The sequence below is a fragment of the Stegostoma tigrinum genome, chromosome 10 (genome assembly GCF_030684315.1).
Source record: "Stegostoma tigrinum isolate sSteTig4 chromosome 10, sSteTig4.hap1, whole genome shotgun sequence".
NCBI classification, from domain to species: domain Eukaryota; kingdom Metazoa; phylum Chordata; class Chondrichthyes; order Orectolobiformes; family Stegostomatidae; genus Stegostoma; species Stegostoma tigrinum.
Window position 1 is genome coordinate 91,294,734 of NC_081363.1, and position 144,179 is coordinate 91,438,912.

Sequence of the window (144,179 nt, forward strand, 5' to 3'; positions counted from 1 at the left end):
ATTTTCAGCACATCAGCTTCCTCTATCTCTATCCATTCCAGCATGCACACCTGCTCTTCAAAGGTTTCATTCACTACAAAGTTCGTTTCTTTTGTAAAGACAGAAGCAAAAAACTCATTTAGGGCTTCCCCTACCTCCTCAGGCTCCACACACAAGTTCCCTATGCTATCCCTGATCGGCCCTACTCTTTCCTTGATCATTCTCTTATTCCTCACGTAAGTGTAAAATGCCTTTGTGTTTTCCCGGATTCCTTCTGCCAAGCCTTTCTCGTGCCCCCTCCTGGCTCTCCTCAGACCATTTTTGAGCTCCTTCCTTGCCTGCATGTAATCCTCTCTAGCTGAACTTGACCCTAGCTTCCTCCACCTTATGTGAGCTACCTTCTTCCTTTTCACAAGAAGCTCCACCGCTCTCGTCATCCAAGGTTCCTTTATCTTACCCCTTCTTGCCTGTCTCAGAGGGACATATTTACTCATCACTCCCAACAACTGTTCCTTGAACAGTCTCCAGGTCAGTTACCCAGCATTCCGTGCGACACTTAACTCCCCCCCCCTACACAAGGAAGAGGGAGCACTGAGCTGCGTCAGTGATGGCTGCTGAGGTAGGGAGTTGTGTTCGGCTCCGCAAACGGTGAAATTTGAAGCGAGTTGCAGAATACGGTGGATCTGTTAGGTGGATTTTGGCGATTCAGTAATATCTTGTGCAAATCTCAAACCTGAAGAAGAAACTCCTGATTCTCCGTTTGTATCAAACAGGACGACGCCTGTCGGCTTCCGCCAGGGACAGGCCGCTGGACCACCCGCCCCAATGAGGGGCATTGGGCCGTTGGGCGCCTGTGGGGACATCGTGTTTATGAGGAGCAGTATTTGGAAAGACTGTGAGGACCTTGCTGCCCGTTGATCAGAATGGGACAACCTGCCCCACTTGTCCAAAGATTTGCAGTTCTGCTTTTCACATTAGGACTCAAAGCAGTTCTTCACGACCCTGAGCAGTTGTCACTATTGAATATAGAACGACTCACATTCCCATTGAGAGGCAGTGTGTGCAGTAGGGAGCATTTGTGGTTCCCTGGGCCGGGAAGAGAGGATATTGTTACTTTCTAAAGTGAAATAAAAGGCGCTGGAGGAAACCCAGTAGGATAGAGCAACAATGTTAACATTTACAACCTGATATTGCTGTATTATTTTGCTGAACTGATAGTGATAGATTTCAGAAATTTCTTTCACAGAGGCTTGGAAGGGTGTATATAGAAAAATAGAAAGGGAACAATTTGCATGAGCTCTAAACTTTCCTGACACTTTTTTCAAAACTTCTTTTCTAGTGTATTTGAAGAGGATTCACAGACTGGAGATTCCAACCAAACATCATATAAGAATGTGACAGAATTGGTGGATTCATCAGATACCCAATATTATAGCCCTTTGAGTGTAAGTGTTGGCTTCCCAATCATTACCATGCACTGCATATAATTTTGTCATCATATTCTCCCTGTCATCATGTCTAAGTTCTTAAATTGGTATTCCATGATCCATTTCCTATCAGCTGATGTACCATCTTGTTTATATCTACCTTATCTGAACCAATCATAAACCCTTGCAAGTCTGTCAAATCTCCCTTCAGCTTCAGCTCCTCTGTCACATTACAAATCCCTCTGTCCTGAACCATGCTGGTGAATGAACTAATCTGTCCTCTCTCAGGGACCCTGCAATCCTTCCCAATGTGTGGGTGATCTCTGGTTTGCACAGACCCAGATGCTGTGTGTTCCTGTATGTGATGTCACCATGTAGCAACAATTACACGGTGGCAAAGTGAGAGGAGGAAAGTTTAAGGGAGACATGCGTGGTAAGTTCTTTACGCAGAGAGTAGTGGGTGCCTGGAACGTGTTGCCAGCGGAGGTAGTAGATGCAGACACAATGGTGTCTTTTAAGATGTATGTGGACAGGTACATGGATGGGCAGGGAGCAAAAGGATACAGATCCTTAGAAAATTGATGACAGGTTTAGACAGAAGATCTGGATTGTTGCAGGCTTGGAGGGCCGATGAGCCTGTTCCTGTGCTGTAATTTTCTTTGTTCTTTGTTCTTTGCATCACCCATTCCCCAGGTATTTCCTCAACAGTGAGATTTTTCTCTGACTCCAGTGTTTCTGAAACCTTTCCAGGAGTATTTCAATTGAAAATAGAGACGATGTTTAGTATTTTTGGCTTTGCCTCAACATTTTGAGCTTTTACTATCTGTTACCTATGAGAGGTTCTGTCGCATTGTGGCTGGTGTGTCTTCTTTAGTGTGGTTCTGCATCTGTTTTGATACATTGCTGAGTTTCACTTCTGCCCTCCTTCAGTCCATGTTAGTTTTGGTGTCTATATCCAGATGAGATTTCTATCAAGACTATCATAGAATCATACACAATGGAAACAATCCCTTTGGACCAATTGGTCCATGCTGACCAGATATTCTAACCTGATCTAGTCCCATCTGGCCCATATTTATTTAAACCCTTCCCATTAATGTATCCATCCAGATGCCTTTTAAATGTTGTAATTGTACCTGCCTCAACCACTTCCTCTGGCAGTGTGTTCCACACATGCACCACCCCCTGCATAAAAACATTGTCCCTCAGGTTCTTTTTAAGCTTTTCCCCTCTCACCTTAAACCAGTGCTGTCTAGTTTTAGACTCTGCAACCCGGGGAAAAGAACTTGGCTATTCACCATATCCATGCCCTTATTATAGTCAACCGCTCTCTGGTCACCCCTCAAGCTTTGGTCCTTCAGGGAAAAGTGCACCAGCCTATTCAGCCGCTCCAGAGAGCTCAAACCCTCCACTCCTGGCATCATTCTTGTAAATCTTTTCTGCACCTTCTCCAGTTTTAGTTTGAGTCATCTCCTGACCATATGCTGTGTATTTAGAAGTTTCCCGAGTATCTTTCGAAGTCAAGAGTTGTTCCTCGTGGAGTGCAATTCTTTTTGTCTTCAGCTTCTGAGATTATATTAAACAAAATACCAGCATTATAATTATTCTATTAATTCATTCAGCATATCCTGAAGCAGTAACTCTGTGTCTCTTTCCACAGATTTCAGCTAATATTGCCAATGCTCAGTGACCTGTGGAGAAGATAATGTTTGACCTTCCTGAACTGCTGCAGTCCATGCGGTGAAGGTGCTCCCACAATGCTGTTTGGTAAGTAGTGACCAAATGACAGTGAAAGACCAGGGTATTTGGCCAAATGAACAACAATTTGTATTTTTGATGGAATAAAATGATGAGATGTTACACAGGTAATCATAAAACAATACTTGACACCAAGCACACATGGAGATATTAGGACAGGTGACTAAAAACTGGGCCAGACTTAGGTTTTTTTTGAGGAGCAACTTGAAGAATGAAAGTGAGTGAGGTTTCTGGGTAAATGCAAGAGCTTATGCCCTTAGAAACTGAAAGCATGGTCTTAGAGGCAGGACACTTAAAATGCTTAGGAGGTTGGAATTTAGGACACATTGTATCTCAGAGAGTTCTGAAGGTGGAAGAGATCATCAAGAGTGGGAGCTGCTATGGTGAAATTTGACAATATAGATAAGAATTTCAATATCTTAGTGCTTTGTCATCCAGAAAATGGGTAGGTCAGCGGCCGCAGTGTGAAAATATCTGGTGCGAGCAAGCACAGAGGAGTTTTGCATGACCTCAAGATTATTGGGAGGTTGAATGTGGAAGGCCTTGCAGTACTGTGTGATGACTGTTAATGCTAGTAATAGAAAAGGAATGGAGTTCCAGAATCTGATGAACTGAGTCTAGGATGAAGTCAGGTGATAATACTGAGGTCTTGATGATGATGGGGTTATGTGGTTGGTAGCGCATCTTAGGGGGAAATCTTTCATGTTAGTTGTGAACAAGGTGATTCAGCTTCAGGCAGTTACCAGGGGGAGGGATGGATTCAGTGGTGAGGAAGTGGAGTTTGTAACAGGAAGTGAAGACAGTGGCTTCAGGTGAAGACAGTGGCTTTAGTCTTCCCAATATCTAAATAGAGGACATTTCAACTCACCCATTAGTAGATGTCAGCCCGGTCAGGATGGTATGTGACTGGGCAGTGATGGTTGTCGTAAACCATGATTTTTTTCATCCTTTTAGATGGCAGAGGTTGAGAGTTTAGGAGAGTGAGGAAATGGGAGATTCTATTAAAGTTCTGGTTGAGTTGTAAATATTTAAAATTCTTTTTCTTCCTGTTTCTTCCATCTCTCACTTTGTCCTTTCATAGAAGCCAGAGTCTTGTAAAGGCCCAGATCTGCTGGTAAGATCCCAGCCCTGAAGGATTTTAATGAATCAGTTTGGTCTCATAGAGACACAGAGCAGAGAAACTGGTCTTCAGTCCGCCATGTCTATGCTGATCAACAAACACCAGGCTACACTAATCATATTTACCTGCAGTTGAGTCATAGCTGACCTTGCCCTGGCATTTAGGTTAGATTAGATTCCCTACGGTGTGGAAACAGGTCCTTCGGCCCAACAAGTCCACACCGCCCCTTGAAGCATCCCACTACGGTCCACCCCCCTATAACCCACACATCCCTGAACACTGCGAGCAAGTTAGCACAGCCAGTCCACCTAGTCTGCATATCTTTGGATTGTGGGAGGAAACTGGAGTACCTGGAGGAAACCCACGCAGACACAGGGAGAATGTGCAAACTCCACACAGACAGTTGCCAGAGGCTGGATTTGAACCTGGGTCCCTGGCCCTCCTATTTTAAGTACTCAGCCAGATGCTTTTTAAATGTTGCAAGATTACCTGTTCCCACCACTCTCTCAGGCAGCATGTTTCCTCTATCTCCCACCCTCTCGTGTTTCTTTGTCTCAGACCTCCTCTAAACCAATTGCTCGTCTCCACTCTGCTCTCTGGCCCTAGATGCATCTGTCATGGGGAAGAGATTCTCACGACCAAAATTCTCAGTTCAGTCAGACTGACAGAATGTCCTTCTAACAAATCCATGCTGACTATCTCTGATCAATCTCTGCCTTTCCTTAACTAATCTTGTCCTTCAAATTTTTTCCAATAATTTCCCTATCACTGACCTAAGACCAATTAGTCTAGAATCTCTGGCCTTTCTCTGCTGCCTTTCTTGGACAAAGGAACCACATTAGTTATCCTCCAGATGTATGGTACTGTACCTATGACTAATGAAGCATTAGATATCTGTACCAGGACAACAGTAATCTTCTCCCTTGCTTCCCATAGCAGCTCAGGATAATTAGCAAAGGTAGATCGCATGGAATCTAGAGAAAATTAACCATTTTATTAACCAACCATTTGGGGCAGCACGGTGGCACAGTGGTTAGCACGGTTGCCTCATAGTGCCAGGGACCCGGGTTCAATTCCACTCGAGGGTGACTGTCTTTGTGGAATTTGCACATTCTCCCCGTGTCTGTGTGAGTTTCCTCCCACAGTCCAAAGATGTGCAGGCTAGGTGGATTGGCCGTGCTAAATTGCCCGTAGTGTTCAGGGATGTGTAAATTAGGTGGGTTATAGTGGGATAGGTGCTCTGAGGGTTGGTGTGGACTTGTTGGGCTGAAGGGGCAGTTGCCACACCATTGGGATTCAATGATCTATGATCTATTTGGAAACAAAATTTGGCCTGAAGTTAGGAGACAGAGCTTGGTGATGGAGGTTGTTTTTCAAACTGGAGTCCTGTGACCAGCAGTGTGCCACAAGTATCAGTGCTGGGTCCACTGCATATTCTAATTTATATTAATGATTTAGTGTGAGTATAGAAGGTATGGTTAGTAATTTTGCTGATAACACCAAAATTGGTGGTGTAGTGGACCGTGAAAAAGGTTATCTCAGAGTACAACGCAACCTTGATCAGATGGGCCTATGGTTGGCTGAGGAGTGGCTGATGAAGTTTAATTTAGATAAATGTAAGGTGCTGCATTTTGGAAAGGAAAATCAGGGTAGGACTTATGAACTTAATGGTAGGGTCTTGGGGGGTGTTGCTGAACAAAGAGACTTTGAACTGCATGTTCATAGTTCCTTGAATGTGGAGTCACAGGTAGACAGGATATTGAAGAAGGTGTTGAGTATGCTTGTTGGTCAGTGCATGAAGCACAGGAGTTGGGATTTCATGTTGCAGCTGTACAGGACAATGTTTAGGGCAGTTTTGGAATATTACATTCAATCCTGGTCTCCATGCTATAGCAAAAAAAGACATTGTTAAACTTGAAAAGGTTCAGAAATGACTTAAAAGGATGTTGCGAGGCTTGGAGCTATACAGAGAGAAGCTGAATAGACTAGGGCGATTTTGGCTGGAGTATTGGAGGTCTTATTAGAGGTTTATAAAATCATGAGGGCCATGGATATGGTGAATAGCCAAGAGCTTTTTCCCATGGTAGGCGAGACAAAACTAGATGTTATACATTTAAGGTGAAAGGGGAAAATTCAAAAAGGATCTATGGGGCAACATTTTCATGCAGACAATGGTGCATGTATGGAATGAGTTGCCAGTTGAACTGTTGGAGGCTTATACAATTACAATTTAAAAGCATCTGGAAAGGGTACATGAACAGGCAGGGTTTATAAGGTTATGGGCCAAATGCTGGCAAATGGGACTAGATTAATTTAGGATATTTTGTTGGTATGGATGAGTTGGATGGAAGGGTCTGCTTCCATGCTGTAAAACTCTCTGACTCTATTTCGCCTATTAACACCTCCACCAATTAATCTTAACATGTTCTAGAACCTCAGCATCCCAACTGAACTCTACAGGAACAATATCTTTCTCCACTGTGAATACACATGAAAAGTATTTATTTAAGATCTCACCCACATCCTCTGCCTCTACACACATGTTGCCCCATTGATTTCTAGTAGGCCCTACACTTGCCCTGCCAATCTTCTTATTCTAAACATACGTGTAAAATGCTTGAAAGCTTTTCTTTCATACTGCCTGCCGGAGATATTTCATGACCACTTTTGCCATTTGAGTTTATTTTTTAAGCATCCTCACGCACTGTACTTTTGAAGGGCCTCCCCTGTTTTATTGTGCTGTACCTATCATATGCATTTTTCTTTTTCAAACTCTAACTATCCCTTGACACCCATGGTTCCTTGGACTTGCTGCCCTTGCCGTTCACTCCTAGAGGAGGTTTCAATGACAGCTAGCAGGCTAATTTTTTCGCCCCATAAATTCAGATAAAACTTTGATAGATTAGATTAGATTAGATTCCCTACAGTGTGGAAACAGGCCCCTCGGCCCAACAAGTCCACACCCAGACCCATCCCCCTATAACCTACACATCCCTGAACACTATGGGCAATTTAGCATGGCCAATCCGCCTAGCCTGCACATCTTTGGACTGTGGGAGGAAGCCGGAGCACCCGGAGAAAACCCACGCAGACATGGGGAGAATGTGCAAACTCCACACAGACAGTCTCCCGAGGTGGGAATTGAACCCAGGTCCCTGGTGCTATGAGGCTGCAGTGCTAACCACTGAGCCACCATGCTGCCAAGCATCTCAAGAAGCTCGAATTCCCAGTTTTTGTGGACTCTTTTTCATTCTGTTCTTTTTTGTTTTCTGTTTTTAATCAATTTCTCAGGGTATTAGCAAGAGAGGTTTTGCAGTTGGGAAATTACATCATAGGATCTGATGGTGCCACACAGTTTATTCTAACGTGAATATCGTCAATTTTGAATATGGAAGATAAAAGCGCCAATTACAATGGGGAAAAATCATACACATGTTCTGTGTTTGGACCAGGATTCACACAATCATCTGGCCTCTCAGAACATAAATGTGGTCACACGGGGCAGAAACCATGGAATTGTAGAGACTGTGGGAAGAATTTCAAGTCCCCCTCTGACCTGGAAAGACACTGGCGAAGTCACACTGGAGAGAGACCATTCCCCTGTTCCAAATGTGGAAAGGGATTCACTCAGTTATCCCACCTTCTGAAACACCAGCAACTTCACACTGGAGAAAGGGCTTTTACATGTCCGGACTGTGGGAAATGCTTTATATGTTCCGCGGAGCTAATGTCCCATCAACGTGTTCACACTGACCAAAGACCATTCAAGTGTTCTCACTGTGGGACTGCGTTCAGATACTCATCTCGACTTATTGTACACCAGCGAGTCCACACTGGGGAGAGACCATACATCTGCACCGAGTGTGGGAAGGGGTTCACGCGATCATCCAGCTTACTTACACACAAGCAAATTCACGCTGTGGAGGTACGTTTTAAATGTCCAGATTGTGGGAATTGCTTTGGAAGTTCCAGACAGGTGATGTTGCATCAATGTGATCACACTGACGCGAGACCGTTCAGATGCTCTCACTGTGGGACTGGCTTCAGGCACTTATCCCGACTCATTGTACACCAGCGAGTTCACACTGGGGAGAAACCATTCACCTGCTCTGTGTGTGGGAAAGGATTCAGTCAGTCACGATATCTGCTGAGACACCAGCGAATTCACACTGGGGATAAACCATTCTCCTGTTCAGAGTGTAAGATGAGATTCACTGATTCATCTACTCTGTTGAGACACCAACAGGTTCACACTGGGGAAAGGCCATTCACCTGCTCTGAATGTGGGAAAGGATTCATTTTGTCATCCCACCTGCTAATACACCAGCGGGTTCATACTGGAGAGAGACCTTTCAAATGCCCAGATTGTGGGAAGTGCTACAAAACTTCCTGGGAACTGATGACCCATCAACGTATTCACACTGGCGAAAGGCCATTCAGGTGCTGTCACTGTGGAACTGGGTTCAAACGATCGTCTCAACTCACTGTCCATCAACGAGTTCACACTGGGGAGAGGCCATTTACTTGCTCTGAATGTGGGAAAGGATTCACTCATTCATCGAATCTGCTGAGACACCAACAAGTTCACAAGTGATTGGATTTTATTGCCAATCACCTTCAGAAGCGAACAATGTTGATTGGGTTTTTTTCTGCAAATTTTAGGAAACTACGTTTTTTTAAGTATGGCTGGATGTGGCTGTTTGTTATTTGTTCCCCAATAAATGGGCTTACCAAACCATTTTAGAGGGCAGTTACGAGCCACCCACATCATTATATATCTGGAGTCACATGTAGGCCAGACCAGGTACAAATGACAGATTTTTTTCCAACAAGGATATTGCTGAACCAAATCAGTTCTGACAATTAGTCGTAGTTTTATGGTCTGATCAGGGAAGGCTAGCTTTCAATTTCGGACCTTTTGAATGGTATTTAAATTCCACCAGCTGCTGTACCGTTTTGATCCAATATCCCCTGAGTATTAACATCTGAATGGATTACCAGTCCAGTGACATTCCCACTATACTGCAATCTCCTCAGAAACTCAAGCTCAGTTCTAGATATTAATACTCCATGTAAATTTCAAATCAATCAACTTTGTGTAAACTAGTGCATCAAGTCTTTTTAAAATTCTGACAAGTTGGGTCCATTTGAAATGTTCTCCCTTTCCCCTGTGTTCTCTATTCTGACCTCCAACAAGTGTGAAGAGCTCAGGGAGCCTCCTTGCCACTGTGTTTGAGATACTCTGATTGGCTTAACTTCCCACTGGGCCATACTGCCTCTCAGCCTCCCCCATGCCCAAGACCTGAATTTGCACCTCTCTCCATACATCATCCATAGTCAGTAGAAATTCGATACTGGAGAGACAGGGAGTAAGCATATCACGTGATAAGATTTATAAAACCTCATTCACTAACAGTGCTCCAGTTTACTCACTGTGGTTCCTTTCCATTGACCCGATCTCACTGTGGGAAGAGGGTCAGATGATTGTTGAACCTGCAGCAACACCAGTGAGTTCACACCAGGAAGAGGTCACTCACCTGTTCTGTGCATGTGAATGAATTCACTAATTTATCAGACCTGCTTGCACACTCCTGAATTCATACTCAGCTTCCACCATCACACTCACAGCAAGGAAAGGCCAATCAGCAGCTCCCAGTGTGGGAGGAAATTCAGCCAGTTCTTCCCACTTCAACACACAGCAACACGTTCGCACTGTTAAGAACCTGTTTTAAAGTTCTTCCTGTGAGCAGAGACTTTATAGCAAAATGTATCAGATGAAATACAAACCCATTTATACTGGTGCAAAACTGTTCACCTCTCTCTGTCGGAGGAAAGGATTCACTTGGTTATCTCTCCTCCAACCCTGAGACACCAGAGATTTCACAAGTGACTTCAGTCTGCTGTACTTGCTGTGGTTAGTCTCATCCAGGAGTGAATGATGTTCATTCTGACAGTTGATGTTTGTTTCTGCTGTGTTAGTAATCCCTGTAATCGGACTGTAGTGTAATAAGCAGGGCAGACATCAAATAAATCAGTCTTGGATGAACAACACCATTGCTAGTTTCTGTCTTTTCCATCTGGCTGGACCTCAGAAAGACTGATCTGTGGGCAGTACAGCAGATACAGAACATCAGCCTGAACACAATCCTTTAGTTAAGAATGATAAATGGGCACCAGGTACTTCTCTCTGTTCACTGACAGCAAAGTCACTGTTTGGGTTCACCCTGAGGTAGGGAAGAAATGTATCACAGTCAATCTCCCGCAAGGTTCATAGCTCCTGGATACTCAAGCTCCATTACAACTGGTTTTATAGTCAGCAAGAACAGTGGGGAATACTGCAAAATGGCTGTTAGTCAGAGATTGGGGTCAAATTGGGATCTATTCCTGAATGAAAGTGAACCAGCAGGCTTAGGTTTCCAGTCTAACTATGAAGCTAGTCATTATTCTATGGAGATGTAATATGTCCATCTGACAGCCCTGAGCCCTACCATTTTAATGCAGATTTCCTTAATTTTAAGGGAATTTCCTTCATTTTAAGTATGTTGTTTAAATTCTGCATTTTAAAAACAGGATGGAGGATTACACAAGAGCTTGGTCACTATGTGTGCATCTATACAATAGATATTTTTTCCAGACAAAGAACACATGACTTGTTTTCCAGAATTTCTTGTTTTATTGGTGTGTGTGTGTGTGTGTGTGTGTGTGTGTGTGTGTCTGTCTGTCTGTCTCTCTCTCTCTCTCTGTGTTTGACACCATAAGAAGTGAAGATTCACAATCTGGAATATCCACAAGGAATATGATCCTGGCAGTTGATCTGGGACCACTGAGTGTGAAGATAGATAAGTCCCCTGAGCCGGATGGGTTTTATCCTAGGACCCTCTGGGAAGCCAGGGAGGAGACTGCCGAGCCTTTGGCATTGATCTTTAACTCGTCATTGTCTACAGGAATAGTGCCAGATGACTGGAGGATAGCAAATGTGGTTCACCTGTTTAAAAAGGGGAGTAGGGACAACTCTGGTGGGAGTAACTATGACTCTCTTTATGAGAAGGCATAGTTGCCCACTATGACGTTTTCACATATTTTTGACGCATAGTGTGTGTCGTGCCTCCCCGCTGGCCCTGACGGTAAGCCCAGCAGTCCTGGCTGCTGGGTGACCAAACACCCAGAAAAAGTACAAGACGGCCGTGGTCTATACTGACCAGCTCTCAAAACACCAGTATGAATCTTCCGGTTTCAATGGAGCAGTCCGGTTGGGAAACGTCCCGGAAAAACAACCTCCCTGCAGCCTCGTCGACAACCGCGAGCTGTGATAAGTCATTAGGTTGTACATGTTTAAAACCCGCAACAAGGTCCATCTCGGTCCAGACCGAGACAGCGACCTTGAGACGTTACCTCCTACCTTACATGGAGCTGAGACCGGTCACCCCTCCCAGGGAGCCGGCTCACCCTGTAACCGATGACATAGATAACGTTGAAGAAGGCACCGTAAGGGCAGCCCACCCTGCGGTTGAGATAAGCATAACCACCCAAACCTTCTACAACAAAAGTTATCGAGACATAAAGCAGGGCACAGACAAAAGAAAGACTATAAATGTGACTGGCGAAGAAACAGCTGATGCAACTGCCTTCATGGAAGGAATTGTTATCGAACCAGTATGCGACAGAACATCTGTCCCAGAGGTAATCATCCACTATTCCGTCGATGGGCTGTTCTGCAAGGACTGCGACACCCTCTTCCCCATGATGAGCCTGTTTAAGACCCATGTGACTAAAGTGCACGGAATAAAGAACATCCGAACCAAATGTTCACGCTGCGATAAGGCGGAGAATACCATTCAATAGCCTGCTATTATCCAAAATGCAAAGGAACAAAACAACCCCCAACTGGGGACTTTGCATGCAGCGTGTGTGAGCAACGGTTTAAAACACAATCAGGCCTTGGTCAACGCGAGAGGCACAGACACCCGGTTCTACAAAACGAGAAACGCCTCAAACCGGCACCCAAAGTCAAGAGCAAACTTGGGAGAAGCAACCGCGAATGGTCACAGGAGAAGGTGGCACTCCTGAGGGAATTAGAGGTGACATTTGCAGGATGCAAATTTATAAACAAATCCATCACTAGCATCCTGAAAACCAAAACACCAAAGCAAATCTCAGACAAGCGCAGGCTCCTGGCAAACACCCCAAAGGAGGTGAAGACCATCAGCGAGCCAATGACAGGTATAGACTCGCATGATTCTGAGGCAGAGTGCACCCAGGAAAATTCCGATGATCAAGCCCAATGCCAAAGACCCAGCCGATAAACACCGGCTTCGATCCCTAAACGTCGGGACGTAGATGACCACCTTACACAAGCTGAGGAGCTCTTGCGCGCTAGGAATGAGCCAGACACGCTTGCCCTCGGAATCGGACTAGTGGAAAGTATTACCGACCTATTAATGAATAGTAGGAAAAGACAGGACAAACACAAGAGGTCTCAAAAAGATCGGGCCAAGAAAGACAAAAGGCCCGGTAGCAATACTGGAGCCAAAAAACGGTGGGCAGCACGTAAAGCGCTGTTTAGAGCAACACAGCAGCTTGACAAATCCAACCGGCGTCAACTAGCTCACGAGATCATGGGGGCGCCGACCTCATCCGCTCGTCCTCTCTCAAAAGAGGAATTGGAGACATGTTTCCGTGAGAAACTGTCAGCATCAAATAAGAAATCAAACATAAATAAGTATGCCCCATACACTGGCAAAGTTGATGACAGGTCCTTGATGAAACCCATAGAGGTAGAGGAGGTTGAAGTGGCCATCAAGGGGATAAACGAGAACAGTGCCGCTGGACCAGACGGCCTGAAACTGCAGGACATAACACTCCATGAGCAGGAGGAAACTCGTCTACCTCGCCTCTTCTCCTTATGGCTAAAGTCAAGCCGACCCCCTATTCACTAAAAAAGAGTCGAACAGTCCTGATTCCTAAGTGCGAGGATAAGGAACGCTTGAAAAGCATTGATAACTGGCGACCAATAACCATCGGTCCAATGCTGCTCCGGCTGTTCACGAAAATAATGGCAAAACGCCTGAGTGAAACAGTCGAAATAAACCCCAGGCAAAAGGGGTTTCTAGCAGCCACTCCCGGATGCAATGAAAACATTGTTGTCCTCGAAAACATCATCAAGGGAGCAAAGTACAATCGTAAGGACCTCACAGTTGTCTTTGTCGATCTAGCAAAAGCGTTCGACTCGGTTGGGCACAAGCTATTGATCAAATCTTTGCAAAGAGTGAAACTACCCAAAGGCTGTGTAAGTCTCATCGAAGACCTATACACTGGCAACACAACAGTGGTGGAAGGGAACGGAAACTTAACCACCCCAATAACCATTGAGAGGGGTGTAAAGCAGGGCGACCCACTCTCGCCAATATTATTTAACATCACTTTGGATACGTTGGTGTGCTCTCTGGAGAGGGCCAACTCAGGGGTCTCCATGCCCCTGGGCGGCAGAAGAGTCAACTGCTCGACTTTGGCCTTCGCGGATGACATCGCCCTTCTAAGCGACTCACACACTGGTATGGCTAGGAATCTGAAGCTGCTCCAGGCATACTGTGACCATGCAGGCCTCAGTATTAACACAGCGAAGACAAAGGGATTCCACTTCACTTTTAAAAGGAAAACCTTCTTGTACAATCACTTCGCAAACTGGAAGCTGCGGGACGAATCCAAAGCCTATCAACCCCCAGGCAACACAGAGAAATACCTGGGTGCCCGCATCAATCCATGGGCAGGTGTGGCAGAAGGGGAGTGGGAGGAGAAACTTAAGTCCTGGGTTAAAGCAATACAGGCAGCACCTCTCCGACCACGACAACGGCTGGAGATCCTAAAGATACATGCCATCCCCCGACTGTACTTCCATCTGATCCTGACAGAAGCATCACAGGCTACTCTCATAAAGCTGGACCAAATAATCCGCAACGCCACCAAAGAATTCCTACACCTACCACCTCATACCGCCGATGGAGTGCTGTACGCTAGCAACAGGAATGGTGGTCTAGGCGTCCCAAAACTGGAAGTGCAAATCCCATCCGCGATTGTTCGCAAACGTGAGACACTAAACATGTCGAGTGATGTGGTCATTCGGGCCTCCTTTCAATATAAAGGAGAGAGCAACACAGAGACCGTTGCGGGACTGCGCGAGCTCAAGATCCTCAAGGAAATTGAAAATTTCCAACCCAGTAGCCACAGCAGCGGCGAAGTGGATATTGACCTGATGACCGCCATCCAAGACATCATGCCTGCACTCCAGGAGGCAAACGCGGGGCGACCAAAACCACCCAATAGGTACGCTGGCTGGAGGGAGTGGGAATTCGAAAAATGGCAAAAGCTGGAATGTCAAGGGGCAGGCATCCAGTACTTTAGAGATGACAAGATCTCTAATTCTTGGACAAAAGCCGGAGTACAGCAAAAATCCTGTAGATTTATTAACAGCGTGCTCTTGCGGTGTAATCTATACCCGACAAGAACCACGTTATCTAGAGGAAGGCCAAACCGAAATAAACTATGCCGAAGGTGTGAGACGGCAAACGAGACCATATCACACATCTCAGGATGCTGCCCATTCGTGAAAAATGCTCGAATAAAATGCCATAACAAGATCACTGACCAGTTGCAGAAACATGTCAGTAAGTACGGCTGGACATCGTACATGGACCCCAGGCTGTTTGCTAAAGACGGCTCCCTATGGAAACCCGATCTCATATTTAGAAAAGACCAGAAGATCACGGTTGTAGATGTCACAGTGCGGTACGAGAATGACAGTAAAGCACTGGAAACAGCATGGTGAGAGAAACAAGAGAAATATAAACACCCGAATGCTGAGGTCACGGAATTGACGGGCAGTGTGGACCCCAAATACTTTGGCTTCGTGATGGGTGCACGAGCCAAGTGACTGGATATGAATAACTGCCTCATGAAATGCCTTGGCATCGAGAGTTATGATATGTTCGCCCAAAAGACATCAAGACTCACTCTGTCAATGACACTTGAACTCTTACAACTCTTCAGTGACAAGTGAGCAAAAACCGTAATCGGTCAGATAAGATCTTCCACCGAGTCAAGGACCAGACGAACCCCACCAAAAAATATATATAAAAATAAAAAACGGGGGGAAGCCGGTCCACAAAATCCTATAACATCAACAACATCAGTGGGCCCCCACTGATAATGACGATAACAACCAGCCTCATATAACACCAGTATCACTTGGTCCTTGGTCTGTGGTGATGGTAGAGAGTACACAAACATCAAGCGATGTAAAGACTCGGAAAATGCACTTCCCCGAGTGTTCCAAAATAGGCCAGTGAGCCTTACCTCAGTTGTTGGTAAAGTGTTGGAAAAGGTTATAAGAGATAGGATTTATAATCATCTAGAAAAGAATAAATTGATTAGGGATAGTCAGCACGGTTTTGTGAGGGGAAGGTCGTGCCTCACAAACCTTATTGAGTTCTTTGAGAAGGTGACCAAACAGGTAGATGAGAGTAAACCGGTTGATGTGGTGTATATGGATTTCAGCAAGGCGTTCGATAAGGTTCTCCACATTAGGCTATTGTACAAAATGCAGAAGAATGGGATTGTGGGAGATATAGCAGTTTGGATTGGAAATTGGCTTGCTGAAAGAAGACAGAGGGTGGTAGTTGATGGGAAATGTTCATCCTGGAGACCAGTTACTAGTGGTGTACTGCAAAGGTCGGTGATGGGTCCACTGCTGTTTGTCATTTTTATAAATGACCTGGATGAGGGCGTAGAAGGATGGGTTAGTAAATTTGCAGACGATACTAAGGTCGGTGGAGTTGTGGATAGTGACGAAGGATGCTGTAGGTTGCAATAAGACATAGATAAGCTGCAGAGCTGGGCAGAGAGATGGCAAATGGAGTTTAATGCGGACAAGTGTGAGGTGATGCAGTTTGGGAGGAGTAATCGGAATGCAAAGTACTGGGCTAATGGTAAGATTCTTGGTAGTGTAGATGAGCAGAGAGATCTCGGTGTCCATGTACACAGACCATTGAAAGTTGCCACCCAGGTTGACAGGGCTGTTAAGACAGCGTACAGTGTTTTAGCTTTCATTAATACAGCGATCGAGTTCCGGAACCAAGAGGTTATGCTGCAGCTGTACAAAACTCTGGTGCAGCCACACTTGGAGTATTGCGTACAGTTCTGGTCACCGCATTATAAGAAGGATGTGGAAGCTTTGGAAAGGGTGCAGAGGAGATTGACTAGGATGTTTGGTACTCCTGGTATGGAGGGAAGGTCTAATGAGGAAAGGCTGAGGGACTTGAGGCCGTTTTCGTTGGAGAGAAGAAGGTTGAGAGGTGACTTAATTGAAACATATAAAATAATCAGAGGGTTAGATAGGATTGATAGTTAGAGCCTTTTTCCTAGGATGGTGGTGGTGAGCACGCGGGGGCATAGATTTAAATTGAGGGGTGAAAGATATAGGACAGATGTCAGAGGTAGTTTCTTTATTCAGAGAGTAGTAAGGGAATGGAACGCTTTGCCTGCAACGATAGTAGATTTGCCAACTTTAAGTACATTTAAGTCATCATTGGACAAGCATATGGACGTACATGGAATTAGTGTAGGTTAGATGGGTTTCAGATCGGTGTGACAGGTCGGCACAACATTGAGGGCCGAAGGGCCTGTACTGTGCTGTAATGTTCTATGTTCACTCCTGCTGTGAACTTTGGTACTGACCCTGTTGAAGGTTGCAGGCTGAGGGAGTAGACAGGCAGGAAACTGGGCTGAGTATCTTGTCTGTTATCTAGTGAATAATCAGATGAATCCTTACCTCGAAGCTGCTTAGAGTTTTATCTATCTGTCATGGTGAAAAGGGGATCAGCTTTTTCCCATTGACCTACTGTGCCCCTTATCATTTTATTCATTGCAATCATGTATCTCCTCAGTCTCCTCTGTTCCAGGGAAAACAACCACAGTGTATCCAATCTGTTTTCATAACTAAACCTCTCCATGCAGACAACATATTGGCAAATCTTTTCTGCGCCCTCCCAACAGCAATTACATCCATCCTCTAAGATGGAATCCAGAACAATATCTCATTGTGGCCTAATGAATTTTTCTTACATAATCTCCCTGCTTTTAAAATCTTAGTCCTAGCTAATAAAGGGAAGTATCCTATATGCCTTTCTAACCACTTTATCTACCTGTTATATTAAGGGACCGGTGGATATGCACACCAAGGTCTGTAATCCTCAATGCTTCCCATGGTTCTTAACATTCATCACGTATTTTTGGGGCACATTGGCTCAGTGGTTAGCACTGCTGCCTCACAGCACCAGGTACCCGGGTTCAATTCCACCCTCGGGTGACTGCGTGCGGAGTTTGCACATTCTCCCTGTGTCTGCGTGGGTTTCCTCTAGGTCCTCCGGTTTCCTCCCACAGTCCAAAGATGTGCAGGTTAGGTGATATGATAAATTGCCCGTGGTGTTCAGGATGTGTTGATTAGGTGGGTTATGGGTATCGGTCTGGGTGAATGTTCTGAGGTTTGTTGTGCATTTGGTTTGCACAGTGTAGAGATTCAATGCTTCCCATGCCTTGTTTGTCCTTCACAAGCGCATCACCTCACATTCATCTGGATTGAATTCCATTTGCCATTTGATCAGCCCAATTGACCAGCCAAGGGCGTCAACATTGATCCCTGCAGAGTGCCTCTGGGCACAGGCATTCAGTCACAAAAAGACTTCTCAACCATCATCCTCTGCCTCCTGCCACTCAGTCACTTCTGGATCAAATTTGCCAAATTTCTTTGGCTCTTACCTTTACTATCAGCCTCCCACACAGGACCTTATGAAAAGCTTTACGAAGTTCAAGTCTCCAAAAAATTCAATCAAGTTGGTTAGACGTAACGTTCCTTGAACAAATCCATGCTGGACGTTCCTGATTAATCTCTGCCTCTCCAAGTGCAGATGCATTTTGACCCTCAGAATTGCTCCCGATTGTTTCTCCATCATAGTTGTAAGTATGACAGGCCTGTAGTTTCCTGGTTAATCCCTTGCTTTCTTATTGAATTACTGGGCCACATTGGCTGTGCTTCAATCTTCTGCCACCTCTCCTGTGGCAAGAGGGGAACTGAAAATTATATCTAGTATATTTGGCACAAAGCTAGGTGACAGAGGGTGGTAGTGGAAGGTTGCTTTTCATACTGGACGCCTGTTACCAGCAGTGTGCTGCAAGGTTCAGTGCTGGGCCCACTTTTTTTTTGTCATGTGTAAAGATGATGCGGATGTGAATATTGGAGGTAGGGTCAGTACGTTTGCAGATGACACCAAAATTGGTGCTGTAGTAGACAGCGAAGAAGGTTACCTCAGAATACAACAGGACCTTGATCTGACAGGCTGAGGAGTGGCATATGCAGTTTAGTCCAGATAAATGTGAGGTGCTACATTTTGGTGGGCAAATTAAGGCAGGACTTGTACTCTTAATTGTAAGGTCTGGGGAGTATTGCCGAACAAAGAGACCGTGGGGTGCAGGTTCATAATTCCTTGAAAGTGGAGTCACAAGTAGACAGCGTAGTGAAGAAGGCACTTGATATGCTTGTCTTTGTTGGTCAGTGCACTGAACATAGGAGTTAGGAGGTTGTGTTGTGGCTGTACAGAACAATGGTTAGGCCACTTTTGGAATACTGCGTTCACTTGTAGTCTCTCTGTTACAGGAAGGATTTTGTTAAACCTGAAGTGTTCAGAAGAGTTTTACAAGGATGTTGCCAGGATTGGAGGGTTTGAGCTAAAGGAGAGGCTGAATAGACGGGGTGTATTTTCATTGGAGCATTGGAGGCTGAGGGGTCACCTTATAGAGGTTTATAAAATCATGAGGGCACAGATAAGGTGAATAGCCAAGTCTTTTCCTTGGGGTGGCTGAGTCAAAAACTAGAGGGCATAGGTTTAAGGTTCAACGGAAAAGATTTAAAAGTGACCTAAGCAGCAACCTTTTCATACAGAGAGTGGTGTTTTTATAGAATGAACTGCCCGAGGAAGTGGTGGAACTTTGTACTATTAAAACATTTAAAATGCATCTGGATGGGTATATGAATAGGAAAGGTTTAGAGGGATATGGGCCAAATGCTGTCAAATGGGACTAGATTAATTTATGATATCTGGTTGGCATGGATGAGTTGGACCGAAGGATCTGCATCCATGCTGTACATCTCATTGACACTGTGATCACTTAGCTGACTAATCGCATCATCAGTTGATGACTGGTCTGAACCCTATCTCGGATAAAAGGTTGCGAACCATGTATCAACATTACATAACAGAGGAGGTGTTCAGCCCATCATATCTGCACTAGCTAAGAGTGAACTCTGCAGTTATAATCCTAATTTCCAGCTATTTGTCATGTGAGTCTGAGAATTAAACCAGCTGCACTGCATATCGGCGTAATTTTTAAATGTGACATATGCTTGTGCCTCTACCTCCATTTCCGACAGTGAGCTCTGGAACCAATCATCCTCTGGGTGAAGTGATCCTTCAGTTTCTCTCTTTTTCTTCCAATTACTTCAGAACTCTGTCTCCTGGTGACTGACCTCTCTGTCAGTGAAACCCCTCAGTTTGTGGCCATTATAATTCTATCACATGCTCTGTTGCAGTCAAATCAGTCAAAGCCTGTCCAAACCTTCCAGATTATTAAAACTTCATTGTGACAAAATCTTGATAATTTTCACTGCGCCCTCTCCTGTGCAGTCACATTCCGCCTGTTACGCAGTAACTGAATTGTACTCAGGCTTTTCGCTGTTGTCTAACCAGTATTTTCTTCTTTAGAGATCAAGAACAGTGGCTGTCTCTCCTCCCATTTTCTTCAATGTAATGAACACTGACAGGTCTAATCTGTTGGTATTTGAAAGCGTATTTTTCTGAAGAAGGATCTAGGCCTAAAACGTCAGCTTTCCTGCTCGTCTGATGCTGCTTCGTCTGCTGTGTTCATCCAGCTCTACACTTTATTATCTCTAGTATTTGAAAGAGACTTACAAATGATTTGAAAAACAAGGGAACCCTTTGCTGCTCAGTCCATCCGAGGTGTTAGATAACAGACTAGTGAATATTGAGCTGGAGGATTGGGCCTTGATGTGTTTCATTGTTGGCTTTAAACTTTGAATCTTTTGTTTTAGACACGAGATAACGCAATTCATAACAACAGATTGTCTTTGTTGACTTTACGAACAGCATTGTAATAAAAGAGACAAAGCAGAGATACCCAATCTGAGAACAGAGACAGTACAATGGATTCAGAGCTCTCAGCTCTGTAATAATACTAAAGATGAGTTAACTTATCCAAAGAATAGCTAAGAGAAATGAAATCATCTATAATTTAGAAATTATAAAAGATTCAAAAGTGGAACAGTCCTTAATGGGATATCAATTTGAGTCTTCTTGTCTTGGAGATATTAACATCCTGATTAAGTGTCTGAAACACACTCAGTTCCTTTAACAAATAGCATAATATTAAACCTCAACTCAGTTACTGTATTATTAACATCACAGACAGCAACAAAAGCAGCAGAATCCAACATCGGTCTTCAACCTGTGAGCTTGCTGGCGTCTGAAAAGGTGGCCGAGTGATTGAATGCCTTTTGGCACTGAGAGCAGGTGACTGGTCTCTCCCCAGTCTGAACTCGTTGATGTGTCAGAAGATTGAATGACTGAATAAAGAACCTACCATGCACAGAGCAGGTAAGTGGCCTGTCCCAAGTATGAACTCACTGGTGTGTCACAGGAGTAGATGACAGAATGAATACTTTCCTGCACATGGAGCATCTGAATGGTCGCACTGGGGAACCCACTGGCGCATCACAGGTTGCTTGTGGTTCTATAACTCATCTCACATTCACAACATCTGAAAGGTGAGTGAACAAATTGGTATTTGGAGAAGTTGGATGATCGAGGGAAGTCTTTTTTCCATGACCACGTGAATGGCTTCCCCCTCTGTGAGAACTTGCTGGTGTCTTAGTAGTTCGCTCCTGGTTTTATAATTCTTCATACATCCAGAACATCTGAAAGGTCTTTTATCAGAACGAACATGTCAGTGTGTAATTAGGTGTGATGATCATGTGAATCCCTTCCCATTGAGAGTGCAGGTGAATGATCTGTCTCCAGTCTGAGTGTATTTATGTTCACTGAGACTGTGTGACTGTTTAACGGTCTCCCACAGTCAGAACAAATGTTTACCTGTCCAGATCTTGACCAGATCCACAGAGCTTTTAAGACTGTTTGCATTGTCCAAATGATTAAACAGCCTCTCAACTCTATGAACTTGCAGCTGAACTTCAGCAGACTAGATGATTAAGTGAGTCACTTCCCACACACAGAATATGAGCAGCCTCGCTGCACTGTGAACTTGCAGGTGTTTCAGCAGGTTAGGTATCTGAGTGAATCCTTTCCTGCACAAGGAGCAGTTAAAAAACGTTTCCCCAGTATGTCTATGCTGATGAATTCCAGCAGGGTTGGATAACTGTATCCGTTCCCACACTTACAAGTTTTCTCAATGTGTCCCTTCAGGTTGAATATCAATTATAAGCTTAAGCGCACACAGTTCCTCCAAGTGAATGGGACTACTATTTTATTTTCTATTGACTAGTTAACTACCTAAAGCTCTTTCCATAATCAGTTCACTAGAACACTCTCTGTAAGACCATGTAACTGTTTAATGTTCTATACACAGCCATTCACTGCAACACTCAATCAGGCTCTGTAACTAGCTGAAGCTCTTTACACAGTTTGTTCACTGGAACACTCTCAATCAGTCACTTTTTCACTGAGTGTGACTGTGTTTCTTGTGTTTTTTCAGTCATAGTGATGTTTGATTTTCTTACCCCCCCCCCCCCGACAGAACAGATAATCATTTCTCCTTCTACAGTCAAAGGCTAATGGTATTCTGTTCTCAATGAGTTGAGTGCCTCTGTCAGATCTTGATGTGGTGCCTGATCTAAGTTTCCCATCTGTAAGTCATCTGCCTGGAAAAGAAAGTTATTACAGTTATACAGTTATTACAAGACAGACATTCAGAACAAATTTGTTTTATTTTGCTGTAACATTCTTATTTTGCTGGCTTCCCTAAACACATGGTGAAATTCAACTAAAAAGAGTGAGAATCATCAAGAAAAGTGAAGGGATCATTCCCAACTAAAGCAGAAAATTGTTCCTCATGTTTATATGAGACTTTACCATTTTGCATACTTATGTTGTGGAAGAGATTAAGTGTAAAGGTGCACACTGTTTGCTCCCTCTCCAAAGTCATCTAGGCATATACAAGGATGCAGAAGACAGACAGACCATGATTGAATTGTAGAAAATGACATTTATTGGAACTTTTAATAGCCACATTGATGAGTCTGCATCAATAAAGTCTGTGACACCAACTCCCTGTTTCACGACATAATCCCGAACACGTAAACTTGGAGGATACTAACAATTGAACAATGGCTGGACGAACAGAAATTTATGAAAGCGTTCTGACAAATAGTCACAATAATTGATGCATTAACTCTTTTTTTCTCTCTATGAATGCTGTCAGATCTACTGAGTTTCTCCAGCATTTTATTGTTTTTGTTTCAGACCTCCAGAATCCAGAATTCTTTGTTATATTTCACAAGAGTCATTACTGTCAATTGGAGTATGGAAAAGTCAGATATGTTTTTTGCCTCATCAATAAGATGTTTAGCTTGATGGACAATTTGTCTCCATTCTGAAAAATTGGCAGCCAGTCATCCCAATTATTTCCTTCTGCAAAGATGCAGGCCAAGTATGTGTCCAATGCAAACATTTCCCAGGGCCTGTCACTAAAAGGAAGCCTAGAGCCTTTGTCATGTTTGGTGTAAATGGGGGAATCAGGAGGTTCTTATTTGAGATTTTTGGTTTACACAAGATAAGCATGAAGCCTCATCCACGCACCAAATCCATCATTCCCTGTGCTCATCTCGATCTTACCCTTTGTTGAGCTGTGAAAAAAAATCGTCCGTCCACTTGCTATCACCTACTCTGGGCACACTCCCTATGGTAATTAACACTGCACTTGCATACAACTCTCCTGTTCTATGGCTAGGGAACATATCCAACTGTAGCAAATGCCGGATAATCAGTCCACCATGCATCTATTTGTTGCTGCTTTTGAGCGAACATTTGAGTGAGATACTCAAATAAAAAAAAGAAAATAAATTATACTGATAACCAATTGCACAGGCCATCCACTTTTCACAAGAAGGAGGATCAGAGCTGCTGTAGGATCAAACATTTTCCAAAGAACAGGACCTTTGTCTGAATTCTTTGATCAAATTACAGCATCCCAGTGTTTGGCATAAATAAGGGAATCACTGCAAACACACAGAACTCTTTTAAAAAAAAAACTCTCCACTGGGGATGTACACATTGTGCATTCAATGATTTAACTTTCTAGGTTGGTGGATTTGAGGCTGCAAAATGTAATGCCTTCACTCGTATAAAATTCCTGAATGGTCACTGTACTGCTGTTTCAGTTGATAGAATGTGTAAGAATTAATTTTAATTTCAGGTTAATAGACAACAAAATACTTTTGACGATAAATGTGTGTTAAAGAGACAAAAAGCTGGAGAAACTCGGCAGGTCTGGAAATATCCGTGCAGACTGAAACAATGTTACCATTTTGAGTCCAATATAAGTTTATGTCTGATCTCCCGAGTTTCACAAGCATTTTCTCTTCACATTGGCTTCCTGTGTCGCATAGCAGAGGTGCCATGTCACAGCCAAGATCAATAACAAGTATGTACATACACCATAAAATCTTCCTCAGTGCTTCACATGGCATTGACACACATTAGTAACATATGTGCAGAGAATTTAAGGGATGATAGGACAGATTAATGGAATTGTTAGTAAGCAAACTGGATCACGTGCTTCACGGACAGTGGTCTTGAGAGTAAGAGCGGGGAGATTAGCTGAACGTTTAGCAAGCTCTGATTTTAGCCAAAATGTGATTGTCTCCACTTCTGACCCCAATAATCAGGAAGAATGTGAAGGGGCAGAGGAGATTTATCAGTATGAATTCAGCAAAGAATATCAAAGAGAGATCAGATTAGTGTGTATGATATTTATGATAGATTGAAATAAAGCAGAAGGAAACTGTTCGCAGTCACGTATTAAATAAGAGCGAAGGGTGCTGCCACTGAACCGCAAAAAATTAACTCTTCACGAGCTATTTTCTTTTCAATCTACGCACATATGTTATTACACACATCTAGAGCAGGATGGGGATTGACCTGGGGCCTCCTTACAATGCTTAACTATAAATAAAGAATAGAAATTTAGAGTAGATGATTCTAAGTATCACAGAGCTTTAGTCCTGTCTTACTCTTCAAGCTGCAACTCCTTGCTTCACACTACCACTGAAAACAAGTGACAATTAATTTCTCACTTTTTAAAAAAAGGGTTTGTATTGTGTTTGAGAGAGTTTAGTTTCCTGCTGTGGGATCTTGCCCAATTTTTGGGGCCCCGCTGTAAGATGCATTTAAAATATCGGATTGAATGCAGATTTTTATTCATGTCATCTGCCACTGGTTAGGTCAGCATTTATTGCTCATCCCTAGTTGCTGTGCAAAAGGTATTGAAATGCCTTCTTGAAACGCTGCAGTAGTTAGATTGTAGGAATACCAACATGCTGTTGGGAAGGGGTTCCGGGACTTCAACCCAGCCACACTAATGGAATGTTGTAGTTTCAAGTCAGGCTAGTGCGTGATTTCAAGGAAAATTCACATATGCTGATGTGTTTGCTGCCATTGTCCTTGCAGGTGGTAGAGATCACAGATAATAAAGTGTGAAACTGGATGAACACAGCAGGCCAAGCAGCATCTCGAGAGCACAAAAGCTGACGTTTTGGGCCTAGACCCTTCATCAGAGAGGTCTAGGCCCGAAACGTCAGCTTTTGTACTCCCGAGATGCTGCTTGGCCTGCTGTGTTCATCCAGCTTCACACTTTATTATCTTGGATTCTCCAGCATCTGCAGTTCCCATTATCTCTGGTAGAGATCACAGTTTGGAATATGGCATCATAGGGGCTTAGATTTATTGCGGTGCCTCTTGATGTAACAAATTGTCACATCTGCCACTTTGCGACAAATAGAAATAATTCAAAGGCATTTTCTTTAAAATCCTTCCAGAGCAACTCTGAGGAATAGCGCTGAAATGTAAGTTCTGATCAGCTGTTTTGACAAAAGGAAGTTCATTTCCTGCGCAGAGCACACACAAAAGCTTCTGAGGATCTTTTGCGGGTCAGATCTTGCCCTTCATATTTCTGCGTTAGGGGTTTTAACATTGTCAGCTGATGTTGCATGAGGCAGTTTTAATCATTTAACTGACTATAACTTGTAAATTGTATAGTTAAAGACCAGTTGAGTACAAAACAGTCATGCAACAAAAAGCTGCTCAGTTTAAAAGGGGGGGGTCAATTCACGTGACGAAGAAGTAACTGTTCGAAAGCTTGCGATTTTAGTCTTGGACCATAGCCTAGTGTCATGTGACGTCTGACTTAATATGAATGGAGCTCGCGTCCGTCCTGCAACCTTTCGGAGTGAATGAGGGCGGGTCAGTACTTCAAGCAATCGGAGTGAATGAGGGGTGGGTTCGTCGTGTAAACATTCGGTGTGAGTGAGGTTCGGGTTTTCCATGCAACTAAACGGAATGAGTGAGGGGCGGGGCCTTCCGGAAACCAATGGGCGCGAGTGAGGCGCGGTGTAATCAGCGCACGTGACTACCCTCCGGTGTGGAGAGATTGAAGGTTGGGTAAGTGCGGAAGTAAACATTTAAAAGGCATCTGGACGAACGTATGGGTAGGAAAGGTTGAGGAGGATGTGGGTAGGGAAAATGGAGTTCGCGTGGATCGGTTTGGGCCGAAGGGCCTAACTGTATCTGTGCTGTAGGAGTCTACAAAGGAGATAGTAAACAGTAGGCGAGAACGTGAGGCAGTTTAGAAACAGCTATTATTTATTAAAAGACTTTATAGACGCCCAGTTTCAATTGTCATTCTAAAATGTGAACATTCCGGGCCCGCGTTTGTAGCACATTGGAGGGGGGGAGAAGGGCTGTGGGCTTGAGGGCCTGACGCCTGTATTAGTGTGACCATTTATTGGGGACATTTTGTGCAGAAAGTATGCGGCCCGCTATCTTTATGTGGGGAGGGGGGGGGGCGGTAGCAACAACTGCAGATACTGGAGTTAGAGATAACATAGTGTGGATCTGGTTTGATCACAGCAGGGAGTGGGAATTTAAAATGTTGGTGACTGGGTAATATGTCCATCCTGTGCTGCCTCCAATGTCACAATGACATTACCTGCAAACTGGAGGAGCACTACTTCATATTCCACCTTGTGACCCTACAGCCTGATGGATTAAATATGGAATTCATCAGGTTTAAAACCTCCCACCCCTGGCCTCATACTGTAACTGTCCTTCACTCTCATCCTTGCCTCCTTGACCTGACACAACCTGTTAACCTTCTGTTTCCACCCCATCTGATTGACCAATCCCTATCTGCACTCACCTATCAGCATCTCACCAACCCACCTACCTTCCCCAGCCCTACTCCTCCCTCTATTTATTTCTGAGCTCCTTTCCCCCACTTCTGAAGAAGCATCCTAACTGGAAATGTCAACTTTCCTGCCCCACTGCTGACTCGCCTCCTGTGTTCCTCCAGATCCATACTGTGTCACCTTTACAGGGGCATGTTTTGCTGTTGTGGGTTTGGGTGCTCAGAAAGATAACTTTTACATAAACTGAAATCAAAATGGATATTTGTCCCTAGAGTACCATTTGTTGAAGAAGGGCCTAGGCCTGAAATGTCAGCCTTCCTGCTCCTCTGATGCTGCTTGGCCTGCTGTGTTCATCGAGTTCCACACCTTGTTATCTCAGACTCCCCAGCATCTGCAGTTCCTACTATTTCTGGATATTTGTCCCTTCTGGATTTCTGATCTGCACTGACAGTAATGGATTTTTATGCAAACTGTTCTTACAGGACCTTTTAAAAGTGACAGTTTTGCAGATGGGTGCCTCAAAAACATATTGTTTAGGGATCACTCGATCTATCAGGATTCAAATGTCATTGACCTTGTGTTTGCAAGAGATTCAGGTTTGTTTCTCTGTTCCTTACACACAAACAATTTTATATTGAGCAGGCAAAATCATGGAAGAGATTAGAAAACAGGAATGTGAATTTACAATTGAGTTGCTGAACTAGGAACATGGTATATGGAGACACTGTTGAGGTGAAGTGGTAGTCTCCCTACCCCTGGATCAGGAGGTCTGTGTTCATGTCCCACCTGCTCCAGACATGTGATAGCAGCTCTGATTGGTTCATTAATTTACTTTTCCTATATAGTGGGAGACAGGGTAGGAAGTATCATCATTGTCATGCCTGAAGCTGATAGAGGCAACAATGAGATTTTCAGAAATAGCCAACTCAATGCAGGGTCATCTGGTATCATCACTGCAATAATAATCCACAGACACAAGTAAAGTTGCTCTGACATGTTATTATGGAGTGTTTAGAGAGGTTAGTAAGTGCACACGCCACTCGAGCCTCCCAGGTTGCCTTGATCCACTACAATTCTCTACTGTCACAGTAAGTCTTTTGCAGACACCATCTCCCTGACACTCTCCAGGTCCTGGAACATGTCGGAAACATGGACACCTATATTAGACTCCAGTTTATTGACTTTGGCTCCACCTTCAACAACATAATACCAACAAAACCCATCTCCAAGCTCTGACCTAGGACTCCCTGCTCTGCAACTGGATCTGTGAGTACCAGACTCTCAGACTGCAATCAGTGAGGATAGCTGACAACAGCTATTCTACCCGAATCTTCAGCACCAGTGCCCCCCAAGGCTGCGTACTGAGCCCTTTACTATTACTCCTTATACACTCACAACTATGTAGCAAATTAAGCTTTAACTCCATTTACAAATTCACTGATGACACCACTGTAGTGGGACAGATCTCAAATAACATCAAGATGGAGTACAGGAAGGAGATAAACCGCTTAGTGGCATTGTGTAAAGACAACAATCTCTTCCTCTATGTCAGCAAAATGAAGGAGTTGGTCATTGACTCAGGAAGTGGTGTGGAGAGAGGCACAGTGGTTAGCACTGCTGCCTCACAGCACCAGGGACCCAGGTTCAATTCCAACCTTGCATGACTGACTATGTGGAATTTGCACATTGTTCCCATGGATACGTGGGTTTCCTCCGGATGCTCTGATTTTCTCCCACAGCCCAAAGATGTGCGGGTGAGGTGGATTGACTAGGCTAAATTGTCTGTAGTGTTAAGGGCGGGTGTAGATTAGGTGGCATATGGGAGATGCATCGGGGTGGGATGCTCCAAGGTTCACTGTGGACTTGTTGGGCCGAAGGGCCTGTTTCCACACTGTAGGGATTCTATGATTCTGTGAAGACACAACCTTGTCTGCATCAATGGTGCTGACATAGAGGTGCTGGTACAAACATTTTAGAACATATACCAACAGATTTAAAAATAGTTTTTTCCCTGCTGTTATTAGACTGATGAACCAATCTCTTGGTATATTCGAGTTGATCTTTCTCTGCAACTTCTCTGTAGCTGTAACAATTCTGCATTCTGTTCTATTACCCTTATTTACTTAGGTAACATGATTATATGGTTTAGCTAACAATAGCCAGAGAGTGGTGAATCAATGGAATTCACTGCCACAGAAGGCTGTGGAGGCCAGATCATTGAGTATAATTAAGATGGAGATAGATAGGTCCTTGATTATCAAGGGTTATGGGGAGAAAGTTGGAGAATGATAGATTTCTAAACTCCTGCCATGATTGAATAGCAGAACAGACCTGATGGGCTGAATGACCTTATTTTTGCTGCTATGTCTTATTGTCTTATCGTCTTAATACTTTTCACTGCATCTCAGTACATGTAACAACAATAAATCAAAGCAAAGTGCAAGAGAATATTCCAGGAGCAACATTTGGGAATACCTCAAAATGAACTGTCAACCTATTGAAGTGACAAAACCAGGCTGTTTCCATGTCAAAGAGCATTAGCAGCAACTGAGAGACACAGCCAAGATGTCCCACAACCAACAAAGCAGATTGAAGCTCTTCAGACCAGTCACATCTAGTCGTGAATGGCGATGGACAATTTAAACAACTAAGTTCAGGCTTCACAAATAATCTCATCCTTATTGATGAGGTTGCCCACCAAAATAGTCCAAGAGATGAGACTGAAGCACATAGGGAGCCGAGATTTGCATGCCTCTAAAGTTACACTGGTTAAATGTGGGAGGTGAGCCAGGAGTGTGTTCAGATTATTAAATTTATAGGTATCAAAGGAAATGATAAGAGTTTCATCAACAGATGAGCTGAGATAAGGTGGACTTGGGCGAAGTTACTGAAGTGTAAATAGCCGGTCTTGGTGAAGATGGAGTTACGTGACTGAATGCTTGTCTGTGGTGAAAAGGTTTACCATGGTTATGAATAGTCTGGTTCAGCCTCGATATTTACGAGGGAGAGAGATGGAGTCAATGACAGTCTCCCAGACTAGGTCCCTGCCTGTGATGAATGGCAGGGCTCTAGTTGGATGTTATGATGGTCCAACGGCTTTCATTGTTACTTTTTCAGTGTTGACCCCACACATTTTTCAAGATTTGTTCAGCTCAATTTCACAACCTGCCTTTGAGTTTTTCTAAGTTTTCTCTCTCATTCACTTTTTTTCTGTTTGATATCAATTTCACAGGAATTTAGAATGAGAGGATTTGCAGTCACAGTTATCCAAATCAAACACCACAGCATCTGACGGTATCATGCAGCATATTGACATGTGAGAACACCATTTGGTTTTGAACATGGAAGGAAAGACCACGGTTCACAGTGGAGAGAATCTGTACATGTATTCTGTGTGGAAAAAGCTTTCAGCCAATCATTAGACTTCTCAAAACATAAATACAGGCATCAAATGTAGAAACCATGAAAATGTGAGGGCTGTGGGAAGGGATTCTTTTCCCCATCAAAGCTGGAAACTAATTGGCGCAGTCACACCAGGGAGAAGCCGTTCACCTGCTCAAAATGTGGGAAGGGATTTACCCCGTTACCCCACCTACTGACACACCAGCGAGTTCATACTGGACAGCGACCTTTTAAATGTTCCCAGTGTTGGAAAGGATTCACTCAATTAGGTCATCTACTGACACACCAGAGAGTTCATACTGATGAGAAACCCTTCATCTGCACTCAATGTGGAAAGAGGTTCAGGCATTCGGACAGCCTCATTACATACCAGAGAGTTCACACTGGGGAGAGGCCATTCACCTGCTCCGACTGTGGGAAGGGATTCACTCAGTTAGGTACCCTGTTGACACACCAACGAATCCACACCGGGGAGAGACCATTCATCTGTTCCATGTGTTGGAAGGGATTCACTACCTCATCTCACCTGCGGAGACACCAGCGAGCTCACCATTGATGTCAGGTATTGAATTGTGCCGTTCCTGCTGCTGTTCATCAGGAGGGTCAGGTACCACTTAGAATTGCTCACTGTGAAGATCATAGTGCATAAAAGATGCACAAAATGCTTTGAACTGTCAAACATGTCAAGCCCTGTCAAGAAGTGACTCTATCAATGAGAGCACTTCCCTAAATAGCTTGCTATCTGCAACGTCGAGTCTTCAGTAATTGAACTGAATTTGTTTTCTCCTCTGTGCATGGGTATTTGTGGATACTGGTGAGCTGGCCTGGTAGGTGATGTGGAAATTATGCTGAGTGGACGTAAGCCTTAAATTGGTATCGTGAATGGGGGTAAGGAGAGGGGACTGGGTGAGATAGATGGATCGTGGCCAGAGTGACTGGATGAGTGATGGAGGAGGGTTTCTATTTTATTGCTTCATTTGATTTTTGGTCACAGTGCTGAAATCCAAGGCAGGCTGTCTGCCCCAGGCCACCTTGTGACCTGGCGGACTCATCCAGTGTTCCTGGGTCATTTTTCCGCTTTCCAATTGATCCCACTGCCTCCAGATTGACAGTGGAGAGCATGGCTGGCCAGAATTAAAGGGCAGAATCACAGTGCCGGGAATTCTCCCTGCATACTCGGCTTGGCAATAAGAATCCTGGCCTTGGATGTTACTTTATGCTGATGTTAATGATGTCTGTCACTAGGTTGAAGTTTAATATTCTGGATCTGTAACTGTTTAATATCTCCAGTAGGAAAATGCCTTCAACAACACTGTTGTAAAGTTAACCTAATAACCTGGTTCATTCACCGCACTCTTAGATGATCGGAGAATTGTTTGCAATGAAGGCATGCTCGTAAACACGCAAGAAATACAAATCTACAAGAATAAAAATGTTCTTCAGTTTGCATGACTGTCCGCTCCAAAATGTCTGTGCTTTTAATGTAAGTGTCCAAAAGTGCAAAACTGTAGTTAACAGTCTGGAATTCCTTTGTGGAAGTGGTTAATTAAGTAAACAAGGTGTGGAGCTGGATGAACACAGCAGGCCAAGCAGCATCTCAGGAGCACAAAAGCTGACGTTTCGGGCCTAGACCCTTCATCAGAGAGGGGGATGGGGAGAGGGTTCTGAAATAAATAGGGAGAGAGGGAGAGGCGGACCGAAGATGGCTAGAAGAGAAGACAGGTGGAGAGGACCGTATAGGTGGGGAGGGGATAGGTCAGTCCAGGGAGGACGGACAGGTCAAGGAGGGGGGATGAGGTTGGTCGGTCGGTGGGAAATGGAGGTGCGGCTTGAGGTGGGAGGAGGGGATAGGTGAGAGGAAGAACAGGTTAGGGAGGCGGGGACGAGCTGGGCGGGTTTTGTGATGCAGTGGGGGGAGGGGGAATTTTGAAGCTTGTGAAGTTCACATTGATACCGTATTGCAACTCCTCCACCCCTTTTACCTCCCTCTCGACCCCATCTGAAGCATCGATATCCTGGGCAACTAGGTGCCAATCATGCCCTTCCCTCAACCAAGTCTCAGTAATAACAACAACATCATACTCCCAGGTACCAATCCAATCCCTAAGCTCATCTGCCTTACCTACTACACTTCTCGCGTTAAAAACAGATGCACCTCAGAGCACCTGCGTCTTAGGGCACAAAAGCTGACGTTTCAGGCCTAGACCCTTCATCAGAAAAGGGGGATGGGGAGAGGATTCTGAAATAAATAGGGAGAAAGGGGGAGGCAGACCGAAGGTGGAGAGGAGACTATAGGTAGGGAGGGGATAGGTCAGCCCGCAGAGGACGGACAGGTCAATGGGGGGGATGAGGTTAGTAGGTAGGAAATGGAGGTGCGGCTTGAGGTGGGAGGAGGGGATCGGTGAGACTAAGAACCGGTTAGCGAGGCAGCGACGAGCTGGGCTGGTTTTGGGATGCAGTGGGGGAGGAGGGATTTTGAAGCTGGTGAAATCCACATTGATACCATTGGGCTGCAGGGTTCCCAAGCGGAATATGAGTTGCTGTTCCTGCAACCTTCGGGTGGCATCGTAATTGCACGGCAGGAGGCCCAGGATGGACATGTCGTCTAAGGAATGGGAGGGGGATTTTCCACTTGGTAACCCTGCAGCCCAATGATATCAATGTGGATATCACCAGCTTCAAAATCCCCCCTCCCCCCACTGCATCCCAAAACCAGCCCAGCTCGTCCCCGCCTCCCATCTGGATAATGATGGGATAGTGTGGGGGAGGGGCTTAGATTAGTTCACAGGTCGGCGCAATGTCAAGGGCCAAAGGACCTGTTCTGCGCTGTATTGTTCTATATTCTCTGTTCGATGTTCTAACCTGTTCTTCCTCTCACCTATCCCCTCCTCCCACCTCAAGCTGCACCTCCATTTCCTACCTACTAACCTCATCCCACCCCCTTGACCTGTCCGACCTACGTGGACTGACCTATCCCCTCCCTACCTCCCCACCTATACTCTCCTCTCCACCTATCTTCCCCTCTATCCATCTTCGGTCCACCTCCCCCTCTTTCCCTATTTATTTCAGAATCCTCTCCCCATCCCCCTTTTCTGATGAAGCGTCTAGGCCCGAAACGTCAGCTTTCGTGCTCCTAAGATGCTGCTTGGCCTGCTGTGTTCATCCAGCTCCACACTTTGTTAACTCGGATTCTCCAGCTTCTGCAGTTTCCATTATTTCTGCTCACTTCAGACCACCTGTCCTTTTGTGTTCATCATTTGCTCTCCGACTATTATTCCCATTAGTCACACTGACTCCATTATCTAGTACCCTACAGGCTTTAGTTACTACCTCCTTTCTGTCCAATATTTGGTTCCCATCCCCCTGCCACATTAGTTTAAAACTCTCCCCCACAGCATTAGCAAAAGCACCCCCAAGGACATTGGTTCCAGTCCGGCCCAAACAAATGAAGGCCGCTCCCGCTTGAGGTAATTCTTTTAAAGTGGGAAAAACTTACCTTCCCGGCAGCCTCCTGGTTCTCTCTCTCTCTCTCTCTCTCTCTCTCTCTCTCTCTCTCTCTCTCTCTCTCTCTCTCTGCCTCTCTCTCGCTCTCTGTCTCTCTTTCTCTCTTCTCCCGAATATCGGACGGAAACAAGCCCTTCGGTCCAACTAGTCCATGCATACCAATAATCCTAAACTAAACTGGTCCCACCTGCCTGTGCTTGGCCCATAGCTTTCCAAACATTTCTTAATCATGTACTTGTCCATATCCACCACTTTCTCTGGAAGTTCACTCCACACATGAACCACTCTCTGTAAAAAAGAAAAAAAAAATCCCCTAAAGTCTTTGTTCAATCATTCGGCTTTCATCTTAAAAAATATGTACCCAAGTATTGTAATTCCCCACCTTAGGGAAAAGACACCTGCCATTCTTCCTATCTATATCTCTCAAAATTTTATAAACCTCTATAAGGTCACTTCTCAATCTCCTACGCTTCAGTGGAAAAAGTCCCAGCCTATCCAGCCTCTCCTTATAACTCCACCCCTCCACTCCAGGCAACATTCTTGTAAATTTCTTATGAGCCCTCTCTGGCTTAATAATTGTCCATCCTCCAACAGGGTGACTGGAACTGGACACAGGCCTTGCCAATGTCCTGTAAAACCTCAACATAATGTCCCAACTACTATACTCAAAAGGTCTGAGCAATGAAGGCAAGCATGCTAAACACCTTCTTAAATATCTATACGTGATGCAAATTTCAAACGCCTAGGTATCGCTGTTCTGGCTCAGAAATTACAAGTATCTCTGGAAGTGGAGTTGAGACAAAAGAAAAACAGTGACAATTCACAGCTGACCTTGAAGAGACCTCGTTGTCAGAACTACATACAGTCACGGATCAGGTCAGTGGTTTTAACTTTTTTAAACACAAATCTTCATTTTCTTGGAAATAATGAGTATGTGTTGAGGGTTTTTTAAATTATTGTCTTACCGAGATTCGGATGTTGATTGTTTTCTTCTAAGTAAAAGACACAGGAATTAAGTTATCTTAGAGTAGTGTTTTTACAGCAGTAGAAGCGAGCCCTTTTTTGGGTCTGTAGATTGTAAAGGTACAAGTTGGCCTAACATAGAGTGGTGTGCTGTTCCTGTCAGATGTGGGCAATTAGGGAGACTTTCAATGATCTAGATGATTATGTCTGCAAGAAGTTCAGTTCCAAATCCCATTGGATCTAATGGATCAGTTGAAGTGGCAGTTAGAGGCAGTGTAGAATTTACAGAAGTCAGAGGGTGTGATAAATGGCAGTTTCAAATGGTAGGGTACTGCAGACACTGTCAAGTAGATGGGTTACCTCCAGGAAAGGTAGGAGAGGTAAGCAGGTAGTGCAGGACTCTCCTGTGACAATACCCATCTCAAACAAGTATGCTGCATCTGCATTGGAAAATGTAGGGGATGATGGACTCCAATAAATGTAACACTGACAGCGAGGTTACTGGTGCCATGACTGGCTCTACTGTAATGAGGGTTGTATCAGGTTTCAAGTGATCAATTGTGATAAAAGAGACTGTGTCACCAGGGGCACAAACTGACGTTTCCGTGGCTAGCTTCTAACAGATATTAGAGAAACAAGGCTCAGGAATGGAGGAACTGGCAGCTTAATATTTCAGAGTACAGATGTTATAGGAAGGATAGAAAGGGTGGCAAGAGTGGAGAGGGAGTGGCGTTTTTGGTAAGGGATAACATTATAGTTGCACTTCAGGAGGATATTCCTTGGAGTGCGTCCACTGAAGTTATTTGGGTGGAACTGAGAAATAAGAAAGGGAATCATTACCTTATTGGAATTGTACTGTAGAACTTCCCACCCTCCTGCGTCAATAGTCAGTGGGAAATTGAGAAGCAAATTTATTAGGAGATCTCAGTTATCTGTAAGAATAATAGTTTGTAATGCTTTTTAACTTTCTAAACTAGACTGGGACTGTCAGAGTGTTAAGGGCTTGGATGGAAAGGAATTTGTTCAGCTTAGTCAAAAAAGTTTTCTTATTCGGTCTGTAGGATGTACTTACTAAAGCAAAACTTGATCTTCTGTTGGAAAATAAGGAACGACATGTAACTGAGTTATTAATGGGGGAGCACACTGGGACCAAAGATCACAATTCTATTAGTTTTACAGTAGTGACAGAAAAACATAGAACGTAGAACATTACAGCACAGTACAGGCCCTTTGGCCTTCAATGTTGTGCCGACCTGTCATACCAATAGGATAGACCTGATCTAAAAGTTAAAGTTCTAAATTGGAGGAAGGCCAATTTTGACAGTATGAAGCAAGAAGTTTCAAAATTTGATTGGGGGAGACTATTCACAGGTAAAGGATGACTGGAAAATGGGATCATATGAACATAAGAAATAGGAGCAGGGGTTGGCCATCTGGCCCCTCGGGCCTGCTCCATTACTCAATAAAGTCACGGCTGATCTTTTCATGGATTCAGCTCCACTTTGGGGCAGCACGGTGATGCAGTGGTTGGCACTGCTTCCTTACAGTGCCAGGGACCCAGGTTCAATTCCACCCTTGGGCAACTGGCTGTATGGAGTTTGCACATTCTCCCCCTGTCTAAGTGGGTTTCCTCCTGGTGCTCCGGTTTCCTCTCTCAGTCCAAAGATCTTCAGGCTAGATCGTTTGGCCATGCTAAATTGTCTGTAGTGTCCTGGAATGTGTAGATTAGGTGGGTTATAGGGGAGTAGGTCTGGGTAGTCAGTGTGGACTTGTTGGTCCAAAGGGCCTTTGTCCATACTGTAGGGATTCAATGATTCTTTCCTACTTGCTCACCATAACCCTTAATTTCTTCACTGTTCAAAAATCTATCTTTGCCTTAAAAACATGCACGAGGGTAGCCTCAACTGCTTCACTGGGCAGGGAATTCCACAGATTCACAACCTTTTGGGTGAAGAAGTTCCTTCTCAATTCAGTCCTAAATCTGCTCCCCCTTATTTTGAGGCTATGTCCCCTAATTCTAGTTTCACCTGCCAGTGGAAACAACCTCCCTGCTTCTATCTTATGTATTCCATTCATAATTTATATTTTTTCTGTAAGATCATCCCTCATTCTTTTAAATTCCAATGAGTATAATCCCAGTGTACTTAATCTTGCCTCATAAACTAACTTTCTCAATTATGTAATCAACCTAATGAACCTTCTCTGCACCCACTCCAGTGCTAGTACATCTTTTCTCAAGTAAGGAGACCAAAACACAGTGCTCTGGCTGTGGGCTCCCCAGCATCCTATACAGCTGCAGCTGTATAAAACCTCCCTGTTTTCAAACTCTAGCCCTCTAACAAGGAAGAAAAATATTCCATTTGCCGCCTTAATTACCTAGTGCACCTGCAACATAACCTTTTGTGGTTCATGTTCAAGGACACCCAGCTCCCTCAGCATAGCAGCATGCTGCAATTTTTTACCATTTGAATAGTAGCCCAGTTTGCTGTTATTCCAACTAAAATTGATGACTTTACATTTACCACTGTTGTACTCCATCTGCCAGACCCTTGCCTACTCACTTAACAGATCCATATTTGTCTGCAGACTTTCAGTGTGCTTTGCATCTTAGAGTCTTCTGCAAACTCTGACATGCTACACTTGGTCCCCAACTCTAAATTATCTCTGTAAATGGTACACAATTGCAGTCCCAACACTGATCCCTGAGGCACACCACCAGCTACTGATTGCCAGCCAGAAAAACACCCATTTATCCCCACTTTTTTCTTTCTGCTTTTTAACCAATCAACTCTCGATATCAATATGTTGCCAATAACACTGTGCACCTTTATCTTACGCAGCAGCTTTTTATGCAGTATCTTGTGGAATGCCTTCTGGAAATCTAAATACACCTCATCCACCAGTTCCCTGTTGTCCAATGCTTTCATAATGTCCTCAAAGAATTTCAATAAATTATTAAACTGCCTTTCATGAACCCATGCTGCTTCTGCCAGATGGGACAATTTCAATCCAGATGTCTTGCTGTTTCTTCCTTAATGATAGATTCAGACATTTTCCCCACTACAGAAGTTAAGCAAATGAGCCTATAGATATCTGCCTTTTGTGTACCTCCTTTTTTAAACAATGGTGCCACATGTGCTGTGTTCCAATCTGCCGGAACCACCCCAGAGTCCAGAGAATTTTGGTACATTGCCAGAAGCATATTCGCTATTTCCCTACCATGTTTTTTAGCTCCAGGAGAATTGTTTACCTTTAGCCTGATTAGATTGCCCAACACTGCGTCTTTGGTGACAATGATAATTTCTAGGTCCTTGGAAGTCAGTGGTGAGTGGAGTTCCACAGGGCTCTGTCCTTGGGCCTCTACTGTTTGTAATTTTTATTAATGACTTGGACGAGGGAATTGAAGGATGGGTCAGCAAGTTTGCAGACGACACAAAGGTCGGAGGTGTCGTTGACAGTGTAGAGGGCTGTTGTAGGCTGCAGCGGGACATTGACAGGATGCAGAGATGGGCTGAGAGGTGGCAGATGGAGTTCAACCTGGATAAATGCGAGGTGATGCATTTTGGAAGGTCGAATTTGAAAGCTGAGTACAGGATTAAGGATAGGATTCTTGGCAGCGTGGAGGAACAGAGGGATCTTGGTGTGCAGATACATAGATCCCTTAAAATGGCCACCCAAGTGGACAGGGTTGTTAAGAAAGCATATGGTGTTTTGGCTTTCATTAACAGGGGGATTGAGTTTAAGAGTCGTGAGATCTTGTTGCAGCTCTATAAAACTTTGGTTAGACCGCACTTGGAATACTGCGTCCAGTTCTGGGCGCCCTATTATAGGAAAGATGTGGATGCTTTGGAGAGGGTTCAGAGGAGGTTTACCAGGATGCTGCCTGGACTGGAGGGCTTATCTTATGAAGAGAGGTTGACTGAGCTCGGTCTCTTTTCATTGGAGAAAAGGAGGAGGAGAGGGGACCTAATTGAGGTATACAAGATAATGAGAGGCATAGATAGAGTTGATAGCCAGAGACTATTTCCCAGGGCAGAAATGGCTAGCACGAGGGGTCATAGTTTTAAGCTGGTTGGTGGAAAGTATAGAGGGGATGTCAGAGGCAGGTTCTTTACGCAGAGAGTTGTGAGAGCATGGAATGCGTTGCCAGCAGCAGTTGTGGAAGCAAGGTCATTGGGGTCATTTAAGAGACTGCTGGACATGTATATGGTCACAGAAATTTGAGGGTGCATACATGAGGATCAATGGTCGGCACAACATTGTGGGCTGAAGGGCCTGTTCTGTGCTGTACTGTTCTATGTTCTATGTTCTATGTTCTTACCTGCCATTGCTTCCATAGAGTATGTTAGTGTGAAGGACAAAGCTGTTAGGTATAGAGAATGTTGGATGATGAGAGAAATTGAGTCTGGTCAAGAAAGAAGGAGGCATATGTCAAGAATAGACGACTGGGATCAAATCATTCCTGAGAAGACTATAAGGGTCGTAGGAGTATACTCGAGAGTAATCAGGAAGGCAAAAATGGCGCATGAGATAGCTTTGGCAAATAGGGTTAAGGAGAATCCAGAAAGATTCTACAAATACATCAAGGACAAAAAGAGTAACCAGGCAGAGAATAGGGCCTGTTAAAGATCAAGAAGACAATGTATGTGTGGAACCACAAAAGTGGGAGAAATACTATATGAGTATTTCTTGTCAGTTTTTACTGTTGAGAAAGGTATGGAAACCAGAGAATATGGAGAAAGAAATAGTGACATCTTGAAAAGAGGTGGCAGTTCTGGACGCATAAAGGTAGATAAATCGTTGGGACCTGGTGTATCCCAGAACTTTGTGGGAAGCAAGAGCAGTGATTGCTCAGCCCCTTGCTGAAATATTTGTATCAGTAGCCACAAGGGAAGTGTTGGAAGACTGGTGCCATTATTTAAGAATGGTGGTAAGGAAAAGTTGGGGAACTACAGACCCGTGAGCCTGAAGTCATTGGTGGATAAATTGTTTGTAGGAGATTTTGAGTGACAGGATTTACATGCATTTGGAAAGGCAAGGAACGTTTAGCAATAGTCAGCATGGCTTTGTGCATGGAAATCGTGGCTCACAAACTTGAGTTTTTTGAAGGAGTGACAAAGGTAGAGCGGTGGACTTTGTCTATATGGACAGATAGATTGGTTAGCAATGCTATACGTTATGAGCTACAGAGCGAGCTAGTCGTTTGGATACAAAATTGGCTTGAAGGTAGGGGACAAAGGGTGGTGGTGGAGGGTTGTTTTACAGACTGGAATCTCATGACTAGAAGTGCCACGAGGATCGGTATTGAGACCATAGCTCTTTGTCGTTTATATAAATGGCTTGGATGTGAATACAAGGGGTATTGTTAGTAAATTTGAAGATGACACCAAAATTGGTGGTGTAGTGGACAATGAAGAAAGTTATCTCAAGAGTAGTATGGGACCTTCATCAAATGGGCCAATGAGCTGAGGAGTGGTAGATAGTGTTTAACCTCAATAAGTGTGATAAATGTGAGGTGCTACGTTTTGATAAAGCAAATTAGGGCAGGACTTATTCAGTTAATATTAAGGTCCAGGAGAGTGTAGCCAAATAAAGACACCTTGGAGTGCAGGTTCATAGTGCCTTGAAAGTGGAGTAGAAGGGGTAGTGAAGAAGACATTTGGTATGCTTACCTTTATTGATCAATGCATTGAGTGTAGGAGTTCGAGGGTCATGTTGCAACTATGGAGGACATTGGTTGCGCCACTTTTGGACTACTGCAGTTAGTTCTGGTCTCTGTGCTATAAGAAAGACGTTGTGCAACTTGAAAGAATTCAGAAAAAATTTACAAGGATGTTGCCACAGTGAAGGGTTTGAGCTAAGGGAAGATGTTGAATAGGCTCGGGCTATTTTCCCTGGAATGTTGGAGGCTGGGGGGTGACCTTATAGAGGTTGACAAAATCATGAGGGGCATTGATAGGGTGAATAGCCAAGGTCTTTTTTCCCAGGGTAGGTGGGTCCAAAACTAGAGGGCATAGCTTTTAAGATAAGATGAAGAGTGAATGATTTAAAAGGGACCTGAATTGCAACTTTTTCAGAGTGTTGTGTGTGTATGGAATCAGCTGCCAGAGGAAGTGGTGGAGGCTGGTACAATTACAACATTTAAAAGACATCTGAATGGGTATATAAATTGTAAGGGTTTAGAGTGATGTGGGCCAAATGCTGGCAAATGGATATTTGGGATAACTGGTCAGCACGGATGAGTTGGACTGAAGGGTCTTTTTTCTGTGCTGTACATTTTTATGATTCTAATAAAGATGGGTTTCTGTTTTGTGGTGAGGTAGCAGAAGCTCAGAAGGTTAAGCAGCAATTCAATTATTCCAGTTGCAGATTTGTTCCAGGATATTACATTTGCAGAGAGAGACAGAAGTTATTAACATGGTCACAATCTTTGGTGACCACTTTCAGGTAACTGGCAAACAATGCAGGGTGAATATGTGGATATTATTTTACTCAGTAAGTTCTGAGCATCTGAAACAGCCTGCAGTGCAGCTGGATGCACATTCAGCAGTCATTCTCAAAAGATATTTGGAATTTACCTTATTCAGGAAACGTCTGGAGGGCTATGGGCAAATGGCAGGGGAGCTGGGACAGATTTGCAGCATCACCTGAGGGAGCGAGTATAGCCCCAACTGACCGAACACCCGCTCTGCTGTGTGAGACTGCAAATGCACCATGGACTGAGTAATGAAGCTCATCCGAGGGCAGAGAGAGAGATGTTCCCGCCACTCACCTCTAACCACACAATGGAGTCCGGCTGATTGATGGCAGCTCCACAACAATAGGAGGAGAGTGGGTATGGCTGGTGGACCAAGTGGCACGGACTGGTCCTCCTACCAATCAGTGAATGGGACAGACCAGCAGGATGACATGTGACCATGAACCTGCCGGCACAGTTGGGATGGAAAAATGTCTTTCGTGGTGGGGTCGGATTGTAGATGGCGCAAGTGTCGGAGGATGATGCATTGTATCCGGAGGTTGGTGGGGTGGTATGTGAGGACAAGGGGGATTCTCTTTTCGCAGTTATTGCAGGGGCGGGGTGTGAGGGATGAGTTGTGGGAAATGCGGGAGACTTGGTCGAGGGCGTTCTCGACCACTGAAGGGGGGAAGTTGCGGTCCTTGAAGAACGAGGACATCCGGGATGGACGAGAGTGGAGATGCGGCGGAGGTGAAGGAATTGGGAATAGGGGGTGGAATCTTTGCCGGAAGGTGGGTAGGAGCAGGTGTATTCTAGGTACTGTGGGAGTTAGTGGGCATGAAATGGACATCGGTTTCCACGTGGTTGCCTGAGATAGAGACAGAGAGGGCCAGGAAGGTGAGGGATGTGTTGGAGATGGTCCAGGTGAACTTGAGGTTGGGGTGGAAGGTGTTGATGAAGTGGATGAACTGCTCGAGCTCCCCTTGGGAGCACGAAGCAGAGCTGATATAGTCATCAATGTAATGGACGAAGAGGTGGGGTTTGGTGCCAGTGTAGGTGCAGAAGAGGGACTGTTCTAAGTGTCCTACAAAGAGGCAGGCATAGTTGGGCCCATGCGGGTACATGTCTGCCTTCCGGAGAGAACACTCTCTCCGGGACTCCCTTGTCCGCTCCACACTCCCCTCCAACGCCACCACACCTGGCACTTCGCCCTGCAACTGCAGGAAGTGCTACACTTGCCCCCCACACCTCCTCCCTCACCCCCATCCCAGGCACCAAGATGACTTTCCACATCAAGCAGATGTTCACCTGCACATCCGCTGAACCTATTGTGGCTTCCTGTACATTGGGGAAACCAAACAGAGGCTTGGGGATCGCTTTGCAGAACACCTACGCTTGGTTCGCAGTAAACAAATGCACCTCCCAGTCTCGAACCATTTTAACTCCCCCTCCTATTCCTTAGACAACATGTCCATCCTGGGCCTCCTGCAGTGCAATTATGATGCCATCTGAAGGTTGCAGGAACAGCAATTCATATTCCGCTTGGGAACCCTGCAGCCCAATGGTATCAATGTGGATTTGACAACCTTCAAAATCTCCCCCTCCCTCCCACTGCATCCCAAAACCAGCCCAGTTCGTCCCTGCCTCCCTAACCAGCTCTTCCTCTCACCTATCCACTCCTCCCTACCTCAAGCCGCACCTCCATTTCCTACCCACTAACCTCATCCTGCCCCCTTGACCTGTCCGTCCTCCCCGGACTGACCTATCCCCTCCCTACCTCCCCACCTATACTCTCCTCTCCACCTATCTTCTCCTCTATCCATCTTCGGTCCGCCTCCCCCTTCCTCCCTATTTATTTCAGAACCCTCTCCTCATCCCCCTCTCTGATGGGTCTAGGCCCGGAACGTCAGCTTTTGTGCTCCTGAGATGCTGCTTGGCCAGCTGTGCTCATCCAGCTTCACACTTTGTTATCTCAGAGTCTCCAGCATCTGCAGATCCTATTATCTCTGTTCACTGAGTGTAGTCGGAGAAGGGGCTTGTATGGGAGCGACAGCGGAGACCAGGAGAAAAATGGAGGTAATGTGAACTTATTTTTAAAATAAGCATCCGGTGTAGGCCGCTAGACCCGAATTAGAAACTCTCAGGCTTGAACAAAGAAGGCCTTGCAGGCCTCAGGTGGTGAGCGGCCTGAACTACCACCGCCATCTTTATTAGGTACAAAGTGCAGCAGTGCGCATGCACTTGTTTTCTCTGTGGGGATGAGGCGACTTAAAGAGGAGGATTTATGCAGCAAACTGAAACCAAGATAAAATGTTTGTCTGTTCTAGAATTCTATCCAGGGATGATAGTGATTAACTGTGTTGAACAGGATATTAATGGGGAATAATTTGCAGACCAGGATTTCAAAATAGAGTCAGCAGAATCATCAGAATGTGAGTATCATTGACATTTAATTGTGGAAGGAAAAGAGTTTGTTGGATCTGCCTGGAAGGAAGATATCTCCGATATGTTTCTGTAAGACCATAAGACATAGGAGTGAAAGTAAGGCCGTTCGGCCCATCAGGTCCACTCCGCCATTTAAATCATGGCTGATGGGCATTTCAACTCCACTTCCCTGCACTCTCCCCGTAGCCCTTGATTCCTTTTGAGATCAAGAATTTGTCGATCACTGCCTTGAAGGCATCCAACGTCCCGGCCTCCACTGCACTCCGTAGCAATGAATTCCACAGCCCACCACTCTCTGGCTAAAGAAGTGTCGTCTCATTTCAGTTTTAAACTTACCCCCTCTAATTTTAAGGCTGTGCCCACAGGTCCTAGGCTCCCCGCCTAACGGAAACAACTTGCTAGTGTCCACCCCTTCTAAACGATACATTATCTTGTAAGTTTCTATTAGATCCACCCTCAACCTTCTAGACTCTAATGAGTACAACCCCAGGATCCTTAGCTGTTCACCATACGTTAAACCTACCATTCCAGGGATCATCCGTGTGAATCTCCGCTGTACATGCTCCAGGGCTACTATGTCCTTCCTGAGGCGTGGGGCCCAAAATTGGACACAGTATTCTAAATGGGGCCTAACTAGAGCTTTATAAAGCTTCAGAAGCACATCGCTGCTTTTATATTCCAACCCTCTTGAGATAAACGACAACATTACATTCGCTTTCTTAATTACGGACTCTACCTGCAAGTTAACCTTTAGAGAATCCTGGACCAACGCTCCCAGATCCCTTTGTACTTCTGCTTTGCGAATTATTCTCACCATTTAGAAAATAGTGCATGCCTGTATTCTTTTTTCCAAAGTGCAAAACTTCACATTTACTCACATTGAATTTCATCAGCCATTTCCTGGACCACTCTCCTAAACTGTAAATCTTTCTGCAGCTTCCCCACCTCTTCAGTACTACCTGCCTGTTCACCTATCTTCGTATCATCGGCAAACTTCGCCAGAATGCCCCCAGTCCCTTCATCCAGATCATTAATGTATAAGGTGAACAGCTGCGGCCCCTGCAGGACACCACTCGTCACCGGTTGCCATTCCGAAAAAGAGCCTTTTATCCCAACTCTCTGCCTTCTGTCAAGTTCTAAGTTGAAAAGCAGCAAGATATTCAGTTTCGTAGTTAGACTCCACTTGTGGTTTGTGTTCACTTGTAGGCCCTGCAGCTGAGGAAGGACATGTTGGGCTGAGAGGGTGGCACAGATTTATCCCAATAACACCTTGTCTCTTTGAAATGACTGTCATAGTTTGTGACAGTTTCATACTTAATGATTTTACCTCATAAATTCTTCATTCACAAATATCTATAAGATTTGTTTTAAAGTCCCTTTCACATTCCAGATCTTGATGACTCTATTGATCCTAAAACTGCCGAGCCCTCATTGAGTCTGGAGGGCATGATGTGGAGCTGCTGATGTTGGACTGGAGTGGACCAAGTCAGAAATCACATAATACCAGGTTATAGTCCAGCAGGTATATTTGAAAACACAAGCTTTCAGCATCTTATTCCTTCTGCAGGTGTTAGTGAGAGAGATTGTATCGGACACAGAATTGATAAATAAAAGATCAAAGGGTCACACCACTAATGAGGATGTACTAAAGAAGCCTAAGATGCTTTTAAATTTTTAATCAGTTAGAAGGTTTTCATCAAATAGGTGTATGTAAATCCCTGAATTTCTTTGAAGTCACTGTCCAGGCAGAAGTAAAGGTTTTATCAGTGTAATGAGGTGACATTTTAGGTCAGATAATGCATGTTAGGTGTGAGGCCTTGTCTAAAATCTGTTTGTGGAGAGTTATAAAGGGCTGAGTTGAAAGATGAAATTCTGTTCCGAGTCCTACTCCTACTGAGCATCATTGGAACAGTGCAGGAAGCTGAGCCAGAGGAGGTGTGAGCAGACAATTAAAATGACAAGGATCAATGAGATTGCTTTGGAATTGGGTGAAAACAAAGAGTTAGGTGAGACAAGAAGGTAAAGCTGAAAGACCGAGTGTGGTGCACAGTCTCAGCTTGGACAGTTCAGAAAGTGACATGGTCCTAATGGAAACAAGCAATGACTAATAACTGCAGAGCATTTTCTTACAGTTTAAAAGTACAGTATATCAGCTTATGTAAAGTGAGGTGCTGTTGATTATAATAGAAGTGTTTGAAACAAAAGAAAATCCTAGCTCAATTAAATTTTCTTAAATATTGTAACTGAATTAATCTAGATAGAAATCGTGACAAGAGAGTACCAAAATGTCAGCTTTCCTGCTCCTAAGATGCGGCTTGGCCTGTTGTGTTCATCCAACTCTACACGTTGTCATCTCAGATTCTCCAGCATCTGCAGTTCCAACTATCTCTGAAACAATTTTAACCCCAGTGCGAAGCCTCTTCTAAGGATGTCTTCCCTGCAGAAGTTACCCTCCTCCCTCCGGAAAAACCTCAGTGGATCTCTCTCCCACTGCAACTCTCTCGTAATCTCTTTGACCTTGAAACTGCTTGACCACGTCCTGAAGCAAACCAGGTACTACAGCCACATCATCTTTCTTAGTACCTGCCTACAGAACTAGATCATCCCGAATGGACTACAATCCACATTCAAGCCTTCCCAATTTAGCCCCAACTGTGACAATATCCACATTCAGAACATTGAGACTCTTCAGAAGCGTTTCTCTCTGCGACACCTGAAACACACGCTTGCAGCAGTGCACTGGCATCTCCAGGCACTACAATTAAGCCTATCCCAGCTCAGAGCTTCCCTCTCCCAGACCTGCAATGGACCTCTCCTGCTTTGTATTCTTCGTGGAATCCACAACCTGAACTCTCAATTCTACTCAGCTTCAGTGGACACAAAAAAAATAAGTACAGTAAATTTACTGGTGCCTACCACCTAAAACTGGCTTCCTCCATCTCCCAAAACCCCAACCCTACCCAGGACCTTCCCCACAATGTGTTCGCTGCCATTGGCCATGTGGCCACTGTCAGAGCAACCACCGATGACGTCACATCCTCCGCTGTCAGATACACCGCTTTCAAGACAGTGAATGTCACTGCCTCCATTTCCGAGTCCAACACCATCGATACTGAGGACGCTGCCTCCTACCCCGCTCCGCCCACTGCCGAAGCCGATGCAACTCCATCCACTGCCAACGCTGACACAACTCCGCCCACTGCCGCTGAAACTACTCCGCCCACCACAGCAACTCCGCCAACAGCTGACACCGCTTCACCCACCGCCTCCACAGCCAGCAGCTCCAGAGGAGACAGCAACACCCAGCCTTGCGGAGTCTTCACCATCCCCCCCAGACCTCCCCCTGACTGAGGATGAATGGTCAGTCCTCAGTAAAGGGCTCACCTTTCTCCCCCTCCACCCACACATCAACGTATACCGGTCACGCTTGGATGTTGAGCAGTTTTTCCTCCGCCTCCGCACGTACTTCTTTAATTGTGAGCCTAACCCTCTCTCTACTGATGCCTTCTCCCACCTCCAAGGCACCCCCTCCTCCTGGACACCATCCCAAGGCCTCCTACCCTCCCTCGACTTCTTCATCTCCAACTGCTGTCGTGACATCAATCACCTCAACCTCTCCACCCCATCACCCACTCCAACCTCTCCCATGCAGAATGTAAAGCCCTCCGCGCCCTCTGCCCCAGTCCCAACCTCACCATAAAACCCACAGACAAGGGAGGCGCTGTTGTAGTATGGTGCACGGACCACTACGTTGCCGAGGCTAGATGCCAGCTGAACGACACCTCCGCCTACCACCCCATTGATCATGACCCCACCTCCAAACACCAAGCCATCATCTCCCAAACCATCCACAATCTCATCATTTCATATGAACTCCCACCCACAGCCTCCAACCTCATCATTCCCCGACCCCACACGGCCAGCTTCTATCTCCACAAACCTCACTGCCCTGGTCGACCCATTGTCTCCGCCTGCTCCTGCCCCACCAAACTTATCTCCACCTATCTGGCCTCAGTTTTCTCCACTTTAGGTCAGGAACACACTACCTACGTCAGTGACACTGCCCATGCCCTCCACCTCCTCCAGAACCTCCAATTCCCTGGTCCCCAACACTTCATCTTTACCAGGAAGAAGGGTCTAGGCCCGAAATGTCAGCTTTCTTGCTCCTATGATGCTGCTTGGCCTGCTGTGTTTATCCAGCTCTACACCTTGTTATCTCTGACCTCTGATGTACTCCTCTTGCACAATGTTTGAAATAAAGGATGTTTCCAGTGTCCCAGATGACAATGTGTTTGAGGAAATTTGTCCATCTGCTGCTATTGGCTAACTGCCTTTCAGAGCTGGAGCTGCAGGTGAAATCACTGCAGTGGACAGCACGTTTAGCAGGTTGGTCACACCACAGGTGAGCATTACACAGGCAGAAAGGGAATGTGTGACCATCAGATAAATTACAAAGATCATGAGAGAAATGCGGGAATCCCATTGGTCATTACTCTTTCATACAAATATTCCACTTTGGATCCTGTTCAGGGATTGCCCTCTTGTGAAAGCAGCAACAGACATGTTATTGCATCATGGGTTGCTCTGTTGTACAGAATGGGAGAAAAAGGAGCAACAGGGCAGTAGTGATAGAGGATTCAATAGTAAGGAGTATATATTGGCATTTCTGTTGTTACAGGTGTGAACCCAGGATGGTATGCTGCCTCTCTCGTGCCAGGATTTGCAATATCATGGAGCAGCAGCAGGATTTCTGGGGGTGTGTGAACAATGACATAGCTAAATAAAGGGAAGAGGAACTGAAAACTGAATATTGGAAATAGAAGATATATTAAAATGCAGGACATGCAATGTGGTAATAATCAAGCTTACCTCCTAATGCTATGTGCTAGTGAAAGCAGTAATAAGAGGATAGATCAGATTAATGTGTGGCTGGAGAAATGGTGTACTAGAGAAGAGTTTAGATTCTTCGGGCATTGAGAAAGTGTCTGGAGAAGGAGGGACCTGTACAAGCCTGACTGGTTGCCCCTGGGCAGAGATGGGGCAAATCTCTTTGCCGGGCTTATTGCCAGTTTCATTGGTGAAGTCTAAACCAATACGGCAGGGGGATGGGAACCAGAATGTAGGATCAGGAAACAGGAGGTAGACCATAGAAAAGTACAGCACAGTACAGGCCCTTCGGCTCACAATGTTGTGCCATGGAATATTCCTAATCCAAAAATAAAATAACCTAACCTACATTCCCCTCAATTCACTGCTGTCCATGTGCATGTCCAGCAGTCGCTTAAATGTTACTAATGACTCCACATGCAATTCCATTTTGCAACTTTGCAAATATTTCTGCATAACAGACATTTCTGGGCCCACATAAAATCCAAAACTCAATTCTGAATTCTTTATTCAGGTTGACGTGGATTGTAACTATTTTAAGACTGCAAAACTCATGATCTTTGACTTTAGTCCTTCACCAAACAGCAACTCCCTACCCACTCCCCTACCATCAACCCAACTCAATCTATCCATCCCAACCCCAACCCTAACACCTGATGACACCCCACTCCTAACTGCCTCCCCAGATTCCCTGTCTCCACAACTTGAAACTCCACAAGTCCCCAAACAGACCTCAATCTCTAACCAACACCCTGTCCTAACTCCCCGCAACTTCTTCCGCCCCCACCCTCAACCTGACCCCCAACACAGAGCACCATAAACTCCCCATTCACACCCTGACCAGACATCCAACTCTCCCAGGCTCGCTTGGCCCAACTTCAAATCCTCTAAACCCACCCAACCTTCTCCCCTTTCCAGACTCTAAAGTGAGCTCCAACTCCCAACAACTCCAACACCTGATCTAGTCCATATCCCTGATCTAACCTCCAACTTTCCCAATGTGCCCTCACACCCCCACCATCGATCTAACACCACTCCTCTCAGCATCGCACCCAGATTCTCCTCCCAACAAATTTCAAAGGAGGGCAGGGTAGTTCTCCCTGGATATCTGGCCAATATTATCCCTTAAATCATCATAAAAACAGGTGACCTAGTCATTATCACATTGTAGTTTGTTTTAAGAAAATTGGCTGTAAAATGCTCAGACAGTCTTGAAAAGTGCTACGCAAATGCAAGTCTTTCTTTATTAAGAAATTTGCTAGCTTTTCTCATTTAAGCAATGTATTCAAAAGTGGACAGTTTCTTATTCAGCTTAGGTTATGCCCAAGTAGTCATCATTAAGCAGAAATCCACTCAGGTTGGGCAGGGGCAGGGTGAAGTCATAAATAATTTCTTGCCCAAATCTCTGCAAACTTTCCAGTAGGGGACACTGGACACAGTTCAAATGCAAAAATATTTGGCTTGGAAAGAGGAAGGACCAGCTAAAATGCAATTCCATGATATCCAATACCACCAGCTAACTTTGTAGAACTGGGAACCAAATAGCGGAGGAAACTGGCTGCGTTCACATTGGGGAGTGTATTTATCAACTGAACTTTCAATTTCCAGGTCTTAAGCCATCATCAGATTGAGCTGGATTCAGAAAACGCAATGGCTTCTTATAGAGACAGTAGGAATTGCCAATGCTAGGGTCCGAGATAAGGCATGGAGTTGGATGAACACAGCAGGCCAGGCAGCAGAGGAGCAGGAAAGCTAACGTTTCGGGTCCGAACGCTTCAACCCGAAACATCAACTCTCCCGCTCCTCTAATGCTGCCTGGCCTGCCCGTTCAACCAGGTCCACGCATTATCGCTAGTTTCCTGCCATGGACAAATCTCTCACTTAGACCTGAGAGAGAAGATCTTCGCTTTCCTTCTTAAGATGAAGTATGTGTTGCCAGGCTGGCGAAAATCATGTCATGCAAAATATACCACTAACAGAAAACAAAAGGTTACACGTTGCATTACCAAACACAAATCTTCATAAGATCGTTATTACGATTGGAAAATAATTTAACGCAAGCAAAACCAAGGAAGAAACACTGGACAATTTTAGTAAATGGTTCGAGTACAAATACCAATAAAATCTTTAGTATAAGCAAAGCTCAACATTAGAAGGTATTTCAGGCGCTGATTCACTTCACAACATTAGTAAGCTAAAACAACTGTGACTAAATAATTAACTGGCTATGGAGGTGCATCAGGACATCCAGAAAACTTGAAAAAGTGCCAGCAGTGCAAGTTTTTTTCCTGTTTTATTGATAGCTTTAAACTTTCCGGGACAAAATTAGGGCTTTTAATTATTGGATGGTTATTAATTAGTCATTGATTAGTGATGTAGTCAGCAGCTCAGAAAGGCAAAAGATACGAGGATTAGATGAGGACTGACGCTGTCTTCGTACATCAGCCCAGACATCTCAGGAATCAGTCTGGTGAACCTTCTTTGCATATTCTCAATAGCCAGGGCATTCTTCGTTGGGAAAGGAGAACAAAGGTGCACACAGTGCTCAAGATGTGGTCTCACTGAAGCCCTTACAGGAAGATATCCCTGCTCCTGTGTGCAAATCCTCTCACTGTGAAGGCCATCTTGTCAATTGTATTCTTCACCGCTTGCTACTTCTGCCTACTTCCTGAGAGAGAGAGAGAGAGTGTCACAAAGGCACACAAAACAAAATGGGGTCAGACACTCTGATATAAATTGTTGAGCACAATGTCCCTATCATATCTGTGCTGGTTATCAAGCATCTATTTAGTCTACTCCTATTTCCTGGCAATCTGTGAAACCTATGTTACAGTGCTTTGTAAGAACATCTAAACACTTCAAGTTTGTGATGGTTCCTACATCTACAGGTGTTTCCATTGCTGCCAGACCTTCTCTAGCATTTTCCGATTTTGCATCAGATTTTGAGCATTTTGTGCCTGCAGTTGTTCTTAATCCTGCAGAGGGATAGAATGGTATGGGGGCAGAAGCAGGAACAGGATTGAGTTGTGAAACGATAAAGTGCTATTCCCTCCCCACACCCTGGCTCTCCCACCTCTGTTTCTTTCCGTAGTTTTGTGCAAACTCTGACTCATTCCCTTCCCTGAAGGTCATTAATTAAAGTTCAGCTTTAATGATAGTCCAGCAATTTCCCCAAGTGTTGGCTCCGCATTCCTTTCTGTTGGTTGCACAATCTGTGTGCTCTTCTGGTTTCTCGCTGCATTTGTTTTCAGTTTGAAAAGTTGATTTGCAATTGGAGTATTGAAATGAAACCACATCCAGATCAGACAGTCGTAACCCAATTATCTCAGGATTTTGGACATTGGAGGAAAAAGCACTATTCACACCAAGGAGAAATACACGTGGCCTGCGTGTGAAAGGGACGTTAATCGTTCATCTGACATGCCCGAACGCCAGCACAGTCACACTGGGGAGAGACTGTGGAAATGTGGGAATTGTAGGACGGGATTCTTTCTCCATTCCAGCTGGAAATGCTCCAACATACCAGGGAGAAACCATTCACTTTCTCCAATTGTGGGAAAGGATTCACTCAGTCACCCAGCCTGTTGATACACCAGTACACTCACACTGGGAAGAGTGACCTGTGCTGTGCTTGGGAAAGGATTTGCTGATTCAAACTCCCTGCTGGTACACTCTGGGTGCGCCATTCACCTGCTCTGTGTGTGGGAATGGATTCCCTTGCTCATCTAACCTACTGAGACACCAGAGCATTCACACTGGGAGAGACCATTCACTTGTTCTGAGTGTGGGAAGGGATTTACTCAATCATCTAAACTCTTAACACACCAGCAAATTCACAAAAAACCACAGTCGAAGCATTTTGTTCTGACTCACACTAAGGAATGAATTGTGGTCTTTGGGGGATGTTGGTGCTGATGTTATTAATCCCTGCTCAATTAAAGGTGCCGATATCATTGACAAAATGTTAATAGCAACTATGTATCTGTAGGGTAGTTTTGTAAATAATCACACCGTCACTATACATCAACACATGCACACTGGATAAAGGGTTTACTATTTCTGTAATAGGTGGAAAGTGATTTCCTGGTTCATAATTCTTGAATCTCTAGGTAATTATCTATATCCAAACCATGTTTCTGGGCTTCTTTCTGACAATCATTTGATAGTCATAGAATCCATGCAGTCTGGAAACAGGCCATTCTGCCCCTCAAGTCCACACCAGCCCTCCAAAGAGCATCCTACCAGACCTGAATCCGATCCCAATAATTTTGCATTTCCCATGGCTAACATGCCTAATGTATACATCTCTAGACACAGTGGGCAATTTAGCGTGGTCAGGATGAAACCAGAGCAAACCCACGCAAACAATTCAGCCCTCCAAATCACTCCCACAATATCATTGACTTTTTCCATCATCTACCTGTCAAATTCAGCCTCCATTGCACTCTTGCGAAGACATTTCCAGATACAAGACAACAGCAGCATAAGAAATTGGAGCAGAATTAGACTATTTGGCTCATTGAGTCTGCTTTGCCATTTGGCTATGGCTGATGTTTCTCCATCCTATTCTTCTACCTTCTACCCATAACTCTCATTCCCTTATGAATCATATTTCTATATTAAAGATGCTATTGACTGTGTGTGTGAACTGTCTTTTTGGCTCTGTTGTGTTTATATGTCTGTTTGTGTATACCGCTGTGTCCACATCTTGCGTAAGGTAGTCTCTTCTTGGGGGTGAAATCAACTGAAATGAGCGTATAATCTTCTTCCGTTCTTTTGTTTAAAATGATGCAATGTCATCCTCTGTTGGCTGATCATTGCAAAAGTAGCAGATTCTTTTTTGAGAAGGCATTAAATATCTCACTATGCACAGCTCTTTCGTTCTTCAAAGAATATCCTTGGAGACACTAAGCAATTTTGACACATCCCTTGCAATGTTTTCCCAGAGATATTAGCAGAAGGAGTTATACTTGACAAATTTTGACACATACCCCACCACCATCCTCATTTCCATCCCTGCCATTGTGTTGGTTTCAGGACTTTAGAATCCTTTCTCACATAACTTATCTCACACAATTGTACATTGCAGAAAGTGTAATAAAAATGACCCCCAACTCTGTACACGATGGTTCACTCAGAGATGCTTGGATACTATTATGGTGGAAACACTCTTGAATGAGTACACTCTGTCTCAAAGAGAAAACATTGCTACATTGCAGGAGTACAGACATCTCTACGTGGACCTCAGTACAACTGTAGTCCACTCCATTTTGCGCATATGTGTGCGTGTGTCTGTGCTGTAGCACTGTCAGTTTGGATGGTGCTGTGAGCTGCTGCCATCCCTCTCTCCTCTCTGACTGAATTCCTGGTGGGTTTCACCCTCTGCTGCCACCTGTGCAGTGGCATTTTGTGGGGGTGGGTGGGGGAAGTCTAGCAGGTTCTTCCCACCAAAGTCCATCATTTTAAACACTGTAGGGATTACCAGACCTGCCCCGCACAGAGATATGCACAATACAGCACAGAAAGTTGCATACACTAATACAGACACACGGAAGCAGATATACACATGTGTGTGCACACTCACAGATAGACAGACAAGAAGACAAACTTGAGGAGCCAGTCACTATTTCTCTCTCTCCGCTGTGAATTTGCACTAGTTCACCTGCTCTGTTTGGTGTATGTCAGCATTTCTGTTGCTATGTCTGTAGTGTGTTAACTTTTTCCTCCGCTGGGTCTGCGGGGAGTGCATTGATATTTCTGACGCTCTGTGGGTAGGATATCAATATTTCACTTGCTCATGCCTCTGAGTGTGATCGTACTTCAGTTGCTCTGTGTGAAGTGTAATTGTAGTACAATTTCTATCCTTGCAGATGGCACCAGATCTGGACGAATTGGGAAGAGTGTGGAGGAAATTGAGGAACACCAACAGAACAGCGACAACTTGGTCAAGCGCTCAGGTATATGGTAGATGAAGATAAATGCGATGACATGATGGACTTTGGTAGGAAGAACCTTGAAAGAAAATATATAATAGGCTACATGTTTATGAATGATGTGCAGGAGTAGAGGGTATTGGGTGTAAAAGAGCACAGATTATTGAAGATGTTAGGGCACGTAAATACTGCAGATCAGTTTCAGTACCTGAGCTGAAGATTCCATTTGTACTGGCTCGACATAAAAGAGAGATGACATTAAGGCCATGGCTTCTAAGTTGTGCCAGAATGGAAACGGAACTGACGGTGGGTTTAAAGTGAGAGCTGTTCTCTGATTTTTGCTCCCTTACTCAGTTGGTGAGATGTGGAAATTTCAGAAACTTCACATGAGTTATTCTGGTCCTCTCCGGCTCATGGCATGGTCCTCCCCTGCATGGAGTGTTAGTGAACAGATGTTAGGCTCTTCCATACCCGGCTTAGTCCTTTCTGTCCTTTTACAGGCTGTTTCTCCTAGAATGACAGAAAGGGAGGGAGTGAGTAAGGGTGAAAGTGAGTGGCCCTGTTGTTCATGCTGGTACGCGGAATAGGAGTTGGTGAGTTTTCCAGAGTGAGTCAATTCACATTGTTGTATCCGTGCAGTGTTATTGGTGTGAGTGTACAGTGGAGGGGGGAGGTGTGTGTGTGTGAGAGAGAGAGTGTGTATGTGTGAGACAGAGAGAGAGAGACAGAGGAAGAGAGGGAAGGAAGGTGCTGTATGCATTAGTGAGATTTGTGGAGCATTAGTTTTGTTCAGAGGTAGGTGCTTTAAACAGTTATACAATGATTATGAGGGATCAGAGAGAATACAACGGCACTTATCCTGGAAGAGTCGAGAAAGTTATTGACACTTGTCCTGTAGTGTTAGACATTTCCTCAGACACAAGAAACTGTACTGAGCAGGGTGGTGAGGGCAGACCATGCTCGGTGGGTGTGGTGGTGTGGCCTCCTCTGGGAAGTGAATTCTCCTCCTCTGTACTAGCCTATCCTCCAGGACTGCTGTACCCCTGTGGACAAATCATATGGCAATAGTGGATTGTGGTGTTTCATGGACTCCGGGCCCAACTGTCTGTTCTGTAGGGCTGTGGAGTCCATGGACCATGTATGTGCTGGGTGTGGGTGTGGGTGCTTGCACTCCAATGTTAGTTATCTTAAACACCTCCTTTTGGATTTTTGGTTGTACTTCAGCCCCATGCTCATGATCTTTTGACTCCTGGTGCGAGAGGTGCAAGGAGTTTGTAGGATTTCCTCGTGGGTCTGCTCCTGGGCCTGATCAAGCTGGCCCTTAATAGGTCCAGGCAATGGGCCTTGTGAGGGGTTGTTACACCTGACAGTCTGCCCCTTTTCTGTGACTATGTTCCCACATGGATGTCCCTGGAGAAGGGGCATGAAGTGTCCACCATACCCTTGACACATTTTGGGAGAGGTGGGCACCATGGGGTGTGGAGTGCTTTATCTTCCCCTCCACTTCCATTTTGATTTGATCCCTATGCTTCCCCTTCACCTTTTTGTTCACATGGGCATTTTCCCCAGGGGCTCTGCATGCTACTGGTTCTTTAATCACATTGGTATTTTTCCTTGTGGTAGCATCTTAATGAAACTATTTGCCCTCCAGATATTTTTACTGTGTCTTACACCTGCACATGCACAACAAGGGTGTTGGGGGAAATAAGCAGTTAAAAGAAATATATTACCAGGAGCTTAGAATCTTTTCATCTGGGCAATGACTCTGAGATGGCTGACCACAGCTAGTGACTGCTTCACTGGTGAAGTAAAAGGTGAGTCGGTCATGGAACCTGGCCTCTGTATCATTTTTTTTGCGGGCGTGCAGATCTCGACTATGTCTGTGTGGTTTGAAAAACAGGAAATAATAGAAAATGAACAAAAGCGAAAAAAAAAGGGAGTTTTGCAGCATCCCGGTTCAAGATGCAGTTCATCACCTGGACCCGACTTTTGGACACCACTGCAGAGTTTTAGTTAACGGGTCCCTGACAGTACCGCTTCGCTGTGGAAGAGGAGCATGTCAGGGCTGCCTCATGTACAGCTCTATTCCCTGTGCGTGGAGCCTTTCCTGTGCCTCTTGCAAAGAACATTGTAGCGCTAGTTCTGCGTGGGCTGGGCATGGGCATGGTCCGCTCGGCTTATGCCGACGACATATTCCTCACTTTCACTAACCCGGCTGACCTGGGGAGGATATTTGAGTGTAAAGTGGTGTCTTTTTGTCCCAGGAGAATTGGGCCAATAAAAAGACACACAAGGGGTTGCAGCATAGATAATGAATCTCCCTTTTGAGGCGGGTGGTCAGTCGCTGGTGTGCGTCTGCACACGTGGTGACTTTTCACCTTGACACCTTGCAGTGATTCCTTTACATTGAGCATTCTCCTCCATGGTATGCCCTGGTGACTTTTTTTTCCCCTGGGTGCCCAACCTAAGCTATGACACATGGCTCCAATTTATTAACCGTGACGGTTTGGAGATCACCCTCAGGGTGCTCCCTGTTTTATTTTAACCAGGACCTGATCACTCTCTGGGCATGGTTGAGTCACATCACACTTCAGCATGGAGATTCAGAACCTGTGCCACAACCCATTGCATCTTTTAATCCCAAAAGAAATGGACCAATGTTGTCAAGATGTCAGTGCCAAAACCAGGAGGAGGGACCAAAGGGATCAGCCGGTGCCACAACATGGAAGCCACCAGCAGGTTTATGACCAGTACTTGATTCCTCTAAGGCAGCACCTGGAGCAGTCCCTTCAGCAGCCTAGATGAACCAAGACTTTGTCCTCCAGCTCCTCCCAATTTGCTGTTGCAGAATTATGAGGCGAAATGGCAGATTGGAGTTTTAGTCTGGTAAATGTGAGGGGTTGCACTTTGGAAGGTCAAATATTAAGGTATGTTTTGCAGTTAATGGCAGGACTGTGAACAGAACTGATGTACAGCAGGATCTTGGGGTTCAAGTCCGTAGCTCCCTTGAAGGGGCCACAACTAGACAGGGTGGTAAAGAAGGTGTATGGCATGGTTGCTGTTATTGATTGGGAAATTGAGTGCAAGAGTCAAGATGTCACTTGCAGCTCTATAAGACATTGCCTAGGCCACACTTAGAGTATTGTATTCAATTCTGGTCGCCACATTACAGGAAGGATGTGGATGTTTTTGAGAGAATTTAGAAGAGGTTTACCAGAATGTTGCATGGAGTAGAGGATACGAGCTATAAGGAGAGGTGAGAAATATCTCACTTTGTTCTCTTTTGAATGATGGAGGCTGAGGCAACATTTGATAGAAGTTTATAGAATTATGAGATGTGTAGGTAGGGTTGATGGCCAGAATCTTTTCCTCAGAGTTAAAATGACTAATATTGGTAGGCATACACTGAAGGTGAGAGGGGAAAGTTCAAAGGACTTTTGAGAAACAGGCTTTTACACAGAGGGTGGCAGGAGTCTGGAACAAACTGCCAGGGTTGGTGGTGGCAGCAGACACAAAAAGGGCATTTAAGTGATTTTTACGTAAGCACGTGAATATGCAGGGAATGGAGAGATATGAACCAAGGGCAGGCAGAAGGGATTAGTTTCAAATTGCAACATATTTGGCACAGCATCATGTGCTGATGGGCCAGTTCCTGTGCTGTACAGTTCAATGTTCTATGTTAATTAATTCTGTTTCAGTGTTTAATGTGAAACTTTCTGTTCGTCTACATCTCTCCCTGGCTTTGGTTTTTGGCTATCTAGTGTATCAAGTATTGGCATTGTGAAGCTCAAAAACAATGAAATGGTGTTTGTCAGGCTGTTGTTCACTTTCTGGTGTGTCCCATGTTGTGCTCCATGTTGGACAGGGGGTTTCAGCAGCTTTGACTCTTGTCTTTTAAACTTGGTGTGTGCCTGTCTGATGAACGCTAGTGTTTATCATTCTCAGCCAATCGTGCAGTCAGTAACACGAGGAAGCTCCTTTAGTATTATTGTAAAGGACCAGACATTTAATTTGTAACTGAGTGGCCTCTGACTGACTCCTGTTATTGAAAAGTTAGTAGAGGTGCTGGGGATGGTTTACTGGAGGTTATGCTGTGAGTTGGCTCAGACATTCAACGAGACGTAAGGATTTGGTGACCCAACTCTGGGCGGAACATGAGGACTGTAGTTACCACACATGGGTCTGCAATGTGAACAACAAATGGAGCAGAGGCGGCAGAGAAGGGGAGATCTGAAACCACGGAGTGAATGTGTGTGGAGAAAAGGATTTCCCATATCAGCATCAGGTTTTCCAAGAACAGCTTACCAAGCTACACTAAATCTAGGGGCAGAGTTGAGGGGACTGTGACTGACAAGGAGCTGGTCACAGTGTAGTGTCACCTCAATCAACACCACCTGCAGCTTCATTCTACGGTGGGTGGTGCTGCCAGTGCAAGTTAAACTCACAGTTTCATCCAGCTTCTATGATCTAGAGCTTTCCATCTCCCGGTATGTTGACTGCTGTGTCACTATTCGGTGATGGAAGGCACTTATGTGAATTAAATGAATATAAAATGTTTCCCTCCTTTGCAGGGAGCTGCCAGGTTTATCCTTGTTTTCCCAGTATAACGGGATTTCTGATGGCTCTGAGGGGTCACCGTATCAATGGGGAAACTCACATTCCAATAATGCTTCATTGTGAACATGCACAGTACATCATGTTGGTAAATGCTCACTGTCCTAGCAGCAGCCACAGCCTCTTCATTGAGAAGCAGTCAGTCATTCCCATTGCCTTTGGGTCTCCATGTAGAAACAAAGGAAGGCCTCTTAGATAGAAGCTACCCCTCCTTGATACACAATTCAATATAACCTGCTACTTACCAGTCCCCACTACCAACCAATCACATCAAAATATATCTTGTGTGCTCAGAGAAACAGGGCCACTGGGAACATCAGGGAGCAGACAATCAGACAATAGACGATAGGTGCTGGAGTAGGCCATTCGGCCCTTCGAGCCAGCACCACCATTCATTATGACCATGGCTGATCATCCACAATCAGTATCCTGTTCCAGCCTTATCCCCATAACCCTTGATTCCACTATCTATAAGAGCTCTATCTATCTCTTTCTTGAAAGTATCCAGAGAGTTGGCCTCCACTGCCTTCTGGGGCAGAGCATTCCATATATCCACCATTCTCTGGGTGAAGAAGTTTTTCCTCAACTCTGTTCTAAATTGCCTACCCCTTATTTTTAAACTGTGTCCTCTGGTTCTGGACTCACCAATCAGTGGAAACATGCTTCCTGCCTCCAGAGTGTCCAATCCCTTAGTAATCTTTTATGTCTCAATCAGATCCCCTCTCATCCTCCAAACTCAAGTGTATACAAGCCCAGTCACTCCAATGATAGTCCCGCCATTCTGGGAATTGACCTCATGAACCTACGCCGCACCCCCTCAATAGCAAGAATGCCCTTCATCAAATTTGGAGGCCAAAACTGCACACAATACTCCAGAGCCCCATACAGCTGCAGAAGGACCTCTTTGCTCCTATACTAAATTCCTCTTGTTATGAAGGCCAGCATGCTTTTAGCTTTCTTCACTGCCTGCTGTACCTGCATGCTTGCTTTCATTGACTGATGTACAAGAACACCTAGATCTCGTTGTACTTCCTCTTTACCTTACTTGACTCCATTGAAATAGTAATTTGCCTTCCTGTTCTTGCCACCAAATTGTATAACTGCACATTTATCCACATTAAACTGCATCTGCCATGCATCTGTCCACTCACCTAGCCTGTCCAAGTCACCCTGTATTCTCATAACATTCTCCTCACATTTCACACTGCCACCCAACTTTGTGTCATCAGCAAATTTGCTAATATTACTTTTAATGCCTTCGTCTAGATCATTAATCTATATCGTAAACAGCTGCGGTCCCAGCACCGAACCTTGTGGCACCCCACTTGTCACTGCCTGCCATTCCGAAAGGGACCTGTTTATCACTACTCTTTGTTTCCTGCCAGCCAGCCAATTTTCAATCCAAGTCAGTATTTTGCCCCCAATACCATGTGCCCTAATTTTGTTCATCAATCTTCTATGCGGGACTTTATCAAAGCCTTTCTGAAAGTCCAGGTACGCTAAATCCACTGGTTCTCCCTTATCCATCTTCATAGATACATCCTCAAAAATCCAGAAGATTAGTCAAGCATGATTTCCCCTTCATAAATCCATGCTGACTCTGACCTATTCTGCTACTGCTATCCGAATGAGTCGTAATTTCATCTTTTATAATTGGCTCCAGCATCTTTCCCACCACTGACGTCAGGCTAACCGGTCTATAATTTCCTGTTTTCTCTCTCCCTCCTTTCTTGAAAAGTGGGACAACATTTGCCACCCTCCAATCCGCAGGAACTGATCCTGAATCTATAGAACATTGGAAAATAATTACCAATGCATCCACAATATCTCAAACCACCTCCTTAAGTACCCTGGGATGCAGACCATCAGGTCCCGGGGACTTATCGGCTTTCAGACCTAATAGTCTATCCAACACCATTTCCTGCCTAATATAAATAGTCTTCAGTTCATCCATTACCCTAGGTCCTTCAGCCACTATTGCATCTGGGAGATTGCTTGTGTCTTCCCTAGTGAAGACAGATCCAAAGTACCTATTCAGCTCTTCTGCCATTTCCTTGTTCCCTATAATAAATTCACCCATTTCTGACTTCAAGGGCCCAATTTTAGTCTTAACCATTTTTTTTCTTTTCACATACCTAAAAAAGCTTTTACTTTTATATTTTTGGCCAGTTTTCCTTCATAGCTCATTTTTTCTCTGTATATTGCCTTTTTAGTTATCTGCTGTTGCTCTTTAAAAGCTTCCCAGTCCTCCGGCTTCCCACTCATCTTTGCTATGTTATACTTCTTCTCTTTTATCTTTATACAGTCCTTAACTTCCCTCGTCAGCCACGGCCGCCCCACCTCCCCTTCGGATCTTTCTTCCTCTTTGGAATGAACTGATCTTGCACCTTCTGCATTATATCCAGAAATACCTGCCATTGTTGTTCCACTGCCATCCCTGCTTGGGTATTGTACCATTGAACTTTGGCTAGCTCCTCCCTCATAGCTCCATAGTTCCCTTTACTCAACTGCAATACTGACACTTCCCAATTCTCCCTTCTCCCTCTCAAACTGCAGATTAAAACTTATCATATTATGGTCACTACCTCCTAATGGCTCCTTTTCTTTGAGGTCCCTGATCAAATCTGGTTCATTGCACAACACCAGATCCAGAATTGCCCTCTCCCTGGTAGGCTCCAGTACAAGCTATTCTAAGAATCCATCTCGGAGGCACTCCACAAACTCCCTTTCTTGGGGTCCCGTACCATCCTGATTTTCCCAGTCTACCCGTATGTTGAAATCTCCCATAACAACTGTAGTGATACCTTTGTGACAGGCCAATTTCAACTCTTGATTCAACTTGCACCCTACATCCTGACTACTGTTTGGGGGACTGTAGATAATTCCCATTAGGGTCTTTCTACCCTTAGAATTTCTCAGCTCTATCCATACTCACTCTACATCTCCTGATTCTATGTCCCCTCTCGCAAGGGACTGAATATCATTCCTCACCAATAGGGCCACCCCACTCCCTCTGCCCACCAGTCTGTCCTTTCGTCAGCATGTATAGCCTTGAATATTCATTTCCCGGGCCCTGTCCACTTGAAGCCACGTCTCAGTTATCCCCACAACATCATACTTGCCAACTTCCAACTGAGCCTCAAGTTCATCCAACTTATTTCTTATGCTTCTTGCATTCATATATAATATTTTTGATTTGTTTCTCCCCTCACCCTTCCTATCAATCCCTATTTCACTTGGCCATACTGTAGGGTCCCTTCTTGAGTTTTCTGCTCTGTTGATTCTGTTGTCTATATAACTTCTCTTATTCTCACTTTCCCTTTAACTTGATTCTTAAATTTCCAGTTTGGCCCCTTCCCCCATTACTTAGACTAAACACGCCTGTGTTGCAGTGGCAAACCTGCCTGCCAGAATGCTGGTCCCCCACCTATTAAGACGCAAACCGTCCCTCTTGTACAGTTTATCCTTATCCCAAAACATACCCAAGTGATCTAAGAATTTAAATCCTTGCTTCCGGCACCAGTCCCTCAGCTCACACATTCAAGTACATTATCTCGCTGTTCCTGCCCTCTCCAGCCCGAGGAACTGGAAGCAAACCGGAGATAACCACCCTGGAAGTCCTGCTTTGCAGCCTTCTTCCGAGTTCTCTGAAGTCCCGCTGTAGAATGCCCCTCCTTTTCTTCCCGACGTCATTAGTGCCGACATGCACCACCACCTCTGGTTCTTCACCTTCACCCTTGAGGATTCTCTGCACTCTAGCAGTGACGTCCTAGATCCTGGCACCAGGAAGGCAACACACCATCCTCAAATCTCGCCTGTTGCTACAGAAACCCCTGTCAGTCCCTCTCACTATGGAGTCCCCTATTTACCACAGCTCTCCGTGATGTCTGACTTCTCGGCTCTGCCTCTACACTAATTTTTGATTCGCAGACCTGTCCACCTCTCGGACTGGCAGTGTTGTCTGTCTTGACAGTTTCCAAGACAGTCAGCCTGTTTACAATAGGTGCTTCCCCTGGGGTCTCTCGTACTTCATTCATGTCTTCCTTTGCCATTGACATTCCCCTTCTCTCTTCAGGTATCCTCGGTGTAATGACCTCGCTGAAGGTCCAGTCCAGAAAATTCTCATTCTCTCGGATGAGCCTGAGGTCATCTAGCTCTTTCTTCAGGGCTGCAACAACCTCCTTCAGAAGCTGAATGTGTACACACTTACCACAGCTATAGTAGCCAGAAACATCATCAGTATCCCTGACCTCCCACATCATGCACATAGCACACTGAATCATCTCTCATTTCCCAGACTTCTGCAGTCATACTCCCCCTCCCACAAAAGCAATAAGGAGAGAGTCCCCTTAGTACTCAAGTACCACCCCACCAATCTTTGAATTCAAAGCATCATCTTCTGAAATTCCCATCACCTACATTCAGACCCCAATACCAAAAAATATTTCCTTCCCCACCCTTGTCTGCTTTCTGCAGGCATAGCTCATTCTGCAACTGCCTCGTCAGCTTCACTCTCCCACCACACCCCTTTTCCACCACACCCCTTACCTTTGCCTGCAACCACAAGAGATGCTACACCTCCTCTCTCATCTGCTTCCAAAGTTCTAAACAATTCTTACAAATCCAGCGGAGAATCAGCTGCACTTTATCTCCCAGCTGATGGAGATGGTGGTGGAGAATTCCAGGAAGTGAAGGAGGTGTCAGAAATGTTTCAGGTGAATTTGAGGCTGGGTGGAAGGTGTTGGCAAAGTTGATGAACTGCTCGAATTCCTTGCAGGACCATGAGGCAGCACTGATGCAGTCATCAGTATATTGGAGAAAGAGGTGACAGATGCTGCCAGTGTAGCCATGGTAGAGGGACTATTCCACGATTTGTACAAAGAGGCAGGCATAGATCAGACCCATGCGTGTGCCCTTTGGTTTGTAGGAAGTGGAAGGAATCATAGGAAAAATTGTTGAGGGTGAGGATCAGTTCTGCCAAGTGAAGGACAGTGCCTTGGAGGGGGATTGCTGTGGCCAATAGGAGAGGAAGAAGCAGGGAGAAGTCCTGAGCCAAGGCAAGGCTGAATGCAGGGGGAGAAAGTGTTAACACATAGCAAAATAACATGGAGCTGAGATTTAACAAGGAGAATCATTTCTGGAGGCACTGGAGGTCCTGTAGTAAGCAATTTATCACAGTTGGGTCCAAATTATGATGGTCTGAAGGTTACGTGAATTCCAGGGGAGATGAACCAAGTACATAAAAAAGCATTGAGGAAGGAGACATGATTGTAGTAGCAATACTGCTTCAGAATGTGGTTAAAGAGCTTCAGGGTAGAGGACACAACTGGCAGGTTGCTGTGGGAGATAGACTCACTGAACTCACTATGGATGGAGGAGGAAAACTACTTCCAGGTGGGCATCCTTAGAAGGGACTATGCAGTGTTGGTTTTCTGTGACTTGGAGATAGTACAGAATGCAAATGCTGGAGGTCAGGGTCAATAGATGTGAAGCTAGAAAAGCACAGCAGATCAGACAGCGTCCGAGGAGCTGGAAAATCAAAGTTTCAGGCTGGAACCCTTCATTGGGACTGGGTATGTGAGGGGAACCTGTAAGTAAATAGAGGGAGCTGGTAAGGCTGGAGAAAGGTTAGGTGAGTTGGTGACTCACTGACACGTCCCTTTGCTTGGCAGAATTGGTCATCAACATCAACAAGTTTTCCTTTGATTTCCCTCCACTTCCTACAAACCAAAGAAGTGGTCATGGGCACCCATATGGTCCCAAACTCTGGCTGCCTCTTTATACAATCTGTGGGAAAGTCCCACTTCCGCACAATGCCAGCACCATCCCTCATCACTTTCTCCACCATATTGACAACTGCATCAGCACTACCTCATGCTCCTGCATCAAGTTTGGGCAATCCATCAATTTTCCAAACACTTTCCATCACTCTCAAATTCACCTGGACCATATCTGACGCCTCCCTCCATGACCTGGACCTCTGCATCTCCGTCTCCGGAAACTGACTTGGCACTGATATTGATTTCATATGCACTAACTCCTACAGCTACCTCAAACATACCTCCTCTCAACCACCCGCTTGGAAAAATGCCATCCAATATTCTTAATTCCTGTGCCTCCACCACTTCTGCACTCAGGATGAGATGTTCTGCTCCAGGGCATCCTAGATATCCTCGTACTTCGGGGGCCATAGTTTACCCTCCTTTGTAATTAAGGATCTACTCTATTTCCTGTGCATCTGCCCTCAAAACCCCTCCCCCAGTAATAGTAAGGATAGAGTCCCCTTAGTCCTCACATACCACACAACCAACCTCTGAATCCAACAGATCATCCTCAGTCATATCTGCCACCTAAAATCAGATACCACCACCAAAAAGCTATTTCCTTCCCCACCCTGTCCACTTTCTGCAATTTCCTCATCAGCTCCACACTCCCCACCAACTTTTCCACCGCACCTAGTACCTTACTCTGCAACCACAAGAACTACAAACACCTGCCCCTGCACCTCCCCTCTCACATCTCCCCAGGGTATGAAACAATCCTTCCAGATCTGGCAGAGATTCACCTGCACTTCATCCAACCTGATCTGATGTGGTCTCCTCAATATTGGGGAGACCAGATGCAGACTTGGGGACTGGTCCACATATGTTCATTGAACCCCTACAGTGTGGAAGCAGGCTATTAGACCCATTGGGTCTGCACCCACCGTCCAAAGAGCATTCTGTCCAGACCTACCCCCTACCATATCTCGGAATTTCGGACCCAAGACACTTTGGGCAATTTAACATAGCCAATCCATCTAACCTACACATATTTGGGAGGAAACCAGAGCACCCAGAGAAAACCCACACAGACAAGGGGAGAATGTATAAACTCCACATAGACAGTCGCCGCAGACTGGAATCAAACCCAGACTGCTGGTGCTGTGAGGCAATAGTGTTAGCCACCGAACCTCTGTGCTGATCCTTTTTTAGATTATTGATTCAAACATACAAACAAAACATGCCACTAGTTCATCTTCTCACAACAATGAACTTCCTTGTGATTCTTCCCCCCACCCCCCCCAGACCCGACTCTCTCTTACAAACTTGGTGCCAGGTGTGGAAAGTTTCACTCTGACCTGAGGCCACTCCCCGCATGGAGTCTGGAAGGTTTCCCTTCCCCTGCCGCCACACTTTCTCACTCACACACATCAGGCCCAGTCTGGTCATCTCACAGTTTATCCCCCATTCCCACAGCAGTGTCAATAACACTACCACCCCTGACGCTTCTTCCTTCACCTCCACCTGAAACAGCTGCTCATCTCCCACACGTCTGCGCTTTGCATGCATCAACCAACCCGGCCTTCCAGTTGCCATCCATTTTAATTGTCCCTCCCACTTCTCTGGTGATGTCTATTCTTGGCCTTCTCCATTATCAGAATGAGGCCAGACAAACTGGAGGAACAACTCTTGACATTTCCCCTTGGAACTTACAGTCCAATGACCTCAATATTGACTTCACCAGCCTCAAAATCCCTCCACCCTCAACTTTATCCCTTTTCCAAAATGCACCCTCCACCTCACCACCCTGACTTGATCTAACCTGACCATCTTCCTGCTCACCCATCTGCTCCATCATTCTACTGACCAATCATGATAGCCCCTTACCTGCATCCACCTATCACCATCCAAGCTACTCTTCCTCCGGCCCCAGCACCTCCCTTTATTTATTCCTGGTCTCCCCTCTTCCTCCCCGGTCCTGATGAAGTGCTTTGACCTGAAACACTGACTTTCCTGCTCCTTGAATGCTATATGACCTGCTGTGCTTTCCCAGCCTCACTATATTGACTTTGGTTTCCAGCATCTGCAGTCCTTCCTGTCTCCAATTCCTTGATACAACTGAATGTCTTGATTGCCCTTTTCAGAGACCATTGAAGTGTTCATCACATGAGTGTCTGTGTCTGGAGCCACTTTGAGGTCAGATCAGGATAGCACAATCGATTGGCTTCCTGAAAATACATTGCTGAAGCAAATTGGTGTTTACAATTGACATTGGCCTCAAGGACACTAATACTGAAGCCAGATTTTAGATCTCAATTTTTTTTTAACCTTCCACCAGAGCATTATCCTGCCTGGATTAGTAATTCAGTGATATTTCCACTACAGCATCATTTCCACATTGGGACCCATCAAAAGCCACAGTGAGCAGGATTTTTTTTGTACTGCTTAACAGATTTATCAAAAAAAAACTTCCAGCAATTTGGCCATCACGATGAAACTGAGGGCATGGCAATTGGTCCGATTGTAATTATTCTCCTCTTAGGAGACTGGACATAATTGTATGGTATTCCACATTGTCAGACTTGGAGCTGGAATGAAACAGATTCCCCGGGACGCAGCTTGTTGTGCAGCACGTCTTCAGTCCTATTTCAGGGATGGTATGAGGGCCTATTGAATTTGTCATATCTATTTCGGTCTGCTGTTTCTGCATGTTACATTCAGTGAATTGAGTTGGTTGTAGTCTGGCATCTGTGATTCTGTGGACAATATCTGCACCATTGTCAGCCAGATACCAGATCCTTGTCTTTTACACGAATGTGCAGGGTGGTTCCATTCTTTAAAATGGCATTAGCCTGAAGGTATTATCTCAGAGATTTTAATCTAGAGAGCCGGTAATGTTCTGGGGACCCGAGTTTGAATTCTGCCATAGCAGATGGTGGAATTTGAATCTGATAAATATCTGGAACTGAAGTCTAAAGATGACCATGACCTCACGGCTCCAGAACTCAATCCCTCTACCAATAAAACCTAACACACCGTAAAAACCTTTTTAACAGCAATATCAACCTGGGTGGCAACTTTCAGGGATCTATGTACATGGACACCAAGATCCCTCTGCCCATCCACACTACCAAGAATCTTTCCATTGATCCAGTATTTTGCCTTCCTACTATTCTTCCCAAAGTGAATCACCTCACGTTTATCTGCATTGAACTCCATTTGCCACCTTTCAGCCCAATTCTGCAGTTTATCCAAGTCTCCCTGCAACCTGCAACATTCTTCCACACTGTCCACCACTGGAGTTCAATGCAGATAAACGTGAGATGATTCACTTTGGGAAGAATAATAGGAAGGCAGAATACTGGATCAATGGAAAGATTCTTGGTATTGTGGATGGGCAGAGGGATCTTGGTGTCCATGTACATAGATCCCTGTGGTGCCGTGATGTCATGGTAACACTAGATTCCACACTGTCCACCACTGCACTGTCAACTCCTCTGTCAAGAATGCCTTTTCCATTGATTTTTCAGTGAAGAATGTTAACTAGTTGTGCCATGGGTAACTTTGTTATTTAGATGGTGCTTCTCTAAGACTCAGAGGAGATGGTGAGAGCCAGTGATTCTCTCTTGCCAGCTGAGGACTGTTAGCTCTAATGGATGGCAGTTACCTCTTCTTTGTCCAAATTTCTCCTTCTTTTATTCCCTTGACAACATATCAACATTCCTAACAAGCGGATTGGTCCTATGTTGTCAAAACTGTCAGTTTTAAATTTAACTGGTTTTTGGTACGTAAGTGCCTGGTTCGAATTGATTGGCCAAATTCATAACTTGTCCTTGTAAAAACTGTTGCTTGCCTTGTTAACTATATGGCCTTTCAATACAAATGTTTTGATTTGTGCGCTGTCTGTGTACTTGCAAAATTTCAAGCTGCTGTTCACAGAGATTTTAAATCAGTAAGCATAGAAAAAGCACATCATGTGTTAAAGGAACCACACAATGCTGTCGGCTTTAGCATTTTGAAAGCACCAAATTCTAATTTCCTATCTCCTAGTCCACTAATACTCTACAGAGCCTCACGTAAACTGGCTGTAATTTTGAAGGTCTAAATTCTATGTTCATTTCTATTTAATATAAGTGGGACTTTGTATTTGTTGGAACAGCATAACATTAGAATCTTGTTTTATTCGGTAATAGTAGTTAGATGGGGTTTATTCAGTTTGTTAATAGTGTGGTTAATTTGTTCACTGTTAGAGCTGGAGAAATAAATTGTTATTGGCTGTTTGAATGGCGAGTTACAGCACTTTTCATACTCCTATTACAGATTACTGGGTGAGATGCTCTTGTTTAGATGTTTCGGTTTTAGTTCTCAGAGGGATCAAGCACTGCTTTATAAAATATCGGGTCTCATGTCTGCAATTTGAATGGATCTGAATGGATTGGGAAGAATCTGAACACATCTGAATGGACTTGAACGTATTTTAATAAATTTGAATAGATTTGAATGGATTGCAACAATTTTGTATACAATAGATCCCAGCAGGTTTAAACAGACTTGGGGATTCATGTCCTAGTTCTTCAAATACAACTTAAGCAAGAAGTGGAAAATCTGTCTGGTTTTGGTTGCTTGTTGGTTAAATCAAAAGTGGGGAAATGGCTCTTAATATCGTTAAGTGTTCTGGGGAATTAAAACAAAAAGATGAGATGACAAAGGATTTATATCATAAACACTACTCTAAAAAGAAATCAGTTGTATTCCAGAATGTTGTCACATTAAGTAAAAAATTGAAGATGGAAATGGAGATCTTGGCAGTTTAGTGCAGATGAAAAATCAGTGGACATTCAGCAAATTGTGTTCCCATTACAATACAGACAGGAGCTATTTTGGGGAGCACACATACTACCTATAAGAGTACTTCTAGGAGTGAGGAAGACTTTGGCTAAGACACGGAAGTATTTCTATTGAAATGGATTACATAACGATGTGGTTGAATTTTGCCATACCTCTCATACATGTCATGTGGCAGAAAAGCCACTGGCAGTAATAAAATGAGCACTTTTTGAAGCCAATTCCTTCATTTGAAGAACCTTCTTATGCGGGTTATAATTGTTTCTGAAATGAAATTGGGAACCAGTATTTGCTAACCATAATGGACATGTCTTTGGAGGGTTTTGGAGGCAATTCCATTACGGGATGTCACGGACGAAAAGATTTTCTAGGAGTTGCTTGCTTTCTTTGCCCATTGTCGACTATCCAGAGAGATTCGACCACACTAAGGGTCCAATATTACTGCCAAATTATTTAAGGAGGCCATGGATAGTTTAGCGATCAGATACTTGAAAACAAGTGCACACCATCTTGAGTCCCACGGAACACTGGACAAATGGCATCAGACCCTAAATACAATGCTGAGAGCTTATTGCCAAGATTATCCAATGATTGGGACAATGATATCCCTTTGATATTATTTGCTATTAGAGATGCTTCTCATGAATCAATTCAGTTTACTTCTTTTGCATCATTATTTGGGCACCAAGTAAGAGGGTCTTTCAAATCAATTAAGGAAAAGTTGATAGGTCTGAAGTCAGAGATCTCACAGTTTGACTATGTATCTGAGGTGAGAGAAAGATTAAACAGAGTAGGTGAATTATCTAGACAACATTTGAATGTGGCACAGCACTGAGTGAACAAAGAAGCAGATAAGAAATCTGTGATTTATATGTTTGTTCATGTGGATAAAATATTCGTGCTGTTACCACTTATAGAAGATGCCTCAAAACTTGTTCCTATGAGATTGAGAAGAAGTTAAGTCAGGTGAATTATGTGGCAAAGATACCATGAAATGAAAAAAAAAGCAGCATGTCATGTTGACATTCTGAAAACTTACTATGACAGGGAAAGGGAACCAGAGAAATAGGTATTAGATGCTACTACTCTGAATGAAGAATCAAATGCAGATGATTTGGATTTTGATGTGCCTCAAAACAAATAGAATAATGAGAAAATCCTTAAGGAATGAGATAGGGTAGTGAGCTATCTCTCCCCAGGACAGAGAACTGAACTAAAAGACATGTCACAGTGCAGTGAGGATCTCTGTAGAAATAGAATTCGGCGAAATGATACCTGAGTACGTGAAGTTGACATAGGTATAATAAAACAACACCTGTCAAGCCCAACCTCTCAACGCAGGGCAGGTTCTATCAGCGTAAAAGGCGTTTCTGTTTTGTAACCACAAATGGGCTGTATCAATATAAAGTAATGCCATTTGGAGTGAAAGATAAATAACACATCAGCGTCTTTTGAAAGACTTGTGAATGGAGTTGTGGCAGGATTGACTAATTATGCCGTCTACATTGTTGACTTAATGATCTTTAACCATTCGTGAAAAGCTCTCATGGATTATTTGGCAGAGCTCTTTGAGAAATTACAGGAGGTGGAAGTGACACTTTTGGGGCACGACTTCAGACATGGACAGATAACTCAGAGGAACGTGAAGACAAATGCCATATAGGAATCCTCAAGAATAAAGTGCTACGATTTTTAAGGTTAAGTGCATTCTACAGGAAATCTGTTGCCAAACTTCAGTAGCATGGTGGTACCGCTGACAGATTTGTTAAACAAAAAGAACATGAAATGTCAGTGCACAGAACAGTTTCAGGAGGCATTTAAAAACTGAAAAGCAGTGTTAACCATCAATTTTAGCCATACCATATTTTTGAAAGCACTTCAAAGTCACCATTGATGCAAGTGATCTCGGGGTTGGAGCTGTATTGTTACTGTAGGATGATTGTGGTATTGATAGGCCAATTGGTTATTTTTCAAAGAGGCTCAACGTACACCAAAAAAATGTTTTCAACCATTGACAAAGAGCTATTTAATTTGATACCGGCCTTACAACATTTTAAAGTTTACATTGCAAACAGCGCAACAGAGATGATTGTGTGTACTGATCACAATCCTTTGACATTCCTGGAAACATTTAAGGACGAAAACACCAGAACATTTTGTTGTAATCTTATGCTACAGGTATTTCATTTACAGATTGTACATGTTCTGAGTTGTGAAAATATTTTGACGGATGCTTTATCGCCGATTTAAAAGAAATGTGTTAATGTTGGATAGAAACGGTAGTGTTCAATGCTGTATATCTATATATACAAGATTAGTATGAAATTTGCAAATCAAGATTATTGAGATATGGATCTAGTAATATAATAGAGTAAAGATTTTAAAACAAAGCAAATGAAGAAGCCATTTTTTCATAACGATGGTTCATTTTGTTTCTTAAGGAGGAGGCGTTGTGAAGTTGTGGATTGGAAGGCAGGAAGTTAGAATATGGTGTTTGTAAAACATTATGGAGTAAAGCAATGTGTGATACATTGAAAAAGCGATGTGCTTTTTCTATGCTCAGAAGTTCAAAAAGGATATCTGTGGTCAGGAACTTGTGTGTTTGCAGCTGCAGAGAGAGCACTGGAATTGAAACATTTGTATGAAAAGGCCATACAGTTAGCAGGCAAAGCTACAGTTTTACCAAGGTTTTCAATCTAGTCAATCATTTTGAATCAGACGCTGAGATACCAAATACAAATTAAATTTTAAATCAGATGGTCTTGGGGACATAGGACCAATGCTAATGTAAGAAACTGTTATGACCTCAAGAGTATAAAAGAAGAGGTAGTTGGGCAAAGACAGGAGAACTAACAGCCATCTACCAGTGTCAACAGCTCTAAGCTCTCCAGAGACAATCGCTGGCTGTTACAGTCTCCTCTAAGTTTTAGTGAAAGAACCATCAAAATACCAATGGTGATATCTGCACAACTAGTTAATATTTCTGACAGGAGAATAAACGGAGAAGTTGTTCCTGACAGAAGATTCAATGGAGAAGGCCCAGAACATTCTGGAAGACATGTAACCTGGCTGTAATGTTGAGGCTCTAAATTCTGTTTTTTTTAATTTTTATATATATATATATATATATATATATATATATGACACTTGTATTGATTGGAACAGCATAACATTAGGATCTTGTTTTACTCTGGAATAGTTAGTAGTTAGAAGGGATTTATTTGGTTTGTTAATAGTTTAGTTAAATTTTTCACTGTTAGAGTTGGATAACTAAATTGTGACTTTTCTATTGGAAAGTGAGTGCTAGGGATTTGTTTTATTTAAACTCCAGTAGTTGCTGAAAGGCAGGTTACAGCATTTATCCCACTCCTTTTAACAGATTATAGGGCGGGATGCTCCTGTTTTTGGTTTTAGCTCTGGGGGTGGAGGGGGGTAGATGTGGATCAATCCCCTCTTTACAACATGATGTTACAACAAAATACAACAGACAGAGAGCGCTTGACAAAGTAAATGTTGGCAAGACATTTCCACTCCTAGGCAGTATCTTGAACATGGGAATGTAAATAAGGGATATTGATTTAAAACTGAGATATAAAGAAATTTGTCTCTCAGCATGGATTTTCCAAGCACATTTTCTATCTTACACCTAACCATAAAAGTGACCTTATTCTGATCCGGTATAGTTCCCAGAGCAGAATGGAGCATCAGAATATAGGACAGAGGAACACAAGTGGTCCCTTCGACCCTTTGACATTACTCCACCAGTAAAAAAAATCATGGTTCCTTTAATTGAGATCACAACTGCATGTTTCTGCCAATACACCATTCACCCTGATTAACCTGGCTATCGAAAATGTAACTATTCAGTCTCAATATAGTTTAAAGATCCAGCCACCACAAACTTCTGGGAAAAGAATTCCCACTTGAATGACTTCGAATTTCTCCTGATCCCTGCTCTGACCAAGGTTGGAGGGGGTCACTGTTTCCTTTTCTAGTCTTACTCCACTGGTCACAACTAATTTTAAATGTAACCAGCTTGGTGATATGGCCAGTGATATAAGTGCCAAACTGTGTCAGGTTCAGTGATAGGAACAAGTGAGGCGGATTGCTTTAGTCAGGCACAGGTTTATTCCTGAAATACACTTACTCAACAAATGTTCAAAGCCTAATGACAACAAGTTTGGACGATACAAACACCCATCAAGTATTCACCTGATATCTCAACACCTTATATAAATCAATAAGATCACCTCTAATTTCAAAGTAACCTGCTAAACATTCATAATAAAAGTCCTTCATCAGGAATGAGTGAAGTGAATCATCTCTGAACAGCTGTCAATGTAATTATATCCTTCCTCATGTAAGGAGGCAAAAAAGCATCTTCACACACAGTCTTCCGAATGTGTTCTCAGTAAAACTGGGCACAGCTGCAGCAACATGTCCTTCCTACAAAGTTGATTAAAAGTGCAGCCAGCGATCATATTTTGTGTCTTTTACTTTTAAATTTCATTTTTAATTTATGACAGATATTTTCTTTTCTCAGTGTTGTGTTTCTTTGGAACTCTCTTCCCCATTGAGTAATGGACGCAGAGGCATTGGATATTTTTGAGGCACAGACAGACAGATTCATGATTAACACCGGAATCAAGGATAATCGGGGAGAAGACAGGAATGTACACTGTGGCGGAAAATTCTGACGGTGGTACAAAATAAAACTGTGGATGACCAGAAGACCTAGGAATACAATGGGAAATGGAATGATAATGTAAAGACTGTTTAAAATTGCCAACAGTGATAGAACGATGTCTCTATAGTCCTGGAGGACCATGGAGCTGCTATCCCATCAGGGAGAGACCACTCATGGCAGTTTAACTTGAGGGTTACCACACCTCAGGCAAGAGGCGAGGTTGACAAAGTGGGACCTTCATGGCAACCTCTGTCAGTGTGGGGAATTGAAGCTGCGCGGTTGGCCTCCGTCGGCATCACAAGCCAGCCGACTGAATGGGAGACTATGAAACAGCTGCAGATAAAGATAGTCAAAGACAATGGACATTAGAAACTTCGATAACAAGGAAGAGGCTTCAAGTCAGATAACGTTTAAGGTAACAGCTGAGGACAAAAGAAGTTCTGAGTTAGAAACTGTATTTTTATAATGTGACAAGTGTTTAGATCCTGTTTTTGGTTGAATGCAATAAGGTGAGATAAGCGGAATATCCAGAATTACTAATTATGTTTGGATATTAATAATCATTATACCAGTGTATATTTTTGTCTGGTCTATGTGAGGTATTCTTAGATTACATAAAGGCACAAAGCTGATGGAATATACTATTTGAAAATTCTGCCCGCATGGGAAATAGTTCCCAAGCACATATTTGAAATAAAAACAGTGTCAAAAGTGTCCCAGTGTTGTCTAGTCAGTGACAGGAACCCAGGGAGTTGAATGACTGAAAATCCATGTAATTCATAGCTCAGGGCCCAATCAAGTCAGCCCTGATCTTGTCGAATGGTGGAGCAGGGGTGGTGGACTGAATGGCCTCATGGCGGACTTTAATTGCATGTGATTGAAAGAAATAAAAACTCTTCTCATTCCCAGTTCTGTGTAACACACTGAGGGATTGACAATTGTTTAGAATATTATCAAGAGCATTCTATAAATAACATTATCCAGAAAATTGTAGTAATGACATTCTACAGAACTTTCTATATCCATGCAGTGTTATTGTGCAGGCAACAGAAGGCGAGCTGGGGTGGGGTGTGGAGGAAGAGAGAGAGAGAGAGAGAGGGGAAGCTGAGGCATGCAGTAGTGAGGGTGGTGTGTGAGCATTGTTCAAGAGGTAGGTTCTATACCAGACATATAGTGTGTGCGTGAGGGAGCAGAGAGAACACTTGGCACTTATCCTAGCAGACCGTGGATGGAGGAGAACATGCCCCCATCTCCATCCATGGAACTGAGGTTGAAAGAGTGAAGATCATCGAGTACCTCAGAGTGATGATACGTGATGGACTCTCCTGGGCTTCCCAAGTAAATGCAACGGTCAAGAAGTCTTAACAATGTCTGTTCTTCTTCAGGGAGCTCAGGAAATTTGACATACCAAAAGTCCCTTACCAACTTCTACAGAGGTAGCATTGAAAGTATATTTTCTGGCTGCATAATAGCCTGGTATGACAACTGCTCTGCCCAGGAGCATAAGACACTACAGAAGGCAATGTCACAGCCCAGACCAACACAGAAACCAACTTTCCATCAATGGACTCTATTTACATGACTTGTTGCTGAGGAAAGGCAGCCAACCTCATCAAAGACCTATCACACCCTGGTAATGACCTCCCACAACCTCTTCCACCACACAGAAGATTAAAAAAAGCCTGAACATACACACGAGCAGGTTCAGGAACAGCCTCTTTTCTGGCCATTATCAGACTATTCAATGGGCTCTAGGCTGAAATAATGTAACCTGCACTGTAACCTGTATGCCTCTAAGTCTTTTTGATCTGTACAACTTTTGCTTGCTGTGATCTGCCTGTATTGCTCCTATGTATCCTATGCTCCTACAGTATGTCAAAGGGCTGACAAGAGGGGAGGCCACACTGGATCTGGTACTTGGTAACGAACTAGGCCAGGTGCTTGATTTAGTGGTAGGTAAGTCCTTTGGAGAGAGTGACCATAATTCGGTTACGTTCAGTTTAGCGATGGAAAGCGATAGGAACATACCACAGGGCAAGAGGTATAGATGGGGCAAGGGCAATTATAATGTGATTAGGCAAGACTTAGGAAGCATAGAAAGGGGTCGCAAAATGCAGGGATGGGGACATGTGGAGCTGGTTTAAGGAACAGATATTGTGTGTCCTTGACAGGTATGTGCCTGTCAGGCAGGGAGGAAGTGATAAGGTAAGGGAACTGTGGTTTACTAAAGAAATTGTATCTCTTGTTCAGTGGAAGAGGGAAGCTTATGTGACGATGAGACGACATAGGACCAATCTGCTTGTTAGGAAGGTTGATATGTTGTCAAGGGAATAAAAGAGGGAGAAATTTGGACAAAGAAGAGGTAACTGCCATCCACCAGAGCTAACAGTCCTCAGCTGGCAAGAGAGAATCACTGGCTCTCACCATCTCCTCTGAGTCTTAGAGAAGCACCATCTAAATAACAAAGTTACCCATGGCACAACTAGTTAACATTCTTCACTGAAAAATCAATGGAAAAGGCATTCTTGACAGAGGAGTTGACAGTGCAGTGGTGGACAGTGTGGAAGAATGTTGCAGGTTGCAGGGAGACTTGGATAAACTGCAGAATTGGGCTGAAAGGTGGCAAATGGAGTTCAATGCAGATAATCGTGAGGTGATTCACTTTGGGAAGAATAATAGGAAGGCAGAATACTGGATCAATGGAAAGATTCTTGGTAGTGTGGATGTGCAGAGGGATCTTGGTGTCCATGTACATAGATCCCTGAAAGTTGCCACCCAGGTTGATATTGCTGTTAAAAAGGCTTACGGTGTGTTAGGTTTTATTGGTAGAGGGATTGAGTTCCGGAGCCGTGATGTCATGCTGCAACTGTACAAAACGCTAGTGCGGGCTCACTTGGAATATTGCGTACAGTTCTGGTCGCCCACTACAGGAAGGATGTAGAAGCATTGGAAAAGGTGCAGAGGAGATTTACCAGGATGTTGCCTGGTCTGGAGCAAAGGCCTTGTGAAGAAAGCCTGAGGGGCTTGGGTCGATTTCATTGGAGAGAAGAAGGGTAAGAGGGGATTGAATAGAGACATTTAAGATAATCAGAGGCTTAAGTATGGTGGCCAGCGAGAGCCTTTTTCTGAGGATGATGACATCAACTCACACGAGGGGGCATAGCTACAAATTGAGGGGTGATAGATTTAAGACAGATGCCAGAGGCAGGTTCTTTACTCAGAGAGTGGTAGGGGTGTGGAATGCCCTGCCTGCCAATGTAGTGAACTCAGCCACATTAGGGCCATCTAAACAGTCTTTGGATAAGCATATGGGTGATGATGGGATAGTGTAGGGGGAGGGCTTAGATTAGTTTACAGGTCGGCACAACATCGAGGGCCGAAGGATCTGTTCTGCACTGTATTGTTCTATGTTCTATATTCTAAACAAAGCTTTTCACTGTATTTCAGTACATGTGACAATAAATCAATCATTCAACCAATCAAGGTTGTTGATGCTTGTCCTGTATTGCTGAACAGTTCTTCAGACAACAGGTACAGCATTTAGGTGGGGGGTGACATCAGACCATGCTCGATGGATCTGCTGGTGCAGTCTCCTCTTGGAAGAGAATTGCACCCCTCTGTACTAACCCATCCAACAGGACCTCTGTGCACCTGTTGACAAATCATGGTGCAATTGCTCACTGGTAAACTGTGCAGATCCCGACTCAGAAATCTCAACCATATGCCTATTGGTCTCTTAAATCTGGGACCACTGTCAGTGATCATGGAATATTCAGGGATGGGCACCATAGGATGGAGTAGGTCGTTAATGAAGTGAGTTTAATAAGATAATACCGAGAAACTAGCTTGGCTAGGTGCAGATGGCCGCTCTGTCAAACTGTTATCGAATAGTTCTGTTAGGGAATAGTTAGGAGTTGGGGAGAATTGTTTGGTTTGTTCGTAGTTCTGTTAATTTCTCACGCTATCTGTACCATGGTTCTCTCAAATTCCACTGATAGGAGAAAGGAGTGGGGATGGGTTCACAGGGCATTACTCGGGACACAGAGTGGGAGATCGACTGAAAGACAGTTGCTATGGGAACACAGTGGGATGTGGTCAAAGGATATTGTTAGGGGAAGAGAATGGGGTGGGTTCACATGCCTATGCCAGGTGAACAGATTGTGAATGGTTGCACAGTCTGTTGCAGGTGGAACAGTGTGGGGGTGGGGTCACATGCCGTTTCTGGGGAAGATGTTGGGGTTCGGTTCACAGGCAATTACTAGGAGAATAGATTGGCAATGGGTTCAAAGAGCCATGGTTAGCGGAACATGAAGAGAATGGGTTCACAGCCCATTGCTAGCATAACAGAGAGAGATTAGGTTCAGAGGACGTTGCTAGGAAAAAAGAAAGTGGGGTTGGAATAACTAGGAGAATGCAGTGGCACTGGTTTCAGGGGCCTTTTCTTGCATAACACAGGGCAGTGCTAAGGTCACAGGCCATTTCTCGGGTTACAGAGATGGCAAGAGTTCATTGGCTGTTACTTAGAGAAAAGAGTCAGGATAAAATTGCTGGGGGAACAGAGTAGGATATGATCAAAGGGCTTTGTCAGGAGAACACCAAGGTTGGGTTCAGAGATTGTTGTTCAGAGAGCAGGGTGAGGATGGGCTCACAGACCGTTGAGAGGAAAGACAGTCGAGAATGATTCACTGACCGTTGCTGAGGAACAGAGAGTGGATTGGTTCACAGGCTGCAGACACGGTAGCAGAGGACAGATCAGTTTACAGACCACTACAAGGAGCACAGGATCAGGCTGAGTTCACAATCCTGTGCAAGGGAAGCAGAGAGGGGATGGGTTCACAGGCAGTTGATTGGGGAACAGAATGGTGATGGGTTCACAGGCCATTGCTAAGTAATCAGAGCAGGAATGGATTGACAGGGATAATGGGAACTGCAGATGCTGGAGAATTCCAAGATAATAAAATGTGAGGCTGGATGAACACAGCAGGCCAAGCAGCATCTCAGGAGCACAAAAGCTGACGTTTCGGGCCTAGACCCTTCATCAGAGAGGGGGATCGGGAGAGGGAACTGGAATAAATAGGGAGAGAGGGGGAGGCGGACCGAAGATGGAGAGTAAAGAAGATAGGTGGAGAGAGTATAGGTGGGGAGGTAGGGAGGGGATAGGTCAGTCCAGGGAAGACGGACAGGTCAAGGAGGTGGGATGAGGTTAGTAGGTAGATGGGGGTGTGGCTTGGGGTGGGAGGAAGGGATGGGTGAGAGGAAGAACCGGTTAGGGAGGCAGAGACAGGTTGGACTGGTTTTGGGATGCAGTGGGTGGGGGGTAAGAGCTGGGCTGGTTGTGTGGTGCAGTGGGGGGAGGGGACGAACTGGGCTGGTTTAGGGATGCAGTAGGGGAAGGGGAGATTTTGAAACTGGTGAAGTCCACATTGATACCATATGGCTGCAGGGTTCCCAGGCGGAATATGAGTTGCTGTTCCTGCAACCTTCGGGTGGCATCATTGTGGCAGTGCAGGAGGCCCATGATGGACATGTCATCTAGTGAATGGGAGGGGGAGTGGAAATGGTTTGCGACTGGGAGGTGCAGTTGTTTGTTGCGAACTGAGCGGAGGTGTTCTGCAAAGCGGTCCCCAAGCCTCCGCTTGGTTTCCCCAATGTAGAGGAAGCTGCACCGGGTGTTGCGAACTGCCCGGTGCGGCTTACTCTACATTGGGGAAACCAAGCGGAGGCTTGGGGACCGCTTTGCAGAACACCTCCGCTCAGTTCGCAACAAACAACTGCACCTCCCAGTCGCAAACCATTTCCACTCCCCCTCCCATTCTCTAGATGATATGTCCATCATGGGCCTCCTGCACTGCCACAATGATGCCACCCGAAGGTTGCAGGAACAGCAACTCATATTCCGCCTGGGAACCCTGCAGCCATATGGTATCAATGTGGACTTCACCAGTTTCAAAATCTCCCCTTCCCCTACTGCATCCCTAAACCAGCCCAGTTCGTCCCCTCCCCCCACTGCACCACACAACCAGCCCAGCTCTTCCCCCCCACCCACTGCATCCCAAAACCAGTCCAACCTGTCTCTGCCTCCCTAACCGGTTCTTCCTCTCACCCATCCCTTCCTCCCACCCCAAGCCGCACCCCCATCTACCTACTAACCTCATCCCACCTCCTTGACCTGTCCGTCTTCCCTGGACTGACCTATCCCCTCCCTACCTCCCCACCTATACTCTCTCCACCTATCTTCTTTACTCTCCATCTTCGGTCCGCCTCCCCCTCTCTCCCTATTTATTCCAGTTCCCTCTCCCCATCCCCCTCTCTGATGAAGGGTCTAGGCCCGAAACGTCAGCTTTTGTGCTCCTGAGATGCTGCTTGGCCTGCTGTGTTCATCCAGCCTCACATGGATTGACAGGCCTTTGCTAGAGGAACAGAAAGTGCCAGTTTCAAAACGCCATTGCTGGAGGGACACAGTAGAAACAGCTGCTTGGTTAACAGAGTGTGGATGGTTTTACAGGCCATTTCCTGGGACCAGAGTGGCTCTAGATTCACTAGCCATTGTTGGGAGAACAGATTGGGAATGAGTTCAGAGGCCTTTGGGGGATAAAAGATTGGGATAGTATGATAAGCCATTGCTCAGCAAACAGAGTGAGGATGGCTTCACAGGTCATTGCTAGGAGAATCAGATTTCAGATCTATTCTTGGATTAGTGTTGACACTGACTGAATATTTTCCACCAATGTTGTATTAATCAGGTAATTCCATGGTTATATAATTTCTGAATGGATTTTCTGAATTAATTTAGGAAAGGAATATAATGCAGTATTTTGTTTTGATATGAAACAAATGATTTATCTTTAACAATGAACACAGTTGTCCTTTAACTCATGGGCACTGGCTTCCTCTGATTCTCATCATTTTTTTGATTCTGCACCTGTTGACTGCCAACGACATGCCTCTTCCTTTCTCAAATATTTGTGAAATTACATCAAAATTTGTGGCATTACTGACATTTTGGGCATAATGTTATTTATTCAGCAGCCAGTAAATGAGGACTTTTTTTTGTAATGCCCACACTGCTGGCAGTGCTGAGGAGGTTTGCCATTTTGAACGAAACGTTTGTCGATATAAACCCAAACACCTCTCAACCTTCGATAACAAGGTGTAGAGCTGGATGAGCTCAGAAGGCCAAGCAGCATCAGAGGACCAGGAAGGCTGATGTTTCAGTCCTAGACCCTTCTTCACTCTTCATTTTTCTGAAGAAGGGTCTAGGCCCGAAACATCAGCCTTCCTGCTCCTCTGATGCAGCTAGGCCTGCCGTGTTCATGCAGTTCGTCACCTTGTTATCTCAGATTCTCCAGCATCTGCAGTTCCTACTATCTTTGAAACTTCTCAAGCTTGTTTGTCCCAGGTGGGTTTGAAAAGCCAACTTAACTCTCTTAATACTTTGGAATTACCACTGTGACCAAATTAATGTTTCTTCAAAAACAAAATTTTGAAGCAGTTGCATGGCCACTCTTCAGTGATACTGGTTTATATTACTTGCCATTGAAGTTATTTTTACGAGTAGAAAGACATGTTCATAGCGATAACAATTGTTTACCATTTCAGATTGCATCTCAAAGCAGTGAACGTCACACACATGTGGTGAAGAAATAACTTTACGACAAGATTACCATAGCTTTCGAGTGCACGTGTAGAGATTTCTTGCTACAAATGTACAGTGCCTTGGCGAGACCACATCTGGAGTGTTCTGTGCAGTTTTGGTCTCCTTACCTGAGGAAATGTGTTCTGCTTATGGGCACAGTGTAATGAAGGTTTAGCAGACTGATTCCTACGGTGGCGGGACTGATGTATTAAGAGAAAATGGATTGGTTAGGATTAGTGACCCTTCGCTTAAAGACTCTATTGTCCATGTGGATGGGTCACTGTATGCAAAGTTTTTATGCTGTTTTCACTGTACAGATGCTATCATAGCTGCTGAATTTCTATTTTTGTATCAAATTTCCAGCATTCACAGTTCTTTGTGGTATTCTTTGTGTTCAGCATGGTATTCACTGGAGTTGAGAAGAATGAGGGAAAACTGATGGAAAACTATAAAATTCAACAGGCTCGAAAGGGTAGAAACAGGAATGGCACACCTGAAGATCAGGTGTTTCAGAAGCAGGCAGCAAGGTCTCAGGATTCATGGTGGACCAGTCAGAAAACAGATGAGGATAATTTCTTCGTTTAGACCTGCCTGAGTTTTTTTATTGGCAATCTTTGTTAAGGAAAGGTTTAGAGGCCAAAACATTGAATAAGTTGAAGAATGACTAAGATAGAATTTTTAAGGCTAAAATATGAAAGAAAACACAGAACAAGTGGGAATATGTTCCTGAATGGAATGATCAGCCATGATGATGGTGTGGAACAGGTTTGAAGGTTTGAATGACTGATTCCTGCTCCTAATTTCCATGTTTACATATTGTCATTGTTTTCACTTCCTCTTTTTTCTTAATGCACACAAATGGATTTTCTTCTTCTTCTCGTGACCTACCAGTTCCACAGCAAACATTGCCGTTATTATAATCCTGGTCAAAAGAGATGCAGACTCTCCAAATGTATAATATTATGTGTGATGTCCATGGCCATTGCCAATCTGCTACTAATTATCACTGCTGTAGAACTAAATTGGATTTCTGGGACTTTGTTTCTATTTTGTTTCCTGTTGACTGCTCTGCCTGGTTAAGTTGCTTTTAGCTTTGATCAATTTATGGGTATCTATTGTCAGAAGCTCAACAGGAAGTTCTGCACCGTGATTACAGGCTCAGTGGGTCATAGGAATAATTTATACTCTCAGCTATCTAGGGAATGCATTTTTACATTTCATGTATGAACCTTTAAATATCATTAACAATATTAGCTGGTTCTGTAGCATGAAATTAATATACAATACGTCAACTGCATGGATCACATTCCACTGGCTTCTTGTTATTTTTATCCCTTGTCCCTCCTTCATTCTAACTGTGCTCCGCTGTATGCTGACAGTCAGCGGTTAGAGCTCACAGGAGACTCCATATCCAGAGAAATGCACAGAATCAGGATGACACTGAACTGGAAAAGAGGAAAAAGTCAATTGTTTCACTTTTTGCTACCCCAGGCTATTTCATCTCATTATATTTGTTATATTTTATAATAATTGTTTATGTTTGATTTTTCAACATTACTTAATTCTCAGGTGCTGACTTCAGTCACTCAATGTTCCTTCTGGAAGAAAATGGATATATGCTTCAGTTTTTGAGTTCCTTCATCAACCCATTAATTTATGTGGGAACACAGAGTAAATTCAGAGATGAGTTAAAGAATGTATTAAAATATCCACTCAGTCCTTTTAGTATTAATTTTAAAAATAGACAATTAAAATGAAACAATAATTCACTGTTACTTTCTGGTCTTCATCATTCTTATCCATGTCAGAAATGGCTATACTACAACACATAATTAATTGCATTGAAGTCTTCAGCAGCCTGGAATTGAAAAAAAATAGACTCGTCTACACACATTTGAATGTTGTACCTTCATTTCAATTAGCTTCAAGTTCTAATCACTTTGCTGACATAGTACTGGGTGCACATTCACCTTTCCTCAAAATGCTCTGCTTTCCGCAAAGTGTCGGACCTTTGATTTAACATGAAATGACGAAAACAGAGTTGGTTAATGAAGATCATCAACTTCTGCCTTCATAACCATCAATGTATTATGTTGAATTTGAGTCATTGCCAAAATTTTTCAAATGATGTGCTGTGTTCAATATATAACATCTGAAAGTCACATGTCCACCACCATAACAATCGTTGGGTTATATGTAGTGAATTACAAAAGTAAAGTAACCAGCTGTTTGTTTTGGGTTTCATTTGTTGTAGTCAACTAATATTGACAGTGGACAATTTGGAGGAACATTCAGAGAATTGGTTTTGTTTAGAGTGCTAACTATAAGACAATTGTTAATTAGACAAAGAAAATCTTTGTGTTACATTGGCTAACTATGTTGAAAAATTTGGCTAAATGGAATTAAAAATGAGTGATCATTAACAAGTCAAATGAAAATTAGAATCAATCTCTATAATTATCTTTCATAAATTATCAGTGAAAGAGTGTGGGAAGTATCGAAACAACAGCAAGCAATGAATTTCAGCAATGGAAACAAACACATGGCCTGGAGTTTCCAATGTCTAGTAAAGAATAGCATGAAAGCACATCAACAACAACATTGTTGCTGAGTCAACTTTTGTGTGCCGTTTATATAAAACAATTTAGATAAATATACAGAAAACATGATTAGTCCGTTCGTGGATGACACCCAGATTTTGGATGTAATAGACAGTAGAGAAGCTATTTAAGAAAACAAAGAATCTTAATCAATTGTGTCAATGAGCTGAATAGTGGAAGATGGAGTTTAATTTGGAAAAATGTGAGGTATATTGTATTCTGGTAAAACAAACCAAAATGAGACTTAAACAATAAAATGTATGCCCTTGGGTATTGTCATAGAACAGGGAGAACTAGGGTTCACTGCATAATTCTTTGAAACTTGAACCACATTATAGTTATGGTGGTTAAGAAGGCGTTTAGCGTGTTTGCCTTCATTGCTCAGACCTTAGGGCGTAGGAGTTGCAACATCATTTTACGATTGTACAGGACGTTAGTGAGGCCCCTTCTGGAGTACTGCGGCTAATTCTGGCCTCCCTATTATAGGAAGGACAGTTTTAAACTAGAGAGAGTTCAGAAGAGATTTAACAGAATGTTGCCATGAATGGAGAGTTTGCGGCACAAGAGAGGCAGTATAGTCTGGGACCTTTTCCACCGCAGTGTAGGAGTTTCAGAGAAGACCTTACAGTGGTTTGAAGTGATGGATGGGGGTGCAGTTGCAATGTTTAAAAAACATTTAGCTAATTACCTGAGGGAGAAATATTGGAGGGATATGGGCTAAGCAGTGGGACTAGTTTAATTCGGAATTACGGACTGAAGTATTTGTTTCCGTGATATATGACTATGACCGTAAGCACAGAATAAATGAATCAGTTAGATAAGAATATGTGTTTGCTCTTGATATTGCACCAGTGTACATTATCGAATGATCATAGCCACAGACGACAGTAACAACGGCCATTACTCAGAACAATAAATTTCTTCCTCAATCTCATTGATTGACAGGTTTGTTTCACTTACAATGTCAATTTATATTTCCCCTCCTTAATTGCCTTTGCGCAATAGGGTAGACCAGTTCGCAACCAGTTGACGTGCAAAGCTAATTGATAAGACAGTTTAGATCAGTTACGTTGCTGTCAAATCGGAGTTGGAAGTCAGTTAGGCCAATTAAGAATGGCAGTTACGAAAACATGCGCGAGAGCAATTGGGAAGTTGCAGTGGGAGATAATAGGAACTGCAGATGCTGGAGAATCTGAGATAACAAGATGTGGAGCTGGATGAACACAGCATGCCAAGCAGCATCTTCGGAGCAGGAAAGCTGACGTTTCAGGCTTGAAACGTCAGCTTTTCTGCTCCTAAAATGCTGTTTGGCCTGCTGTGTTCATCCAGCTCCATACCTTTTAATCTGGGAAGTTGCAGTCCCTCCTTTCTGGAGAAGCTCGTTTTAACATAAGATGCACTAATTTGTTTAATTTACATTCACAATCGTCATTCTGGATGAAAAGTTGTCTCAGGACATTTGTTTGAGTTACTAATTAATTGGTATTATATCTGCACAGATGATATCTTAATACCCGATTACTGTGTCTGGGTAAAGTGTGATAGCACTGTTGATGAAGTCTCTGTGAAAAATTAGCGGTCTTGTACATGCCATGCCATTTTCAACTGAATGACCTGCAACAGATTTCTCCTGTAGTTGCGCTGTAAGAAGAGCTCGTAAAACAAACTTGTTTAAACCAGACCAACTGAGTTTGCTGCGATTTCCACACTGCACATTTTGCTCTCTCTTTGAAACACATTGTATCTCAAAGGTGAATAATTGTGTAACTCTAAGATGTAAAGCGATTTTGGTGTTCTATTGCACAAATCATGAGGTGCAAACATTGGAGATGTCATTGGAATTCAGGAAAGGACATGTTATCATTTATACAATTTACTACAGTACTCATTTACTACATTTTACAGCTTCAGCTACAAAAACATCCTAATGAGGCCATATCTGGAATACTGTGTGCAGAATTGACCACCTTATATAAGGAAAGATATGGCTTCAATGCAAATGGTTTTGGGAGGGTTTATCAATCGAAGAAGTGAACGCAGAATGTGTTTTAATTGTAAAAGACCAGCCATGTAAACACTGCTTTTTTTAAAAGAAAAGAACTGCAGTGATCACACGAACATATAAGACCCTGAGAGCTCTGGACAGTATAGATGTGGAGGCATTGTTTCCTAATCTGGGGAAATCGGCAAGAAAGGCAGAGATTCTGTTTAGAATTTTGGTAATTTAACCAGTGGTGAGACTATTTTGTTGTTTCTTTAAACGGATTGTAAGCCTATGTTCATCTTTTCCTGAGAACATGGTGGAACCAGGGCATTGGAGTGCCTTTTTCTATCGGACTGAAATTGTATGTAAGTAATTGAAAAGTTGTCAGTAATCGGTCTGAATACCAGCTGGATATTTACATCAGATCAACTTTAATATTATTGAATAGCAAACTTGAGGAATTGAATGGCTTCTTTCTGACCCTCAGTTGTATTTGCAGTAAATGATAAAAACAGATCCCTATGTTTCCTAATTATACTGCAATCAAATGCTGATCTCTGCACCTTTTCTGAAGAAGGGTCTAGGCCTGAAAAGTCAGCCTTCTTGCTCCTGTGATGCTGCTTGGCCTGCTGTGTTCATTCAGCTCTACACCTTGTTATTTGTTGATCTCTGCAGACTGGCTATGTTTCCCGTGGTGCAGTGAGTACTTCTGGCCCTGAAAGGCTGGCCTCAAAACCGACCTACTACAGAGCTATGTAGTTGCATGCCGTCATGTATGTATCCATTAATTTTAGAAGAAGTCAAGTCTTTTTCCGGGAACCACCTGTAAGAACCATAGAATCGCTGCAGTGTGGAAAATGGACCATTGGGTTCAGTAAGTCCACACTGCCCCGTGAAGAGCATCCCACCTAGACAAATTCCCCTACCCCTGCATTCCCCATGTTTAACTGACCTAACCTAAACATCTCTGGGCACTAGAGCATAGCCAATACATCTGCCCTGTACACCTTTGGACTGTGGGAGAAAGCCGGGGCACCCGGAGACAACACTAGGGAAGAATGTGCGAACTCCTCGCAAATAGTCACTGGAATCGAATCCAGGTCTCTGGCGCTGTGCGGCAGCAGTATTAATCACTGCACCACCCGTGCAATTATACTGCAATCAAATGTCTCATTTTACTCAGAGTTGCTTGATCTACGCAATTGAACAGTTAATAATTCCGAGCTGTCAGATGCATGCAGATTAGAAGGGTCGTGTGATTATGGGAACTGCAGATGCTGGAGAATCCAGGATAACAAAGTGTGAAGCTGGATGAACACAGCAGGCCAAGCAGCATCTCAGGAGCACAAAAGCTGACGTTTCGGGCCTAGACCCTTCATCAAGGAGGGGGATGGGGAGAGGATTCTGGAATAAATAGGGAGAGAGGGGGAGGCCTATCCCCTCCCTACCTCCCCACCTATACTCTCCTCTCCACCTATGTTCTTTTCTCTCCATCTTTGGTCTGCCTCCCCCTCTCTCCCTATTTATTCCAGAACCCTCTCCCCATCCCCCTCTCTGATGAAGGGTCTAGGCCCGAAACGTCAGCTTTTGTGCTCCTGAGATGCTGCTTGGCCTGCTGTGTTCATCCAGCTTCACACTTTTTTATCTTGGATTCTCCAGCATCTGCAGTTCCCATTATGTCTGATCATAGTTTTAAACTGCTGTCTTTTTTATTTCTCAAGTTCAATAAGCTGTCACAGGAAAACTTGTGAACATATTTCCCAGAGCATTATCCTGCAATTCAGTCGTTATGGCTGAGTGATTAACGTGATGGATTTGAAAATCACAGGGCACATTGTAACCCTGAATCTTACGCAGATCATCTTCCACAATTAGTATCACGCACGGGTGCAGATCACTTTTTGTCAAGTACAAGCTCCCGTCTAAGTGTTATTATTTTAAAAACTGGATATGAGTCCATTTTGTTGTCCTCAGTGCAAGGACAAATTGTTTTTCAATATCTGGTCGATGAACTCACCTCGTGTCATGTGATTTACTTTCTCTCAAATTTTCGGAAAATATTAAGGGCCGAACTTTACTGACAAAGGAGGAGGCGTGCTTACAGACAGATTTGTAGTTCATTCGATCAAAAAAAATTCTCAGTTTATTACAGCAGATTAACAGTTACTCACTGTCTCAAAGATTAATTGGCATGAATGTGGGCAAGATAGAGCGCAGCAGTTGGAAAAATAAAGTGATGCTGAACATGTTCATTACATAATTCCTTCATTTGACCGCAAACGTAACTGCTATGAGTCAGAATAGCTTCATAGGATTTGTGCGTACTTGTGATCTGTCTTCCAGTGTTTATCCATTAGGCTTGCCATTCATTTCAATCGAAACTTGCTGCCGGGAATGAGGCTGTTATTACAACCTAATAAATGTGCAGGTTAATGGGTACAAAACAGGAGAAACACTATGGAGTACATATTCAGAATGCTAAGGCAGACCCGATGAGTTAAAGGATTTTTCCTTTGATCAAACAATTCAGTAGTTTTGTGAATATGTTCAGCGCCTTGACTTTCAGCGTGTAGGTTCGAAGATCAGAAAGATATTTGACTGGAAAAGTTTTTAAAAGGGCAGACTGACAGTGAAAGAGTCAACTGTGGTGTCAAAGAGCAGAACATGACAGAAAGAGGCCACTCTGTTACTTTGAAAGAGCAATTGTGACTGATTAACTGGGAGTAATATTTGTCCAGTTTGAACATTTGGCAGAAACATTTGTTTCATTGCCACTGATATTTCAACTTTCACGATCATTTTGATGGCCAGCGCTTCATGCTACAAAACCAGCATAATCCTCCGCTTCACTCCTTCTTTCCTACTCTGTATTCACACTTGATCTACTGCCCGGTTGACATTTGCAGACTGGTCTGAAAGTTCAACTCTGGCCGAGCTGCTTTGCGTTTTCAGCACAGCACAGCAAGAATGTTGCCCTCTTTTGATAGTTCACTCCAAAGTAATAAACTGTCAATCCTTAACCAGGAATTGGACCCAAGTTACGAAGATGAGAGCAACGAAACCTTACCATTAGGCAACCATTTTGCAACCCCTCCCCACGGGCTTTCACTGCTTATTTTTCTCATTCCAGTTATCTTAACCAGGCTCAAGTTTCTCCTCCAGATTACGCGTCACAATGCGACAGAAACAACTCCTTCAAGTCTACTCTTAAAAAAAATTGATGTTCACTGGAACAGGAAAACCCACAATCTCCTACTTCAAAACATTCCATATATTAGGAATTCTTTCCTCAAGCTTTTCTTGCCCAACCAGATTACGAATCATATTATCACACTGTGATGTGTAAGGACCTTGGGAAAACATCCTGGGATGTTCCATAAGACTAAAAGCGTCAACTTATTAGAACCTGTCCTTGTAAGATATACATTGAAAGAGAAAATAAAATTTCCTCTTGCATCTTTTTCATTCTGATCTCTTTCTCTGCAATATTTCAACATGATGCCAGACAACGGTTGTGGCAACTGTTTGAGCTTCGAAGTTACTTTTCAATCTGTTTGGGGAACTGACCCTCATTAACATTGGTGGAGAACAATAATACAGAAACGAACAAATTACCCGCGACTGACAGAGGTCTGAGGAATGGCAAATACCCAGAATGCATGGAACTCACTCATCCCGTGACTTACTGTTGTTTTTTTTTGCTGTGAATGTTCTGAATGCTGTGAAATGAAAGGAAGTTAGCAACGAGAAATTGTTTGGCTGGGTTCGCTTCCCTTTGTTAGATAGTAGTTTCTGCAAATACTTAGGAAAACTCTAACATGCTGAGAAACAAAATAAGCAGGATTAATGAAGATATGGGTTAATTCAGAAACGACAATATCGATAGCGATACAAAATCAAGACTAACTTGGCAGAGTGTTTTGAAAGGATACAAATGAGTGTTGATGAGAGGAAGACAGTTGGTGCACATAGATTTACAAAATCTCGTATTTGAAAATAAACCCCACACGATAGAACGATGAGGAAGTTCACGGTCATGAAAGAAAATGGACAGGAATGATGTAGATGCTAAATTGAGTACAGGAAACAGATTAACGGTTAATTGGTCCTTTTTGGGCAGGAGGAATGTTTGTATTGGTGTTTCCCAGAATTCCATATTAGACCCTTGATGGCTTCCCGATCTTTTAGTTATTTGGAATTTTGTGTGCAGGGTAGAATTTCAAAATTACACAGCACAAAAAACGTGGACGAACTGTAGACTGAAAAGGACACATAGAGGTGGCATGATGGCTCACAGTGCCAAGGACCTGGCTTCTATTCCAGCCTCTGTCTTTGTGGAGTTTGCATATTCTCGCCGTGTCTGCATGGGTTTTCTCCGATGCTTCAGTTTCCCTCCACTGTCCACCGATGTGCATATTATTTGGCCTTTCTATGTGAAAATGACCATAGCGTTTATTGTGGTGATGGTGGATGATCTTTGTAGGGCCAGTGTAGACTCGATTGGCTGAACGGCCTGCTACCACACTGTAAGGGTTCGATGAGTTATGTTTTGTTGGAGTTGATAGATAATTTCAGTAGCTCACTGTCAAGAATTAATGCACCGTAACACAAAGAGCATGGAGAGACAATCCAAAATAAACAGCACTAATGTAAAGAGTGTACAAGAACAGATTAACCCGTGAGTGCATATGTCATTAAAGGTAGCAAAGCAGTTAGACGGACCTATTAAACACGTACCATTCGGTGATTCATCATATTCAAACATAGAATAGAGGCATTATGATAAACGCATATAAGACATTGTTTAGACTTCACTTGGGATTTGTGTACAGCTTTGGGTGTCGCGCTATAAGGAGGAGACGACACACAAAAGCTTTAGAAGAATAGGTCACGAGATAAGAAACTTACTTCATCAAAAGAGATCAGATAAACTGTATCAGAGGAGCAGGAAAGTTGACGTTTCGGGTCGAGACCCTTCTTCAGAAAAAAATATTGTCAATATTGTTCAAATGAAACTGCAGTACGGTTGCAAGAATGCAAGTGACCATTCGACACATTGCATCTGTGTTATTCTGGCGTGGGAACAACTCAACCAGTCTCACTGACACCCTATTTCCACCCACCCCCACCTACCCATCCCCCTCCCCACCCTTGCTCTGCCCTATTTATTTGCCTTGAATTTCCTTGTTCTTCCTCTCAGGACAAAACAAGAGGCAATTCACAAGATTCAAGATTTGCAAAGCCGTGGGCTGCCGAGGCCCACGGCTTTGCAAATATGGGAGACCTTATGAATGCACTGACGGTTGTTAAATTCCCCCAGCCAAATGACTTTGAAAAGAGAGAGTTCAATTATTTTGTTTTGGCACTTTTTGAGCTCATGAATTTATTTATTTATTTTTCTGAAAGAAGGGTCTTCAACCGAAACGTCAGCTTTCCTGCTCCTCTGCTTGGTCTGCTGCGTTCATCCAGTTTCACGCCATGTGATCTCAGCTTCTCCAGCATCGGCAATTCCAACTATCTCAGATAAACAGTGACTGTTTTTCTTAGTGTGTGCGTGGTGCAGGAAGCAGTGGGGAAGAGTCTATGGGTAGAGTTTTTCGTAGTTTTCATGATCGTGGGCATTCTAAAACAGTGAATAGGGAGAAACCTCTCTCATTCTTATGAGCGTGAAACAGGGGGCACAGTTTTAATTATTTGAAAAGGTGTAATTGTGAGGTGGAAAAGAATCAAGCACAGCAAGTAGCTTGGTTGTGGCCCCTTAAGGTAGCATGGAAACTCAATAAAATGGTTAAAAGAGATACTTGCCTTTATTCACCCAGCACATTGATTAAGCACAATGAGATTACGTTGGAACCGTATAAAATATTTTCGTCACAGCTAGAGAATTGTGTACACTCCTGGAAGCCCAAAACAAAAGAAAGAACATAGAACATTGAAAAGTACAGCACAGTACAGGCTCTTCGGCCCACAATGTTGTGCGGTGGAATAATCCTAATCCAAAAATAAAATAACCTAACCTACATTCCCCTCAATTCACTGCTGTCTATGTGCATGTCCAGCAGTCACTCAAATGGCACGAATGACTCTGCTTCCATGACTTCCACTGGCAAAGTATTCCATGCAGTCACAACTCTCTGGGTGAAGAACCTCCCTCTGACATCTCCTCTATACCTTCCTCCTAACACCTTAAAACTATGACCCCTCATGGCAGTCAATCCTACCCTGGGGAAATGTCTCTGGCTATCAACTCTATCCATACCTCTCATTACTGTGTACACCTCGATCAGGTCACCTCTCTTTGAGCTCTTTCTCTCCAGAGAGAAAAGTCCGAGCTCAATCAACCTCTCCTCATAAGACAAGCCCTCCAGTCTAGGCAGCATTCTGGTAAACCTCCTTTGCACCCTCTCCAAAGCCTCCACATCTTTCCTATAATAGGGCAACCAGAACTGGACACAATATTCCAAGTGTGGTCTCACCAGGGTTTTGTAGAGCTGCAGCATAACCTTGCGGCACTTAAACTCGATCCCCTTGTTAATGAAAGCCAAAACACCATATGCTTTCTTAACAACCTTATCCACTTGGGTGGCAACTTTGAGGGAGCTATGCAGTTGATCACCAAGATCCCGCTGTTCCTCCACACTGCCGAGAATCCTGCCTTTAATCCTATATTCAGAATTTAAATTCGACCTTTCAAAATGCATCACTTCACATTTATTCAGGTTGAACTCCATCTGTCATTTCTCAGCCCAGCTCTGCATTCTGTCATTATCTCACTGAAGCCTGCAATAGCCCTCGATACTATTAACGGCACTTCCAATCTTTGTGTCATCAGCAAACATACTAACCACCCCTCAACCTCCTCATCCAAGTCATTTATAAAAACTACAAAGAGCAGAGGTCCAAGAACAGAGCCCTGTGGGACACCATACAGCACTGACCTCCAGGCAGAATACTTTCCATCTACAACCACTCTCTGCCTCCTGTCAGCCAACCAATTCTGAATGTAGACAGCCAAATGACGCTGCATCCCATACCTCCTGACTTTATGAATGAGCCTGCCATGGGGAACCTTATCAAATGCCTTGCTGAAGTCCATGTACACCACATCCACTGCTTTTCCCTCATCAACCTGTCTCGTGACTGCCTCAAAGAACTCAATAGGATTTGTGAGGCATGACCTGCCCCTCACAAAGCCATGCTGACTTCCTTTAATCATGCTATGATTTTCCAAATAGTCATAAATCCTATCCCTCAGAATTCTTTCCAAAACCTTGCTGACCACAGATGTAAGACTGACTGGTCTGTAATTTCCATGGATTTCCCTATTCTTTTCTTGAAAAGAGGAACAACATTTGCCTCCCTACGATCTTCCGGTACAACACCCGTGGAGAGTGAGGAAGCAAAGATCTTCGCCAGAGGCTTAGCAACCTCCTTTCTCACTTCCCGGAGCAACCTAGGATAAATCTGGTCTGGCCCTGGGGACTTATCAATCTTAATGTTTGCCAAAATTTCCAGCACATCAACTTGCTCATTTTTGATCTATTCAAGCCTGTTTCCCTGCTCCTCAAAGTTCTCATTCACAACAAGGTCCCTTTCTTTTGTGAAAATTGAAGCAAAAAACTCATTTAGGGCTTCCCCTATCTGCTCAGACTCCACGCACATGTTCCCTACGCTGTCCCTGATCGGCCCTACCTTCTCGCTGATCATTCTCTTATTCCTCAACTATGAGTAGCCTTCGGGTTCTCCCTAATCCTTCCTGCCAAGTCTTTTTCGTGCCCCCTTCTGGCCCTTCTCAGTCCACTTTTGAGCTCCTTCTGAGCAAGCCTGTAATCCTCTAAAGCTGTGCTAGACCCTTGCTTCCTCCACCTTACGTAAGCTGCCTTTTTCTTTTTGACGAGAAGCACCTCCGTTCCCGTCATCCAAGGCTCCTTAATCTTACCCCTTCTTACCTGTCTCAGAGGAACAAATTTATGCATCACTTGCAACAACTGCTCCTTAAACAGTCTCCACAAGTCTGTTGTGCCCTTTCTGTGGAACAATTGCTCCCAATCTGTACTTCCCAACTCCTGCCTGATAGCGTCATAGTTTCCTTTTCCCCAGTTAAATATCTTCCCCTGGTAACTGCTCCTTTCCCTTTCCATGCCTATGGTAAATGTGAGGCTGATGTGGTCACTGTCACCAAAGTTTTCTCCCACCGCGAGATCTGACACCTGTTCTGGCTCATTGCCGAGCACCAAATCCAAACTGGCCTCCCCCCTCGTCGGCCTGTCCACATACTGAGTGAGGAAACCCTCCTGAACACACCTGACAAAAACGGCTTCATCCAAACCATCTGCACTGAGGAGGTTCCAATCAATGTTGGGAAAGTAGGAGTCACCCATAACAACAACCCTGCTACGTTTGCACTTTTCAACAATCTGCCGGCCTATGAGTTCTTCGATCTCCCTACTGCTATTTGGGGGTCTGTAGAAAACCTCCAATGAGGTGACTGCCCCCTTGCTATTCCTAACTTCCACCCATACTGACTCAGTCGATAAACCTTACTCGGCAACCTCAGCCCATACTACCTCAGTAGACGAGTCCTCATCCAAAGATCTTTCGGCCATTGTTATATTGTCCTTGACCAACAAAGCTGCACCTCCCCCTCTTTTATCACCTTCCCTGACTTTAATGAAAGATCTAAGCCCTGGAACCTGCAACATCCATTCCTGACCCTACTCTATCCATGTCTCTGATATGGCCACAACATTGAAGTCCCAGGTACCTATCCAAGCTGCAAGCTCGACCTACCTTATTCCGGATACTTCTGGCGTTAAAGTAGACACACTTCAATCCAGCTTGCTGTCTGCCAGCACAATCTTGTGACAGTGAGGTCCTGTCCATGTTCTCCCTACACTCGTCCTCCCTACACTCATTCTTCTGTGTACATAGAACATAGAACATAGAACATTACGGCACAGTACAGGCTCTTCGGCCCTCAATGTTGTGCCGACCTGTCATACCGATCTCAAGCCCATCTAACCTACACAATTCCATGTACGTCCATATGCTTATCCAATGACGCCTTAAATCTACCCAAAGTGGGCGAATCTACTACCATTGCAGTACTAGGACTACACCTCAGTTTCCCATTCCCCCTTCTGAACTAGTTTAAATCCACTATGTTTGTTTTGGAAACAATGCAAATTGATTTACCGGGATGTAGCTTTAGCTGGAGAGTGTTCATTATGACGAGATATTGGGCTGCCCGATGTTCTATTGCTTTGAGTTGAGGAGACTGAGGGCCGACTTGGTTTCAATGTACCATTTAAGAGGGGCATATACAAGGTAGACAGGAAGGAACTTTTCCCTTGTGAAATAAATTGTGAAAATCGTTGACCTGGAGACATTGATTTAAGTTAAGAAGTAAAAACTTCAGCCGGGATGTGAGGATTTTTTTCCTCCCAAAATGTGTTGGAAGATTGGAATGCATTGCCTGCAAGGATGGGAGAGGCAGAAATATTGACAATATTTAAGAATTGTTTAGATGCAAACGTGTGATGCCAAGGCATACGACGTAAATTGCCAAATGGTTGAAAATGTGATAAAATAGTCAGCTGTACGTCTTTTTGCCACTGCAGACTCGATGGGTAGAATTGCCTTTTTATTTTCTGCTGCAGACCCCAATAATTGTACAATTCTATGCGGTACATAATTATTTCATAACCACTATTAAAACGAAATTAATATTTCTAACTTTTGTCAGGCTTAGTGCAAGTTACATTTGCTTCATTCCGTTGGTAGTTTCCACCTACATGCTTCGATATTAATAGTCTCACTAGCATTAACAGCTTCCACTAATTGCTTGCTTGCAAACGGATAACATCATATTATTATCGAAAATATATTTTCACTTAAACTAATTCGTTGTTTCTTTAAAATATATCATTGAGCCCAGTCATTTAATAATTCACAAAGCAATGACATTTCTTTATTTTTTGAAGGCGAGATATTTCATCCACAAGTACATTGACTTATTGTAAACTGCTAGGTTGACTATTAAGTGATTGAATCTTACAGTAAATTGCAAAAGCAGAGCTAATGTTGTATTGGCTTTAAGGTCACAAAGTCAGTCAATGCCTTCACTTCAGGTGGACCAGTAGAGAAAATCTCACAGGGGCAGAAGCACTTGCAAACAATGTTCTGGCTCTGAGCGGTGAGAAGAGATGAGTGAATAGGCCTCTTGCTCCAGTTTTTGCTGTCTTATAGACACATGCAGGAGAAAGTGAAGGGGTTGTTAGGCTTGAACAAGAAATCAATCAGGGCATCACAATGGGTACAGTCCTGATGGAATGCGGGGATTAGAAGTTGATGGGAAAATTCTCGATTTTGACCTTTTCTCAAAGACAGAACTCCCAAGTCACCAGATAAAAACACTATCAGTGGTTCTGGAACATCTACAGACATGGCATGGGAAAGGACTTTCTGTGTAGTGATATTCCTACAACCAGACGACTGGTGATGGGCCAGGGTATCTGCTTCAAAAGTGCTTAGGAATTATGTTAAGGCCCGATGCATACCAGCTTAGAGAAATGACAGGAGCTCCTTTGTTCTGACATAAAGGAACTATGACCAGGTATCACAATAATACTGAAGTAAAGAACCCAGGATTACATGTTGTTGATTCATTTGAGGCACTTGTGGTAAGAATATCCTCTTAAGAATCATTCTCTTCAGCTAATGGCTTCCCATGAAGACGTGCAATCTGAAATGGTTTTGACATCTTTCTGTCCGTGATAGCAGGCTGATAACCTTTGGCTTTGAAATTGCCTCACAGAAATATGATGCTGTTCACAAAACCACAGACACAGACAGATACACATGCAGTGTACATGTGCAGGCACATGCATGCAAACTCACATAGAGACACACACACACACACACACACACACACACACACACACACACACACACACACACACACACACACACACACACACAAAACCAAACAGAATAAGATGGCATGTATCGAACATGAGCAAAATGACACTTCAACCATTCTGTCTTGACTACGCCAGAGAGTCTGCATCAATGAATTTTAAAGACCATGTCTTCACTTTATATTCCAACATATCTGACACAAGACCCACCCAGGTGAATAGTAAAAATCTAATGGTGAGCCACCCTTCTCTTAAAAGAGATAAATCAAATTACTTTGCCAGAATTTTATCATTTTGCAGAAACTTAAACTAAAGCCTACTTCACTTTGAATCCATTACTTCATAGAAAAAAAAGAAAACTGACACTGCCAGCAGAATCTGATCAGCTAGAACACCAATGGAATTGCTGCCTTGACATGTTAGTATTAAGTACCCATTATCGGTATTTCCACAATGGCACTGCACGCCTAGCAGATGGAAGTGCCATGTAGATGGTTCATATTCAACCAACCACTTGAGTTAGATTTTGACACAGCTCTAGCACAGCTGGATCTTGAATCCTAGTTTTGTGATCCTCTAATAGGATGATTGCCACTGCACTATAAGATCACTAACTATTGATGGTAAATCTAATATGATACAAGCCTTGCATCACTTATTACTCAATAAGGTCGTATGTCGTCAGGATGGCAAAACGAAATAAAACTGAAAGAAGGAACAAGGTCACACGTAGTTATACCTCACGACAGTGAATATTCATAAGATATTGAGACATTATAACAGGCAATGTAATAAAGTTTATTTTAACATTAATGACAATTGACATTGTCAGATTGGCAGAGATAGCCGCAAAGAAGAATTCATGCTGTATATTTAGGACAGTTTCCAACCAGTGATCAGAAAATTTTGAATCTGGTGATGTGTAACACAGCAGATTTTTTTAAAAAATGTCAGATTCACTTAGCCCTTCTGGAACATTTGTTGTAACATGGCAGAATCTAACATTAAGTGTGAAAAGGATGATTTTGGATTGCGAGCCACTGTACGAGCTTAAATACGGTTAATAACAAAGGAATGAATGCAGGGATAGCTGGAATGAACTCAAAAACACCTTTAAAAGCAAACAAAAACGTTTGAAGAACAATGGCAGATGTTTGGGAAAGATAACTAATGTCCCAGAACAAATTTCTATCCCTGTGTAAAGAGTCGATCCAGGAAGGGATAAAATAAGTCAGTGATAATGGGAACTGCAGATGTTGGAGAATCCAAGATAACAAAGTGTGAAGCTGGATGAACACAGCAGGCCAAACAGCATCTCAGGAGCACAAAAGCTGATGTTTCGGGCCTAGACCCTTCATCAGGGATAAAATAACTATGGTTCAGTAGAGAAGCAAAGGGTAGCGTTCCATCGATAAAAAATATACGTACAATGTAGAAAGTATGAACAATAAGCAAAGGATTCTGTAAGTCTAAAGAACCAAAGAAACAAAGTAAATAAATTCAGGAGGAAGAAGCTAAGCGTTGAGAGTGAAGTTACAAGTAATATCAAGATGGACAACAAGAACGTCTTCTAAAATATGGGAAGGAAGAGAGAGGCTAAAGCGAACAGTCAAAATTAATAAATAATCAAAATAAAACAAGGCAATTAATCAGGCACAATAATTCCCAGTACAAAAGAAACCATAATACTAGAGAAATTAATATGTCTAAAGAACAAATAAAAGTATCGGGGATCTGATGAAATTAATTCCAGCATGTAAAATAAATAACTGCAGTGATATTAGATGGATTGACAGCAATTCTCCAAGCATCCTAAAGTTTTGGAAAACTGCCAGAAAATTTGGAAACAGACTTTATAATGTTTTCATTCGCAAAGGGAAGGTCAAAACAAATTAACCATAGGCCAATTGGGTTACAATTACTTCTTGGGAAGTCTTTGGAGTCTATCAAAATGTTGTGTGCCCCATGCAATTTTATCTTCCCACCCCTACCACCTTCTTCACAATAGACAGCAGGAAATTGAAGAGCAAATATGTCGAGGATTCTCAGATATCAAAGAATAATAGGATTGTAACATTTAGGGATTTTAATATTTTAAACATAGACTTGAACTGCAAAACTGTAAATAAACTTGGAGGATTTTGTTTATGCGTTCAAGAAAATGTTCTTTGTTAATATGCATAAGCGCATAATAGTAAAGCAGCAAAACTTGACCCTCTCTTTGGAAATAAGACAGGGTGAGCAACTGGGACAAGTGACAATAATCTATTAATTTTGAATAGTTATGGAAAAGGAGATACCTTGTGTAAAATGTCTGCATTGAAGCAAGCCCAGTCTGACAGTATTAGATATGAACTTTTAAAAGTTGATTGTGGTAAACTGTTCGCAGGGTAAGGGAAGAATGGCAAATGGGGGGGCTTTCAAAAGTGAGATAACCAGCCTTCAGAGGCAGTATGGTCCTGTTAGAGTGAATGGAAATACTGGTAGGAGTGCAAGACTCTGGATGACTGGAGATGCAAAATGAACAAGAACAAAAGAGAAGTATGGCACTGGAACAGGCCCTTCTGTCGTCCAAGCCTGTGCTGATCATCATGCCTGGCTAATCTAAAAAACACCCTTCTGCCGTTATTCAGTCCACATCCCTCAACTCCGTCCCTGTTCATGTACCCATGTGGATGCCTCTTAAAAGTCTCCAACATGTCTGATTCCACCACCTCCTCTGGCAGTGCATTCCAGGCTCCTAAAACTCTCTGTGCAAAAAAAAAACTTTCCTCGCACATCTCCCTTAAACTTTTGACTTCTCACCTTGAACCTGTGCACCCTTGGAATTGAAAGTTCAAATCTGTGGAAAAGCCTCAGAGAATCCACCTTGTCTATACCTCTCATAAGTATGTAGACCTCTATCAGGTTGCGCCTCAGCCACCACTTTTCCAGTGAAAACACTCATCGTCTTTTTTTTTATATTGATGACATCTTAATTCTGGTCATGAATAAGAAAGAAAATATGTCAGATACAGATGGCGAAGATCAATTGAATTTATTGAGCAACTCAAGGGGAGTAGGGGCATTCAGAAGAGTAAGATCAGGAGGGAAAACTAGGGATACGAGATAAGGTTGAGATAATCTGCTTTGTCAGATAATGTTAAAGATACTCCAAAGAGATTCTACAACTACATTAAAAGGAAAAGAGCAACTGGGGAGACAATACAGTTCTTAAAGACAGACTATGTTGTCTATGTGTGAAACCACAGTGATTGGTGAGATACTAAATGAATACTTCACGTCAGTATTTAGCGTGAAGAAATACACAGTAGTGAAGGAACTTGGGAAAAGAATAATGATGCCTTGAATACAGGCAACCTTGCTAAAAGAATATGCTGGATGTCTTAAAGAGCATAAAAGTAGACAAATCCCCTCAATCTGCTCAAGTGTATCCCAGGACATTGTGGGAAGTGGGGAGCCGAGGAGATATGTTTGCATTATTTACAGCAATGGGTGAGGTACCAGAATGCCCAAATGGCCACACAGTGGATGGCCTATGTTAGTACATTTGTGGATGTGCATCTGACTTGGTGGTACAGAAGACAGTAAGGAATCTTATCTAAGATTACAATAGAATTTTTTTTCTGCTGGGCTAGTGGGTTGTTTTGCAGCTGATGCAGTTTAATTTAATTAAATGAGAAGTGTTGCATATTCCAAGACAAAACCAGCAGGACTTACACAGTACAGTCCTGGGAAGCATGGTCGAATAGATACATGGGTTTTCAGCTGTTTAGTGCCTTGAAAGTGAGGCGACAATTATACAGCATAGTGAAAAAAAACAGTCAGGCACATCCAGTGATTGGGACAACAGCCATGACCATAAGATTCTTGATTGGGTTTTTTAACCTTGGCCAATCAGGGAACTCTGGCTGGTATCGGAATACAGAAACAAAGATGTCCTGCAGCAGTTGCATAGAGTGTTAGTGAGACTAAAAATGGAGTATGGTGTGCAGTTTTTGTGTCCAATCTAAGAGACAATATATTGACCAAAGAGGAAGTACAATGGACATTCTCCAGACTGATCCTTTAGATGATAAGATTGTTTGATGAGGAAGCACGATCTGTATTCTCCAGTGTTTCAAAGAATGAAAGGTGATTGCAGTGAAACTTAAAAAAAATCAAAAAGAGGGGACTGACTAACATGAGGAAGTGGATAAGTGCTGGCAGGCAAAATTAATGAGAATAGCAAGATATTATGCAAAATATCAAGCAGAATAGAATAATTGAGGAACAATTAGGACCTATTAGAAACCAAGGAGATTATCTGTGTGTGAAGTTGGTTAACATTCATAGATTGCTACATGTGTGATTCACATCTGTTTTTCTTTCAGAAAAGGAGGACGCAAGTACAGCGTTCAAGAAGGTAGACTGCGAAACTCTGGAGTAGATTGATACAAGATGTGAGCAGTGAATGATGATTTTCGCTGTTACAAAACTGGACAAATCCCTAGCTCCAATGAATTGTATCTTAGGCTACTGCGAGAGACAAGGGAGGAAAGGCCCTGACAAATATTTTGAAGTAGAATCTAGCCACAGTAGAGGTCCTGGAGGACTGAAGAAGAGCTAATGTGATTCCACATAACTGGAAGGACGGTGGAGATAGCCCAGGGAGCTACATACCAGTGAGTCTCAGGTTCGTGTTACAGAAACTTATGGAGAAAATAGGGAAGGAGAAAATGGATCTCTATTTAGAGAGGTAATGTTTGATCAAGGATAGTCAGCAGATATTTATCAGAGGAAAGTTATGACTAACAAATTTTATTAATTTTTTTAGAGGTGTTCATTAATATGTTTTTCAACAAGGCCTCTGACAAAACCCTATATGGGACATAAATGAACAAAGTAACGTACCATTGCATCAAGTGTAATTTAGCAAGTTCCCTTCAAAATAGTTTTTTGTGTCAGGAGAAAGAGGATGGTGTTAGAAAGCTGTTGTGTGACTTGAGACAGGTGCCCCCTGGTGTACCACAGGGATCAGTGCTGTGTCCCTTATTATTTGTGGTATTCATAAATCATGTAGAGGTGAATGTGCAGGGGATGGGGTAGTGTGATTAGTACATTTATGTTTGACAAAACGATTAGCTGGCAGTTGGCAATGAAGAGGAAGGTGTCATGTTACAGGAAGATATCAATGGAATGGTCAGGTGGGAAGAACAATAGCAGATTGAATCCTACCATGATAAATGTAAGATGATGCACATTAGAAGAAGGAACCAGACAAGCAAGTACTCAATGAATGGCAGCACTCTCCACAGATCCCTGAATGTGACAGGACAGGTTACTATTCTAAGTAAGAGGGCACAGGGACCTTTGGACAAAAACTTTATTCATCAAGGTATAGGTTATAAGAGCTATACAAGACTTTTATTAGACCAAGCTGGAATGTTGTATGCATTTTGGGTCAGCACATTGCAGGAAGGATGTGGTTGCACAGGAAGGGGTGCAGAGAAGTCTCATCAGGATATTCCCTGGGACAGAGCATGCCAGTGATAAAGAGAACCTGAATAAGCTGAAGTTGTCTAGTTTGAGATAGAGAAGTTTACACGCAGAAGTAATTTACGTGTATAAGATTATGAGTGGCATGGGCAGGGCGGATAGATAGCAGCTGCTACTTTTTGTCAAAGGACTAAGAATATGGGACTGCACTTTTAAAGTAAATGATTTGAGGTTTAGAGATGACTGGAAGATTGTTTTTCACCCAGGGGGTCTAGTGGTCTGGAATGCACTTCTTGAGATGGTAGCCGTGGTGGGTAACCCCATAACTGCTAAATAAAAGTACTTGGAGAAGCACTTGAAGTGTCCTACCATTCACGGCAACTGGCCTCATGTGGAAAAGTAGCACTAATGTAGATCGCGCTGTGTTTCTGACAGTGTAGATTCTATGCTTCTGTGGTTTATGGCTGTAGAAGGTCAGTCACTGAGAAGCTTAAGGCAGGGTTTGATGGGTTTCTGAAGAGTTTATTAACAACTGTAATAGCTTCCCAAAATATGTCAATGGGAATGATAGTAGAAAAAAAGTGCTGCTTACTTACAGTCTGAAACAAGAGAATGGAGAATGTGGAACTGGGAAATGGGAGAATTGTGAAGTGACTACTTCAATTCTGTCTTCAAAGAAGAAAGCAAAACAAAAGAAAAGTTTTTCCAGAAATACCAAAAAAACTTAAGTCAGTGATAATAAAGGATAGAATGAAATTAGTAAATAAATGGTTTTAGAAAAAATGTTGGGACTGAAAATCGTTGGCAGAGACAAAGCCAACATTGATTTATGAAATGGGAATCATGTTTGAGAAACTGGCTGGTACATAAATTATGGAGAAACAATGGATGCAATGCAGTTGGATTTTCAGATGTATTTGTGATAAGTTCCCAAGTCGAGTAAGTAGAATCAAATCTTATGGGCTTTTGAATAACATATTGATGTGGATTTCGAACAGGGAAAGCTGTCAATAAACAATGAATAGGAATAAAACAGTGATTTATTCTTTGGAGTGGAAGGTGTGTGGGGTGTCGCAGTGTTTGGTGCCTGGGCCCTAGCTACGCATATTACATATCAGGCATTTTGTTTGAGAGAAGTAAATGCAATGCTTACAACTGCGTTAATAGCATTAAGCTATGTAGGATTGTGAGTGGTGAGGATGATGTGGAAAAAAAACCTTCAACATGATTGAGACAATTGGAGCAATGGACAAGTACTCGGCAGAAGAACAATGTGACGTCATGCACTTTGGTGGAAAAAATAAAACAGCAGCCCACAATAAAAGGGATTGGTTGAAATATTTTGCTCTAGAAAGGGACTTGCATTCTTTTCTTTCTTGTTTTCTTCTTCTCTGACATCCAGGCAGGACAGTGACTTCTTAATCGAGAAATCAATACTGGCATTGGCATTGGCATGCTGATCAGTGTACATAGATCTGACCAAGTGCACAATGTTAACATTGATGAGGATCTGGAGCTTCTTGGACACCAGTCACTGAAAGCAACATTGCAGGAGGAGGAAACAGTTAGGAAGATTAATGATGTGTGAACCTTCATTTCAGGGGAATTTGAGGACAGGAATAAGGTTGTTTTACTGCGCTGTAAAAGGGCTTGGTATTGTCATCTCAAACATTGTGCAGTGTTGTGTGCAGTTATATTCTCCTTACCAAATAAAAGAAAAAACTTGACATTGATGGAGTGCAGCGAAGAATGACCAGACTGATTTCTGGGATGACTGGCTTGTTGTGTGAGCAGAGTGTGGGTCGACAGGGCCAGTATTCCATGAGGTTTATGGAAATGACTGGAGATCTCAGTGAAACGCACAAAATTCAGACAGGGTGACACTGACTAGAAAAAGTGATGATGATGCCGTCTGGCTGGGACATCTAAAACAAGGAGCCACAGTGTTAGGTGCAGGCAGGTCAATCTACATTGAGATGAGAATAAATTTCTACATTCAGAAGCTGGCAAAACTGATGAATTCTCTACCAGTTAAGACTGTGGAAGCCAATGCCCTGACCAGATAGTTTTGCTTTCTGAAAGGACATTGGGGAAAGAAATTAATGCATACAATTGACATTATTTTCAAGATCACTATTACTGACACCAGATTTTAGATCTCATTATTTTATTCATTTGTTTTTAACTTCCACCAGCTGCCAAAGCATTAGACTAGCATGGATTAGTAATCCTTGACATTTCCACAACAATACCATTTCCACATGGGGACCTATTGGAAACCGCACTGAACAGGTTATTTTTGTGTCGTCGATTGCTCTGTCAAAAAGAACTTCCATAATTTAGAATATCATGATGAGACTGAGGTTGTGGCATTTGGTCAGTTAATTGTAATTGTCCTTCTCTTAGAGGGGTGGGTATCATTGAGGAATTTTTCACATTACCATGCAGACGTCAGAGTTGGAGCTGGAATAAAACAGCTTCCTCAGGGGCAAGGCATGTTGTGCATCACGAATCTTTAGTTCTGTTGCAGGAATGATATCAGGGCCCATTGCTTTTGTCATATCCATTGTGTTTAGCTGTTTTTTGTGATCTCTCTAATAACAAATCAATTTTTTTTGAGGAATGACATCTGTGATTCTGTGGGAATCATCGACTTTGCACTTCTGTCTGTGGATGGTGCAGACACGACATCTTTAGCTTTTGCCCTGATGTGCAGAGCTATTGTATTATTCATGAAGGGAATATTGCTGGAGCCTCTCTGCCAGTGGGTTGTTTAATAGACCATCACCATTTATAATGGGATGTGGATGGAATGCATATCTTAGATGTAATCTGCTGGTCTTGGGATCATTTCGGTCTCTCTATCAGATGTTAATTCTGCTGTTTGGAATGCAAGCATCCTTGTGCGGTTGTTTTAATGGGTTAGTGTTAAATTTAGGTACGCATAAGTCTGACCCTGGCATGTACACCCACAGTCGTCTCTGAACCAGAGATCAACTTGATGGTAATGACAGACTGACAGATCATCCTGGGCAAAAAGTTACAGGCTGTGGTTGAGTACAGTTCGGCTTCTGTTGTTGATACGTCCAACAGCACCACACATGGAAGCCCATAGACCAAAGACCATAAGCCATAGGAGTGGAAGTAAGGCCATTTGGCCCATGAAGTCCACTCCGCCATTTAAATCATGGCTGATGAGCATTTCAACTCCACTTCCCTGCACTCTCCCCGTAGCCCTTGATTCCTTCTGAGATCAAGAATTTGTCGATCTCTACCTTGAAGGCATCCAACGTCCCGGCCTCCACTGCACTCCGTGGCAATGAATTCCACAAGCCCACCACTCTCTGACTGAAGAAATGTCATCTCATTTCAGTTTTAAACTTACCCCCTCTAATTTTAAGGCTGTGCCCACAGGTCCTAGTCTCCCCGCCTAACGGAAACAACTTCCTAGCGTCCAGCCCTTCTAAACCCTACATTATCTTGTAAGTTTCTATTAGGTCTCCCCTCAACCTTCTAAACTCTAATGAGTACAATCCCAGGATCCTTAGCCGATCATCATACGTTAAACCTACCATTCCAGGGATCATCCGTGTGAATCTCTGCTGGACACGCTCCAGGGCTAGTATGTCCTTCCTGAGGTGTGGGGCCCAAAATTGGACACAGTATTCTAAATGGGGCCTAACTAGAGCTTTATAAAGTCTCAGAAGCACATCGCTGCTTTTATATTCCAACCCTCTTGAGATAAACGACAACATTACATTCGCTTTCTTAATTACGGACTCTACCTGCAAGTTAACCTTTAGAGAATCCTGGACCAACACTCCCAGATCCCTTTGCACTTCTGATTTGCAAATTTTCTCACCGTTTAGAAAATAGTCCATGCCTGTATTCTTTTTTCCAAAGTGCAAAACCTCACATTTACTCACATTGAATTTCATCAGCCATTTCCTGGACCACTCTCCTAAACTGTCTAAATCTTTCTACAGCTTCCCCACCTCCTCAGTACTACTTGCCTGTCCACATATCTTCGTATCATCGGCAAACTTCGCCAGAATGCCCCCAGTCCCTTCATCCAGATCATTAATGCATAAGGTGAACAGCTGCGGCCCCAACAGTGAACCCTGCGGGACACCACTCGTCACCGGTTGCCGTTCTGAAAAAGAGACTTTTATCCCAACTCTCTGCCTTCTGTCAGACAGCCAATCCTCAATCCAAGTTTGAGCTGCAATAACTAGAATGCAATTGTGCTATCTGTCCCCCAGTTCACACTGATATCTATTCTCGCATGACCCCCGTATTCAGTGGCTTACTCTGTTTGCTGATTTGGTAACAGTTTTGTTTTGATATTCTTGTTCTTCTGACAATCTCTCCATGGTGTTAGACCTCCAATTTGCGACATTCCTCAAGACAGTTTAACATATTCATTTGAATAATTTCCCTTTCAGTTATGCCATCTTCTATGTTTAAAATGAATGTGTTTCCTTCTGTTTTTCTCCCTGAGCATGACTAAGAGCTCGGTAATGTCAGTGATGCTAACATTGTGTATTATATGGGAGGTGATGGCCAAGGGATACTATCGCTAGGCAGTTAATCCAGAGACACAGATAATGTTCTTGTGAGAGCAAGTAGGAACTGCCAATGCTGGAGTCTGAGATAACAAGTTGTGGAGCTGAATGGTCACAGCAGGCCAGGCAGCATCAGAGGAGCAGGAAGGCTGACATTCCGGATCTGGACCCTTCTTCAGAAAAGTTCTTGTGACCCAGGTTCAAATCCTGCCATGGCAGATGGTGGAATTTGAATTTAAAACAAAAAAAAACTGCAATTAAAGGTCTAAAGATGACTGTGAATCTGTGGTCAATTGTTTGGTGGGGTTGAGGGATGAAAGCATCTGGTTCGCTCATGCCCTGTAGGGAAGGGAATGGCTATCATTATCTGGTCTGGTCAAGATGTGACTCCAGACCCACAGCAATGTGGTTGACTCTTAACTGTGCTATGGGCAATTAGGGATGTTCAATAAATATTGCATAGCCAGCGACAGCCTCATCCCAAGAGTTAATGAAGGAAAAATTGTTTCAGAACACCCAGTGTATGGTGTTCCATGTTGGATAGAGTGTTTGAGCCTTGACACGTCTTTCAAACATGTTCAAAAACAGAAATTACTGGAGAAAATTTGCCAGTCCTGTAGCTTCTATGGAACGGAAGCAAAGTTAATCTTTCTGTTCCAGTGGCCCTTTTTCAAAGCTCCAGTTTCTCCAGAGACTCTGAGTGATGCAGATGCTGGAGAATCCAAGATAGGAGCTCCTGAGATGCTGCTTGACCTGCTGTGTTCATCCAGCTTCACACTTTGTTATCTCCAGAGTCTCTGTTTGTTTCAGATTTCTAATATCCGCAGTTCTTCGCTTCATTGAAATTATTTTCTGTGGCTTTTCATTTCTGGAGAAATTCAACATGTCCTGTAGAATCTGCGGAGACAGAGAAAAAGACTTAGTGTTTCAAATTCAACGTGACACTTCAGAACTGAAAGGATTGGAAAAGGGCTTTTCAATGCCTTGACAGAGGTGGAGGATGGGTGACAGGAAACAAAATTTGCAAAGGTGCATTTCAAAAGACTGTGGTGAAAAAGAGACAAATTTAAAATGGGTGTAAATTAAAGTGTGAGTGTCGGAAATTTGTTCTCGCTATTGTTTGCAAATAAAGAAGACAAAAACAAGACAAAAGGGACACCAGGAGAGAGGATGGGTGGAAAATGGAGAATAATTACTCTTGCGTCTTACTGTGAAGTTATGGAATTGAGAATTAGGCCTTACAGGCTGTAAAGTGTGAACACATAAAGTGAGGAATTTACTTGAGCTTGCATTGTGCTTCATTGGAACATTGCTACAGCCCGGGACAGAAATGTTAGAACGACAAAAAAAAAGTTATTGAAATGGATGAAGAAAGGTCAGGGTTATTCCCACAGACAGAGCGGAAATGTTGGTTATAGTGTACCCTGTACTCATCTCTACTCATGACTTGCACTGACCCGTTCACTTATCACCGCTGTATTTCAGTCCTACACTTTTCCTGAAATTCATTACCCCTGTACTCACTAACTTATACTGTCCCGTTCACCCATCACACCTGCACTCACTGACCTACACTGTCCAGTTACAACCGACAGCCCTGTCCTCACTGACCTACACTGCCCCAATCATTCATCACTCCCGTAGTCACTGACCCACACTGTCCTGTTCACTCATCACTGCAATACTCACTGATCTGTACTGCCCTGTTCATTTTTCACCCCTGTACTCACTGCCCTACAGTGCCCCAATCATCCATCACTCCTGTAATGAAGAAGGTGAGGGAGGGTAGGAGGCCATGGGGAGGTGTGTTGGAGGCAGGAGAAGGCGTCTGTAGAGGTTAGGTTAGACTCACGTTGAAGGAAATGGGTACAGAGGCAGAGACAGCAGAAAAAAATTCCGACTTCCAAGTCCGAACGGTATTCATTGAAAGTCATACAATGCCGCCCTCTGGTGGCCTATCGACGCCACTACACAAGCGGCGGATTTTTCTTTGGAAGGCCGGATTAGATTACCTACAGTGTGGAAACAGGCCCTTCGGCCCAACAAGTCCACAAGTGCCGCTCGAAGCATCCCACCCATACCCATTCCCCTATAACCCATACACCCCTGAACACTATGGGCAATTTAGCATGGCTGATCCACCTAGCCTGCACATCTTTGGACTGTGGGAGGAAACCGGAGCACCCAGAGGAAACCCACGCAGACACGGGTGAACGTGCAAACTCCACACAGACAGTCGCCTGAGGATGGAATCCAACCCGGGTCCCTTGCACTGTGAGGCTGCAGTGCTAGTCTCTGAGCCACCGTACAGCCCTGGATCACAACCTGTGAATCTCTGAGGTTGCACCATTGTTTATTTCTTCAAACCACGTTGTTGAAGAGACACAGCAGTTCTGTCCGATCCATGCTGCCTCTGATATATGAGCAGAAGGAGGAAAAATAGGAGGAGAAGGAGAGAGAGAGGGATATTGTGAGAGTGAGAGGGAGATATGCGAACATTAGGTTGGAGAGAGTGATCCAGAAGTGAAAGTAAGGACAAAGTGATTAAACCCAATTCCCGAGCTCGGCCCCGGTCCCCTCTCCTTCCGTGAGGGCCAGGACCTATGACCGTGTCTGTCTCTCTCCAGCTTAGCTTCTTCGACACAATGACAAACAACAGAATAGTTTACTTTGTTGCTTGGGATCTCTTTAATTAACATTTTTATTATTTACAACTAAACCAATCAATGAAATGGTGCCTTTCCTCATCTGCCCTTGAGTTGAGAGTAGCAATGAAATATGTCCCTGTAGTCTCCTGTGGGATAAGGTTGGACAAACAAATACTGTCCTCAGACTGTTAGCACAATGACAAGCTGCTTCATTGCTGAAATATTGAACTGAAGTGAGAAAATCCCGAGTGGATTGATTCATGAGTGAATTTAATTAATTGATGAATTTAGGTAAAGAGATATTTCAGCACAATCCTCAGCTGCTGCCTGCACTTATTCTGAGTCACGGCATAAATCGCGGTGTTTGTGCAGCAACTGAGGCACAAACTGATGCAGTTACAGAGTGGTAGACACAAGCTACCTCATCCAGTACCACATAGAATACACCATTAACGTTGACCATAACAGTATGAAATTGGCCGAGATCACAAATAATAAAATGATGGATTTTTTTCGAGTTTGCATTTCTGTGTTGCACTGCACATCTCCATTAGCGTGAGCCCGGAGTCTCCTGCGGGCTCTGCTAGTCACTAAAATGTGTCTGACGGTGAAAACATTGAGCAGCAGAATCAGGAGAAATGGGAGAGTCGGGGTTAGAATGTGGTGGAGGAACTCGATTGTGACTCAGACACGAGAGAGTAGAATATCCATTGTTAAATCACAACACCAGAGGACATTCCTCTGATAATACATGCTTGTGAGCATAAAATACCAGAAAATGTTCTTTAAACAGCTCAGCACAGTCACTGTTCCCAGAACCACAGGCGCCAATTTCTCATTGCCAATATTTTCTTTTCAGCTTCTGGCAACAAATGGCCACAAATCGATCAAAGGTGAAAGTGACGGTGAACCAGACAGAACAGTCAGTGGCTGCATAAAACAGGACGGCGTGGATATTACACACGGGGATGGACCGCAGGGAAAAAAAAGCTGTTCCTGTTAGACAATGGGAATGTGTCTCAATATCAGGTCGAGGATAATGACCAGTAGATCCGCCACTGCCATGGGCCCCAGGTCTGACACATGGAGACAATCCACAATCTTTATAAAGTAGGACATAGACCATTACTACGTTTACTGTGAGGAAGGAAAGCAAACAAATTGTGCATCAGCTTGGAGGAACAATTACCAGTTTGATGAAGGATCTGGTGAGATTTTCAAATGTGTCACTGCATTTGTTTAAATAATTGGAGCTGAAATGACAAACCTAAGGTCTGAACCACTTAACAAACTGCAATGTAAAACACAAGAGATTGTTCCCAAACACACAGACACACATTCATAAGAAAAAGATGATTTCTAGAACATTCCCACGCACTTAATCACTTAATCTTTTCTTTACAGTTCCTAATATGGAGAGTGAAGACATTGCCGTTCTCCACGATTCTCTCCCAGTTCCTTGAAAACAAATGGAGGATTGGAAATTTCAGTTTTTTTTAGTCTAAATTGTGGTTGTCTCTCTGTCATGAAGAAATTTACATACACGGAGAACGAATTCACCATTTCACAGCCTCAGAGGACTACTGAACAGTATCTCCTTCTCCCTGGTACAGGATCTCTTTCCTCGGGATCTTACATTTTGTTTGATTTACTGATGTCTGGCCATTCACAAATGATGTCAGTTATAGAATGTTCCAGATATTTTCAGTGTTAGAACATTCTGGTAAGTGTCAGCTATAGAATGTTCTAGAGAGTGTCAGTTATAGAGTGTTCTGAAGAATGTTAGTTTTAGAATTTTCCAGAGAATTTTGGTTATAGATTACTCCAGTGGGTGTCACTTATAGATTGATCTGGAGAATGTTGATTATTGAATGTTTTGGGCATTGCCTGTTGTAGAATGTTCTGCGCAATATCGGTCATAGACTGTTTCGAGAAATTACCTGTTGTAGAATGTTTCGGTGAGTGTCAGTTATAGAATATTCTGGAGAACGTCATTGGTAACTGTTCCAGTGAGTTTCGGTTATGGAGTTTTCTGTAGAATGTCAGTTATAGAATGTGATAGTGGTATAAAGATTCACATCACAGGTAAAGGCCCGTCTGTTCATTAAGTTTGATGAAATCCGGTAAACCTCCTTGTGGAATTCTCTCCCCAGGCTCGATTCAACTAGCACTTTGCACACAAAAGCAGTAATATCCAGCAAATACCTTGATCATTTGAAGTAAGATCCTCTTTTATGAACAATGTAGTGGTTGGGATTGTTCAGTGAGGTGGGAGTGGCGGATAGATGCAAGAGGAGATGGACAGGTTGTGTCAGATCAAGGAAGTGGGGATGAGAGTGAGGGTTGGTCATGGGATGAGACTGAGGGTGGGGGGATTTTTGAACTGGTAAAATACACTTTTAGGCCATGTGGCTGCAGGCGCTTGAGGCCGAATATGAGGTGCAGCTCCTCCAGGTTTCAGGTGGCTGCACCGTGTCACTTGAGGAGGCCCAGGAGGGACATCTCACCCAGGGAGTAGGAGGGGAAGTTAAAATGTTTTGCGACTGGAAGGCATTGTTGTTTGTCACATCCAGAGTGCAGATGTTCTACAAAATGGTTTCCGAGTATATGTTTATTCTCACCAGTGTAGAGGAGGTCATATCGAGTGCAATAGATGCAGTAGACCAAGTTGAAGAATGTGTAGATGAACCCATGTCTGATGTGGAATTTTTGTTTTTTTTTGCCTTGAATGGAGGTGAGGGGGAGGTGACGGATATATAATCTTGGACTAGGTGCCTGTCCAATGTGGAGAGCTGGGAAGTTAACACCAGTGAATTGATTTATAGATCTGAAACAGTTATCTTCCCAGCATGTAGAGCTGTGTGGATCAGACCAGCGCATTGTTCAGTAACACTGCATTAGATCACTGCCCAGTGTGGGAAAACTTGCAATCATGCTGGAATTTTCAGGATGTGCATCTCACATCCATTTATAGCTCCATATATCCATTGTGCCATGACAAGGGGTGCTGCGGATGGGAAAATCGCTGCCAGAGACCGATGTCATATGATGCGTTCACAGGTTTCAGAATGCTTAAATGAAGAGATTTTGACAGTGTCTTCCAACATGTGCCAGTATTTCTGGGAAGGGTGGTAGAATAGGATTTTACTATTAGTTCAGATGATGGAGAGGTTTGGATGAGCATTTTTTTTGCCACTGTTTAAATAGTGTTGAGATCAGCATAATGTCCAACACACTGGGCTGAATCTAACAATGATTTGCCTAAGCGTCATTTTGTGTGTGACAGTGGGACAGAGGGATCGTCTGCATGAGGCTAAGGTAGTTTTCCGGTGCTATTTTATCAAACTCACTTTATTAACTAAGTGCCCCAGCCCATGGCATCCGTCTCATTCAACGCCAGCCTGATTGCCCCACTTGTCATGTCTGGGGGGTACCCGTTATCACCAAAAAGCCCCTGGATATTCCGTGATCCCTGGTACTGCTGCCATCTTCAATAGGCCAAAGAGCACACGGTTGACCTTTCTCATTTTGGGGTTGGTTGAATTCTTTGTCCCGAGCATGGCAGATAAGAGGCAATTGCATCATGATTTGTTGACAGGGGTACAGGGATCCTAGTGTTGTCCTAGAGGAAAATCATTCTCGCCCCAGAGGGGGGCACAGCACCACATCCAATGAGCATGGTCTGAACTCTTTCCTGACCCCAGTGCAGTATTTGCTGTCTGAAGAAATGTCCAGCAATACAGAACAAGCATCAGTAATCTTCCCTGATCTGCCAGGTAAAGTGCCAACTATTTCTCTCTGCTCTCTCACATTCATTGAATATCTGTTATAGCATCTACTTCTGAAAAAGGCGCATGCTCCATCACTATCACTACTGCATGAAACACCTCTTCTCTATCTTTCCCTCTCTTTCTCTCTCTCTCTATCTTATATACGCATACATGTATATATACTTCCGGAGAATGCCACTTCTAGATTTTCTGGATGATGCCGTTTATAGAATGTTAATGCTAATCCTCCAAACAATTCCCAGGAAAATATCAATAGTTCAGTATACAACACATAAGTGGAAGGAGCACAGTTGTCTAGTATCAAATTACATAATGTCCGTCATCAAGCCATTCAGCCCTCTAAGCCTTATCCTCCATACTAAGAATCGTTGATCTGGTTGTGTCCTGGGCTTCATATTACAGGAAATTTCTGTCTTTCAAACCCTTGGATTCCTATCTGACCAGATGACACTCAAACACTTTTTTGCACCAATTTTCTTCAAGCATATGTTTTGGAGACGTTTCCCGTAAGGAAAGGCTCTCCAAACAATATGTGACATCAGCTTAATAATTTTATGTAATTGAAAGTACACTTTACACTGATCAATCAAAAATTACACATACTTTATGGTCACCAATATCCAATCACAATCAGTAATTCTGCTCAGAGATAATGGGAACTGCAGATGCTGGAGAATCCAAGATAATAAAATGTGAGGCTGGATGAACACAGCAGGCCAAGCAGCATCTCAGAAGCACAAAAGCTGATGTTTCGGGCCTGGACCCTTCATCAGACACGGGGATGGGGTGAGGGTTCTGGAATAAATAGGGAGAGAGGGGGAGGCGCACCGAAGATGGAGAGAAAACAAGATAGGTGGAGAGAGTATAGGTGGGGAGGTAGGGAGGGGATAGGTCAGTCCAGGGAAGACGGACAGGTCAAGGAGGTGGGATGAGGTTAGTAGGTAGGAGATGCGGGTGCGGCACGGGGTGGGAGGAAGGGATGGGTGAGAGGAAGAACAGGTTAGGGAGGCAGAGACAGGTTGGACTGATTTTGGGCTGCGGTGGGTGGAGGGGAAGAGCTGGGCTGGTTGTGTGGTGCAGTGGGGGGAGGGGACGAACTGGGCTGGTTTGGGGATGCGGTGGGGGAGGGGGAGATTTTGAAGCTGGTGAAGTCCACATTGATACCATTAGGCTGCAGGGTTCCCAAGCGGAATATGAGTTGCTGTTCCTGCAACCTTCGGGTGGCACCATTGTGGCACTGCAGGAGGCCCATGATGGACATGTCATCTAAAGAATGGGAGGGGGAGTGGAAATGGTTTGCGACTGGGAGGTGCAGTTGTTTGTTGCGAACCGAGCGGAGGTGTTCTGCAAAGCGGTCTCCAAGCCTCCGCTTGGTTTCCCCAATGTAGAGGAAGCCACACCGGGTACAGTGGATGCAGTATACCACATTGGCAGATGTGCAGGTGAACCTCTGCTTAATGTGGAATGTCATCTTGGGGCCCGGGATAGGGGTGAGGGAGGAGGTGTGGGGGCAAGTGTAGCATTTCCTGCGGTTGCAGGGGAAGGTGCCGGGTGTGGTGGGGTTGGAGGGCAGTGTGGAGCGAACAAGGGAGTCACGGAGAGAGTGGTCTCTCCGGAAAGCAGACAGGGGTGGGGATGGAAAAATGTCTTGGGTGGTGGGGTCGGATTGTAGATGGCGGAAGTGTCGGAGGATGATGCGTTGTATCCGGAGGTTGGTGGGGTGGTGTGTGAGAACGAGGGTGACCCTCTTTGGGCGGTTGTGGCGGGGGCGGGGTGTGAGGGATGTGTTGCGGGAAATACGGGAGACGCGGTCAAGGGCGTTCTCGATCACTGTGGGGGGAAAGTTGCGGTCCTTGAAGAACTTGGACATCTGGGATGTGCGGGAGTGGAATGTCTTATCGTGGGAACAGATGCAGCGGAGGCGGAGGAATTGGGAATAGGGGATGGAATTTTTGCAGGAGGATGGGTGGCAGGAGGTGTATTCTAGGTAGCTGTGGGAGTCGGTGGGCTTGAAATGGACATCAGTTACAAGCTGGTTGCCTGAGATGGAGACTGAGAGGTCCAGGAAGGTGAGGGATGAGCTGGAGATGGCCCAGGTGAACTGAAGGTTGGGGTGCAAGGTGTTGGTGAAGTGGATGAACTGTTCGAACTCCTCTGGGGAGCAAGAGGCGGCGCCGATACAGTCATCAATATACCGGTGGAAGAGGTGGGGTTTGGGGCCTGTGTAGGTGCGGAAGAGGGACTGTTCCACGTAACCTACAAAGAGGCAGGCATAGCTGGGGCCCATGCGGGTGCCCATGGCCACCCCCTTAGTCTGTAGGAAGTGGGAGGAGTCAAAAGAGAAGTTGTTGAGGGTGAGGACGGGTTCGGCTAGGTGGATGAGGGTGTCGGTGGAGGGGAACTGGTCGGGCCTGCGGGACAGGAAGAAGCGGAGGGCCTTGAGGCCATCTGCATGCGGAATGCAGGTGTATAGGGACTGGACGTCCATGGTGAAGATGAGGTGTTGGGGGCCAGGGAATTGGAAGTCCTGGAGGAGGTGGAGGGCGTGGGTGGTGTCACGGACGTAGGTAGGGAGTTCCTGGACCAAAGGGGAGAAAATGGAGTCCAGGAACTCCCTACCTACGTTCTCACACACCACCCCACCAACCTCCGGATACAACGCATCATCCTCCGACACTTCCGCCATCTACAATCCGACCCCACCACCCAAGGCATTTTTCCATCCCCACCCCTGTCTGCTTTCCGGAGAGACCACTCTCTCCGTGACTCCCTTGTTCGCTCCACACTGCCCTCCAACCCCACCATACCCGGCACCTTCCCCTGCAACCGCAGGAAATGCTACACTTGCCCCCACACCTCCTCCCTCACCCCTATCCCAGGCCCCAAGATGACATTCCACATTAAGCAGAGGTTCACCTGCACATCTGCCAATGTGGTATACTGCATCCACTGTACCCGGTGTGGCTTCCTCTACATTGGGGAAACCAAGCGGAGGCTTGGAGACCGCTTTGCAGAACACCTCCGCTCGGTTCGCAACAAACAACTGCACCTCCCAGTCGCAAACCATTTCCACTCCCCCTCTCATTCTTTAGATGACATGTCCATCATGGGCCTCCTGCAGTGCCACAATGATGCCACCGGAAGGTTGCAGGAACAGCAACTCATATTCCGCTTGGGAACCCTGCAGCCTAATGGTATCAATGTGGACTTCACCAGCTTCAAAATCTCCCCTTCCCCCACCGCATCCCCAAACCAGCCCAGTTCGTCCCCTCCCCCCACTGCACCACACAACCAGCCCAGCTCTTCCCCTCCACCCACCGCAGCCCAAAACCAGTCCAACCTGTCTCTGCCTCCCTAACCTGTTCTTCCTCTCACCCATCCCTTCCTCCCACCCCAAGCCGCACCCGCATCTCCTACCTACTAACCTCATCCCACCTCCTTGACCTGTCCGTCTTCCCTGGACTGACCTATCCCCTCCCTACCTCCCCACCTATACTCTCTCCACCTATCTTGTTTTCTCTCCATCTTCGGTCCGCCTCCCCCTCTCTCCCTATTTATTCCAGAACCCTCACCCCATCCCCGTGTCTGATGAAGGGTCCAGGCCCGAAACATCAGCTTTTGTGCTTCTGAGATGCTGCTTGGCCTGCTGTGTTCATCCAGCCTCACATTTTATTATCAGTAATTCTGCTGTTTTGTTTGTGTCACCTTACTATACTGAGTGAGCAACATCATCAAAACGCTTGTCTCATTATAAAAATACAATTTTGAGAAGAGAACATTGTTTTGTGTCCTTAACTGTTATCTTGACTGTTATCTGACTTGTAGCTTCTTCTTTGTTATCACAGTTTCTGTTGCCCTTTGTCTTTGACTATTTCTGTCTGGCTACAGCAGTTTCATTAGCTCCCATTCAATTTGCGGGATGGCTGTCTTGTGATATAGTGGGAGGCCAACGGCACAGTTTCAGTTCCCACACTGACAGGCGTTAACATGCTGAGTTCACTTTCTCAGTATGACAAATTGCCTGAAGTGTGGTGACACCCTGTATCACCCTGAACATTCCCCATTCTCCCACCGCATCTTCCTATGCAATTGTAAAACGTGCAACACTTGATCATTCACTTCTTACCTCCGCATTCCAAACAGACCTTCCAGGTAAAGCAGCATTTCACTTGTACTGTTTTAATTCTGACTACTTTGCAAGCATGCCAAACAAAGATGCTTTGAGAAAGACCTCAACTCTGTCTGTCGGAATAACCTTGACCTTCTAATTGGTTCCTATTTAAATAAATTACTTTTCTCGCATTTATGCATTTGTTCCTTCATTTTGTGGGATTTATGTATCGTTTATTGCCCATCCTCAGCTGCCCTTGAGAAGGAGGTGATGAGCTGTCTTCTTGAACTGCTGCAGTCCACCTACAGCAGGTTGACCTACAATGCCATTAGAGAGTGAATTCCAAGATTTTGACCGAGTGACAATGAAGGAAATGTGATGTATTCCTGAGTCACGAAGTTGAGTGATTTGGAGAGAAACTGGTGTGGTGTTTCCATATATCTGCCCTCCCCTCTTATCCTTTGAGTTGGAAGTGGCAGTAGGTTTGGAAGTTGCTTTCTGAGGATCTTTGGTGAATATCTGCAATGCAGATTGCTGCCACTGATCATCGGTGGTGGAGGGAGTGGGTACTTGTGGATACAGTACCAACCAAGTGGGCTGCTTTGTCCTAGATGATGTCAAGCTTTTTGTGTGTTTTTGTGGCTGTATTCATTTTGGCAAGCGGGGACAGGCTTTCAGGAGTCAGGAGGTGAGTTCCTCACCTCAGTATTCCTAGCTTCTGACCTGCTGTTGTAGCCATTGCATTTACGTGGTGAGTCCATTTCATTTTCTGATCAACGATAATTCATGGGATGTTGATTGTGGGGAAATCAGTGATGATAACAGCATTGAATGACAAGATGACGATGGTTAGATTGTCTCTTATTGGTGCTTGTCGAATCCTGGCATTTGTGTAGCATGATTCTTACTTTCCACTTGTCAGTCCAAACCTAGATCTATCCAGATCTTTCTGCATTTGGACATGGACTACATCAGTGTCTGAGCATTTGTGAATTGTGTTGAACATTGTGTAATAATCAGCAAACATCCCTACTTCTTACTTATGATGGAGGGAAGGTCATTGATGAAACAGCTGGAGATGTTCATGCGTAGCACAATACCCTGAGCAAATCCTGCAATGATGTCCAGGAGCTGAGAAGATTGATCGCTAACAATCACGACCATCTTCCTATGAGACAGGTATGACTGTAACAACTGGACAGGAAATCCCTGATTCCCAATGATTCCAGTTTTGCTAGGACTCCTTGATTCACACTCAGTGGAAAGCAGGTTAACATTTCCGTCCTGGACTGTTCCAATGAAGCACATCCCAAACTCAAATAACATCTCTTTTTACGTTTTGGTACTTTGCACTGCTTAATTTCATTTGGTCTGATGCTTTCATGGAGAGTCATATAACCCACTATTTTATGGAGACAGACCATTTGGTCCATTGTGTCCACATCCAAGCTCTGAAGAGTCTTCCCTCCCATGGCCTATCATTATAACCCTACATTTTCCATAGCTAATGCACCTAGACTGCACATCCATGTGTAATTTAGCATTGAAGAAACCCATACATAAATGGTTAGAATGTGCAAAGTCCACACAGACACTCCGCTGAGGCCATAATTGAAACTGGGTCCTTAGCGCAGTAAGGCAGTAGTGCTAACCATTGAGCCACGACACAGCCCAAAGGACTTGATATTCAAATCCATAACTTCACACACACCCTGATCCCATTATGACTTCTCCATTTTTCATACTTTCTCCCTTCTGGTCTTCCGATGACCCTGTTTTGTTTGTGTCCTGTTTACCTTGCACTCAAGAAAGAGAATCCATTTCCCCCACCCTCACCTTAATTGAACACACATTTTATAATGTTTCTGTCTCACCACAGTTAAAACTCGTTTGTCTTTTTCAATGGCCCTACACACGCTCTCTTCCCCGTCACCCCTCCTCCACTTCTGTTAAAGGATTTAAAAGCCCACTTTCCACTCCTTTTCATTTCTGAAGAAGGCTCACAATGGACTTGAAACATTAACATTGTTTCTCTGTCTTTGCAGATGATGCCAGACCTATTGAGTTCCTCCAGAAATGAATGAACACTGAAGAAAGTTTCAATAAAACAAAGAAATGTAGACACTAGAAATCTGAAACAATAATTGCTGGCGAAACTGGGGTCTTTGAAGAAGGGTTATGGGACCCGAAAGATTAACTTTGCTTTCCCCTCACAGACCCACCAAATTTCTCCAGCAATTTCTGATATTGAAAAAGTTCCAAGGGTGTGTGTCAAAGCTTGTCAAATGCCCTGTCCGACATGGAGCACCATATGCCGGGAAATTAAGAATTGGGCAAGTTGCACCAATTCATTGGTTCTGAAACAGCATAAGGGTGGCATCAATGACACTACATAGTTCATAATCATGGTTAGGGAGAGGAACATAGGAAAACACATTCAATTTAAACACATAAAATGGCTCTGCTAATAGGGAAATGATTCAGATGAATATGTTAAACTGTTTTCAGAAATATGGTAGATTGGAGAAGTGATGCCAAGGTTACAACATCAGCAGGATGAAAATATCAAAATGGAAGTGTTACTACATTATAGACCAGAAGATGTTACTGAGTACAGATGTATCTGCACCACCCTGAGACAGAATGTTGATTTGATGTTCCAAATGACTCTCATCATGACATCTTTAGGATTAGAGATGCCCAGCTTCAACTAATTTGTTTGGTGCGCATGTAATAAAAGAAAATCTGAACACAGTAGACATGACAAAGGCAATGGGCACTGACACAATTCCTGCAATAGGATTAAAGATTTCCACGGCACAACAGGCCATGACCCTAGGGAAGCTGCTTTATTCCAGTTCCAACTCTGATGTCTACTTTGCAGAGTGGAAAATTGCCCAATTATGTCCATTCCCTACACAGCATATAATTACAATCTGACCAGTTGCCATGCCCTCAGTCTATCATGATCATCAAATTAATGGATGTTCTTTTTGACAGAGCTGTAAATCAGCACAGGTAAAACCTGTTCAGAGTGCTTTCCAATAGGTGCTGATGTGGAGACGGTTCTGTTGTGTAAATATCACTGAATTATTAATCCACACCAGGCAATGGCCTGACAGATGGTGGAAGTTAAAAACAATTAATAAAATGTCGAGTTTCAGAATCTGGTGTCAGTGATAATGATGCTGAAACCAATATCAGGTGTAATCAATAACTTGCTTCATCAATATACTTTCAGGAAGCAAATCTATGTGCCTTCCTCGAGTGACATAAAAACATACAAACATTGAAGACAGCAGAAGCATGAGACCATTTGGCCCTTTTTGCCTGTTCCACCATTCTTCATGAATATGGCTGATCGTCCAACTCAATAGCCTAATCTTGCTTTCTCCTCATAGCTGTTCATCCAATCCAACCCACGTGCTCTATCTAGTCGCCTCTTGAATATGTTCAATGTGATAAACTCTTCTGAGGTCTCAGAAATGGGCAATGAAGAATCACAATTGTACCAAACTGTTCCATGATCTAAAAACATAGAACATCGGAATCAGGCTCAGTATCAGAAAAGGGAATTGGAAACCCAGTCTTATCAAACCTGCAGAAGCATACTTCTGAACATTTGAGAGCTTGTGACAACATTTATAGAGCTTTGCCCTGATGGAAATTAAAATTACAGGGGCAGACGAAGGGTTAAATCTCACAATGATCAGAAGGATAATGTACTGATTAATGGAGTGTTACAATAATCAATAGAATGCTGTACGTTAATAGAATGAAGTGCTTGAGCGTATGTCAAGGAAGTGTAGAACAATGGTAGTACACCTAGATTAGCTATTAATGGCAGCTTAATTGCTTGTGGCAGATGTAATAATAAATAAGAAACTTGGATACAGGCACAAAATGGCTTCTCGATTCAAGTTAGCAACAAAATGGCTTCTGGGCTGCAAACTGTTTACTAACTCTGCTAAAGCTACATAATTCACTAACCGTCAGGCCACTGCAAAGAAAGATAGTAGACAATGAGCTTTTCAAAATACAGCAGTAACCTGATAAAATAGAGAAGCACTAACCGCTTTGACTGACCTTCAAGTGCAGGCGCAATGGCTCTCTGTCGTGAGATAGAAATGATCTAAGAGTAGTGACATAAGTTGTTTACCAATTAATACCATTGGGCATGCTGATAATTTGAAGAAAATAGGTTAGCAAAAAGGTATAGAAAATAACAAACCCCGAGGATCAGGGACAATCGGGAAACCAGTTTCTGATTGTCACAGCTTTTGTTTGCAAATAAAAGTTTAACTTCCTGAAGAATTCTCCGCGTCTCCTGATAGTTTCTCCACTACAAATTTGGTGGTGCCAGCAGGGTCGTGAAGAGACCTAACTGAAGAGGGGCTGCAGAAACAGGGCGCTTCCTGGTCTGGTGGGGACACTCCTGAAACTGACAGAATAAGGATGCACCCAAAACAGAAAAAAAAGCATTTTTGCTTCTGATTCGGACTACATTCTGTTAGCTTGGGGGGTCCTCGGGGACTCGGAAGAGCGGGGAAGCTGCCAAACGGTCTCTCCGACACAAAGATCCAGACAGCGTGAAGTAATTTAAAGTTGAAGGTGCCGTGGAGGACTGTTCAAGAAAACTGCGCAGTGGGGTAAGGTACAAATAAGTGAAAAAGATCGGTTGAAGTAAAATTCCACATGGTGTAAGTAAGCCCCTGTGGATACCGCCTTGTAGGTAGTGAGGGGCTGAACGGGCAGGGCAGAGAATCCTGTGGATACTGCCTCGTAGGTAGCGAGGGGCTAAACAGGCAGGGCAGAGAGTCCTGTGGATACCGCTCTAAAAACCAGGGGTCTGTATGGGCAGAACAAGTGAAGCAGAGAGAGCTGTATTGAAAGTATTACAGAATCTGGTTTAAATTAAAGGGGGATAGGTCGTTAGTAATTGGCTGGAACAAAACAGCAGGGAACAGTAGCAGTTTTAGAAGTCATATCAGATTACAGACCTCTGTAGAGAGAACAACTTTTGACAGTTGGCCTTAGTAACTATCAATGAAGCACTATTATATACTGATTAGTAATTGTGTGAATACACTGTATGATCACACCTTGTAGCCTCCTTTAAGAGAAGTATAAAAATGTCTTTGTATTAACCTGTGGTGTGCAGCTCCTCCGAGGAATACGGAAGTGCTCAATTTCTGTGTTTCTGGATGCTCTGTACCCGGCTGTATTGAGAAATAAGGAGTTAAGCCTTAAACAGCCAGACCAACTGTGAGTGCTCATTGACCGATTGCAGAATCAAGAGGCCACACCGGGGGTGGAAATTTTCATACAGTGCTGTGACTCGGATTCGGTACGGACAGATTTTGGACAGCGGTGTAAGCGCCTCGAGTCCTCCACTATTGAGTGTAGAGGAATTGGCTGGCCAGACATGAGTATTTTTTTCCATCGGGTTTTCCTCTCATTCAAAGTAGCAGTTGACTCCACCCTTCGCTGCCTATAGTCGCTTCAAAATCTCCCCTTCCCCCACCGCATCCCACAACCAGCCCAGCTCATCCCCTCCCTCCACTGCATCCCAAAACCAGCCCAGCCTGTCTCTGCCTCCCTAACCTGTTCTTCCTCTCACCCATCCCTTCCTCCCACCTCAAGCCGCACCTCCATTTCCTACCTTCTAACCTCATCCCACCTCCTTGACCTGTCCGTCTTCCCTGGACTGACCTATCCCCTCCCTACCTCCCCACCTATACTCTCCTCTCCACCTATCTTCTTTTCTCCCCATCTTCAGTCCGCCTCCCCCCATCCCTATTTATTCCAGAACCCTCTCCCCATCCCCCTCTCTGATGAAGGGTCTAGGCCCAAAACGTCAGCTTTTGTGCTCCTGAGATGCTGCTTGGCCTGCTGTGTTCATCCAGCTTCACACTTTATTATCTTGGATTCTCCAGCATCTGCAGTTCCCATTATCTCTGGTATTAAATTCATGGCAGGAGTCTGCCACCAAATTGGGAATTGAACTGACTGATAATGGTACCATAAAATTAATTGAGGTCCTCAAAAACAAATGTACTCAAGTCAAATGTCAACAGAAACAAAAAGAAAAGTCACCGGTGACTGACAAACAAAAAGAGTTGTGTAATTCAGAGATAATGGGAACTGCAGATGCTGGAGAATTCCAAGATAATAATATGTGAGGCTGGATGAACACAGCAGGCCAAGCAGCATCTCAGGAGCACAAAAGCTGACGTTTCGGGCCTAGACCCTTCATCAGAGAGGGGGATGGGGAGAGGGAACTGGAATAAATAGGGAGAGGGGGGAGGCGGACCGAAGATGGGGAGAGTTGTGTAATTCAATGGGTGGCTTTGGTTGGGGTGCGGGAGACAACAAAAATTCAGATTTGGATGATTGGTGTTCCTGTCTGCGCCTCGCACCCCTAAGCAGGAGTAAAGTAGAATAAGTATTCGGCTATAAGGATAGGATAAGTACAGTGTCTGTCTGTCTCAAACGCCCTGCCTTAGACTGGTTGTTAAGAGGGGAAATCCCCCACGCGAAGGTCAGGACCATGAAGTGGGTGTTGAGACCAAGGACACTTTTATAGTATATAGAAATAAGCAACAATGTAAAAGCACTAAAACTGGGTTAAACCTTGGATAAATCCGGCACTGGAGCTCCTCTACATCGAACGTGCCAAGATAATTCTGAGCGATTCAGACGTCTGTCAGCATGCCTTAATAATAAATTAGGGAATGAAATTTGGACAGGTGCGGGAACTTGGGATGCAGATAAATGCATAAAAGTGAAAGAAGCAATTTGAAAATGCAGTTCAGGGACAAAATGAAACACTTTAATATCCACGTGGAGAAAAACTGCTGAGGTAAAAATGAACAAATCTAAACTGGCGAGTTGGGATAATAATGCACCTCGTAGAGGGATTAGAGTATGTGATCATGAGGGAAACTTTAAATCACAGGAGGTATCGAAGCAGCAGTGTGGGGAGTAAAGCAGAACAGGAAAAATTGAGAAAGGAAATGCAGAATAAAGAATTAGGAGTGAAACGCCAGGCTGAATTACCGTACGGAAATGAAAAGGAGGTACCTCCTGACATATCTGGCTTGCTGATATTGTTCCAAAGTAATGACATAAATAAGTAAGGCAAGGAGGACTGGAGAAGGAAGTGGGCAACTTAAAGTAAAATGTTACATGCAATGCAGGTTATGACGTACAGATCCCCCCAAAAAAATCTATTGTTAACCAAGACCATGAGAACATTGCATTCATATCTGTAAGAAATTCTGTTTGACGTTCAATTTGTTAATTTGGCCTTCCCCGCCCAATTTATGTTTTTGCAGAAAGATCTAAAATGTAAAGTAACATTTGGCTCAACTACAAATAAGGATGTGATTTAAAATCTTCTGGCATACCTTACTCTAGAGACATTCACAAGTTAACAAATATTGCAGAAATTCTGCCAATATAGAGTTGTAGATCTGATGAATTGGTTTAAACTCCCTCTTAACAATGCAGAGATTTAGCTGGTTTAGAAGTGCCTCATAATATAGCATCAAGGGGCTATTTCCTATCAGAAGTTATTTTAAAATAATACAGTAACCTGCCTTTGGTTGCCCACATTGGAATACTGGAGGAATACAGTTCCTTCATGTAGTCATTTTCAGATTAAACATCAGTAATGCATTTGTGCTGTTGTCTGGCACACCACATTTTAGCTATAAGTCAGAAGATAAAGTCAATAACTTCTCAGTTCTTTTTGCTCCTGTGGCTTGTACGGACCCGATCTCCTGTCGTACTAGGTCTAAAACTAAACAGAGAAACAGGAAATAGAATACAGAACAGACTGCTAGTGAACAAAAGGAAGGAGAGCAGGATTCTTTTAAAACTCACAGGGGAGGCCTGAGAAAACATCTTCAGGTACACCCATCCAGAATTCCCTGTATGTCAAAACCGTTCTCCAGGCAATCCTCCTCCTTAAACAATTAGCTGTTATCAAATGCACTGCCCATGCCTCCGATCATTCTATAGTTAGTTAGGGTAGCGCTCGGGTTGATCAGGCTGCCGCAGATCAAACTTTTATTGTGCCCTCTATGAGCAAGCAGGTAAAAAATTGCTTGCTTTCCTCAAATACAATGGGCATGCCAGATATTGTCACTGTTCAGCGTTTACAGGGGGACGCCCCTGGCTCTGAAAAATGATTGTAGAAGACGCATGGATGTTTGTGTTCTGCGTCAAAAGGCCTCTGGTTCACCCCAGTTGGCCAAGTGTGTATACCTGATGCTTTGTTCCCAATGCTTATTGACTAGTCAAGGAGTGCAGTGCGTAACAGGAAAACATTCTTGCCTGGTGGTCTATTTGAGTGCATTCAGCTTGATTTTATTGAATTGCCGCATGTACATTGCTATAAGTATTGTCTTGTTATTGTTGATGTGTTTTAGTAGATGGATTGAGGCCTTTCTAACCACTAAGAATAACGCTTTGACAGTGATAAAATAAAAAAAAAACATTGTAAAAATTTCTGAGAAATGAGCAAAAAGAACTGAGAAGTTATTGACTAAATGGCCAAAAGTGGGTACCTTTGATATTAGCATATTCAAGGAAATGGAAGGGTTAATTAAGATCTACAGATCAATTCCAGATAAATCGGAAAAATAAGTAAAAAACAGGAACAGGAGATGGAAATATTAAAACTATTTAGCAAAGAAGGGGACAAGTTGAGAAATGCGTACAAGGCACTAGTTGTGACCAGGAAGGGTGCCAAAGAACAGGTTAATCAGACTGCAGAAGTAGAAGACCCAAAAGAGAAATCCTCCCTATCCCCAAGCTTGGAGGGGATGGATAGACCACCTCCCTACGCAGACAGTGAAAATGCGTGGCAATGCCGTGTAATAAGGGGAACAGTAGAGATAGAGGGAGAATTAGAATGGGACAGGGGTGAAAAAGAGAAGAATATCTTAAAGGAAAAACAGAGGCAGAAAGAAAGATAAGGCAGGAAGAAATGCAAGCTATACAGCATGAACAGCAGAAATTAAGACAAGAAATTAATACATTGCAAAGACTCAGGGAACAAAAAGAGTATGAGGAGTTCCTGGATAATAAGAGGAGGGGACGGCAGGGAGGAAGTAGAAGTGATATAAAGGTAAAAGTGGAAGAAGAGAAACAGGTGAAATGAGGGACCCAAGTTGGAAAAGTGAGTAAAGGATGGGAGGAATTGGAGATAGAGTCAGGATTGGAATCTGCATCTGACGAGGAAACACAATATGGCAGTTATAGTAAAGTTAAGAAGTCCCCATAAGGAAAGATGCTGCCATTACTTATTAAGGGGAAGAAACAACTACAATATGTTCCTTGGGGAGCCCAAGATCTGGAAGGGTTGAGAAATGCGCTCCCCTATTTACATGAGGGAGCAGGGAAGTGGATCAGAGCTTTTGAAGATGAGACCACAGGACGATTGTTGGCCACGGGAGATTTGAAGGCGTTGCTGGCAAGGATAGTGGGGCTCCCGAAGTTAAAAGAAATAATGGACCGAGCCGGTTTGAAAAATGTGGTGGACAACCCGATGGTGGATGGTGTCGGGTTTGATCGAGTGAAACAGAGGGTATGGCAGCCCCTCAGAGACTGTTATCCATCTAAATTGGACCCTTGAGCGCTAAAAGGGGACAAAATGGGAGACAGTGAAAACCCAGCAGACTATTTAGAGAAACAGCTGAGAAAATGGAGGCGGGGAACGGAACAAGACATAGAGGGTAATATGTTGCTGACTGCAATATTTCAAAACACTGTCATTGATGCAATGCCCACTCAAATCAGGTCTAAATTGGAGGAAGTGGTGGGACTGTCAACAATGGGCCACCAAGAGTTCAGAGACCAACTAGCCCAGGTAGTTGAAAAGTACCAAAAAGACAAAGAGATGCTGTCTGAGCAGCAGGAAGAGGTGCAGAGAAATCTGGCACAAATGCAGCTCGAAGAGTTCAAAAAGAAAGAAAAAGAAAAGGGCAAAAAGGTACTACTTGTGAGAACCGACTCAATGGTCGGTGCAAACATGAACCAAACGCCAGCACAAGGGTGGGGGGAGCCCTCACATTGCCAGGCAAGGACTGGAAAATCCCATGCCAACAGTAGAAGTCTCTGGGGAAGGTTTCCCACAGACACAGTACCCAGGGCAGGTAAAAATTAAACAGCAACCCAGACAGAACTGGCGTCCCTGACGACAGGGGCGCAGGGGTGGGGGATTGAGAAACATAGCAAGAGACCAAATGCAAGAGGGGCCAGAAATAGTGTGCTGCTGGTGTTACCAACTGGGCCATTTCAGAAGGAATTGCCCCTATTGGAATTGGGCCGCCCCGACACATAATAGACCTAGGAATCAGGAATACCTGACAGCCCCACCCCAGATGCCTTCGAACTCAACGGGACCCATTAATCCTTATGGGATGTGCTAGGGGTGCCCTGAGAACCTGGATGGGAAGAGATTGTATTCTCAAATTACAAGGGAGGCTGATCAAGAACCAATTGTACACGTTAGTATAGAGGGACAGTTGATGCCGGTGATGATGGATACTGGAGCACATATACTTGCGTGCAGCCGCAGTATGCCTCCCACCTTCCCATGTCAAGCAAATTTGTTAAAACTGTAGGGTTCTCAGGGAAAGCACAGTTAACTCGATTCATGGCTCCAGTGAATTTAGAAATGGAAGGCAAAGAGATAGTCTTGCCGATACTAGTGTCCAAAGGGACACCGATTAATTTGTTAGGTAGGGATGCTTTACTGAAATTAGGATTGACATTAGAATGCACACAGCAAGGCTTCAGTGTCGAAAAAGCAAACACACAGTTAGTAATGCAGAAAGCTAGAGATGTCAATGCGTATTGGATAGGTGATATAGCCTGTTACATTCAGCATGTTTGGGATCAATGGGAGACAGAAGTATTAACAATGTTACCAAGGGCAAAACCACCTAACTCTGAGTTACACTGCACAGTAATATTTGATGGGACTCAGGATGAGGTATTGGAGAAATGGTGGCGGTGTAATTGACACTCCGCAGCATTTAGTGGGTGAAGCTATAATGATAGAAAAACAGGGAGCAGTGCTACAAGTTAGGAAGAACAAATTTTTGGAAAAATGGTACAATGTGCCAGGTGCTGCACCCCATGTGATGCTACTCGTAAATTAGGGATACCAATCTAAAGACCTCGGGCCCATGACTAAACATGCAGGAACAGTTAGGGATTGACAAATAATAGCAACAGGAGTTAGGAAATCTGGGGATGATGGTTATGTTAAAATTATAGTACACAGTGATATGGTAGGGAACCCAAAGAAGGTAGAAATAAAGAAGGTAAGAGGGAAAAAGTACATGTTAGTGGTAATTGACAGGTTCAGCAGATGGGTGGAAGCAACTCCATCCAAAAATTGTGGGAGCAGGGACAGTGGTAAAATTTCTGACGAATGAAGTTATCCCAAGGCTTGGCATATCGTCTGAAATCAGTTCAGAAAATGGGTCTGCCTTTGTACAAAAAGTAGTTAAGTTGGATCTGCAAGCTTTAAGGATCAAACAGAAGTTTGGATAGGAATTAGCAAAAATACTGAGTGGATTAATTACATCTGTTACAACCAACACAGATTTATTAACTACCAAAATGACATGGCAAAAAAGACAGGTTCTGCGTTGGATGTTAGCTGAGAAAGGAGGAGTATGTGTAATGCTTGGGGAACACTGTTGCACCTTTATACCTAATAGTACCAGTTCAGAGGGGTCTTTTACTAAGGCGATGGAGAAGTTGACAAGGTTAAGGCAGGAGCTTAAGGACAACACAGGTTTTGGCCATCAGGTTTTTGATTGGTTGGATCGTGTATTAGGGGGATGGGGGGTTTGGGTTGCCAAGGTAGGAATTATTGTAGGTATTGTACTACTCATTGTTGCTTTTGTTTTTTGTTGTGCTTTATCTTTTCTTAAGTCTCTTCTCGTGCGCATTACTACACGGCAACTCTTGGTTCTTCAGCCAACCCCCCGGATACATCCCCTCCTTTGGCAGCGTTGTACTACTCTACTGCTACGATCCAGCATCTGATACAGTGCAGGAGGCGTGCTTCTGCGGGATGCGCGGGACTAATATTGTGAGTGTCCATGGGTTTTTTTCCCTATTCTAGCTTTTGGAGGACAGGTTTTTGGCCCAGGGGACTCCAGGATCAGGGGAGGAACCCTTTAAGCAACCGACCTCGAAATTTCACTTAACCCGTGTTGGGTTTTATAAGGCTTTCATTGGCATACAGGAGGTCTGCACTTATTGGTTTCTTCCTCTGAGTGAGACCAAAAGGTCTCAAAGTGGAGAATGATGGAAATTAAAATTACAGGGGCAGACAAAGGGTTAAATCTCACAATGATCAGCAGGGTGATGTACTGATTTATGGAGTGTTACAATAGTCAATAGAATGCTGTACGTTGATAGAATGAAGTGCTTGAGCATATGTCGAGGAAGTGTAGAACAATGGTAGTACACCTAGGTTAGCTATTAATGGCAGCTTAATTGTTTGTGGCAGATGTAATAATAAATAAGAAACTTGGATGCAGGCACAAAATGGCTTCTCATAGAACATAGAACATAGAACATTACAGCACAGTACGGGCCCTTCGGCCCTCGATGTTGTGCCGACCTGCCATACCGATCTCAAGCCCATCTAACCTACATTATTCCATGTACGTCCATATGCTTACCCAATGATGACTTAAATGTATCTAAAGTTGGCAGATCTACTACCGTTGCAGGCAAAGCGTTCCATTCCCTTACTACTCTCTGAGTAAAGAAACTACCTCTGACATCTGTCCTATATCTTTCACCCCTCAATTTAAAGCAATGTCCCCTTGTGCTTGCCGTCACCATCCTAGGAAAAAGGCTCTCCCTATCCACTCTATTTAACCCTCCGATTATTTTACATGTTTCAATTAAGTCACCTCTCAACCTTCTTCTCTCTAATGAAAACAGCCTCAAGTCCCTCAGTCTTTCCTCGTAAGACCTTCCCTCCATACCAGGCAACATCCTAGTAAATCTCCTCTGCACCCTTTCCAAAGCTTCCACATTCTTCTTATAATGCGGTGACCAGAACTGTACACAATACTCCAAGTGCAGCCGCACCAGAGTTTTGTACAACTGCAGCATAACCTCTTAGTTCCGGAACTCGATCCCTCTATTAATAAAAGCTGAAACACTGTATGTCTTCTTAACAGCTCTGTCAACCTGGGTGGCAACTTTCAAGGATCTGTGTACATGGACACCGAGATCTCTCTGCTCATCTACACTACTAAGAATCTTACCATTAGCCCAGTGCTTTGCCTTCCGGTTACTCCTACCACAGTGCATCACCTCACACTTGTCTGCATTAAACTCCATTTGCCACCTCTCAGCCCAGCTCTGCAGCTTATCTATGTCTCTCTGCAACTACAGCATCCTTCGTCACTATCCACAACTCCACCAACCTTAGTGTCGTCTGCAATTTTACTAACCCATCCTTCTACGCCCTCATCCAGGTCATTTATAAAAATGACAAACAGCAGTGGACCCAAAACCGACCCTTGCGGTACATCACTAGTAACTGGTCTCCAGGATGAACATTTCCCATCAACTGCCACCCTCTGTCTTCTTTCAGCAGCCAATTTCTGATCCAAACTGCTATATCTCCCACAATTCCATTCCTCCGATTCCTTTGATTCAAATTAGCAACAAAATGGCTTCTGGGCTGCAAACTGTTTACTAATTCTGCTAAAGCTACATAATTCACTAACTCTCAGGCCGCTGCAAAGAAAGCTAGTAGACAATGAGCTTTTCAAAATACAGCAGTAACCTGATAAGAGAGAGAAGCACTAACCGCTCTGACTGACCTTCAATTGCAGGCGCAATGGCTCTCTGTCATAAGATAGAAATGATCTAAGAGTAGTGACATAAATTGTTTACCAATTAATACCATTGGGCATGCTGATAATTTGAAGAAAATAGGTTAGCAAAAAGGTATAGAAAATAACAAGCCCCGAGGACCCTAACTTCCTGAAGAATTCTCCGCATCTCCTAGTAATTTCTCTACTACACAATTTAAACATTCAGTTTCTTCACACTCTCCTCATGGTACCATCATCTCGGAGATTAAACTGGTGATACGTGTTTATACCGTGTCCATGGCAAGGAGATTGTTCCTTACAAAGGATTTTAAATCTGTACACAGTGCCCCAAATGCGCTCCCATCAAGGCTCTACAATTGCAGGAAGATTGCTTTACTTATGTACTTGAATCATCTTACAATGAAGGACAACATACCATTTACTGCAACTCATTACTGACAGCCCTGTGTGTCCTATTTTTGCTGAGTCATGATCAAGGACGTGCATGTCCTTTTGGACAACTTTTCCCAGCATTGCACCATTTAATCAATACAAACTGAGATGCATGCTATTGTTGGCCACAAGCAAATCATTTGTGTGCCTTGCAAATTGCTGTGATCCAAATGATACATTAAATACCCCAAGACTTTTCAATTAGGACATGAACAGGAAACATTTGTCACACCCGGGCAGATAGGACTAGGTTAGTTTGGGATTATGTTTGACATGAACTGGTTGGGCTGAAGCGCTGGGTAACTGTAAATCATAGAGTCATAGGTCATAGAATCCCTACCATGTGGAAGCAGGCCCTTCAGACCAACAAGCCCACAATGATCCTCAGAACATTTCACCCAGACACATCCACTGATAACTCACCTAATCTACACACCCCTGAATACTGCAGGCAAATTAACATTGCCAATCCACTGAGCCTGCACATCTTTAGCCAGTGGGAGGAAACCAGAGCACCTGGAGGAAACCCACGCAGGCGCAGGGAGAATGTGCAAATTCCACACAGACAGTCACCTGAGGGTGGAATCAAACATGCGTCCCTGGCTCTGTGAGGCAACAGTGCTAACCACTGAGCCACCGTGCCGCCCCATCTCCATCAAAGTAAACATCCCTGTCACTGGAATAAAACATAATATTCGCAGGCTGATTTCAGTTCTGATGTATGGTCAGAAGACTTGAAATGCTAACTCTGTTTTTACTTTGAGAGATCCTGCCAAACCTGCTCAGTTTCCCCAGTACTTTGTTTCTTTTTGTTTCAGATCTCCAGCACCTGTCTTTGTTTGGTTTAATTGTTAATTTTGTTATTTCATGAGATGTTGACATCGCTGGCAAGGGCACATTTATGAACTGTCATTCACTGCCATTGGCTGTGACCATTCCACAAGGCAGTATATCGCCAAATACATTGTTTTTTTGCCTGAATTCACACTTAATCCGGACCAGGTAATAAGGTTAGATTTCTTTCCGAAAGGACATCAGTGTAATGATACAAAATCATCCTGGTTTAATGGCGAAATTGTCTTTTGTTCCAACTGTGGTAGGGATTGAAACAGTGTCTTTAGTGTAATAACCTGTGCCTCTGAATTACCTGCCCAGTGACATAACTACTCTAACCTGGTGTCACTATTGTGAAGTAACTTTCAAGAAAAGAACAGGGGTATGATCAAAATATTTGTAACTGGAAGACAGGCCAGAAAAGAGCTGGAATTATAAAGTCTGAATTTTACCTCGGCGTAGATAATGGTTTATTCAGCAAAAGCACAAAGGCAGAGGGAGACAATGGGGATGTTATAGAGCTCGTATTGGACAGGTTTGATGATGGAGACAATAGTGAGATATAAGACAAAAAAGGCCCACAGTGCTTGAACAGCCTTGCTTTCAGATGTTGGTGAGGGAAAGTCTGAAATTCATCGATACTGACAGGATGTTTCAATTAAAATTGAAGGTAATTGTTTCTGACTTTACCAAATAACGGTAACAGAAATAGCAATGGAGTTGAATATACTTTATGGAAGTAATAAATGGGAAGAGAAAGAGAGACTTACCAGGAACACCAATAACAGTGAGAATGGGATAGTAACCAGCCTGAATAATCATCAGTACCCCTCGCATCCAATCTGATAATGTTGACCAACGCCAGGTAAGATAGAAAATACCCCAGGATAAACTCCTGTCCATTGTTGTAACATTCCAGTCTTTTGTTGTCATATTCTGATCCATTGTTGGAACATTCCAGTCTATTGTTCTCAGATTCTGATCTCTCCGCCCCCTCCCTCTGCAGCTGCTGATACCTGTTAGTGCTGTCGCTGATGCTCCCCCTCATGCTATGGGATAACACACTGAATGGAGCCTCTTAGTAATAGGAGAGGGAAAGCCTCCTGTGACACAGTTAGAATCCATGGAGACTGACATCAATCACTGTCACTGAACAAACAGTTCCAGTTAACCCCTTTCAATATAACACGTTCAGTTCACAATAACAACTGGGCTGGATTGGATGTTAACATATTGGATGTTAACATTGTTGGCTATAGCTCTTATATCCCATCACCAATTGTTCTAAGACAATCTTTGGTGAAGGAAAATGATGGATGTTTTCTTGTTGTAGGTTAGATGGTTCTGCTCTGTTGTCCATGCACAATGTTGTAACCATCTGCATCAATGCCCAGGCCCTGAAAAAAAGTACACAAGCAAAATGTTGTGACTGTGCTGGTCAGTCCTCCACAATCAACGTATTGTCACTGGGCACTGTTCCCCGACCATGCAGAGGAAGTGTGGATTGTCTAGACGTTTCTCTTATTGCTGCGATAAAGCAACTTTGTATCTTCAACAGGCAATGTTCTTCATTGAAGTTTTTGTTCTTTAAAGCAGTAGCATTTACATTTCTTGATTCAGTTTAAAGCCAAACATGATGTGTACAATGACATTGTTCTTTAAAGCCCATGGATTAAAATTTCAGGGACATGAGCGTGACATTGGCTTTGAGACAAAGCAGAATTGGGGTGGTGGCTGGGGAGATACAGTGATATCCCAATGTCACTCGTATTCGACCAACACTGATTCTAATGGATTCTGTCTGACAGAAGGCAGAGAGTTGAGATAAAAGTCTCTTTTTCGGAACGGCAACCGGTGACGAGTGGTGTCCCGCAGGGTTCAGTGTTGGGGCCGCAGCTGTTCACCTTATACATTAATGATTTGGATGAAGGGACTGGTGGCGTTCTGGCGAAGTTTGCCGATGATACAAAGTTAGGTGGACAGGCAGGTAGTACTGAAGAGGTGGGGAAGCTGCAGAAAGATTTAGACAGTTTAGGAGAGTGGTCCAGGAAATGGCTGATGAAATTCAATGTGAGCAAATGTCAGGTTTTGCACTTTGGAAAAAATGAATACAGGCATTGACTATTTTCTAACTGGTGAGAAAATTCACATAGCAGAAGTACAAAGGGATCTGGGAGTGTTGGTCCAGGATTCTCTAAAGGTTAACTTGCAGGTAGAGTCCGAAATTAAGAAAGCGAATGTAATGTTGTCGTTTATCTCAAGAGGGTTGGAATATAAAAGCAGCGATGTGCTTCTGAGGCTTTATAAAGTTCTAGTTAGGCCCCATTTAGAACACTGTGTCCAATTTTGGGCCCCACACCTCAGGAAGAACATAGTAGCCCTGGAGCGTGTCCAGCGGAGATTCACACGGATGATCTCTAGAATGGTAGGTTTAACGTATGATGAAAGGCTAAGTATCCTGGGGTTGTACTCATTAGAGTCTAGAAGGTTGAGGGGAGATCTAATAGAAACTTACAAGATAATGTATGGTTTAGAAGGGGTGGACACTAGCAAGTTGTTTCCGTAAGGCGGGGAGACTAAGACCCGTGGGCACAGCCTTAGAATTAGAGGGGATAAATTTAAAACTGAAATGAAACAACACTTCTTCAGCCAGAGAGTGGTGGGCTTGTGGAATTCATTGCCACGGAGTGCAGTGGAGGCCGGGACGTTGCATGCCTTCAAGGTAGAGATCGACAAATTCTTGATCTCAGAAGGAATTAAGGGCTATGGGGAGAGTGCAGGGAAGTGGAGTTGAAATGCCCATCAGCCATGATTTAAATGGCAGAGTGGACTTGATGGGCCGAATGGCCTTACGTCCACTCCTATGTCTTATGGTCTTCTGGTCTTATGGACAGAATGGAATATAATACAAAGCAAGGAAACAGGCTATATTTGGGAGATGGAATGCCAAACAACAATGTGAGCACAACATTATCATTTAAATGTGATGACGGGAATGATATATTATGTAATCACAGGGAATGCAGATGGATAAGATTGTTCATATCTGAACAGGGTATTCAGAATTAAAATCAGACTAAGATTTCAAACTGTTAGGGGCACAGGGAGATTAAAGGACCATTTTAGTTTGGGTATTGCTCTTCCCCAGCAGGTGCAGCGATGATATGCTGAGTGATCACCACCTTTGCTGTAATTATTCTGAGATATGTGTGAAAAGTTTTCAGACCCTGAGGGGACAAGCTTTGTCAGTGAAGGGCGCAGACTGTGCCATCATGAATAATCTATTTCTGTTGTTTTATGAAGTGTAGCTGCCTCTAAAATATCTTTTCAATCAAAACCGATTTCCTGAAATTCAGGCATTCAGGAGGATATTAGCCAAAAGCCAGTTTTTTTTGGCATATAAAGGAGAAACGGATTCTGGTGTAATACAGGTGTAACCAACACAACAGCTCTAATGGAAACAGGAATGGACTGTATTGTCCCAAATGTAACCAATTTCAACATCTGGAACCATTAAGAAAAGCAAAATGTTCGAAACAGAAATCTGAAATACGAAGAGAAATTGGTGGAGAAATGCAGGAGATGAGGCAACATCGAGGGACAGCTTTAGATTTAACATATCAATTCTGACATGAACCTGTTCTTAAAAAGTCATATTGGATTCAAAGATAATTCTGTTTCTCTCTGCTCAGAATCTGCTAGACATGATAACTTTTATTCCAGTATTTCTTTTGTTTTCCCCTTTTGGACGCAATTAGTTTGAGCTGAATCAGAACAGTGAAGCTGCCATTTGACTTGAGTCTCAAGTGTTTGGTCATGGTCATTAAATGAGACATTGCAAAGTTTCTGTATTAAAGATCCTTAATATCGATGGTGTCCTGTATTGAGTTAAATTCCCACGAACAGTTTGAACTCAGTGGCACTGATATCACATGATTAGTCCTCCGAATGTAACTGATTGAAAACAATGGGGACCATTACCTCAATGTCAGGCCATGCTCCTGATGTTGCTGGTGTTACACTTATCTAGCAAAGTCTTACCTTTCTGAGATTTACACTGAGCTGTGAAAACATAAATTGTCTTGGTATTTTTAATAGGACACATGGGTTCTGGCAAACACTAGGAAAGGCAGAGTATATTTGTTATCACCAGCAGCATTGGAGAAGGTGACATAGGTTTGTCTTCCTGAGACTCCTTTAATCTAAGTGGTGCAGATGTATGCACAGAGCTGTTTCTGAGAGGATTTGAAGATTTTTCTAAAATCATATTAGAGTGAAGCAACAACAATTTATTCCCTATCCAGGAGGACATGAGACTTGAATGATAATTTGCAGAGACTGGGATTCCCATTGCTCAGTCGAGGACATTACCAGTGTAGGATTCTCTTCTATTCCCATTGTTCACAATTTTGTTCAAGGTCCTAGATGCCGCGATGAGTCAAGTATGACTGGTGGCATGGGAAGTTACTCTGCTCTCACTTCAAATGACTTTGGAATATCAGCTGAAACAATAAAGGGCAAAAGCGCGGAACACAGTTTGTTTGAACAATATGCTGACTGACCTCAAAATATTCCAAAGCAATTTAAGCATGGATTTACGATTCTGTCAGCGATGTTTGTCCTATTCATGATGAGGCAGCTTGGTTAAATGCCCTCTCAGAGGGACAGAAAGAAGCTTCACTCTCTACCACAGGAACAGAATGATCCCATTTCTAGCGCATCAGGCAGTGGTGAACACACACTATTGTCTGCTCCTATTGGGCATTGATCATTTCAACCTCATCATTCACTGATGACCAATAGCAACATGGAAATCAACAGCTTCCATCATCTTAGTTGGAGGACAGAAAGGGAAAGGGAGGGATGATAAAGTGGGAAATACTGAGGAAGTGGTGTGACATAGAGTAGGGGTGGCAGCAGTGGAGTGTGAAGGGAGATGGTCAATTGAAGGTTATGTAGCAGCAGAAGGAGCAGTACAAGGGATGCAGAAGTGTAAGGAAGGAAGAGGAGGATGAGTGAAAAAAGCTCAGAAGGGATCATTGGACCCAAAGCGTTAACTTTGACTTCCGGCACCTTCTGTTTTTTTTGTAGTCAGTCCTCTGCTTGGTCTCATGACATGTTGCTGTGAGAAACAATCCCTAGTACACTCTATGAATTGTTCTTCAAGGCGACCCTTGCCAAGTTGATTAATCCAGCCAATATGTATGTACAAACTGTCCATAATTACGATTATGTCTTCCCCTCAAGCCCTCATTATTTCTGGGTTTATACTATGCTTTATACTTTAGAAGCACTGAGGGCTGGAGCTGAAAACTAGTCCTACCAAGATGTTTCTTCACTTACTTTTCAATTCCACCCAGACAGATTTATCGTTTGGACCCCTCATGCCAAAAACATTTCCTGATACAGCCTTGACATCATTCTTAAGCAATAGAGCGATTCCACCTCCTGCTCCTTTTTGTCCCCCTTTTCGGAATGCTGAGTGCACATGGACATTTAACTCCACAACCTCTATCTTCCTTGAGCCATGTTTCAGTAATACCCACTTATTTGGAAGTCACATCTATTTATCAACTACAATGTGTGGAGCTGTCATTTGGGGGGGAGGGGGAAGCAATAGCATAGTGGTATTATCACTGGGCTGTTAATCTAGCAGCCCAAATCCAGCCACATCAGATGGTGGAATTTCAATTTTTTTTCTTCTGGAAAGATTTAGAAAGTTTAAGAGAGTGGTCCAGGAAATGGCTGATGAAATTCAATGTGAGCAAATGTCAGGTTTTGCACTTTGGAAAAAATGAATACAGGCATTGACTATTTTCTAAATGGTGAGAAAATTCGTAAAGCAGAAGTACAAAGGGATCTGGGAGTGTTGGTCCAGGATTCTCTAACAGTTAACTTGCAGGTAGAGTCTGTGATTAAGAAAGCGAATGTAATGTTGTTGTTTATCTCAAGAGGGTTAGAATATAAAAGCAGCGATGTGCTTCTGAGACTTTATAAAGCTCTAGTTAGGCCCCATTTAGAATACTGTGTCCAATTTTGGGCCCCACACCTCAGGAAGGACATACTAGCCCTGGAGCGTGTCCAGCGGACATTTACACTGATGATCCCTGGAATGGTAGTTTTAACATATGATAAACAGCTAAAGATCTAACCCTCATTAGAGTTTAGAAGGCTGAGGGGAGATCTAATAGAACCTTACAAGATAATGTATGGCTTAGAAGGGGTGGACGCTGGTAAGTTGTTTCCATTAGGTGGGGAGACTAGGACCCGTGGGCTCAGCCTTAAATTTAAAACAGAGATGAGACAACATTTCTTCAGCCAGAGAGTGGTGGGCTTGTGGAATTCATTACCACGGGGTACAGTGGAGGCCAGGACGTTAGATGCCTTCAAGGCAGAGATCGACAAATTCTTGATCTCAGAAGGAATCAAGGGCTACGGGGAGAGTGCAGGGAAGTGGAGTTGAAATGCCCATCAGCCATGATTTAAATGGCGGAGTGGACTTGATGGGCTGAATGGCCTTATTTCCACTCCTATGTCTTATGGTCTTATGGTCTTATGAACACAGCAGGCCAAGCAGCATCAGAGGAGTAGGAAAACTGACGTTTTCAGTCTGGATCCATCTTCATAAATGGGGAAGGGGAAGGGGATTCTGAAATAGATAGAGAGAGGTGGGGAGACAGATGGAAGATGGACGAAGGAGCAGATAGGTGGAGAGGAGATGGACAGGTCAAGGAGGTGGGGATGGAGCCTGTAAAGGTGAATGTTGGTAGGGAGTTAGGGTGGGGGTTGGTCAGTCAAGGGAAGATGAACAGGTGAAGGAGGTGGGGTTGAGGCTTGTAGGCAGGAGGTGGCAATGGGGGTTGAGGTAGGAGGACCAGATTGCTGACAGAAACGATGGACCGGTCAGGGAGGCGGGGACGAGCTGGGCTGGTTTTGGGTTGAGGTCGGGGTCAGGGAGATTTTGAAGCTGGTGATGTCCACATTGATACCATTGGGCTGCAGGGTTCCCAAGTGAAATAGGAGGTGCTGTTCCTGCAACCTTTGGATGGCATCATTGTGGCATTGGAGGCAACCCAGGATGGACATGTCGTCCAAGGAGTGGGAGGGGGGCTTGTAGTGGTTTGTGACTGGGAGGTGCAGGCGTTTGTTGCGAATGAAGCATAGATGTTCCACAAAGCAGACTCCAAGCCTCCGCTTGGTTTCCCTGATGTAGAGGAGGCCACATCAGGAACAGTGGATTCAGTATACCACATTAGCAGATGTGCAGGTGTACCTATTTATGTGAATCTATTTATCTCTATTTGTGCTGTTAGCCCATCAATTTATTCCAAATGCTGTGTATATTTAGGTCCAAGTTTTTTTAAATACGTTCTATTGACTTGTTTTTCTCTTTTAATACTTTTTTATTCACTGTGCTTTCTACACCCTCCGTCCTTATTTATTAATTTCTGATAATACTGAGACTCATCTCCAAAGTTTAGTCCAACTCCTAAGCATTTCCATACTGCCACTTGTTCTGCATAATTACCCATTTGAAGGTCAAAGCCCTTTCCTGGCCCCTATTCCTTCATAACTTTCCTACTCATATACTTAGCCAAATTTCTTTTAAATGTTGTAATTGAGCCCACATCCCCCACTTCCTCGGGAAGTACATCCAACATGCAAACCATCCTCTTTGTGAGAAAAAGTCCCTCACGTATTTTTAAAATGTCTCTCCTCTCTCCTTAAAAATGTGTCTCCGAGTCTTGAAATCCCCCATCCTCAGGAAAAGACAATATCATTAACCCTATCTATACCCTTGTTATTTTATAAACTTCTATCAGATTGCCTCTTAACCTCCTAAACTCCAGTGAAAGAATTCCCAGCCTATCCAGGATATCTAGATTTCTGAAGACGTGTCCAGACCTGAAACATCAGCTTTCCTGCTCCTCTGATGCTGCTTGGCCTTCTGTGTTCATCCAGCGCTACACCTTGTTATCTCAGATTCTCTGACATCAGCAGTTCCTACTGTCTCCCGCAGCCTATCCAGCATTTCTTTGTTACTCAAGCCTTCCATACATCTTGATAAATCTCTTCTGAATTCTATCCAGCTTAAAAATATACTTCCTATAACTAGGCAATCAGATTTGGATACCATATGCTTTGAAGAGGCCTCCCAAATGTCCTGTATAACCTCAACATAACATCACACGGACTGAGCAATGAAAACAAGTGTGCCAAATACCTTTTTAACCACCCTGTCTATATGTGACACAAACTAGAAAGAATAATGTACCTGCACCCCTAAGTTCATCTGTTCTACAACACTATGCATGGCCCTACTATTAATTGTAAAAGCCATACTGTTGTTTTTGTACAAAAATGTAATACCTGGCATTTACCCAGATTGAACTCCATCTGTTGTTTTGCCGTCCATTGACCCATTTGATCACGAACCCTTTATAATCATAGAAAAACTTATTCAATTTCTACTGTGCCACTAATTTTGGTATTGTCCACAAACTTACTCACCATGCCTTATATATTCTTAGCCAAATTATTTATATTGATGACAGGCAAAAGAGAACACAGAACTGATCCCTGTGGAACACCCCTGTTGACAGGCCTTCAGTCCAAAAAAGTGTTTTGAACATTTTCACAAATTATTCGCTCTCCAAACATTTAACACTGTGGTAGTGCCAATCAATGTTTGGAACATTAAAATTGCCTACTTTAACAAACTGATTTTTCTTATATATATATCTGAGATCTCTCCACATATTTGTTCCTCTGTTTCCCTCTTACTATTGGGGTACCAATAGTACAATCCCATCAAGGTGATCGTTCATTTCTTCTTATTTCTAATTTCATCCCATATTTTCACTGGATGATTTTTTAGAAATATTTTCTTAAATTACAGCACTCATGTTTTCCTTGATCAAAAACGACACTCCTCCTCCTCTTTTCCCTCCCTTTCTGTCATTCCTGAATCACCCTCACACTTCTAAACTCCATCAAATATAGACCGACTCCTCACTGCTATTTTTATGGCAAGCCCGTCATCCTGGGACCATTCTTGTAAACATGCTCTGGACCCCCTCCAATGCCAGCACACCTTTCTTTCAATACAGGGCCCAAAACTGCTCATAATATTCCAAATGTGGACTGCCCAGAGCTGATACAGACTCAAAAGTACATCTTTGTTCTTGTATTCTAGGCCCCTTGAAATATATGTTAAAATGACATTTGCCTTCCGAACTGACAACTGAATCTACATGTTAACCTTGAGAGAATTCCTCAATGAGGACTCACACGTCCCTTTGCATTTCAGATTTCTGAAGTCTTTCCCCATTTAGAAAATGGTCTGTGGCTTTATTGTTCCTACCAAAGTGCATAACCTCACACTTTCCCATATTGGTTTCCATCTGCCACTTGTCTGTCAACTCTCGAAGCCTGTCCAAATCCTTTTGCGGCTTCCGCTCTTCCTCAACATTACGTGTCCGTCTACTGACATTTGTGTCATCTGCAATCATGGTAACAATGCCCTCAGTTCCTTTGTCCTGATTGTTAGTGCATACCATGGATAGTTGTGGTCCCAACACCGACCCCTATGGAACTCATCAGTGCTGTAAGAAACACTTTATCCTGACTCTCCGCCTTCTGCCAGTCGGACATTCCATAAATTGGCCACTAACACCATGCTCTTATCTTATTTAGCAGCCCGCTGTGTGGTACCTTGTCAAATGCCTTGTGGAAATCCGAATTGATCACATCCACTGGCTTGCCTTTGCCTAACCTGTATGTTACTTCAAGGAATTCTAACAGATTTATCAGGGAATACTTGCCCTTGATGATGCCATGCTGATTCTGTCCTTTTTTTAACTGTGCACTTCCAAGTACTCTGTAGTCTCAATCTTCTTAAAAATCTTATCAACAACAGAGGTCACGCTACCCCGTCCTGTTTCTACCACTGCCTCCTTCCTTTATTAAACAGTGGCATTGCATTAGCCATTTTCCAGTTATCTGGGATCCTCCCTGACTCCTGTGATTTCTGAAAGGCCACCACCCATGTCTTTACAAACTCATCAGCTCTCTCCTTCAGAATCCTGGGATGTAATCCATCTGATCTGGGTGATTTGTCACTCTCCGACATTTTGTCATCCCCCAGATCCTTCTTAGTGATGGCCAGTGCACTCACTTGTGCCCCATATCTTAAACTACGGGTATGCTGTTGGTATCTTCCACTGAGAAAACTGATACACAGTACTGTATTCAGTTCCTTGTTTCTTTGTTCTCCATTCCTACCCAGTCTAATTTTGTGTCCGATGTTCACTCTTGTCTTCCTGTAAACCTTTATAGATACCTAAAAAAAAAAGTCTCTTGCTGTCTTCTTTTATATTCCTAGCTATTAGAATCTCATATTTCATCTTCTCTCCCATCAGTACTTTCTTTTCAGTTTCCTTTTAAAGGGTTCCCAATTCTCTGGCTTCCACTCATCTTCACTGCATTGTATAGTTTACCTTTTCCTTTTGCACTGTCCTTGACTTTGTTTATCGAAGATTTATAGAATAGAAGATGAATAGAGGAGAAGATAGGTAGAGAGGAGACAGACAGGTCAAAGAGGCGGGGATGGAGCCAGTAAAGGTGAGAGGAGGTGGGGAGTTCAGGGAGGACGGACAGTTCAAGGAGGCAGGATGAGGTTAGTAGGTAGGAGATGGGGGTGGGACTTGAGGTGGGAATAGAGGATGGGCGGGAGGAAGGAAAGGTTAGGGACCCAAGGACGAGCTGGGCTGGTTTTGGGATGTGGTAGGGGGATGGAAGAATTTGAAGCTTGTGAAGTCCACATTGATACCATTGGGCTGCAGGGTTCCCAAGCGGAATAAGAGTTGCTATTCCTGCAACCTTTGGGGGGCATCATTATGGCACTGCAGGAGGCCCAGGATGGACATGTCGTTTGAGGAATGGGAGGGGAGTTGAAATGGTTCAC

General features: G+C 43.7%; 1 protein-coding gene across 9 annotated transcripts; it reads left to right on the forward strand.

The window, feature by feature from the left end:
* The first annotated feature begins 552 nt into the window (after positions 1–552).
* Positions 553–75,055, forward strand: LOC125455762 (zinc finger protein 3-like). 9 transcript variants are annotated; one of them, XR_009446265.1, is made up of 7 exons: positions 553–598; positions 1,319–1,424; positions 3,067–3,173; positions 20,814–21,002; positions 34,477–34,606; positions 41,281–45,117; positions 45,853–46,285. XR_009446265.1 is itself a non-coding variant. In XM_048538175.1 (4 exons), the coding sequence occupies exon 4, from the start codon at positions 7,673–7,675 to the stop codon at positions 8,876–8,878; it is 1,206 nt and encodes a 401-aa protein (XP_048394132.1). In that variant the 5' UTR covers positions 553–598; positions 1,319–1,424; positions 3,067–3,173; positions 7,576–7,672; the 3' UTR covers positions 8,879–10,299. The 9 variants fall into 9 exon arrangements, 2 of the variants coding, with proteins under 2 accessions (XP_048394132.1, XP_059505368.1); XR_009446266.1 differs by lacking the exon at positions 20,814–21,002 and having other exon boundaries at positions 41,281–41,709; positions 44,986–45,117; XR_007248301.1 differs by lacking the exons at positions 20,814–21,002; positions 41,281–45,117; positions 45,853–46,285 and adding exons at positions 54,353–54,439; positions 74,180–75,055.
* Positions 75,056–144,179: the final 69,124 nt, after the last annotated feature.

What these genes read in the sequence shown, in the direction of transcription:
- LOC125455762 (XM_048538175.1), top strand. Translation starts at nt 7,673, where the DNA reads ATGGAAGATAAAAGCGCCAATTACAATGGGGAAAAATCATACACATGT.